Source organism: Silene latifolia, chromosome 10 (assembly GCF_048544455.1).
Source record: "Silene latifolia isolate original U9 population chromosome 10, ASM4854445v1, whole genome shotgun sequence".
Classification (NCBI taxonomy): domain Eukaryota; kingdom Viridiplantae; phylum Streptophyta; class Magnoliopsida; order Caryophyllales; family Caryophyllaceae; genus Silene; species Silene latifolia.
In genome coordinates, this window is record NC_133535.1 from 936,545 (window position 1) to 1,078,516 (window position 141,972).

Genomic DNA, 141,972 nt, shown 5'->3' on the forward strand with positions numbered 1-141,972 from the left:
CTCCATTTCAGTTCGAAAGGTCGTCAGGACCCTATTTCTTTTTCTCCTGTTTTTCAATCACACGTCCGAGATAATTTCAGAATCAACCTGTTCGATTTCAGAATCAACCTGTTCGATTTCACCTCAAATAACGCGCTTTAACACATTTTTCACGATAATCCGAGTTTCGGCGAATGCTGGTTTGTGGCACACCGGCACCCCAAATTTCTTCCGTTGGTGCTCAAACTTTGCGTGGCCGCTTTATCTGACCCGAGGAACTTTCTATGTGATTTCCGGAGAATTTTGTTCCGGGACCCCGGAATCCCGAAAAACCGTGTATTATACACTTCAATTTAACCCGTTCGGAAGGTCGTACCGGACCCTGTTTCTTTTTCTCCTGTTTTTCAATCACGTGTCCGAGCTCATTTCAGAATCAACCTGTTTCGATTTCAAATCAACTGTTCGATTTCACCTCAAATAACGAGCATTAACACATTTTTCACGATAATCCGAGTTTCGGCGAATCTTTGGTTGTGGCACACCGGCACCCCCAAATGTCTTCCGTTGGTGCTCAAACTTTCCGTGGCCGCTTTATCTGACCCGAGGAACTTTCTATGTGATTTCCGGAGATATTTGTTTCGAAATCCCGGAATCCCGAAAAACCGTGTATTATACACTTCAATTTCAGCCGTTCGGAAGGTTGTACCGGACCCTGTTTCTTTTTCTCCCTGTTTTTCAATCACGTGTCCGAGGTCATTTAAGGAATCAACCTGTTCGATTTCAGCCTCAAATAACGAGCTTTAACACATTTTTCACTATAATCCGTGTTTCGGCGAATGCTGGTTTGTGGCACACCGGCACCCCAAAATGTCTTCCGTTGGTGCTCAAACTTTCCGTGGCCGCTTTATCTGACCCGAGGAACTTTCTATGTGATTTCCGAAGAATTTTGTTCCGGGACCCCGAATCCCAAAACCGTGTATTATACACTTGATTTGGCCACTGTTCGGAAGGTCGTGCATCGAGCCTGTTTCTTTTTCTCCCTGTTTTTCAATCACGCGTCCGAGCTCATTTCAGAATCAACCTGTTCGATTTCAGAAATCAACTGTTCGATTTCACCTCAAATAACGCGCTTTAACACATTTTTCACGATAATCCGAGGAGTTTGGCGAATCTTGGTTTGTGGCACACCGGCACCCCCAAATTTCTTCCGTTGGTGCTCAAACTTTGCGTGGCCGCTTTATCTGACCCGAGGAACTTTCTATGTGATTTTCGGAGAATTTTGTTCCGGGACCCCGGAATCCCGAAAAACCGTGTATTATACAGTTCAATTTGAGTCGTTCGGAAGGTCGTACCGGGCCCTGTTTCTTTTTCTCCCTGTTTCTCAATCACGCGTCCGAGCTCATTTCAGAATCAACTGTTCGATTTCAGAATCAACTGTTCGATTTCGAATCAACTGTTTCGATTTCAAATTTCAAATAACGAGCTTTAACACATTTTTCACGATAATACGAGTTTCGCGAATCTTTGGTTTGTGGCACACCGGCACCCCCAAATGTCTTCCGTTGGTGCTCAAACTTTGCGTGGCCGCTTTATCTGACCCGAGGAACTTTCTATGTGATTTCCGGAGAATTTTGTTCCGGGATTCCGGAATCCCGAAAAACCGTGTATTATACACTCCAATTTCAGCCGTTCGGAAGGTCGTACCGGACCCTATTTCTTTTTCTCCCTGTTTTTCAATCACGCGTCCGAGATAATTTCAGGAATCAACCTGTTCGATTTCAGGAATCAACCTGTTCGATTTCAGGAATCAACTTGTTCGATTTCAGCCTCAAATAACGCGCTTTAACCCATTTTTCACGATAATCCGAGTTTCGGCGAATGCTGGTTTGTGGCACACCGGCACCCCCAAATTTCTTCCGTTGGTGCTCAAACTTTGCGTGGCCGCTTTATCTGACCCGAGGAACTTTCTATGTGATTTCCAGAGAATTTTGTTCCGAGACCCCGGAATCCCGAAAAACCGTGTATTATACACTTCAATTTCAGCCGTTCGGAAGGTTGTACCGGACCCTGTTTCTTTTTCTCCCTGTTTTTCAATCACGTGTCCGAGCTCATTTAAGGAATCAACCTGTTCGATTTAAGCCTCAGATAACGAGCTTTAACACATTTTTCACGATAATCCGAGTTTCGGCGAATGCTGGTTTGTGGCACACCGGCACCCCCAAATGTCTTTCGTTGGTGCTGAAACTTTGCGTGGCCGCTTTATCTGACCCGAGGAACTTTCTATGTGATTTCCGGAAAATTTTGTTACGGGACCCCGGAATCCCGAAAAACCGTGTATTATACACTTTAATTTCAGCCGTTCGGAAGGTCGTACCGGACCCTGTTTCTTTTTCTCCCTGTTTTTCAATCACGCGTCCGAGCTCATTTCAGGAATCAACCTGTTCGATTTCAGCCTCAAATAACGAGCTTTAACACATTTTTCACGATAATCCGAGTTTCGGCGAATGCTGGTTTGTGGCACACCGGCACCCCAAATGTCTTCCGTTGGTGCTCAAATTTTCCGTGGCCGCTTTATCTGACCCGAGGAACTTTCTATGCGATTTCCGGAGAATTTTGTTACGGGACCCCGTAATCCCGAAAAACCGTGTATTATAACACTTCAATTTCAGCCGTTCGGAAGGTCGTACCGGACCCTGTTTCTTTTTCTCCCTGTTTTTCAATCACGCGTCCGAGTTCATTTCAGAAATCAACCTGTTCGATTTCAGAAATCAACCTGTTCGATTTCAGCCTCAAATAACGAGCTTTAACACATTTTTCACGATAATCTGAGTTTCGGCGAATGCTGACTTGTGGCACACCGACACCCCCAAATGTCTTCCGTTGGTGCTCAAACTTTGTGTGGCCGCTTTATCTGACCCGAGGAACTTTCTATGTGATTTCCGGAGAATTTTGTTCCGGGGCCCCGGAATCCCGAAAAACCGTGTATTATACACTTCACTTTCAGCCGTTCGGAAGGTCGTACCAAACCCTGTTTCTTTTTTCCTTGTTTTTCAATCACACGTCCGAGCTCATTTCAGGAATCAACCTGTTCGATTTCAGGAATAACTTGTTCGATTTCAGCCTCAAATAACGAGATTTAACACATTTTTCACGATAATCCGAGTTTCGGCGAATGTTGGTTTGTGGCGCACCGGCACCCCTAAATGTCTTCCGTTGGTGCTCAAACTTTGCGTGGCCGCTTTATCTGACCCGAGGAACTTTCTATGTGATTTCTGGAGAATTTTGTTTCGGGACCCCGGAATCACGAAAAACCATGTATTATATACACTTCAATTTCAGCCGTTCGAAAGGTTGTACCGGACCCTGTTTCTTTTTCTCCCTGTTTTTCAATCACGCGTCCGAGCTCATTTAAGGAACCAACCTGTTCGATTTCAGCCTCAAATAACGAGCTTTAACACATTTTTCACGATAATCCGAGTTTCGGCGAATGCTGGTTTGTGGCGCACCGGCACCCCCAAATGTCTTCCGTTGGTGCTCAAACTTCGCGTGGCCGATTTATCTAACCCGAGGAACTTTCTATGTGATTTCCGGATAATTTTGTTCCGTGACCCCGGAATCCCGAAAAACCATATATTATATACACTTCAATTTCAGCCGTTCGGAAGGTTGTACCGGACCCTGTTTCTTTTTCTCCCTGTTTTTCAATCACGCGTCCGAGCTCATTTAAGGAACCAACCTGTTCGATTTCAGCCTTAAATAACGAGCTTTATCACATTTTTCACGATAATCCGAGTTTCGGCGAATGCTGGTTTGTGGCGCACCGGCACCCCCAAATGTCTTCCGTTGGTGCTCAAACTTTGCGTGGCCGATTTATCTAACCCGAGGAACTTTCTATGTGATTTCCGGAGAATTTTGTTCCGTGACCCCGGAATCCCGAAAAACCATATATTATATACACTTCAATTTCAGCCGTTCGGAAGGTTGTACCGGACCCTGTTTCTTTTTCTCCCTATTTTTCAATCACGCGTCCGAGCTCATTTAAGGAATCAACCTGTTCGATTTGAGGAATCAACCTGTTCGATTTCTACCTCAAATAACGAGCTTTAACACATTTTTCACGATAATCCGAGTTTCGGCGAATGCTGGTTTGTGGCACACCGGCACCCCCAAAAGTCTTCCGTTGGTGCTCAAACTTTGCGTGGCCGCTTTCTCTGACCCGAGGAATTTTTTATGTGATTTCCGGAGAATTTTGTTCCGGACCCCTAATCCCAAAAACCGTGTATTATACACTTCAATTTCAATCGTTTGGAAGGTCGTACCGGACCCTGTTTCTTTTTCTCCGAGTTTTTCAATCACGCGTCCGAGCTCATTTCAGGAATCAACCTGTTCGATTTCTGAAATCAACCTTTTCGATTTCAGCCTCAAATAACGAGCTTTAACGCATTTTTCACGATAATCCGAGTTTCGGCGAATGCTGGTTTGTGGCACACCGGCACCCCCAAATGTCTTCCGTTGGTGCTCAAACTTTGCGTGGCCACTTTATCTGACCCGAGGAACTTTCTATGTGATTTCCGGAGAATTTTGTTACGGGACCCCGGAATCCCGGAAAACCGTGTATTATACACTTCAATTTCAACCGTTCGGAAGGTCGTACCGGACCCTGTTTCTTTTTCTCCCTGCTTTTCAATCACGCGTCCGAGCTCATTTCAGGAATTAACCTGTTCGATTTCAGGAATCAACCTGTTCGATGTCAGCCTCAAATAACGAGCTTTAACACATTTTTCACGATAATCCGAGTTTCGGCGAATGCTGGTTTGTGGCACACCGGCACCCCCAAATTTCTTCTGTTGGTGCTCAAACTTTGCGTGGCCGCTTTATCTGATCCGAGAAACTTTCTATGTGATTTCCGGAGAATTTTGTTACGGGACCCCTAATCCAAAACCGTGTATTATAACACTTCAATTTCAGCCGTTCGGAAGGTCGTACCGGACCCTGTATCTTTTTCTCCCTGTTTTTCAATCACGCGTCCGAGCTCATTTCAGGAATGAACCTGTTCAATTTCAGAAATCAACCTGTTCAATTTCAGCCTCAAATAACGAGCTTTAACACATTTTTCACGATAATCCGAGTTTCGGCGAATGCTGGTTTATGATACACTGGCACCCTTAAATGTCTTCCGTTGGTGCTCAAACTTTGCGTGGCCGCTTTATCTAACCCGAGGAACTTTCTATGTGATTTCTGGAGAATTTTGTTCCGTGACCCAGGAATCTCGAAAAACCATGTATTATATACACTTCAATTTGAGCCGTTCGGAAGGTTGTACCGGATCCTGTTTCTTTTTCTCCCTGTTTTTCAATCACGCATCCGAGCTCATTTAAGGAATCAACCTGTTCGATTTCAGGAATCAATCTGTTCGATTTCTACCTCAAATAACGAGCTTTAACACATTTTTCACGATAATCCGAGTTTCGGCGAATGCTGGTTTGTGACACACCGGCACCCTTAAATGTCTTCCGTTGGTGCTCAAACTTTGCGTGGCCGCTTTATCTGACCCGAGGAATTTTTTATGTGATTTACGGAGAATTTTGTTCCGGGACCCCGGAATCCCGAAAAACCGTGTATTATACACTTCAATTTCAGCCGTTTGGAAGGTCGTCGACCACTGTTTTTTTTTCTCCCTGTTTTTCAATCACGCGTCCGAGCTCATTTCAGAATCAACCTGTTCGATTTCAAATCAACTGTTCGATTTCACCTCAAATAACGAGCTTTAACACATTTTTCACGATAATCCGAGTTTTGCGAATCTTTGGTTTGTAGCACACCGGCACCCCCAAATGTCTTCCGTTGGTGCTCAAACTTTGCGTGGCCGCTTTATCTGACCCGAGGAACTTTCTATGTGATTTCCGGAGAATTTTGTTACGGGACCCCGTAATCCCGAAAAACCGTGTATTATAACACTTCAATTTCAGCCGTTCGGAAGGTTGTACCGGACCCTGTTTCTTTTTCTCCCTGTTTTTCAATCACGCGTCCGAGCTAATTTAAGGAATCAACCTGTTCGATTTCAGAAATCAACTTGTTCTATTTCAGCCTCAAATAACGAGCTTTAACACATTTTTTACGATAATCCGAGTTTCGGCGAATGCTGGTTTGTGGCACACCGGCACCCCCAAATGTCTTCCGTTGGTGCTCAAACTTTGTGTGGCCGCTTTATCTGACCCGAGGAACTTTTTATGTGATTTCCGGAGAATTTTGTTCCGGGACCCCGGAATCCCGAAAAACCGTGTATTATACACTTCAATTTTAGCCGTTTGGAAGGTCGTACCGGACCCTGTTTCTTTTTCTCCCTGTTTTTCAATCACACGTCCGAGCTCATTTCAGGAATCAACCTGTTCGATTTCTGAAATCAACCTGTTCGATTTCAGCCTCAAATAACGAGCTTTAACACATTTTTCACGATAATCCGAGTTTCGGCGAATGCTGATTTGTGGCACACCAGCACCCCCAAATGTCTTCCGTTGGTGCTCAAACTTTGCGTGGCCGCTTGATCTGGCCCGAGGAACTTTCTATGTGATTTCTGGAGAATTTTGTTCCGGGACCCCGGAATCCCGAAAAACCGTGTATTATACACTTCAATTTCAGCCGTTCGGAAGGTTGTACCGGACCCTGTTTATTTTTCTCCCTGTTTTTCAATCACGTGTCCGAGGTCATTTAAGGAATCAACCTGTTCGATTTCAGCCTCAAATAACGAGCTTTAACACATTTTTCACTATAATCCGAGTTTCGGCGAATGCTGGTTTGTGGCACACCGGCACCCCAAAATGTCTTCCGTTGGTGCTCAAACTTTGCGTGGCCGATTTTTCTGACCCGAGGAACTTTCTATGTGATTTCCGGAGAATTTTGTTCCGGAACCCCGGAATCCCGAAAAACCGTGTATTATACACTTCAATTTCAGCCGTTCGGAAGGTTGTACCGGACCCTGTTTCTTTTTTTCCTTGTTTTTCTATCACGTGTCCGAGCTCATTTAAGGAATCAACCTGTTCGATTTAAGCCTCAAATAACGAGCTTTAACACATTTTTCACGATAATCCGAGTTTCGGCGAATGCTGGTTTGTGGCATACCGGCACCCCCAAGTTTCTTCCGTTGGTGCTCAAACTTTGCGTGGCCGCTTTATCTGACCCGAGGATTTTTCTATGTGATTTCCGGAGAATTTTGTTCCGGACCCCTAATCCCGAAAACCGTGTATTATACACTTCAATTTCGATCGTTCGGAAGGTCGTAAATGGGGCCCCCGCTTTTTCTCCTGTTTCTCAATCACGCGTCCGAGCTCATTTCAGAATCAACTCTTCGATTTCGGAATCAACCTGTTCGATTTCAGAATCAACTTTGTTCGATTTAAGCCTCAAATAACGAGCTTTAACACATTTTTCACGATAATACGAGTTTCGGCGAATCTTTGGTTTGTACACCGGCACCCCCAAATGTCTTCCGTTGGTGCTCAAACTTTGCGTGGCCGCTTGATCTGCCCGAGGATCTTTCTATGTGATTTCGAGAGAACTTTGTTCCAGGACCCCGGAATCCCGAAAAACCGTGTATTATACACTCCAATTTCAAATTTGTTCGGAAGGTCGTCACTGACCCTATTTCTTTTTCTCCCTGTTTTTCAATCACGCGTCCGAGATAATTTCAGAATCAACCTGTTCGATTTCGTGAATCAACCTGTTCGATTTCAACCTCAAATAACGCGCTTTAACACATTTTTCACGATAATCCGAGTTTTGGCGAATCTTTGGTTTGTGGCACACCGGCACCCCCAAATGTCTTCCGTTGGTGCTCAAACTTTGCGTGGCCGCTTTATCGACCCGAGGAACTTTCTATGTGATTTCCGGAGAATTTTGTTCCGGGACCCCGAATCCCGAAAAACCGTGTATTTATACACTTCAATTTCACCGTTCGGAAGGTTGTACCGGACCACTTTCTTTTTTTCTCCTGTTTTTCAATCACGTGTCCGAGCTCATTTCAGAATCAACTGTTCGATTTCAAATCAACTGTTCGATTTCGACCTCAAATAACGAGCATTAAAACATTTTTCACGATAATCCGAGGAGTTTCGCGAATCTTTGGTTGTGGCACACCGGCACCCCCAAATGTCTTCCGTTGGTGCTCAAACTTTCCGTGGCCGCTTTATCTGACCCGAGGAACTTTCTATGTGATTTCCGGAGATATTTGTTCCAGAACCCCGGAATCCCGAAAAACCGTGTATTATACACTTCAATTTCAGCCGTTCAGAAGGTTGTACCGGACCCTGTTTCTTTTTCTCCCTGTTTTTCAATCACGTGTCCGAGGTCATTTCAGGAATCAACCTGTTCGATTTCACCTCAAATAACGAGCTTTAACACATTTTTCACTATAATCCGTGTTTCGAATCTTTGGTTTGGCACACCGCACCCCAAAATGTCTTCCGTTGGTGCTCAAACTTTCCGTGGCCGTTTTATCTGACCCGAGGAACTTTCTATGTGATTTCCGGAGAATTTTGTTCCGGGACCCCGGAATCCCGAAAAACCGTGTATTATACACTTCAATTTCAGCCGTTCGGAAGGTCGTCACTCGAGCCCCGTTTCTTTTTCTCTTTGTTTTTCAATCACGCGTCCGAGCTCATTTCAGAATCAACCTGTTCGATTTCAGGAATCAACTGTTCGATTTCAGCCTCAAATAACGCGCTTTATCACATTTTTCACGATAATCCGAGTTTCGGCGAATGCTGGTTTGTGGCACACCGGCACCCCCAAATTTCTTCCGTTGGTGCTCAAACTTTGCGTGGCCGCTTTATCTGACCCGAGGAACTTTCTATGTGATTTCCGGAGAATTTTGTTCCGGACTCAAATCCCGAAAACCGTGTATTATACACTTCAATTTCGATCGTTCGGAAGGTCGTCACGGCCCCGTTTCTTTTTCTCCTCCGTTTCTCAATCACGCGTCCGAGCTCATTTCAGAATCAACTGTTCGATTTCAGAATCAACCTGTTCGATTTCGAATCAACCTGTTCGATTTCGACCTCAAATAACGCGCTTTAACACATTTTTCACGATAATCCGAGTTTCGGCGAATGCTGGTTTGTGGCACACCGGCACCCCCAAATTTCTTCCGTTGGTGCTCAAACTTTGCGTGACCGCTTTATCTGACCCGAGGAACTTTCTATGTGATTTCCGGAGAATTTTGTTCCGGAATCCCGAAAAACCGTGTATTATACACTTCAATTTCAGCCGTTCGGAAGGTTGTACCGGACCCTGTTTCTTTTTCTCCCTGTTTCTCAATCACGTGTACGAGCTCATTTAAGGAATCAACCTGTTCGATTTAAGCCTCAAATAACGAGCTTTAACACATTTTTCACGATAATCCGAGTTTCGGCGAATGCTGGTTTGTGGCACACGGCACCCCCAAATGTCTTTCGTTGGTCTTGAAACTTTGCGTGGCCGCTTTATCTGACCCGAGGATTTTTCTATGTGATTTCCGGAGAATTTTGTTCCGGGACCCCGAATCCCAAAACCGTATTATACACTTCAATTTCGATCGTTCGGAAGGTCGAATGCGGCCCTGTTTCTTTTTCTCCTGTTTCTCAATCACGCGTCCGAGCTCATTTCGAATCAACTGTTCGATTTCAGAATCAACCTGTTCGATTTCAGGAATCAACCTGTTCGATTTAAGCCTCAAATAACGAGCTTTAACACATTTTTCACGATAATACGAGTTTCGGCGAATGCTGGTTTGTGGCACACCGGCACCCCCAAATGTCTTCCGTTGGTGCTCAAACTTTGCGTGGCCGCTTGATCTGGCCCGAGGATCTTTCTATGTGATTTCCGAGAGAACTTTGTTCCGGGACCCTAATCCCGAAAAACCGTGTATTATACACTCCAATTTCACTGTTCGGAAGGTCGTGCGGGACCCTATTTATTTTTCTCCTGTTTTTCAATCACGCGTCCGAGATAATTTCAGAATCAACCTGTTCGATTTCAGGAATCAACCTGTTCGATTTCAGCCTCAAATAACGCGCTTTAACACATTTTTCACGATAATCCGAGTTTTGGCGAATGCTGGTTTGTGGCACACCGGCACCCCCAAATTTCTTCCGTTGGTGCTCAAACTTTGCGTGGCCGCTTTATCTGACCCGAGGAACTTTCTATGTGATTTCCGGAGAATTTTGTTCCGGACTCCGGAATCCCGAAAAACCGTGTATTATACACTTCAATTTCAGTCGTTCGGAAGGTCGTACCGGACCACTGTTTCTTTTTCTCCTGTTTTTCAATCACGTGTCCGAGCTCATTTCAGAATCAACCTGTTCGATTTCAAATCAACTGTTCGATTTCACCTCAAATAACGAGCATTAACACATTTTTCACGATAATCCGAGTTTCGGCGAATCTTTGGTTGTGGCACACCGGCACCCCCAAATGTCTTCCGTTGGTGCTCAAACTTTCCGTGGCCGCTTTATCTGACCCGAGGAACTTTCTATGTGATTTCCGGAGATATTTGTTCCGAACCCCGAATCCCGAAAACCGTGTATTATACACTTCAATTTCAAATTGTTCGTAAGGTTGTACCGGACCCTGTTTCTTTTTCTCCCTGTTTTTCAATCACGTGTCCGAGGTCATTTAAGGAATCAACCTGTTCGATTTCAGCCTCAAATAACGAGCTTTAACACATTTTTCACTATAATCCGTGTTTCGGCGAATGCTGGTTTGTGGCACACCGGCACCCCAAAATGTCTTCCGTTGGTGCTCAAACTTTGCGTGGCCGTTTTATCTGACCCGAGGAACTTTCTATGTGATTTCCGGAGAATTTTGTTCCGGGACCCCGGAATCCCGAAAAACCGTGTATTATACACTTCAATTTCAGCCGTTCGGAAGGTCGTATGCGAGCCCCGTTTCTTTTTCTTCCTGTTTTTCAATCACGCGTCCGAGCTCATTTCAGAAATCAACCTGTTCGATTTCAGAATCAACCTGTTCGATTTCAGCCTCAAATAACGCGCTTTATCACATTTTTCACGATAATCCGAGTTTCGCGAATCTTTGGTTTGTGGCACACCGGCACCCCAAATTTCTTCCGTTGGTGCTCAAACTTTGCGTGGCCGCTTTATCTGACCCGAGGAACTTTCTATGTGATTTCCGGAGAATTTTGTTCCGGACTCAATCCCGAAAAACCGTGTATTATACACTTCAATTTCGATCGTTCGGAAGGTCGTACCGGACCCTGTTTCTCTTTCTCCCTGTTTCTCAATCACGCGTCCGAGCTCATTTCAGGAATCAACCTGTTCGATTTCAGGAATCAACCTGTTCGATTTCAGGAATCAACCTGTTCGATTTCAGCCTCAAATAACGCGCTTTAACACATTTTTCACGATAATCCGAGTTTCGGCGAATCTTTGGTTTGGCACACCGGCACCCCCAAATTTCTTCCGTTGGTGCTCAAACTTTGCGTGGCCGCTTTATCGACCCGAGGAACTTTTTATGTGATTTCCGGAGAATTTTGTTCCGGACCCCAGAATCCCGAAAAACCGTGTATTATACACTTCACTTCAATTTCGCCGTTCGGAAGGTTGTACCGGACCACTGTTTCTTTTCTCCTGTTTCTCAATCACGTGTACGAGCTCATTTAAGGAATCAACCTGTTCGATTTAAGCCTCAAATAACGAGCTTTAACACATTTTTCACGATAATCCGAGTTTCGGCGAATGCTGGTTTGTGGCACACCGGCACCCCCAAATGTCTTTCGTTGGTGCTGAAACTTTGCGTGGCCGCTTTATCTGACCCGAGGATTTTTCTATGTGATTTCCGGAGAATTTTGTTCCGGGACCCCGGAATCCCGAAAAACCGTGTATTATACACTTCAATTTCAGTCGTTCGGAAGGTCGTACCGGGCCCTGTTTCTTTTTCTCCCTGTTTCTCAATCACGCGTCCGAGCTCATTTCAGGAATCAACCTGTTCGATTTCAGGAATCAACCTGTTCGATTTCAGGAATCAACCTGTTCGATTTAAGCCTCAAATAACGAGCTTTAACACATTTTTCACGATAATACGAGTTTCGGCGAATGCTGGTTTGTGGCACACCGGCACCCCCAAATGTCTTCCGTTGGTGCTCAAACTTTGCGTGGCCGCTTGATCTGGCCCGAGGATCTTTCTATGTGATTTCCAGAGAACTTTGTTCCGGGACCCCGGAATCCCGAAAAACCGTGTATTATACACTCCAATTTCAGCCGTTCGGAAGGTCGTACCGGACCCTATTTATTTTTCTCCCTGTTTTTCAATCACGCGTCCGAGATAATTTCAGGAATCAACCTGTTCGATTTCAGGAATCAACCTGTTCGATTTCAACCTCAAATAACGCGCTTTAACACATTTTTCACGATAATCCGAGTTTTGGCGAATGCTGGTTTGTGGCACACCGGCACCCCCAAATTTCTTCCGTTGGTGCTCAAACTTTGCGTGGCCGCTTTATCTGACCCGAGGAACTTTCTATGTGATTTCCGGAGAATTTTGTTCCGGGACCCCGGAATCCCGAAAAACCGTGTATTATACACTTCAATTTCAGCCGTTCGGAAGGTTGTACCGGACCCTGTTTCTTTTTCTCCCTGTTTTTCAATCACGTGTCCGAGCTCATTTCAGGAATCAACCTGTTCGATTTCTGAAATCAACCTGTTCGATTTCAGCCTCAAATAACGAGCATTAACACATTTTTCACGATAATCCGAGTTTCGGCGAATGCTGGTTGTGGCACACCGGCACCCCCAAATGTCTTCCGTTGGTGCTCAAACTTTCCGTGGCCGCTTTATCTGACCCGAGGAACTTTCTATGTGATTTCCGGAGATATTTGTTCCAGAACCCCGGAATCCCGAAAAACCGTGTATTATACACTTCAATTTCGCTTCGAAGGTTGTACCGGACCCTGTTTCTTTTTCTCCCTGTTTTTCAATCACGTGTCCGAGGTCATTTAAGGAATCAACCTGTTCGATTTCAGCCTCAAATAACGAGCTTTAACACATTTTTCACTATAATCCGTGTTTCGGCGAATGCTGGTTTGTGGCACACCGGCACCCCAAAATGTCTTCCGTTGGTGCTCAAACTTTCCGTGGCCGTTTTATCTGACCCGAGGAACTTTCTATGTGATTTCCGGAGAATTTTGTTCCGGGACCCCGGAATCCCGAAAAACCGTGTATTATACACATCAATTTCAGCCGTTCGGAAGGTCGTACCGAGCCCTGTTTCTTTTTCTCCCTGTTTTTCAATCACGCGTCCGAGCTCATTTCAGGAATCAACCTGTTCGATTTCAGGAATCAACCTGTTCGATTTCAGCCTCAAATAACGCGCTTTATCACATTTTTCACGATAATCCGAGTTTCGGCGAATGCTGGTTTGTGGCACACCGGCACCCCCAAATTTCTTCCGTTGGTGCTCAAACTTTGCGTGGCCGCTTTATCTGACCCGAGGAACTTTCTATGTGATTTCCGGAGAATTTTGTTCCGGACTCAAATCCAAAAACCGTGTATTATACACTTCAATTTCGATCGTTCGGAAGGTCGTGCACGGCCCCGTTTCTTTTTCTCCTGTTTCTCAATCACGCGTCCGAGCTCATTTCGAGAATCAACTGTTCGATTTCGGAATCAACCTGTTCGATTTCGAATCAACCTTTGTTCGATTTCACCTCAAATAACGCGCTTTAACACATTTTTCACGATAATCCGAGTTTCGGCGAATGCTGGTTTGTGGCACACCGGCACCCCCAAATTTCTTCCGTTGGTGCTCAAACTTTGCGTGACCGCTTTATCTGACCCGAGGAACTTTCTATGTGATTTCCGGAAAATTTTGTTCCGGGACCCCAGAATCCCGAAAAACCGTGTATTATACACTTCAATTTCAGCCGTTCGGAAGGTTGTACCGGACCCTGTTTCTTTTTCTCCCTGTTTCTCAATCACGTGTACGAGCTCATTTAAGGAATCAACCTGTTCGATTTAAGCCTCAAATAACGAGCTTTAACACATTTTTCACGATAATCCGAGTTTCGGCGAATGCTGGTTTGTGGCACACCGGCACCCCCAAATGTCTTTCGTTGGTGCTGAAACTTTGCGTGGCCGCTTTATCTGACCCGAGGATTTTTCTATGTGATTTCCGGAGAATTTTGTTCCGGGACCCCGGAATCCCGAAAAACCGTGTATTATACACTTCAATTTCAGTCGTTCGGAAGGTCGTACCGGGCCCTGTTTCTTTTTCTCCCTGTTTCTCAATCACGCGTCCGAGCTCATTTCAGGAATCAACCTGTTCGATTTCAGGAATCAACCTGTTCGATTTCAGGAATCAACCTGTTCGATTTCAGCCTCTAATAATGAGCTTTAACACATTTTTCACAATAATACGAGTTTCGGCGAATGCTGGTTTGTGGCACACCGGCACCCCCAAATGTCTTCCGTTGGTGCTCAAACTTTGCGTGGCCGCTTGATCTGGCCTGAGAATCTATCTATGTGATTTACGGAGAACTTTGTTCCGGGACCCCGGAATCCCGAAAAACCGTGTATTATACACTCCAATTTCAGCCGTTCGAAAGGTCGTACCGGACCCTATTTCTTTTTCTCCCTGTTTTTCAATCACACGTCCGAGATAATTTCAGGAATCAACCTGTTCGATTTCAGGAATCAACCTGTTCGATTTCAGCCTCAAATAACGCGCTTTAACACATTTTTCACGATAATCCGAGTTTCGGCGAATGCTGGTTTGTGGCACATCGGCACCCCCAAATTTCTTCCGTTGGTGCTCAAACTTTGCGTGGCCGCTTTATCTGACCCGAGGAACTTTCTATGTGATTTCCGAAGAATTTTGTTCCGGGACCCCGGAATCCCGAAAAACCGTGTATTATACACTTCAATTTCAAATGTTCGGAAGGTTGTACCGGACCACTGTTTCTTTTTCTCCTGTTTTTCAATCACGTGTCCGAGCTCATTTCAGAATCAACTGTTCGATTTAAAATCAACTGTTCGATTTCAGCCTCAAATAACGAGCATTAACACATTTTTCACGATAATCCGAGTTTCGGCGAATGCTGGTTGTGGCACACCGGCACCCCCAAATGTCTTCCGTTGGTGCTCAAACTTTCCGTGGCCGCTTTATCTGACCCGAGGAACTTTCTATGTGATTTCCGGAGATATTTGTTTCGGAATCCCGGAATCCCGAAAAACCGTGTATTATACACTTCAATTTCAGCCGTTCGGAAGGTTGTACCGGACCCTGTTTCTTTTTCTCCCTGTTTTTCAATCACGTGTCCGAGGTCATTTAAGGAATCAACCTGTTCGATTTCAGCCTCAAATAACGAGCTTTAACACATTTTTCACTATAATCCGTGTTTCGGCGAATGCTGGTTTGTGGCACACCGGCACCCCAAAATGTCTTCCGTTGGTGCTCAAACTTTCCGTGGCCGCTTTATCTGACCCGAGGAACTTTCTATGTGATTTCCGAAGAATTTTGTTCCGGGACCCCGGAATCCCGAAAAACCGTGTATTATACACTTCAGTTTCAGCCGTTCGGAAGGTCGTACCGAGCCCTGTTTCTTTTTCTCCCTGTTTTTCAATCACGCGTCCGAGCTCATTTCAGGAATCAACCTGTTCGATTTCAGAAATCAACATGTTCGATTTCAGCCTCAAATAACGCGCTTTAACACATTTTTCACGATAATCCGAGTTTTGGCGAATACTGGTTTGTGGGACACTGGCACCCCCAAATGTCTTCCGTTGGTGCTCAAACTTTGCGTGGCCGCTTTATCTGACCCGAGGAACTTTCTATGTGATTTCGGAGAATTTTGTTCCGGGACCCTAATCCCGAAAAACCGTGTATTATACGGTTCAATTTGAGTCGTTCGGAAGGTCGTACGGCCCTGTTTCTTTTTCTCCTGTTTCTCAATCACGCGTCCGAGCTCATTTCAGAATCAACTGTTCGATTTCAGAATCAACCTGTTCGATTTCAGGAATCAACCTGTTCGATTTCACCTCAAATAACGAGCTTTAACACATTTTTCACGATAATACGAGTTTCGGCGAATCTTTGGTTTGTGGCACACCTGCACCCCCAAATGTCTTCCGTTGGTGCTCAAACTTTGCGTGGCCGCTTGATCTGCCCGAGGATCTTTCTATGTGATTTCGGAGAACTTTGTTCCGGGACCCGGAATCCCGAAAAACCGTGTATTATACACTCCAATTTCAAATAGTTCGGAAGGTCGTCACGACCCTATTTCTTTTTCTCCCTGTTTTTCAATCACGCGTCCGAGATAATTTCAGGAATCAACCTGTTCGATTTCAGGAATCAACCTGTTCGATTTCAGGAATCAACCTGTTCGATTTCAGCCTCAAATAACGCGCTTTAACCCATTTTTCACGATAATCCGAGTTTCGGCGAATGCTGGTTTGTGGCACACTGGCACCCCCAAATTTCTTCCGTTGGTGCTCAAACTTTGCGTGGCCGCTTTATCTGACCCGAGGAACTTTCTATGTGATTTCCAGAGAATTTTGTTCCGAGACCCCGTAATCCCGAAAAACCGTGTATTATACACTTCAATTTCAGCCGTTCGGAAGGTTGTACCGGACCCTGTTTCTTTTTCTCCCTGTTTTTCAATCACGTGTCCGAGCTCATTTAAGGAATCAACCTGTTCGATTTAAGCCTCAAATAACGAGCTTTAACACATTTTTCACGATAATCCGAGTTTCGGCGAATGCTGGTTTGTGGCACACCGGCACCCCCACATGTCTTTCGTTGGTGCTGAAACTTTGCGTGGCCGCTTTATCTGACCCGAGGAACTTTCTATGTGATTTCCGGAAAATTTTGTTACGGGACCCCGGAATCCCGAAAAACCGTGTATTATACACTTTAATTTCAGCCGTTCGGAAGGTCGTACCGGACCCTGTTTCTTTTTCTCCCTGTTTTTCAATCACGCGTCCGAGCTCATTTCAGGAATCAACCTGTTCGATTTCAGCCTCAAATAACGAGCTTTAACACATTTTTCACGATAATCCGAGTTTCGGCGAATGCTGGTTTGTGGCACACCGGCACCCCAAATGTCTTCCGTTGGTGCTCAAATTTTCCGTGGCCGCTTTATCTGACCCGAGGAACTTTCTATGCGATTTCCGGAGAATTTTGTTACGGGACCCCGTAATCCCGAAAAACCGTGTATTATAACACTTCAATTTCAGCCGTTCGGAAGGTCGTCTGGACCTGTTTCTTTTTCTCCTGTTTTTCAATCACGCGTCCGAGTTCATTTCGAAATCAACTTTGTTCGATTTCGAAATCAACTTTTTCGATTTCAGCCTCAAATAACGAGCTTTAACACATTTTTCACGATAATCTGAGTTTCGCGAATCTTTGGTTTGTGGCACACCGACACCCCCAAATGTCTTCCGTTGGTGCTCAAACTTTGTGTGGCCGCTTTATCTGACCCGAGGAACTTTTTATGTGATTTCCGGAGAATTTTGTTCCGGGGCCCCGGAATCCCGAAAAACCGTGTATTATACACTTCACTTTCAGCCGTTCGGAAGGTCGTACCAAACCCTGTTTCTTTTTTCCTTGTTTTTCAATCACACGTCCGAGCTCATTTCAGGAATCAACCTGTTCGATTTCAGGAATAACTTGTTCGATTTCAGCCTCAAATAACGAGATTTAACACATTTTTCACGATAATCCGAGTTTCGGCGAATGTTGGTTTGTGGCGCACCGGCACCCCTAAATGTCTTCCGTTGGTGCTCAAACTTTGCGTGGCCGCTTTATCTGACCCGAGAACTTTCTATGTGATTTCTGGAGAATTTTGTTTCGGGACCCCGGAATCACGAAAAACCATGTATTATATACACTTCAATTTCAGCCGTTCAGAAGGTTGTACCGGACCCTGTTTCTTTTTCTCCCTGTTTTTCAATCACGCGTCCGAGCTCATTTAAGGAACCAACCTGTTCGATTTCAGCCTCAAATAACGAGCTTTAACACATTTTTCACGATAATCCGAGTTTCGGCGAATCTTTGGTTTGTGGCGCACCGCACTTTAAATGTCTTCCGTTGGTGCTCAAACTTTGCGTGGCCGATTTATCTAACCCGAGGAACTTTCTATGTGATTTCCGGATAATTTTGTTCCGTGACCCCGGAATCCCGAAAAACCATATATTATATACACTTCAATTTCAGCCGTTCGGAAGGTTGTACCGGACCCTGTTTCTTTTTCTCCCTGTTTTTCAATCACGCGTCCGAGCTCATTTAAGGAACCAACCTGTTCGATTTCAGCCTTAAATAACGAGCTTTATCACATTTTTCACGATAATCCGAGTTTCGGCGAATGCTGGTTTGTGGCGCACCGGCACCCCCAAATGTCTTCCGTTGGTGCTCAAACTTTGCGTGGCCGATTTATCTAACCCGAGGAACTTTCTATGTGATTTCCGGAGAATTTTGTTCCGTGACCCCGGAATCCCGAAAAACCATATATTATATACACTTCAATTTCAAATTCGGAAGGTTGTACCGGACCCTGTTTCTTTTTCTCCCTATTTTTCAATCACGCGTCCGAGCTCATTTAAGGAATCAACCTGTTCGATTTGAGGAATCAACCTGTTCGATTTCTACCTCAAATAACGAGCTTTAACACATTTTTCACGATAATCCGAGTTTCGGCGAATGCTGGTTTGTGGCACACCGGCACCCCCAAAAGTCTTCCGTTGGTGCTCAAACTTTGCGTGGCCGCTTTCTCTGACCCGAGGAATTTTTTATGTGATTTCCGGAGAATTTTGTTCCGGGACCCCGGAATCCCGAAAAACCGTGTATTATACACTTCAATTTCAACCGTTTGGAAGGTCGTACCGGACCCTGTTTCTTTTTCTCCGAGTTTTTCAATCACGCGTCCGAGCTCATTTCAGGAATCAACCTGTTCGATTTCTGAAATCAACCTTTTCGATTTCAGCCTCAAATAACGAGCTTTAACGCATTTTTCACGATAATCCGAGTTTCGGCGAATGCTGGTTTGTGGCACACCGGCACCCCCAAATGTCTTCCGTTGGTGCTCAAACTTTGCGTGGCCACTTTATCTGACCCGAGGAACTTTCTATGTGATTTCCGGAGAATTTTGTTCCGGAATCCCGGAAAACCGTGTATTATACACTTCAATTTCAACCGTTCGGAAGGTCGTACCGGACCTGTTTCTTTTTCTCCCTGTTTTTCAATCACGCGTCCGAGCTCATTTCAGGAATTAACCTGTTCGATTTCAGGAATCAACTTTGTTCGATGTCGGCCTCAAATAACGAGCTTTAACACATTTTTCACGATAATCCGAGTTTCGGCGAATGCTGGTTTGTGGCACACCGGCACCCCCAAATTTCTTCTGTTGGTGCTCAAACTTTGCGTGGCCGCTTTATCTGATCCGAGAAACTTTCTATGTGATTTCCGGAGAATTTTGTTACGGGACCCCGGAATCCCGAAAACCGTGTATTATAACACTTCAATTTCAGCCGTTCGGAAGGTCGTACCGGACCCTGTATCTTTTTCTCCCTGTTTTTCAATCACGCGTCCGAGCTCATTTCAGGAATGAACCTGTTCAATTTCAGAAATCAACCTGTTCAATTTCAGCCTCAAATAACGAGCTTTAACACATTTTTCACGATAATCCGAGTTTAGGCGAATGCTGGTTTATGACACACTGGCACCCTTAAATGTCTTCCGTTGGTGCTCAAACTTTGCGTGGCCGCTTTATCTAACCCGAGAAACTTTCTATGTGATTTCTGGAGAATTTTGTTCCGTGACCCAGGAATCTCGAAAAACCATGTATTATATCACTTCAATTTGAGCCGTTCGGAAGGTTGTACCGGATCCTGTTTCTTTTTCTACCTGTTTTTCAATCACGCATCCGAGCTCATTTAAGGAATCAACCTGTTCGATTTCAGGAATCAATCTGTTCGATTTCTACCTCAAATAACGAGCTTTAACACATTTTTCACGATAATCCGAGTTTCGGCGAATGCTGGTTTGTGACACACCGACACCCTTAAATGTCTTCCGTTGGTGCTCAAACTTTGCGTGGCCGCTTTATCTGACCCGAGGAATTTTTTATGTGATTTACGGAGAATTTTGTTCCGGGACCCCGGAATCCCGAAAAACCGTGTATTATACACTTCAATTTCAGCCGTTTGGAAGGTCGTACCGGACCCTGTTTCTTTTTCTCCCAGTTTTTCAATCACGCGTCCGAGCTCATTTCAGGAATCAACCTGTTCGATTTACAAATCAACTTGTTCGATTTCAGCCTCAAATAACGAGCTTTAACACATTTTTCACGATAATCCGAGTTTCGGCGAATGCTGGTTTGTGGCACACCGGCACCCCCAAATATCTTCCGTTGGTGCTCAAACTTTGCGTGGCCGCTTGATCTGACCCGAGGAACTATCTATGTGATTTCCGGAGAATTTTGTTCCGAGACCACGGAATCCCGAAAAACCGTGTATTATACACTTCAATTTCAGCCGTTTGGAAGGTCGTACCGGACCCTGTTTCTTTTTCTCCCAGTTTTTCAATCACGCGTCCGAGCTAATTTCAGGAATCAACCTGTTCGATTTCAGAATCAACCTGTTCGATTTCAGCCTCAAATAACGCGCTTTAACACATTTTTCACGATAATCCAAGTTTCGGCGAATGCTGGTTTGTGGCACACTGGCACCCCCAAATGTCTTCCGTTGGTGCTCAAACTTTTCGTGGCCGCTTTATCTGACCCGAGGAAATTTCTATGTGATTCCGGAGAATTTTGTTCCGGGACCCCGGGATCCCGAAAAACCGTGTATTATACACTTCAATTTCAGCCGTTCGGAAGGTCGTACCGGACCCTGTTTCTTTTTCTCCCTGTTTTTCAATCACGCGTCCGAGCTCATTTCAGGAATCAACCTGTTCAATTTCAGAAATCAACCAGTTCAATTTCAGCCTCAAATAACGAGCTTTAACACATTTTTCACGATAATCCGAGTTTCGGCGAATGCTGGTTTATGGCACACCGGCACCCCCAAATGTCTTCCGTTGGTGCTCAAACTTTCCGTGGCCGCTTTATCTGACCCGAGGAACTTTCTATGTGATTTCCGGAGAATTTTGTTCCGGGACCCCTAATCCGAAAAACCGTGTATTATACACTTCAATTTCGATCGTTCGGAAGGTCGTAACGGGCCCGTTTATTTTTCTCCTTGTTTTTCAATCACGCGTCCGAGCTCATTTCAGGAATCAACCTGTTCGATTTCGTGAATCAACCTTGTTCGATTTCACCTCAAATAACGAGCTTTAACACATTTTTCACGATAATCCGAGTTTCGAAATCTTTGGTTTGTGGCACACCGGCACCCCCAAATGTCTTCCGTTGGTGCTCAAACATTGCGTGGCCGCTTAATCTGACCCGAGGAACTTTCTATGTGATTTCCGGAGAATTTTGTTCCGGGGCCCCGGAATCCCGAAAAACCGTGTATTATACATTTCAATTTCGGCCGTTCGGAAGGTCGTACCAGACCCTGTTTATTTTTCTCCCTGTTTTTCAATCACGCGTCCGAGCTCATTTCAGGAATTAACCTGTTCGATTTAAGAAATCAACCTGTTCGATTTCAGCCTCAAATAACGAGCTTTAACACATTTTTCACGATAATCCGAGTTTCGGCGAATGCTGGTTTGTGGCACACCGGCACCCCCAAATGTCTTCCGTTGGTGCTCAAACATTGCGTGGCCGCTTTATCTGACCCGAGGAACTTTCTATGTGATTTCCGGAGAATTTTGTTCCGGGACCCCGGAATCCCGAAAAACCGTGTATTATACACTTCAATTTCAGCCGTTCGGAAGGTCGTACTGACCCTATTTATTTTTCTCCCTGTTTTTCAATCACGCGTCCGAGCTCATTTCGGGAATCAACCTGTTCGATTTCAGGAATCAATCTGTTCGATTTCTACCTCAAATAACGAGCTTTAACACATTTTTCACGATAATCCGAGTTTCGGCGAATGCTGGTTTATGACACACTGGCACCCTTAAATGTCTTCCGTTGGTGCTCAAACTTTGCGTGGCCGCTTTATCTGACCCGAGGAATTTTTTATGTGATTTACGGAGAATTTTGTTCCGGGACCCCGGAATCCCGAAAAACCGCGTGTATTATACACTTCAATTTCAAATTTTGGAAGGTCGTCGGACCTGTTTCTTTTTCTCTTTGTTTTTCAATCACGCGTCCGAGCTCATTTCAGAATCAACTGTTCGATTTAAAAATCAACTGTTCGATTTCGACCTCAAATAACGAGCTTTAACACATTTTTCACGATAATCCGAGTTTCGGCGAATGCTGGTTTGTGGCACACCGGCACCCCCAAATATCTTCCGTTGGTGCTCAAACTTTGCGTGGCCGCTTGATCTGACCCGAGGAACTATCTATGTGATTTCCGGAGAATTTTGTTCCGGGACCACGGAATCCCGAAAAACCGTGTATTATACACTTCAATTTCACCGTTTGGAAGGTCGTCACCGACCTGTTTCTTTTTCTCCCGCTTTTTCAATCACGCGTCCGAGCTAATTTCAGGAATCAACCTGTTCGATTTCAGGAATCAACCTGTTCGATTTCAGCCTCAAATAACGCGCTTTAACACATTTTTCACGATAATCCGAGTTTCGGCGAATGCTGGTTTGTGGCACACTGGCACCCCCAAATGTCTTCCGTTGGTGCTCAAACTTTTCGTGGCCGCTTTATCTGACCCGAGGAAATTTCTATGTGATTTCCGGAGAATTTTGTTCCGGGACTCCGGGATCCCGAAAAACCGTGTATTATACACTTCAATTTCAGCCGTTCGGAAGGTCGTACCGGACCCTGTTTCTTTTTCTCCCTGTTTTTCAATCACGCGTCCGAGCTCATTTCAGGAATCAACCTGTTCAATTTCAGAAATCAACCAGTTCAATTTCAGCCTCAAATAACGAGCTTTAACACATTTTTCACGATAATCCGAGTTTCAAATAATCTTTGGTTTATGGCACACCGCACCCCAAATGTCTTCCGTTGGTGCTCAAACTTTCCGTGGCCGCTTTATCTGACCCGAGGAACTTTCTATGTGATTTCCGGAGAATTTTGTTCCGGGACCCCGGAATCCCGAAAAACCGTGTATTATAAACTTCAATTTCAGTCGTTCGGAAGGTCGTAACGGGCCCTGTTTATTTTTCTCCTTGTTTTTCAATCACGCGTCCGAGCTCATTTCAGGAATCAACCTCTTCGATTTCAGGAATCAACCTGTTCGATTTCAGCCTCAAATAACGAGCTTTAACACATTTTTCACGATAATCCGAGTTTCGGCGAATGCTGGTTTGTGGCACACCGGCACCCCCAAATGTCTTCCGTTGGTGCTCAAACATTGCGTGGCCGCTTTATCTGACCCGAGGAACTTTCTATGTGATTTCCGGAGAATTTTGTTCCGGGACCCTGGAATCCCGAAAAACCGTGTATTATACACTTCAATTTCAGCCGTTCGGAAGGTCGTACCAGACCCTGTTTATTTTTCTCCCTGTTTTTCAATCACGCGTCCGAGCTCATTTCAGGAATTAACCTGTTCGATTTAATAAATCAACCTGTTCGATTTCAGCCTCAAATAACGAGCTTTAACACATTTTTCACGATAATCCGAGTTTTAGCGAATCTTTGGTTTGTGCACACCGGCACCCCCAAATGTCTTCCGTTGGTGCTCAAACATTGCGTGGCCGCTTTATCTGACCCGAGGAACTTTCTATGTGATTTCCGGAGAATTTTGTTCCGGGGCCCCGGAATCCCGAAAAACCGTGTATTATACACTTCAATTTCACTGTTCGGAAGGTCGTACTGCACTGTTTATTTTTCTCCCTGTTTTTCAATCACGCGTCCGAGCTCATTTCGGGAATCAACCTGTTCGATTTCAGGAATCAACCTGTTCGATTTCAGCCTCAAATAACGAGGTTTAACACATTTTTCACGATAATCCGAGTTTCGGCGAATGCTGGTTTGTGGCGCACCGGCACCCCCAAATGTCTTCCGTTGGTGCTAAAACTTTGCTTGGCCGCTTTATCTAACCCGAGGAACTTTCTATGTGATTTCCGGAGAACTTTGTTCCGGGACCCCGGAATCCCGAAAAACCGTGTATTATACACTTCAATTTCAGCCGTTCGGAAGGTCGTACCGGACCCTATTTCTTTTTCTCCCCGTTTTTCAATCACGCGTCCGAGTTCATTTCAGGAATCAACCTGTTCGATTTCAGCCTCAAATAACGAGGTTTAACACATTTTTCACGATAATCCGAGTTTCGGCGAATGCTGGTTTGTGGCACACCGGCACCCCCAAATTTCTTCCATTGGTGCTCAAACTTTGCGTGGCAGCTTTATCTGACCCGAGGAACTTTCTATGTGATTTTCGGAGAATTTTGTTCCGTGACCCCGGAATCCCGAAAAACCGTGTATTATACACTTCAATTTCAGCCGTTCGGAAGGTCGTACCGGACCATGTTTCTTTTTCTCCCTGTTTTTCAATCACGCGTCCGAGCTCATTTCAGGAATCAACCTGTTCGATTTTAGAAATCAACCTGATCGATTTAAGCCTCAAATAACGAGCTTTAACACATTTTTCATGATAATCCGAGTTTTGGCGAATGCTGGTTTGTGGCACACCGGCACCCCCAAATGTCTTCCGTTGGTGCTCAAACTTTGCGTTGCCGCTTTATCTGACCCGAGGAACTTTCTATGTGATTTCCGGAGATTTTTGTTCTGGGGCCCCGGAATTCCGAAAAACAGTGTATTATACACTTCAATTTCAAATTGTTCGGAAAGTCGTACTGGACACTGTTTTTTTTCTCCTTTTTTTCAATCACGCATCCGAGCTCATTTCAGGAATCAACTGTTCAATTTCAGAATCAACCTGTTCGATTTCAGCCTCAAATAACGAGCTTTAACACATTTTTCACGATAATCCGAGTTTCGGCGAATGCTGGTTTGTGGCGCACCGGCACCCCCAAATTTCTTCCGTTGGTGCTCAGACTTTGCGTGGCCGCTTTATCAGATCCGATGAACTTTCTTTGTGATTTCTGGAGAGTTTTGTTCCGCGACCCCGGAATCCCGAAAAACCATGTATTATATATATATACACTTCAAATTCAGCCGTTCGGAAGGTTGTACTGGACCCTGTTTCTTTTTCTCCCTGTTTTTCAATCACGCGTCCGAGCTCATTTCAGGAATCAACCTGTTCGATTTTAGAAATCAACCTGTTCGATTTAAGCCTCAAATAACGAGCTTTAACACATTTTTCACGATAATCCGAGTTTTGGCGAATGCTGGTTTGTGGCACACCGGCACCCCCAAATGTCTTCCGTTGGTGCTCAAACTTTGCGTTGCCGCTTTATCTGACCCGAGGAACTTTCTATGTGATTTCCGGAAAATTTTGTTCTCAGGCCCTGAATTCAAAACCGTGTATTATACACTTCAATTTCAGCCGTTCGGAAAGTCGTACCAGACCCTGTTTCTTTTTCTCCCTTTTTTTCAATCACGCATCCGAGCTCATTTCAGGAATCAACCTGTTCAATTTGAGAAATCAACCTGTTCAAGTTCAGCCTCAAATAACGAGCTTTAACACATTTTTCACGATAATCCAAGTTTCGGCGAATGCTGGTTTATGGCACACCGGCACCCCCAAATGTCTTCCGTTGGTGCTCAAACTTTGCGTGGCCGCTTTATCTAACCCGAGGAACTTTCTATGTGATTTCTGGAGAATTTTGTTCCGTGACCCAGGAATCTCGAAAAACCATGTATTATATACACTTCAATTTGAGCCGTTCGGAAGGTTGTACCGGATCCTGTTTCTTTTTCTCCCTGTTTTTCAATCACGCATCCGAGCTCATTTAAGGAATCAACCTGTTCGATTTCAGGAATCAACCTGTTCGATTTCTACCTCAAATAACGAGCTTTAACACATTTTTCACGATAATCCGAGTTTCGGCGAATGCTGGTTTGTGACACACCGGCACCCCCAAATGTCTTCCGTTGGTGCTCAAACTTTGCGTGGCCGCTTTATCTGACCCGAGGAATTTTTTATGTGATTTACGTAGAATTTTGTTCCGGGACCCCGGAATCCCGAAAAACCGTGTATTATACACTTCAATTTCAGCCGTTTGGAAGGTCGTACCGGACCCTGTTTCTTTTTCTCCCAGTTTTTCAATAACGCGTCCGAGCTCATTTCAGAATCAACTGTTTCGATTTCAAATCAACTGTTCGATTTCAACGACCTCAAATAACGAGCTTTAACACATTTTTCACGATAATCCGAGTTTCGGCGAATGCTGGTTTGTGGCACACCGGCACCCCCAAATATCTTCCGTTGGTGCTCAAACTTTGCGTGGCCGCTAGATCTGGCCCGAGGAACTATCTATGTGATTTCTGGAGAATTTTGTTCCGGGACCACGGAATCCTGAAAAACCGTGTACTATACACTTCAATTTCAGCCGTTTGGAAGGTCGTACCGGACCCTGTTTCTTTTTCTCCCAGTTTTTCAATCACGCGTCCGAGCTCATTTCAGGAATCAACCTGTTCGATTTCAGGAATCAACCTGTTCGATTTCACCTCAAATAACGCGCTTTAACACATTTTTCACGATAATCCGAGTTTCGGCGAATGCTGGTTTGTGGCACACTGGCACCCCCAAATGTCTTCCGTTGGTGCTCAAACTTTCCGTCGCCGCTTTATCTGACCCGAGGAACTTTCTATGTGATTTCCGGAGAATTTTGTTCCCGGACCCCGGGATCCCGAAAAACCGTGTATTATACACTTCAATTTCAGCCGTTCGGAAGGTCGTACCGGACCCTGTTTCTTTTTCTCCCTGTTTTTCAATCACGCGTCCGAGCTCATTTCAGGAATCAACCTGTTCAATTTCAGAAATCAACCTGTTCAATTTCAGCCTCAAATAACGAGCTTTAACACATTTTTCACGATAATCCGAGTTTCGGCGAATGCTGGTTTATGGCACACCGGCACCCCCAAATGTCTTCCGTTGTTGCTCAAACTTTCCGTGGCCGCTTTATCTGACCCGAGGAACTTTCTATGTGATTTCCGGAGAATTTTGTTCCGGGACCCCGGAATCCCGAAAAACCGTGTATTATACACTTCAATTTCAGTCGTTCGGAAGGTCGTAACGGGCCCTGTTTATTTTTCTCCTTGTTTTTCAATCACGCGTCTGAGCTCATTTCAGGAATCAACCTGTTCGATTTCAGGAATCAACCTGTTCGATTTCAGGAATCAACCTGTTCGATTTCAGCCTCAAATAACGAGCTTTAACACATTTTTCACGATAATCCGAGTTTCGGCGAATGCTGGTTTGTGGCACACCGGCACCCCTAAATGTCTTCCGTTGGTGCTCAAACATTGCGTGGCCGCTTTATCTGACCCGAGGAACTTTCTATGTGATTTCCGGAGAATTTTGTTCCGGGGCCCCGGAATCCCGAAAAACCGTGTATTATACACTTCAATTTCAGCCGTTCGGAAGGTCGTACCAGACCCTGTTTATTTTTCTCCCTGTTTTTCAATCACGCGTCCGAGCTCATTTCAGAAATTAACTTGTTCGATTTAAGAAATCAACCTGTTCGATTTCAGCCTCAAATAACGAGCTTTAACACATTTTTCACGATAATCCGAGTTTCGGCGAATGCTGGTTTGTGGCACACCGGCACCCCCAAATGTCTTCCGTTGGTGCTCAAACATTGCGTGGCCGCTTTATCTGACCCGAGGAACTTTCTATGTGATTTCCGGAGAATTTTGTTCCGGGGCCCCGGAATCCCGAAAAACCGTGTATTATACACTTCAATTTCAGCCGTTCGGAAGGTCGTACCAGACCCTGTTTATTTTTCTCCCTGTTTTTCAATTACGCGTCCGAGCTCATTTCGGGAATCAACCTATTCGATTTCAGGAATCAACTTGTTCGATTTCAGCCTCAAATAACGAGCTTTAACACATTTTTCACGATAATCCGAGTTTCCGCGAATGCTGGTTTGTGGCGCACCGGCACCCCCAAATGTCTTCCGTTGGTGCTCAAACTTTGCTTGGCCGCTTTATCTAACCCGAGGAACTTTCTATGTGATTTCCGGAGAACTTTGTTCCGGGACCCCGGAATCCCGAAAAACCGTGTATTATACACTTCAATTTCAGCCGTTCGGAAGGTCGTACCGGACCCTATTTCTTTTTCTCCCTGTTTTTCAATCACGCGTCCGAGTTCATTTCAGGAATCAACCTGTTCGATTTCAGCCTCAAATAACGAGGTTTAACACATTTTTCACGATAATCCGAGTTTCGGCGAATGCTGGTTTGTGGCACACCGGCACCCCCAAATTTCTTCCATTGGTGCTCAAACTTTGCGTGGCAGCTTTATCTGACCAGAGGAACTTTCTATGTGATTTCCGGAGAATTTTGTTCCGTGACCCCGGAATCCTGAAAAACCGTGTATTATACACTTCAATTTCACTAGTTCGGAAGGTCGACTGACCTGTTTCTTTTTCTCCCTGTTTTTCAATCACGCGTCCGAGCTCATTTCAGGAATCAACCTGTTCGATTTTAGAAATCAACCTGTTCGATTTAAGCCTCAAATAACGAGCTTTAACACATTGTTCACGATAATCCGAGTTTTGGCGAATGCTGGTTTGTGGCACACCGGCACCCCCAAATGTCTTCCGTTGGTGCTCAAACTTTGCGTTGCCGCTTTATCTGACCCGAGGAACTTTCTATGTGATTTCCGGAGAATTTTGTTCTGGGGCCCCGGAATTCCGAAAAACCGTGTATTATACACTTCAATTTCAGCCGTTCGGAAAGTCGTACCAGACCCTGTTTCTTTTTCTCCCTTTTTTTCAATCACGCATCCGAGCTCATTTCAGGAATCAACCTGTTCGATTTCAGAATCAACCTGTTAAATTTCAGCCTCAAATAACGAGCTTTAACACATTTTTCACGATAATCCGAGTTTCGGCGAATGCTGGTTTGTGGCGCACCGGCACCCCCAAATTTCTTCCGTTGGTGCTCAGACTTTGCGTGGCCGCTTTATCTGACCCGATGAACTTTCTATGTGATTTCTGGAGAATTTTGTTCCGGGACCCCGGAATCCCGAAAAACCATGTATTATATATATATACACTTCAAATTCAGCCGTTCCGAAGGTTGTACTGGACCCTGTTTCTTTTTCTCCCTGTTTTTCAATCACGCGTCCGAGCTCATTTAAGAACTTTCCAATTTATACTTTGTAATAATTGAACTTTCCAATTTAAGAACTTTCCAATTTATATAATAATTGAACTTTCCAATTTATACTTTGTAAAAGAATATGGAAACCAATGAATGCTTACGCGGTTACACGTTGTACCCTTGTGAAACTTTCCAAAATCAAGCTGTAATAAATAAACTACTATAATTAATTACCGCGGCCGCCATAATTACTGCCAAACAAGTGATTAATCAAACCGCCTAAGTTTTACCTATATATAATCTCATACACACACAAATATTTCCCATAAATCTCACAACAAATATAAATTCAGTCCATCAACCACAAATACTTTGGAGAGACGGTTTCTCATCTCATTAAGCTATAGTGAGATCGTAACTTACGAGACGTACCTTAAATTAACCATGTCTAGCAATACCCTAATAATTCCTCATATTCAAATCACTCAAATTGAAAACAATAACCAACAACATCAAATTTATGTAGATCTTAGCTTGAAAGATCTCTTAGCCGTTTGTACAGAAGATAATGATATTGATTTCGTAGATGACGATGATCAACCGATGACGACAACATATCCTACATTATCCTTAAACCTTGATAATAGTAATAATGATTATGAGTTTAAACGAAGAATTTCGAATGCCCTAATCTTGCTTGGCGTACAAGTAATTGACCATTATATCGTAATTGATGATCTTATGGCTTATGTCGATGAACACCGATATTTACTCGGTCGATTCTTGCTACGAGCAATGGTTGATATAGAACGTGTCACATTCCCGGACACAAACGAGTTTCAGACGCTGAATAATTCTCTAGTTTTCGAGGAAATCAATGGCATGACGATGGTTGAGACAGGAGGAGGAGCTTCATGATGCTTGGAAATTACCAAATTGCCCTCATGTTTTTCATTGGTTTGTCAAGTCCACGACATGTCCGGTTTGTCGTTCCATAAGTCTGCCCGTTAATTAGGATTGAGTAGGTCTCATGATAGACTATTTTTACGATTTATTTAATTAGTAATTTATATTTTCAAGGCCGTTAGTTGAAAAACTGTATTTGAAATATATTTTTATGTATTAATGAAGCTATGAATTTTTATTTGAGATTTTTTGAATTAGTTAGGTGCCGAAATCATTATTTTTCATGTTACTCATCGAATTGAGTTACTTAATAGCGGATTGAGTAGGCACTTATCTCCGTTGGCTAATACTCGTGGGTACACACAATATTTTTATTGTGTGTGATTTTTAGCGGTAAGTTCTTATTAGGACTATCTTAAGCTAAGTTTTCTTACAACTCCCTTTTCACTTAAAACATTATTTAATTAACTTAATTGTTAGTAATGTCGTTTTAATTAAAGACGGCCCTAAACAAGAGTGTGATTTTTAGATGGCAATACCATGAATTTGACCATACCCTTAACCAACTCTCTTTTCAAATTCGATCAAGTAATTCTCAAATAATAATCGTCATTCATGCCACCGACTTCAACTCCGACTTATTGCCATAATTTTGTGTGATGCGTGACTTTTAAACAATATTTTAGTTTTAATGAATAATTGTTCATTAAAAATAAAATTAAAAAATTAATACTTATAAATTAAAAAAAAAAATGTAAGGATAGTATAATGAATTGAATGACATGATTATTATTATTGAATCGATTACATTTTATAGTAATCGATTACATTATATAGTAGACCGTCTTAATTAAAAGATAATCCAAGAATGAATATTCCTAAACTATTCTACTAATATTACCATATCCATGATATTCTCCTATATCCCAACCTAATATTTTCCTAATATGATAATATCTTAATATTCTCTAATATTAAACTTTCCTATTTACCTTGTAAGAGAATTTGGAAACGGTGAAACTTTCCAAATTCAAGGTAGTTACCGTCACCGCCATAATCAAACTATCCTAAGTTTTACCTCTATATAAACCTTTAATCTTTTCCACTCTTAACAGTCATCCACTCACAAATATTTCCCAAATCTCACAACAAACACAAAATCAATTAATACTTTGGAGAGACGGTTTCTATATATCTCGTTACGAGACGTACCCTTAATTAACCATGTCTAGCACTATACTAGCACTTCCAATTCAACCACAAAATTCAAATTCATGCACCTTAATAATTCCTAATACTCAAATCATTCCAATTCAAAACAACAACCAAGAACATCAAATTTACGTAGATTTAATCGTGAAAGATCGCATACTCGTTTCTTCAAATGAAAACGATGTTAATTTCATCGATAATGGCGATCAACCTATAACATATCCTACATTACCCTTCAACCTCAATCGTCTTAATGATTTTATTGTGTTTGGACAAAAAATTTCAACTGCCCTAATTTACCTTGGTGTACAAGAAATGTACCATAATAAAATAATTGACGATCTTCTGACCCAAATCAATGAATATCAATCATTACGCGGTCAACGTTGGCTACAAGTGGTGGCTGAACTCGATCGTGCCACCGTGCCTGACACGAACGAGTGGCGAGCTATGATTAATTCTATGGTTTACGAGGAAGACGATAAGGAGTGGTGGAAAGCGGAGGAAGGGTTGGTTAGGGTTGAAGAATGTGAAGGGTTGTTGATGGATGAGAAGAGTGAGTGTGCAATTTGTATGGAGGAATTGTTGCATGGAAATTATGGAGATGAATTTGAAAGATTGCATGAATATAGTGCTATGAAATTACCAAATTGCCCTCATGTTTTTCATTGGAATTGTATTTGTGATTGGTTTATCAATTCTACAACATGTCCTGTTTGTCGTGCCAATTGTCTACCCGTTAATGATTAGGGCTTGAGTAAGTCTTTTAAAAGACGATCTTATGATAACTTTTTTATGTTCGTAGTTGATTAACATAGCTATGTATTCATTTTTAAAGATTATTCAATATTATGTTCACAAGATATTATTTGTTCGAGTTTAGATATGTATATATATTATGTATTATGGAGACGATTTTTCTCTAACTTTTGATACGTGAATATACAAAATACAAGATATATGAAACCAATGGTGTGATCGATCAAAGAGTTACTATGAAACCATTTACAATCAAAATTATTTTATACAGGGGTAAATGTTTAATTGATGTTCGAGGTAAAAGAAATCAATTACGAATTAGAAATCATTATTTTTCAAATGTCGCCAATCAAAATCAAGACTTCATATTCAATTATTCATCTATTCATGTTCGAGTTAGTCTTGTACTCTTGTATAAGGCGATTTTACATTATTGTACTTATAAAACGGACCCATATACAATTCTACTAGTAGGTAAAAATGGTACCGTGAGTCCGTGACTAAGAGATCCATTTTTATGATAAATTTGTGTAAAACCGTCTTAGACAGGTATTTAAATTCTTGTTCAGGCCCTTAATTAACATGTGAAATATTTGTTCTACATTTTTGATTTTTTTTACTAATATGTGAAATTTTTGGCCCGAAATTATAAATGATCCTTGTTTCTCCACTTTAAAGTGGAAACTTTAATCTTCTAAATTTCAATATTTTTCATTAATTTTTGGTTTTCTTTTTAATCTCTACCATCTAATAAGTGTAATAACATTTGATCTCATAAAAAAAATTCCATATACCCAAGTTCATATATTTACCCTAAAAATAGTTTGATACCTTTGTTTAATTTAATCATTTTATTTTGATTTGCCACGTTCTTCCCTAAAGAAGTTTGTTCGTTTTCCCTTCCCTTTTGGAGGGGAAACACATCTAGCTTCTTTGAACTTTAATTTCTTGATTTCTTTGAATTCTGCTAATTAATATTATAATTATTATTATTATTATTATTATTATTATTATTATTATTATTATTATTATTATTATTATTATTATTATTATTATTATTATTATTATTATGTGAATAACAAAGATTGTTGCATAATAATGAGTTGTTTTCCCTGTATAAGCCCTCGAAAGCGTACTGCTTTCGAAAACGACAAGATATATCATCCTTATTCTCCAGCAAATTCTTCTGATTCCTCAGGTATTTAATTTTTTTTTAATTCATAATGATTCACGTTTCCTTTATCGCCCAGCTATTTGGTTTATTTTATCGGTTTTTCTAACATGCATGGGCCTTTAAGGAACGTGATTAAGTATAGCGTTTCATACCAATCGTTGGTTGGCGCAGTGGTAGCATGGGGTGACTTGGTAGGGAGGAGTCATGGATCGATCCCCACAATCTGATTGGGAGGGGTTTAAATACCGTAATCCTTGGACACACCCCGAAATCCGAATTAGTCGGCCCAATGTGGTTCGGATTACCGATGGTTTAGACCAAAAAAAAAGTATAGCGTTTCATTTTATTAATATGTCGATAACTTTTTTTTTTTTTTTATATATTCTTACACAGTTTATCACATTTAAAATCTCTTAATCTTGTAGTAGATCGATTTTGCTTCTAACTAAGATAATTATGTCGTGTATTTTGTCACAGATGGACCGCGAAGGTCAAGTTTCGATTCTTCAGGTAACATTTTAGATAAATTTTTCGAGTACTTAATTATTTGGCTACAAATTGTATCATCACAATTTCCTTTGATAAAATTTAGTTTATTGAAGTAAAATATATGTCGTCGTTATTTCCTAGCGATTTGATTTCTTTCATATTTGCATAGGTTGAAATCATGGGAAATTAGTTCCCGTATAACGTTATCAAACGACACCTAAATGTTAATGCTATCAAAGTTGGCTGGTGTGAGTGGTAAGGGCTCTCATCTCTTAAACAAGTGGTCAGGGGTTCGATTCCTGACTCTTGCGAATGAAAAAAGCCAAACTTGGGAGGGGTCAACCCATTAAATTGCCTTCGATCTCGAAGGAGATTGCCCACCGCTTGTCGGTAGGGGATACTCCCTCAACACCAAAAAAAAAAAAAAAAAAAAAAAAAAAAAAAAAAAACAAACTAAATGTTAATGCTAAAAAAATACAAATACAAGTAATGACGATTGTACGAGTCATTTTTGTGAAATTGATCCATCTCTCCGGATAATTAAATGATAAATTTGTTGGTAAATAGATACGGAGTAAATTTGAATCTATTTTACAATAAACGGTATTAATTAAGTGAGACCAACTAATAAAATTTGCATAGGTTGATTGATTTTACCTCTCAAATGTTGTAAGGGGTTTGCCTTCTAAGTTCTAACCAAGATAGTTTTGTGTATTTCATTGCAGATACAACGACGAAGTCATGTCTTGAGTCCTCAGGTAACGGACTGACGAAAATTACATCGGATTTTACGAGTTAGATGAATAAATATTACCATTAAAAAAAAAAAAAAAAAACAGCTCTATAAATTGCATGCACTTTTTATACTGTGACTTAATTAGTCCTGTCAATTAATATAATTTCTTGACGCAATTTTCATCATGGCTTACCAGAAGTTCCATATATGCGTGTCCGGCTTAGAGGGAAAACCGTGTACATCTTTACCCTTTCACCCCAACATAGGCGCAATTAGGTGTGTAGTCAGTCACCGGGATAATGTTGTTGTTGTTCAAATTTCGTGTATCTGGAACCTTGTGAGCCTGACAGTGAACTGCAAATTATTGCAGAACCTGAGCGTGAATCTATGTATTCAGATAACAAACCAAAGCCTGTCAGTTCTGCTCGCCGCTTTACCTATCATGAACTTGCAGTCGCAACTAAGAACTTCAGGGATTCTCATTTAATCGGAGAAGGTGGTTTTGGCAAGGTTTACAAAGGTCGTCTAGAAGATGGACAGGTTAATATTTCTGCTCGCCGCTTTACCTTGACTTGTCACTTGCTGGCAAGTGTGAGGAGATCTGAATCTGCATTTCCGACTTATGCAGGTAATAGCAGCTAAAAGGCTTAATTTGGAGAGTCTTCAAGGCAATCAAGAATTCATTGTTGAAGTATTGATGTTAAGCTTGCTGCATGATCCGAATCTTGTCACTCTGATCGGATACTGTGCCGAAGGAGATCAAAGAATCTTGGTTTATGAATACATGCCCAAGGGTAGCTTGGCCGATCATCTCTTTGGTAAACCTCCTTGTTTATGTACTATATGCAGTTCGTGATTTTCACGAAAGTTTTGAATAAGACCGTCTTACAGGCTGACTCAAACTGACCGACCTAAATTCACCTGGCACCAGAAACCACTGAGCCCCGGCTAGAAAATAATCCGAATGACCTGCAGGCTGCATGTAACCATTGTCCCTGAAAACTACCTGAATCCGAAAACTAACCTGATAACCGTGCACCTGAAATGACACAAATTTGTACTGACTCAATCCAAATATGGAAAGTGTTGTAACAGAAGCAAGAAAGAACAAATAAAAGAACAATAAAGAGACAAACGCACAGATTTACGTGGTTCACTAACGGTGTGTTAGCTACGTCCACAGGGCAGAAGGGAGAGAGTTTTATTGATATGTGAGGAGTTTTCGATTCTGATTCGACGGTATGATTTGCTAGGTAGAGGCTTAGAGAGTTTATATAATATTCTCTAAGACCTAATACAGAATGACCTAATAAAGGCCCAAGACAGACCTAGCCCAATAACAGATGCGAGACCCCCGCATAGTCATTCGAACGGCGACTAACAGAATCAAGGCACAAACCCAACAGAAAGGTTTCGGCTTTATGGGGTGAATAACCTAACATAAGACAGTAATACCCGAAAGTCCAAAACTTTGTCGATATTTTGCAAGAACATTTGTAACGTTTTCTTCTTGTTGAAAAAGGAAAACATGCCCTGGATTGGACCACAAGGTTAAAGATCGCAGCTGGCGCTGCACGAGGGATGAAGTACCTACATTGTGTAGCGAAGCCAGCTGTAATTTACCGCGATGTGAAATCAGCCAACATATTATTGGATGAGTATTTCAACCCAAAGCTCTCAGATTTCGGGTTGGCAAAGCTCGGTCCACAGGATGACAAAACTCATGTTTCAACAAGGGTGATGGGAACATACGGATACTGTGCACCTGAGTATGCTGCCAGTGGAAAACTAAGTCCTAGATCCGACATCTATAGCTTCGGTGTTGTCTTAATGGAAATACTTACTGGAAGGAAGGCTTTGGACTCTACAAAGAACACTAGTGAGCAGAATCTTGTCTTGTGGGTAAGTTATCATAAGATAGCTCTAATACTGACGGGTTTCAAACACGGGTCATATTCGTCATGATAAGTATAGTGCCTCTTAGGGTCTGTTTGGATTGAGTGATTTGAAGGGAAAAGAAAGGGAGGGAGAGTAGGGGATTTAAAATTTGTTGGTTTGGATAGCAAATGAGGGTGGAGGAAAATGGAGGGGGAGCGATTTGGAGGGATCCAATTTCCCTCCTCCAAGCCTAATCAAAATCTCTCCACAATAGCCAAGATTTGGAGGAAAATTGTCTCCAAACAACCACGCTCCATTTCCTCTCTCCTTCCCTTCTCTCCCTTTCCCTTCCCTCCTTTCCCCTCCCCTCCTTTTCTCTCCACTTTCGCTATCCAAACACGTATGTTTGGATAAGAAAAATGAAGGGAAAGGGAGGGGAGGGGGAAGGAGGGAAGAGAAAGGGAGGGAAGGGAAGGGGAGGAAAAATGGGGTGTGGGTGTTTGGATACAATTTCCCTCCAAATCTCGCCTATTGTGGAGAGATTTTAATTTGCCAAGGAAAATGGATCCCTCCAAATCTTTTCCCCTTCATTTCCCTCCACCCTCATTTGCTATCCAAACAAGGGATTTTAAATCCCCTTCTCTCCCTCCCTTTCTTTTCCCTTCAAATCACTCAATCCAAACACACCTTAGTGAACTACCAAGCTTACTGGCATCTTAACTCCTTTTCTTGTGACATTGCAGTCTAGACGGATCATGAAAGACCGAAGAAGACACAAAGAACTGATAGATCCGAGACTACAAGGTCACGTCCCATCACGTTCATTTCACCGATATCTTACTGTTACTGATATGTGTCTAAGAGAAAGAGCAAACCTGAGGCCTTCAATAGAACAGATTGTGGGAGCGCTCGAATTCTTAGCCTTTGAAGCACAGGCCACAGGCTCAACATCAGCTCCGTCAACTCCAACTGCTTCTACTCCTCCAGCTTCTAGTCCCTTGTTTTCACACCACAATAAATTCTTCTCTCCGAGGAAGAACATTAGGTAAAGCCTCTGCTTCCTGCTTTCCAATGAGATTATTTAGCGGAAAAAAAAGGCGGTAGAAGGAACAAAGGAAGATAATAAAAGGAGAGAACATCAACATTTTTGAGGTATAAGCCTATAAGGTATATATAACCTTGCATGGTAGGATTCAAATGCTGAAGTTTACGAAAGTCGTAAATAAACCTTGAGGTGAACATCTAAGGTATAATTTCTACCTATCATGGAATAAAAACAAGTGTGTTTGACAACACTAATTATTTCAGCATAGCAGAGTGTACATTTTGGAGCTAAAGCTTTTGTTTTTCCGATATCCTCGAATAATAATCTGAATTCCCTGCAGAACATCCTGTACATTTGTAATCAGAATGCTACTCTTATGAATAAATAAGTGTCGAATCACCTATGTTTAATAGGCATGTACTCTTAAGAGCAAATTGTGTAAGAAAAGCTTAACACCACAATGCTTACCTGGATCTGACTTGGGTATCGAAGGGGTCTTTCCTGTACACACCCTCGACTCCTCGAGGCTAGAGTAATTCCCTGTGTGGTACTTGCCCAGCTTCCGTCTAGACCGTCCAAGAGTCTAATCATTATATCATATTTGGATGAACATGATTCTTGTACAGGAAGTTTGGCTTGGAATAAACCAGACATCATACATATGTACTATTGGCGGAACTAAAAACCGTGTTAATAGACAAGAATGGTTGAATACATGCCTGTTTTCCCAACTAAAACCTTAATTTCGACTCTTACTGAAGTGTTCGGTGTTCCTATCCTTGAATCATAGATTACAAACTTACAAGTACAACACATCACAAAAGAAGCACAAATTGTGTTTCCATACATCCATAACACAGCCACGAACAACCAATCTGTGCACTTTTTCAATGTCGAAAAAGCTCCTAAAGTCGTAATTGTGGTGTACTAGTTACTCTGGCGATTTTATGTAAAGATTAGCATAAAATCTCCTAGTCCTGACGGCTACAATCAGACTTAGTACACTCGAAAGGAAAACAACACCTGAAAGAATAGCACAAGTAACAGTATAACATACAGAACCCATACAGGTAAGAGGCGCATCATCTCGAATATCCATCCTTAACATTGTGTCTAATCTTGCATGATTGATGAGACCCACCTGCCTTTGCGCGTAGTAGTCATATAGACTACTAGCAAGACCACTCGAAAGTATGAACGAGCCAAGGGGCATGGCAAGTATGATGAAATTATATAACAGGCCGAAATTTTTCAGGCCGAATAACTCTGATACTGCTGCAGGAGCAATACCCCAATGGGCTCCATACCCGAGTCCATTTAGCAAAGTTAGAACGTAAATTGCAGCCGGCCATTCCATGGCGTAGTAGAGCAGGCCAATAACCATCATGAGTTGAACTATTGCCAAAGCAACTAGCCTCGGATAATCATACTTTCTGAAGGAAGAAAAAATATGTAAGACAGTATATCAGGAGGCAGGACTAGGAAACTATTGTAAATAAATTACGGGGACAGAAAAAGTATTTCGGAATCATACCTAACAATCAGCTCGGAGAAGTAACCCCCACCTACTCGACCAAGAAAATTGGTAACACTGATCATAGCGACGAAAATTCTGGTATCTGATAGCTCAAGAGACTGACATATTTGACCCATATTGTCAATTACAGTTATACCCGAACCAGAACCCAATACTAGTGACACAAACAGTATCCACAGATTCGCCGTTCCAAAGGCTTCCAACACTGTAAACTCTTCCCCTCTTACAGTCACTTCTTCTACAACTGCCTTGTTTTCATGTTCAGAACCGCTACACTGGTTCTCATATGAGACGGTCTCATCATAAGATTCGCCTGTCTTAGGTAAAAGACTCTCTTCAACTGAAACTCGGGATTTTGGATAAAATTCCAAAGTGATGGGAATTATTAACAAGAATACCAACAGGAACATCAAAATTATTGCTGATAAAACGATCAACGGTTGGCTTAAAATGGTAAGATCATCAAGAAGCAGGAAACCCATTAGATAGGCAGCCAAAAGAATGCAAATGCCATACACAAAAGAGAAGCTTAGACCGTCAGAAGATCGTATTTGGTGGGACCCATCAACTGATTTTATGAAGAACATAAGGGAAAGAACTGTTACTGGTGGAGCTAATGCAATCATTAAGATCAGTGAACTTTGATTAGCAAAATTAAACATATGATAAATTTGGGATAGTATAGCACCACTTAACCCAGCAAATCCCTTTAGTATACCAACGACTGGACCGCGATTTTCAGTGAAATTTTGTACACATGGAACCAATGTTGCTGTATTGTAGTATGTCTCACCATTGGTTCCAACAAATATGGCCATGAACATCTGCATCAAATTCGGTCAACACCTTCACATGAGAAATTTCGCATAGATTAACCAGTAAATGATCATAAACCAGATACTTTGTTCATCAAAAGATTAAGGGTGTGTTTGAATTGAGTGATTTGGAGGAAAAAGAAAGGGAGGGAGAGTAGGAGATTTAAAATCCATTGTTTGGATATCAAATAAGGATGGAGGGAAATGGAGGGGGAGAGATTTGGAGGGATCCATTTTCCCTCCTCCAAGACAAATCAAAATCTCTCATGATAAAAAAGATTTGGGAGGAAATTGTATCCAAACACCCACTCCCCATTTGCCCTCCCCTTCCCTTACCTCCCTTTCTCTTCCCTCCTTCCCCCTCCCCTCCCTTTCCCTCCACTTTCGCTATCCAAACACACCCTAAAAACATCAAAAATATTCAACAATATATAAGTCAATGAAGCCAAATTTCCAAAACAAAGTGGCACATTATAGCAAATTAATATACTTTTGTCAAATTAATAGTGCTATATAGCCTATTATCCTATAACACCACCACCATGGTGGGCGAGAATTAACTCAAAGAAAGTTAATGAAAAACTCGAAAAAGATTAAAAAATTTAGCTAAAAACTATTCTCCAGAACGAGCGTCCTCAACTAGCCTCCATCCATCATTGACCACCAAAGTAAAGATTCAATCGCAAAATGATTTGAGCTCAGCTAACATAATAGACAAAATAAAAGAGCACTAAACTAAAACACCATCAACCAAGATGACAAAATCATCTGAAAATGAAAAGTTGACCAATTTTCTCCATAAAACTAGCAAAAAAGGCAATAATTAGAGAACAAAAATGATGAACTTACCACCCAAAAGGGCATAATGGTCAATTCGTTAGTGACAATAACCCAAAGAAGTCCATACCCAACAAAATTTTGGAAAGCACCAATAGCTAAAATCCCCCAAAAAGGCAAGAATTGACATAATTGTCCTGGAATGAAACCAATGCAATCACCCAAGTTTTTTGCAACACCTAAATAAGAAACTTGTTTTTGATTATAACCCATTGTAGATTTAATTACAGGTGATATACTTCCAAATAAATAACCAACTCCTGCACATGACTGGATCCACATTGCTACTACAAATATCATCCATCTGTTGTTAATTAAGCCTCTTAATTTTTGTTGTAATGTAGTACTCATTTTGTAGTATAATTTTGATCAATGTAAATTCCGACTTTGAAAATCGAGAATGGTACTCGTAGAGTCGTAGTGATTGATACGACATACGAGTACTATGTGAGACCGACTCAAATACTTTTATATTTGGATTGTTGAAGCATAGCATTATGAAAAAGGGCGTCTTTATAATGTGCTATTGTATTTTAAATTTTAATTAATGTTGCCGTCCGCATGATATGATAGAAAAAAAAAAAAAACAGACTATACTTTTATACTGTATGAAGTAGCCAGTAGGCAAAGTCAACTGTGTACCAGGCAACAGCCTTGCCTACCATCCTACTTATTAAAGCAACAACCACATAACTTATGTGGCGCCCTGTGGTTAAACAGTTAGTCTTGCTGAAGACGGGTCGGAGCAAGTGACGGATACTGCCACTCACAAAACGGATAGGGAGAACAAGGTGGGGGCACCCCCATGTGCTTCCCTCTCTCCTCTATTTGGGTCATTTGTGAGAGAAAATGGTATCCGTCACTCCAAAATGACGGATACATGCCGTCTTCAATGAGATTTTGTGGTGGTTAAAAGCCAACAAGTCAAAAGCCAACTTTTTCTTTCCTGATTTCACGCCCCACGTTCTTTATGCAGATTAATTTCATAGCAATAGTTGCTTTCTCTCAATTTTTCACTTTCACTGCACAATTAATCAATTCCAAAATACATATGACTTACTCCCTCCTATTCTCTATGTTCTTCCACAATTGTTTTTGGGTAGAATTTAGTGGGAGTATGATATGTGGATGTAAATGAAAGTAAGAGAGAGAATCTGGGGTCATAAGATATTGTAACCACAAAAGATAGACAAATAAGGAAAGGGGAAGATCTTAGTGAATTTGTCGTTTTAGGAAATGTGGAAGATGTTAGAGAATGGGAGGGAGTATATAATAAAATCCGGAAAACAATTTCTACAAATAGGCAGTAATTAATTAAACTAAATAAAATAGCAAAAAAAAAGACACGATTAATAAAATTATAATCACATAATTATTGAAAAACGTAAAAAAATACTATAAAATTTCCTACATAACTGAAATGGTAATGGGGTTCAAACCAAATGTAGAAGCTTAAAAGAACAATCATACTAACATCATTTTAAAAGAACAATCATAGAGTAGAATTGTTTTATAAAATAATTAATGAACATTACTTTAACAAACAAACAAAAAAAATTCAATACAGTTAATCTACTAACTTGAAGCTAAAATCAGACATGAAATTGGTTATTTCAAATTAAAAAATCGACAATTGAAACATTAGTTTATTTATTTTTGAAACTTAATTTTTATTTTTAAAAATAAACTAAAAGTACATGTAGTTAGTAGATCTACATACTTAAGCCAAAACGACCGAAATAAATGATTTTCAAAATCGTAATGTATCAAAACCCACTTTGATAGAGTGAGATAACGGATGTGAACCGGGTGAGGTGGGAGGAAGTGGTTGGAGCCTGGAGGAGTAACGGAGGAGATATATGGCCGACTGAGGGAGATTGGAGGTGAAAGGAGTAAGATTGGAGCATTAGAATTAGAATTTGGATTTGTATGAAAGGAGGTAATCTGGTGGCGGAAGAAATAAATCAAAATCTATATAATTGTTTGATTGGGGTAAATCAGTAATGTAACAAAGTTAATGACAACAAAACATGAGGTTTGCAAATGGGTTGGACTCATTTTGGGCTAGCTCGAATTGACTTTGTAATCTGTATTGAATTTTTAGACTTTGAAAATTTAATATATTCAATCTACAATACACTTTGTAATATCAATTCTAACCCAAATTTTTATCTAAAACGGCTATATTTGTCTTAAGCTTTTAACGGGTCAAGAATTCCACATGAAACAAAAACAAAAAATGCATTAAGATTAGCAAAAAAATTGTCCAATCTATGCAAGGTGTGTATTATTTGACTTATTTTATTACAAGAAAGTAGACCTGTCAAATTCTGACCCGGGCCGTTCTTCTAAGGTCAAGCCCCGAAAATTTCCACTTGATGACCTCTTCGACCGAATCCGAACTGACCCATTATTTTAGGATTGAAACCCAACCCCAATGGGTCGACACGTTGGGTAGAAGGCTAATCAAGAATTTTATTAAAATATTCCTAATATTTATATGTTATATTTGAAACAAAAATAAACAAAATTATTACTTCCTCCATTCTCATATGATGTACCCATTTTAATTAAATGCTCCTCACATATATTCAACAAATGGGTACATCATTATAGAACGGAGGAAGTATTTTAATACTTTTATAACATTTAATAATAAAATAATTAATAAAAAACTTTATTTTTATAATTATGTCAATATAACTAATGCAAACACCGTGAGACGATATCATTGGTTAGAAAAATAACTTACTTATTAGTCATATAGGTTTTAGTGTTTTTCCCCCCAAAAAATAAGCCGTCTTACAGTGCAATACCCTTTTATTCTATAATTTGTGAGTTTATGGCGTTCGTTGAAAGTCACTGCTTAAAGTAATTTTAACCTATTTTATCAATGATTGCATACGGAGTATTATTTTTAACGGGCTATTCTTTTATAAAATTTTGGGTTTGATATAGCAATTTGTCAATTATCTTAGTTGTTTGTTTACATTTTAATATGAATGATTACTGTTCCGGGTGTAATTCCAGAGCAGTTATACGTTACCACCCGTGCTTGTAGAATGACGTCCTTGGTTGAATCCTCCTTGCGGTCTCCTGAAACAATGAGCAAACTGAGGGCTCGGCTTTGGACCGAGCGAACTCACTCCGACGCTCAAGTCAGTAACTTAGAGAGGTAAGTTGTGGTTACTTGGCAAAGTATGTATTGTAGAGAGATAAGGAAGATATTACCAGATGAATAGTGATTCTTAGGTTAAATTGTGGATCCTTTACTCAACGAGAGTAGAGGAGTATTTATAGACTTTCACCTTTTGTCACGTAGTGGCCAAGTGGCCAAGTGGCTAGCAGGTGGAAAGACTGACCTACCCCTCGGCCGAGGGACCCATGGCAGGCCGGCGGGCCCTGTTGACTCACCGCCGAGGGGTCTTGGATATGAGTTCGCGGATGTGTGCCCGGCCGGGCCGGTTGCCGGCCGGACCCATCTGTCAGGTAAACCGAGCCTCGTCGGTTAGGGCCGTCTAAGCCGTTGACTTCTTGTGGATATCTTTGACCTTGCTCAATATCTTGCCGATCGGTCGGGTGCGAAATATGCCCCATCAATTTGCCCCCAGCGTAGTCTATGTCGTGGTATGGGCTCCGATGTATGTTGAGCGTATATTCTGCGCAAGACACTATTTCTGCCCCGGCTTCTTCTACCTCGGCGTGGCTCTGCTTAGGCCGTACCATATCCCCCCTCCACATGGTTGTGTAATGGACATCCGATGTGGAAAAGGCAATGACGCTGGCTGAGACCAGGGTGGAGAGTGCCGGTTGTTTCTGATTGCCCCCTGGCCGGTGCTTTCTGGCTTGGTTGATCATGTGGCCGGCGGAGAACAGATACTTAGGAACTTGTCGAGGGAGATGAATAGGCAGAGGGATTTGAAGGGTCGTGTTGAAGACGCTTGGTCACTGTTGCATTGATTGACGTTCAACTGTTGCAACGATTGACATTCCGTGGCTGCATGCCTGACACGTGTCTGTTTGTTGATTGGCTGACGTTTCATGGGCTGTGCCCTGATTGGTCCTTCTTCATGGGCTTTCCTCTATAAATAGGGTACTTAGTCCCTGAAATTGGGCACCAATTTCATTTTCTCAAAAATTTTCTTCTCTAGACTTTCAAGGGCTTCTCTCTTCTATTTTTCAGTGTCACTACTCCGGCTAGTACTTTTCTTCAAGGTAAACCAACAAATTTTTCTCTTTTTAACTTGTGAGTTTTGCTGTAAACATGTCTTCTGCTGATGCCGGAACTAGTAAACCGACGCCGGGGGGTTCCCCGTCGCGTCCTGATGAGGAGGAGATGCTAGACGCCATCCCGCTAAGGTCTGGGGTCCTAGGTCTCCTTCTCCTGAAGTTGATCCTCATATTTTGGAGGAATGGGAGGATGATGATGATGTTGATGACGACGGAGACGATTTCGGTGATGATTCTGAAAGGGCTCATCCTAATGAGGGGAGGCAGTACGTCATGGATCACGGCGAACCCTGTAAGGTCGGCCCTGACCGTACTTGGACCCATAAGTTCGCCCGTTGTTCCGACGAGACATTTTTCGAGGGCCATTTCTACTTTGGCAGGGGATACAAAATTGTTATCCCTGAGGGGGGTCAGGCCATCTGTTGCCCTCCACCGGGTTGCACCGGCGTATATATCAGGCATCTGGAGTACGGGCTCCGGTTTCCGCTGAATGATTACGTTATGGCCATCATTAGGGCCATGAACGTCGCTGTGGCCCAGCTGCACCCGTTGGCTATCAGGACCATAGTCGGCTTTGTCTGGCTCTGTCTCTTTAAGGGGGAAGTCCCAACGGTTAATTTATTCCGTCGGCTTCACCACCTTCGGCCGTCATTTTCTGGTCGCGTCGGATGGTACAGCGTGCAAATGGAGCCGGGTTACGTCTCCGTTGATAAGCTGTCTTCTTGTAAAGACTGGAAAGATCGGTGGGTGTACATCGAGGTGCCGGATGACTATCCGCTGCCCCGGTCCTTCCAGCACCAAGTTAATTTGCGGTGCGAGACTAAGGCGGAGCATGACAGATGGGTCACCCGGAAAAAGCTTAAGATGGACGCCTTGAAGGTCCCTCTTACGAGGATGAGAAGTCGCGATGAGGCTTTTGAGGCGGACAAGAGTGGGGTGCCGAAAAGATGGATTCCCCCAACGCAGATCATTCTTCAGGATGAGCTGCTCTGCCATGTCGGCCTCATACCGGCCCTAGCACAGGGTGAGTGGGGTCGGTGCGAGGCCCATCACTGCTCTCAATGTTTCTGTCCGTTTTGAATTTTGGTTCATTCCTTGCTTAACTCTTGCCTTGCTTCTTTTGCAGATCATTTTGGCGCGGACCTGTCCGAGGATATTCTTAAGAGGAGGGGCTGCACAAGAACAAGACCGTTGCTAATTTGCATCCTAAGGCTTCAGCCCGTGACCGCAGAATGTCGCCAAATGATCTCATGGATCAGCAGCTGAAAGGCTTGAATGTGGAGGCGGCCCATGCGAGGGTTGCTAGTAACATGCCGCGCCGAACGCGGAAAACGAAGTCTTCGGCGGCGACGGCGTCGACATCCGTTCCACCTTCCATCCCTTCAGTCCAGAAGGAGACGGTGGAGATCGTTGACATTACCGATGGGGGGGGGACTCCGATGCGGAGGGATCTCCCCTTATCCGTAAAAGGAAAGAGCCCACCCCTGCTGCTGATACTTCCTGCCATCGCTGCAAATCGCTAACTGCGGCGAGGAGATGCGTCCTCCGAGCAAGAAGGCCAAGCATGGTACAGATATATCCTGTGGCTCAGGCTTAGCCGGTTAATTAGGCGTTCCTGATGACAGGCTTTCCGATACGTCCATGTATACTGACACGGATGTTTTAATTGACTATTTGTAGATCAACCGTCGGCAGCCGCCGTTCTCACTGTGCGGCAATTGGAGAAGCAGCCAGAGAAGGCGGGTGATAGAAATGTCGCCGTCGATCCCCTACTTCAGAAGGTTTCCCCCACCTAGCTTGTGGCAGAGGGGATGAGAATAGGCAAGAGGCTGGCGAAATGGACTCAGCTAGCCGGCTCCCACATTATGGAGCAAGAGAGGACCATGGCTGAGGCTGCCCCACAGCTCGAGCGGCTAAGGCTGGAACTCGACGCGGCGAACAAGGAGGCTAAGAGGGCCAAGGCTGAGGCTGAAGAGGCAGTCCGTGCTGAGAGAACACTCAGGGAGGACGCTGAAAAGGAAGTCCTTGCTTTGAGAGAGCCAAGGCCGAGGTCGCGGGCCGAAGCCGCTAAGTCGGGGAGATGCGTGACCTCATTCAGAAGCACGCCGACCTTTACCTTACGCAGAGGAACGAATTTAGGGACTTGTTCCAGTGCCAGGGGAAGGTGGTCCGGAACAAGGATGCTATCATCGCCCAAAGGGAGGAGGACATTGAGAGACTCCAAACCGTTCTTCTCCCAAACATGTGCGCCCAATACCGGGACCTGGCCGAAGAAGCTGCCAGGGAAGTGATTGAGGAGCTCTTCCCTCTTGATGGCTCCTTTCCATGGGACAAATTTGACGAGCTGTTTGATGACAAGCTCGAAGCTAAGGAGGAAGCCGCGAAGGAAAAGGCCAAGGAGGAGGTAAGGGTGAAGAAGGAGGAAGAGGCGGCCGCGGAGAAGGCAGCCCTCGCTGAGGAGGCTAGGGCGGCCAAAGAGGAAGCCGAGAGGATGAAGGCAGCTGAGGCCGCTGAGACTGAGGCTGCTGAGAAAGCTGAGACGGCTGAGACAGCTTCTGGGTCGCCCATTAAGGACGATGCTGCTAACGCTGCTGATGGTAAGCAGCAACAGGCATAGGGAGACGGGCGGTCGTCAACAGGCTCACCCGGCGTCTCGGATAGCTTTAGCTGTTCGGGGGCCAACTATTAAGCCTTTCCTCCCTGCCATCTTTTGGCGCTTAAATGATATGTCTGTAACCTTTTGCCTTTCTTTCCCTTGTATTTTGTACAACTTTGGTAGGTTGTGTTTTGGCTTATACTTATGGGGACGGCCGTCGTCTGTATTTTCCTCACTTTGTAACTTGATCATTTTTAATAAGAGTTCGTTTCTTCTGCCTCCGGCTTGGCCGAGGTCTTTACCTCATTTTTCTGAGTTGTCTTCTTGCGCTAATAGTTGAGCATCTCAACTTAACTTAACGTTCCTAAGGCATGTTGATCGCTTTTGCGAGTATCAGCTGTGCTGGTAGTGACCGCCGTGGCGTCTACCTCTTGGGGTGACTGCGACGGCGCCTGCTTCTTGATGATGGCTGCCGTGGCGTCTACCACTTGGAGTGACTGCTGCGGCGTCTACCTCTTGGGGTGACTGCCGTAGCGCCTACTACTTGGGGTGACTGCGACGGCACCTGCTTCTTGATGATGACTGCCGTGGCGTCTACCACTTGGAGTGACTGCTGCGACGTCTACCTCTTGGGGTGACTATCGTAGCGTCTACTACTTGGGGTGACTGCGACGGCGCCTGCTTCCTGATGATGACTGCCGTGGCGTCTACCACTTGAGTGACTGCTGCGACGTCTACCTCTTGGGGTGACCGTCGTAGCGTCTACTACTGGGGTGACTGCGACGGCGCCTGCTTCTTGATGATGACTGCCGTGGCGTCTACCACTTGGAGTGACTGCTGCGACGTCTACCTCTTGGAGTGACTGTCGTAGCGTCTACTACTTGGGGTGACTGCGACGGCGCCTGCTTCTTGATGATGACTGCCGTGGCGTCTACCACTTGGAGTGACTGCTGCGACGTCTACCTCTTGGGGTGACTGTCGTAGCGTCTACTACTTGGGGTGACTACGACGGCGCCTACTTCTTGATGATGACTGCCGTGGCGTCTACCACTTGGAGTGACTGCTGCGACGTCTACCTCTTGGGGTGATTGTCGTAGCGTCTACTACTGGGGTGACTAACGACGCGCCCGATGATGACTGTCGCTCTTGTCGGTGTGACAGTGTGAGCCGGCGTCTGTTTCTGATAGTGACTATGGGGGGAAATGAACACTTTCATGGAAAACTTGGACGATTCTTCATTAGATATAAACATGCGTCGGGGTGCCCACGGCTGTCTTGGGCACCTCCGCCGCTATACAAAGTATTTCCTGAGATAGTGTTCTAATGGCTCATCCAAGGCACACCCTCCATGTCTGTCAGCCGGTATGTACCCAGCCTTATTTCTTCAACCACTTGGTAGGGACCTTCCCAGTTAGCCGTCGGTTGCATCCATGAGGTCGCCCTCCTGTTGTAAGGATGGGCTTTTCCCCTTCTCTGACTTCTTTGCCACTTTGAGGGATTGCATGTTGCATCCTCTGGCAGATATCTGGACGTTGACCACCTCGTCCCTCTCGTCTTTGGAGACGAGCCTATGCGCTTCCCCCCGGTCCGAGACATACATCAATGTCAGGGCCCGGATGGACATTACTGCGTCGGCCTCGCTCAGAGTGACCCGGCCTATGGGAACGTTGTAGGCGGACGAGCCGTCAATGACCACGAACTCGGACAGGACATTCTTGGCCGCATTCCCCTCGCCGAACATTACTGGCAGTCTGATTGACCCCAGGGGTACCAGGCCGGCCCCGGAGAAGCTGTACAGTGGATTGGCGCAGGGGCTCAAGTCTTCGACTTTCAGGCCGAGGCTGAGAAAGCACTCCCTGAACATGATGTTCGTGTAGGCGCCTGTGTCAATCAGGCACCTCTTGACCAGGTGGTTGGATATGTCCAAGTGGACTACAAGTGGGTCGCTGTGAGGGGCGACGACTCCCTCGTAGTCCTTCTTACCAATAGTCATGTCGGGGATGTTGGAAGCGGGGATCGCTGTTTTGGGGACAAAGTTGATGGCCTGATACAGCTCGTTCAGGTGCCGTTTGTGCCCATGAGCGGACCCACCGTTCTCGTTGCCCCCGATGACAACATGGATCACTCCTATCCATTCAAAGACGGATTTCTTATTTGAACCGCCGGCCTCAGTCTTTTGGCCTTTGGCAACATACTTGCCGAGGCTCCCCTTCCGGATCAGTTCTTCAATGGCATTCTTCGGATGCCTGGCGATTGTCGATAAGGTGACCGGTGTGGCCGTGGTACTCACGATCGGCTCGTGTCACCGTCACTCCTCGGCACGGGAGGCCTCTCCCACTTCGACCCTCGCTCTTGCTCGGGCGAAAACCTCGGCGGCGGACACGGCCGGGGGGTGTGATCATTGTACCGCCTCGGCGGTTCGTTCCCGAACTCCACCGGCGTCCGCCGAGTTCTCGTTTCCTGGTGGACTGTCGGGCCGTGACCTATTATCGTCACGGCGTCTTTCATCCGGGTTGTCCTCCCGGCTTTCTCTTTACGAGTGCTCGGCCTCGTTGGGGCCTACCCGTGTTTTGTGGTAGTCCTCCACCTTAATGGCTTGGTCGGCCATTTTCCTGGCGAGTCTAGTCTCTGGCCGCCGCACTTGATGAGCTCATTCTTTAGGTCTCCTCTCGGGAGGCCTTTCATCGCCGCGAAGGTCGCCCCGTTCATTGCTCGGCTCACGAATCTGCCGAACCTTGGCGTCGAACCTCTTCACATAACTTCGGAGAGATTCGCCTCCTTCATGTTCGATAGTCGGGAGGTCCGAGGTCTCCACGGCCCTCCTCTTGTTGCGGAATACTTGGGCTAGGAACGTGTCCTTTAGGTCGGCGTAATAAAGATATCCGACCCGTCGGGTAGCCCCTTGTACCAACTTTGTGCCATCCCACGCAGTGTCGTTGGGAAGATTCGGCACCAAACCTCATCGGGTTGCTCCCATACTGACATGTGAGACTCGTAAGCCTCGACGTGGTCGGTTGGGTCGCCTTCTCCTTTGTATGCTATAGGTGGCAACTTCACTTAGCCGGCACCGGGTATCTAGGACGTGGCGCCGAGGGGCTGTCGACCACGTGTCGAACGACACGCGGCGATCGGCTCCTCACATCCCTAGTCCGGCTCCTCTCCCCGTGGCGGGAAAGGCTTCTTCTCCGACTCTGGTGAGTCGGGCTTCTTCTCCGACTCTGGTGAGTCGGACTTCTTTCACTCCTCTGGGGGGTGCCTCGTCGGCGCTGCGGCGACGCCATCCTCCCGCGAGTGCGGGAAGGACTAAGGTCTACCACTAGCGCTCTGGGCTCCCCCGGCGTCTTGACAGGGCCAGCTTCTTCCAGTGCTCCATTCAAGTCTCTTGGAGTCACATTCTGGGCCCTGGTCTCCTGGACGGGTTCCGCCGCTCTTGTCGGTGTGACAGTGTGAGCCGGCGTACTAGCAATTATGTCCAGGAGTAGCTTCAGCTTTGCTGCATCAACCACATGTCCCATGACGGTGACCTGGTCGGCGGGCAGCGGTATATCTTGTTCCTTTGGCGTCCCGTTCGTCGTATCAGTGATACGGCCGGTGGGGGACTGCCCGATTTCTGAGTTGTGGAATGTGTCGTCTTGGTAGAATTTGTTTTCCACCAACACCTTCTCTGGTTGTTTCGACATCTTCTTAGCTTTTTGGGTGGGTTTTTGTTTTGGTTTTTTTTTTTTGTTTGGGAATGAATGTGACTAGCTTCTAGTATCTTTTCCCACATACGGCGCCAATTGTTCCGGGTGTAATTCCAGAGCAGTTATACGTTACCACCCGTGCTTGTAGAATGACGTCCTTGGTTGAATCCTCCTTGCGGTCTCCTGAAACAATGAGCAAACTGAGGGCTCGGCTTTGGACCGAGCGAACTCACTCCGACGCTCAAGTCAGTAACTTAGAGAGGTAAGTTGTGGTTACTTGGCAAAGTATGTATTGTAGAGAGATAAGGAAGATATTACCAGATGAATAGTGATTCTTAGGTTAAATTGTGGATCCTTTACTCAACGAGAGTAGAGGAGTATTTATAGACTTTCACCTTTTGTCACGTAGTGGCCAAGTGGCCAAGTGGCTAGCAGGTGGAAAGACTGACCTACCCCTCGGCCGAGGGACCCATGGCAGGCCGGCGGGCCCTGTTGACTCACCGCCGAGGGGTCTTGGATATGAGTTCGCGGATGTGTGCCCATTGGCCGGTTGCCCCGGCCGGACCCATCTGTCAGGCCGACAGCCTCGTCGGCTTTGTCTAAGCCGTTGACTTCTTGTGGATATCTTTGACCTTGCTCAATATCTTGATCGATCGTCACGGTCGAAATATGCCCCATCAATTACATTTAAAAAAAAAGGTGAGCATGAATGATTACATTTTAATAAAAAATTGAAATATATAACATTATCTTTTACTTTTCACTTTTCAATTATTACATATTTATATGATAATATCACGGGTTTAATATTTAATAATTCCACTAAATCATTTTAATTGCACACGGGTCACATTTTCATTTTGCTTTATTTCATTGATTAACAATCCGTACTATATGAAAAAAGGATCAAAATTTTCACTTTAAAAGTACACGAGTCGAAATTTCAGTTTGTCTGTGCACAGTTCTACAAACGTGCACAAATTTGACTAAATGAAAAACAGGTTTAATAATTTGCACGGGTTTGGAACTATTTAACCCCGTGCAATTTTAATAACTTTGTTTTACTTCTCATCCTAATAATTTTGGTTCAGATTTCGGATTTGTATGAAGTCACTCGAGTAAAAAGGGAAGCAGAAATAATTCAAATTTAGCTAACAAGTGGACATGTCGTATGACAACAACTACTCATGCAATTGACATAATGCATCATTAACGCTAATTGTAAATTAAATCTACGATGAAATATAAAAACTTAAAAATAACTTTAGAAGTCAGTTAATAATTTAAACCTATTTCAACAAAAGTAGAGATACTTTATTATTTTATGTTAAAATAATGTTTCTAAAGATAATTAACTTTAAACAAAAATAACTAATTAATATAAAAATCATCTTAAATGTTACATAGTAATAATACTTAATTATAACAAAATCTGAAATAGCATACCCGTGCAATTTGCACGGGTTTAAAACTAGTGTTACTTCAATCTTCCTACCAGGTTATTTAGATGTTGGGCCTGTATATTGATATTGTTTTATGGGCCTGTACTTGCCCAGCTTCCGTCTAGACCGTCCAAGAGTCCAATCATTATATCATATTTGGATGAACATGATTCTTGTACAGAAAGTTTGGCTTGAAATAAACCAGACATTATACAAATGTACTATATATTGGCGGAACTAAAAGCCGTGTTAATAGACAAGAATGGTAGAATACATGCCTGTTTTCCCAACTAAAACCTTAATTTCGACTCTTATTGAAGTGTTCCTATCCTTGAATCATAGATTACAAACTTACAAGTACAACACATCACAAAAGAAACACTAAAGTGTGTTTCCATACATCCATAACACAGCCACGAACAACCAATCCGTGCACTTTTTCAATGTCGAAAAAGCTCCTAAAGTCGTAATTGTGGTGTACTGGTTACTTTGGCGATTTTATGTAAAGATTTGCATAAAATCTCCTAGTCCTGATGGCTATAATCAGACTTAGTACACTCGAAAGGAAAACAACTCCGGAAAGAATAGCACAAGTAACAGTATAACATACAGAACCCATACAAGTAAGAGGTGCATCATCTCGAATATCCATCTTGAACATCGCGTCTAAGCTTGCAAGATTGCTGAGACCCATCTGCCTTTGTGCGTAGTAGTCATATAGACTACTAGCAAGACCAGTCGAAAATATGAACGAGCCAAGGGGCATGGCAAGTAAGATGAAATTATATAACGGGCCGAAACTTTTCAGGCCGAATAATTCTGATACCGTTGCCGGAGCAATAGCCCAATGAGCTCCATACCCAAATCCGTTTAGCAAAGTTAGCACATATATTGCGGCAGGCCATTCCATGGCATAGTACAGGAGCCCGATTACCATTGTGAGTTGAACTATTGCCAAAGCAACAGGCCTTGGATACACATACTTTCTGAAGGAAGAAAAAATTGTAAGATAGTATATCACTAATCAGGACTAGACCTTGCAAAACTGACACGACCTGAATGACCCAACTCGACACCCGTGCTGAGAACCTGAAATTGACCCAAAACACACAAATTAACCCGACCAGACTTTTTATTGTTGAAAACTGACTATTATCTCTAAATAACTTGATAATAACCAACCCGAGAATGAACCGAACCCGAATTGACCCGATGCGACCCAATTTGACCTGAATTCTATTAGGCTAGAAAATGACCCAAACCGAACAGACCCAATCCGAACCCGACAGGGACAGAAAAAGTATTTCGTAATCATACCTGACAATCAGCTCGGAGAAGTAGCCCCCACCAACTCGACCAAGAAAATTGGAAACACTGATCATAGCGACGAAAATTCTGGTATCTGATAGCTCAAGAGACTGACATATTTGACCCATATTGTCAATTACAGTTATACCCGAACCAGAACCCAATACTAGTGACACAAACAGTATCCACAGATTCACCGTTCCAAAGGCTTCCAACACTGTAAACTCTTCCCCTCTTACAATCACTTCTTCTACAACTGCCTTGTTTTCATGTTCAGAACCGCTACACTGGTTCTCATATGAGAGGGTCTCATCATAAGATTCGGCTGTCTTAGGTAAAAGACTCTCTTCAACTGAAACTCGGGATTTTGGATAAAATTCCAAAGTGATGGGAATTATTAACAAGAATACCAACAGCAACATCAAAATTATTGCTGATAAAACGATCAACGGTTGGCTCAAAATGGTAAGATCATCAAGAAGCAAGACACCCATTAAATAGGCAGCCAAAAGAATGCAAATGCCATACACAAAAGAGAAGCTTAGACCGTCAGACGATCGTATTTGGTGGGACCCATCTACTGATCTTATGAAGAACATGAGGGAAAGAACTGTTGCAGGTGGAGCTAATGCAATCATTAAGATCAGTGAACTTTGATTAGCAAAATTAAACATACGATAAATTTGGGATAGTATAGCACCACTTAACCCAGCAAATCCCTTTAGTATACCAACGACTGGACCGCGATTTTCAGTGAAATTTTGTACACATGAAACCAATGTTGCTGTATTGTAGTATGTCTCACCATTGGTTCCAACAAATATAGCCATGAACATCTGCATCAAATTCGGACAACACTTTCACTTGAGACGGTTTTACAATAAATTAATTTCACATAGATTAACCAGTAAATGATCATAAACCAGATACTTTTTTCACCAGAAGATTAAAGCTTGTCAACAATATATAAGTCAATGAAGCCAAATTTCCAAAACAAAGTGGCACATTATAGCAAATTAATATACTTTTGTCAAATTAATAGTGCTATATAGCCTATTATCCTATAACACCACCAATGGTGGAGCCATAATTTGAACTCAGCAAAGCGAATGAAAACTCGAAAAAAGATTAAAAAATTTAGCTAAAAACTATTCTCCAGGAACGAGCGTCCCTGCTAGCCCTCCATCATTGACCACCAAAGTAAAGATTCAATCGCAAAATGATTTGAGCTCAGCTAACATAATAGACAAAATAAAAGAGCACTAAACTAAAACACCATCAACCAAGAAGTCAAAATCATCTGAAAATGAAAAGTTGACCAATTGTCTCCATAAAACTAGCAAAAAAGGCAATAATTAGAGAACAAAAATGATGAACTTACCACCCAAAAGGGCATAATGGTCAATTTATTAGTGACAATAACCCAAAGAAGTCCATACCCAACAAAGGTGTGCAAAGCACCAATAGCTAAAATACCCCAAAAAGGCAAGAATTGACATAATTGCCCTGAAATGAAACCAATGCAATCACCCAAGTTTTTAGCAACACCTAAATAAGAAACTTGTTTTTGATTATAACCCATTGTAGATTTAATAACAGGTGATATGCTTCCAAATAAATAACCAACTCCTGCACATGATTGGATCCACATTGCTACTACAAATATCATCCATCTGTTGTTAATTAACCCTCTTAATTTTTGTTGTAATGTAGTACTCATTTTGTAGTATAATTTTGATCAATGTAAATTCCGACTTTGAAAATCGAGAATGGTACTCGTAGTTATTGATACGACATACGAGTAATTGTGTGAGACCGACTCAAATACTTTATATTTGGATTGTTAAGCATAGCATTATGAAAAGGGCGTCTTTATAATGTGCCATTGTATTTTAAATTTTAATGTTGCCGTCCGCATGATAGAAAAAAAAAAGACTATACTTTTATACGAAGTAGCCAGTAGGCAAAGTCAACTGTGTACCAGGCAACAGCCTTGCCTACCATGTTACTTCAATCTTTTTTTTTTTTTTTTTTTTTTTTTTTTTTTTTTTTTAACGAGGGAACCCGCACCGCTTACCTTTGCGCACAAGACTGGTAAACCAGCGGGTGTACGTGATAGCGCAAAACCACGTATACTGGGTAAACTACCCGAGGTGACAGGCTCGAAGTCTATTAGGCGTGGTCTCAAATGCCAGAATCTTCCACGATTTTCGCTTTCTTAGGGGCTTGAACTTGGGTCTACTGGAAATTTCACCCAAGTTTTTTAACCATTAGACTACACCCTTGCGGGCTACTTCAATCTTACTTGAGCATAATTTACCGGGTTATTTAGATGTTGGGCTTGTATATTGATATTGTTTTATGGGCCTGCTTTAAGTTAGTTGACAATGTGATGTTCTAGGTCTAAGGCGCGTTTTTTTTTGGGTATTGCTCTTTCACATACGCCTTTTACTCTTTCACATACGTAGTTTACACTGTTACCCCTCTCATTTCTTTCTTCCTTTACCCATTCAATTTTTTTCTCCCTTTCATAATCCCCTTTTATGGTCCATCTCCATTAACCACCACACACCTCCATTAACCAACACCTCGCCGGAAACCCATTATTCCGGCCGACCCTACGCCTACCGGAGTAATGATTTACGGAAAAAATAATAATAATGATTTACGACGACGAAAAAAAAAAAAAAAAAAAAAAAAAAAAAAAAACGATGAACAGTAACCCTTCCCTGCAACTTCGCCGCCCCCGCAACGCCCCACCCCTGCGACTCCGACCACCGCCCACAACCCACCACTCAATATGCCTTCCGCCATCAACATAATTAAAGAACTTTTAGTGTGATTATAAAACCCTAATTTTAAGACAAAATAATTAATAAACAATAAACAAGTTTTTAATAATAGGTAAACAAATTAGTATTACTTCATTAATTGAAGAATTTGAAGAATTGTAATCCATTGTTTAAGTTTTAGAAGAATTAGGTTTTAATTTTAGGGAAAATGGTACATAAAAAACCTAACTTGTTTAGATTTAGGAAAAGGGTAGAGAATGGAAATTTTATGAAAAAAAGTATGTGAAAGAGTAAAAGGCGTATGTGAAAGAGCAACACCGTTACTGAAACGAGCTGAACTGAATTGAATGGAATTGAGCTGAGCTGAATTGAACTAAATTGAATTTAATTGGAAGGAACGGAATGCAGCTGAAGTAAGGGTTAATTTTGTAACAAGATGAGTTGAGCAAAACTGACTAAAGCTGAACATAGCTGATTAGAATAGAGCTGAACTGAAATAAACTCTAAAGTCTAAACCACTTGTGAAATGAAAAGGGTTAGAGACTTAGAGATTGACAACTTTTGTACATAATTATTGAATTTTAATTCATGTAAGTCGATGTGTACCATGGTAGATGTTTTGATTAGTACCTTCAATTAAGTAACCATATATAATGCCTTGAAGAAAATTTCATAGAATTATAGTTAGTTGATGTGAGTGTTGAGAGCTCGCATCTTAAGTAAGTAGATAGGGGTCAAAAAAAAAAATCCATAATAAAATACGTATCAAACAAGCTATTTTCGTGCCGATGGACTTTAAGTTATAGTGGAATATGGGGTTAGGATTTCCAAGACATCTTATAAAGGACAACATTTTTATGATCAATTTATATCATAGGAAATTGTTTCATGAAGGGAGCCGTTAAGAGAGATATATTTTTTTATTTGGTATTTGTAAAATTTGTCTTACACCAACATTTGAAAGTCTGGACCCTAAACATGACTCGACTCAAAATTAAGTTATTGTGCTTCTAACAAGTAACCATTGAAAACATTGGAATTATTCACTTCTCATGAATAACACTATAATGATTAAGACTTAAGAGAGATGAAAATATGGTCCAATCAATGTTCTTAAGAAATTTTCCGATTGCAGATGTTAAATTAGTCAACTAAGTTGGTAAAGTCATAAAATACGTTACCATGACGTGAGTTTAATACTCGTTAACATCAAGCATGGCCTTGTAACTTTATTTACACCAAAAAAAAAATCCCATAGCAATAATATCAAATATCAAGGCCTACATACTTCTGAAATTTGATCAATATTATCATCTCATACATTTACCTTAGCAATGGCAATTCAAAATCAAGATATTATTTTTTAATATCTTCTAATAATGGTAAACACATACCATTATGTTCATATATATCATTTTAAATATACTACATAAACTAAAAATAACAAAATTTGGAAATTGTTTTTATAGCCTAATTTTCATCATATTTATAGTTTTTAACTACTTATTCTCCAAAAATAAACATCATCCTCAAGATAATGTTATCCTATATTAGAATTCAAAGTTATCCTATGCAAAGTTTCAACAAAAATTTTAACCTCCTAGAAATTATCCATTGGGATAAGATTTCTTAATCTTTGAATGTTGGAAATAATTACCCTACAAGAAATTTTACAAAACATTTTAAAAACTAAAAAATATCATATATTTTTTTTTCATTTTTTCCTAAAAAAACAAATAAATACATAAAAACAAAATAAAATGTATAGAACAAAACTTTCTAAATCTTCAAATTTTATTTTTCCTTGCCCATTAGCAATAGGTGAGATAAAAAAAGGGTCTCCGGAATCACTAATCATGGTAGAAGATGATAATTACATGTTAATTACCCCAAAAGAAGGTAAAGATATAATACATGATTTAGAAGTTCTTATACAATCAATTGGGTTAATTGGTAATTATAGAGTTACTCAAAGGAAAGAATGTCAAAGCTTGGTTAGAAGGGTAAAATTATTATGTCTCATTTTGGAGGAGATTAAGGAGGCAAATCCACCTCTTGTAGGTTCAACTCATGCATCTTTATGTAATTTAAGGAGAGCCCTTTTACCAAGTAAAAAGTTGCTAAGAACTTGTGCTGAGGGTAGCAAGATTTATTTGGTTGGTATTAATTTTCTTCATTTATATAATTTCGATTATTTGATTCGTTATATAACGGTTTTTCTAACGTGAATTTTAGACAGTTACGAATATGTTTCATGAGTTATTTAAGTATAAACTTATTTTAACCATAATTACTGAGAATGTGAATCTTACCATAGTTATCTCACGTTAGAAAAATCGTTATAAATTAACTCATGGTAAATTCTTATGTCAATTGGTCTGATTAGTGTTACTATCAGATGGTTTGACATGAGACTTACGGTGAATTATATGTTAGGTTAATCTAACGCGTGTCTTTTTTTTTTTCTTTTTTTTCCGTAGGCACTTGAATGTGAGGCAATTACGAATACGTTTCATGCAGTAAATGCAAAATTAAGTCAAGCTTTGGATGATATACCCTACGATGATTTGATGATATCGGATGAAGTTAAAGAACAAGTAAAACCTTATTTCTATCAAGCATATGATCATTCTTTTGGTGATTTTTTGTTCTTCTCCCATAGCACCTGCAAATGCATATATGATGGTGTTATCTTATTTTCTTTTTAACTTAAACCTTATTTAATTTAGGCTTATAAACCGAATATTTTGTTTCTCCGGTTCGATTGGCCTATACTCAAATTGGTAGATTTACCTTCAATAACTTGTGATTAATATTATTAATTTTTCATTGGTAAGAAACCCTAAAATTAGTTGATTATTACGAAGTATCTCATAAAACTTTTGATGATATTATTATGCATCCGCAATTTCTCATTTGAGAAGGTTGAATCTGTTGATAATATGTCACCATATATGATACAATGTTTAACATTTTTTGATAAAAAATTCCTATTAATTTATTGTTACAAAATGGCAATTTTAGTTATAATTTTTTACATCCCTATTTACTAAATGAATAGGTGAACTCCAAAATTTTCCCTCCAAAAAGCATCTTTATAAATAAGGAAACTATTGATAATTTAATTTTATTCACTAAATAAAGTAATTAATAATTATAATGTATTTCATTATATAATTTTTTTCATTAAATATTAACTTTTTCATCAAATTTTATAATTTTCACTAAACACTAAACTATAGTATTTTAATTAAAATGTAAATAATAAAAAGCTATAAACTATTAGATCTTTTATTGATGTTATTATTTGAGAATGACTTGACTCATACTATGTATAAACAAAACTATAAATCGTTTTGATTACTTACATGACAAAAACAAATGAGAGAATTAATAAATTGGAATCATTAGCTTTGTGATATAAAAAATAATTTTAAAAAAATACATTTCAGCACGTTACTCAATTCTCTTTGACTAATTTTCAGTTTTAATTTTTTTTTTCTCAAAAAAATATACAATAACGAGAAAATGAACAATTAATTAGATACCACTCTTATTTTGTAGTTCAATTTTACTCAGTTTTCTTGAATAATTTTACAGTTCAATTTTTTTTTCTCATATCAAAATATAATGACATGAAATATGAAAAATTAGTGAGGTATTAATTTAGCATTATTAAGTACTATAAGAGTAAAACTCTATAAATACCGCGTAATCATTGCGCGGGATCTAAACTAGTTTTATTATTAAATGGTTATTTTTTATTATAAATGACAACATTTTTCTCGTTTTAAGTTAAGACAGAGACTAACTGCAGCATGCATTTATTATTCAGATTGAACTCATGGGGGCACAACTAAAAAGAGCCAAGAGAAGAACAGACACACAAGATATGGAACTAGCCATGGATATGATGGTTGTCTTCAACAAAGAAGACGACCGAAACGCCGACATTGCCATGATAGAGAGGCTAGCTAAGAAACTAGAGTTATACACCATTGAGGATTTGAAGGCAGAAACTAATGCTGTGAAGAGATTAGCAAAAGATAAAAGAGTTGAAGAAGATTTGGAAAATATTGTAGATGTTTTAAATAAATTTAAACAACTTGCTGGACTTGAAGAAACTAATGTTCTTGATGATTCTCCTACTTATAAGGCTCCTGAATCTATCAAGTCTCCTAATACAGATATTCCTCAAGAGTTTCTTTGTCCTATTACTTTGGAAATCATGACTGATCCTGTCATTGTTGCCACTGGACAGGTAATACCTACATACATTAGCAGTCTCATTTAAGACGGATATATTTGCTTTATGATTAAAACGGGTCAAATAGCACACTACTCGGAAAGATGGGATGACAAACTTTTGTTAGTCTCTATTCATGCATTCTGCTTTTGTCTCATTTTACCGTAGTTAACATGTTTTAAGTTCAGACATATATAATGGGAAATATAGCAAATCACCCTCATAAGTTTGATATTATGTACAATCAAGCCCCTTAACTTATAAATATAGCAAATCAACCCCATAAGTTTCTCTTAATGTGCAATTAACTACATATCTTATTTTTAAGAATAAAATTTGCTAATTAAATATTTTACTATTATTGTTTAGATTTTAATCCTAAAATTCTTATTTAATAAAAAACATGTTCAAATAATTTTTTTTTTATTTTGGCGAAAAATGTTCCTAATATGAGAATTGTTAATGATGTTACAATGAAAAGTTACATGACTAAATTTTTATTTATAATAAAATTGGTTCGCATTTTTCGTTGAATATGTAAATACTATATTTAATTATTTAAGAAATATATTTATAATAGAAAAAATAGGTTTTAGTTAAAAAAATGGTACACAACTTGATTTGTGCTTAATTGCACATTTTTGGAAAGTTATGGGGCTAATTTGATATAAATGAAACATAAGGAACTAATTTGCATATAGTTCATACGTTATGAGGTTTAATTTGCTACATTCCAATAATATCACGTCTCAACAAAGCTGACATCAAATTCGGTAGAGTTGATCGACTTTAAAATATCAATATAAATCGAGTCAAGGCTAGGAAAAGTGATGATATTTCTTTAATTGTTGTCTTGGAGTAAAGTATTATGAGGTCGTCTTACACTAAACTAACTGTTTTTCGTTTTGACATGTCTTGTTTCAACGAAAAAAAGACGTACGAAAGAGAAAGCATTCAGAAATGGTTGGACTCGAATCGGAGGACATGTCCAAAAACAGGGCAAACATTAGCACATTTATCATTAGCACCAAACTATGCATTAAAAGCCTTAATAATGCAATGGTGTGAAAAGAAGAAGATCAAAGTTTCAATAAAATCGACAAAAGAATTACATGCATCTCAAGAAGCATCATCATGTCCAGTACAAATGGGAAAAGTTTTATCATTGATCGAAGATTTATCGTCTAATAGTATCGAAACCCAAAAAGAAGCCGCTCATAAAATCCGGTTATTATCGAAAGAAAACCCGGAAAATCGGATTTTAATAGCTGAACAAGATGGTATTCCTCCTTTAGTACAACTTCTTAAGTATTCATCAGATCAGAAACTTAAGGAACATGCTGTTACTGCATTGCTAAATTTATCTATTGATGGTACGAATAAGAAGCTAATTACGGATGAGGACGCGATTCCGGGAATTATCGACGCTTTGAGGCATGGAAGCGTCGGGGCCAAGGAAAATGCGGCCGCGACGCTTTTTAGTTTGTCGATGTTGGATGAGAATAAGGTGACAATTGGACTTTCGGACGGGATACCGGCTTTAGTCGATTTATTGGCGAATGGGACGGTTAGAGGGAGGCGTGACGCTGCAACCGCGCTTTTTAATCTAAGTTTGAATTATATGAATAAAGAACGGGCAATCGAAGCGGGGATTGTAAACCCGTTACTTAGTTTGCTTGATGATACCGAGCTGGGAATGATAGACGAGGCGTTGTCTATATTATTGTTACTTGTGTCACATCCGCTAGGACGACAACAAATTGGACAACTTTGTTTTATACAAACGTTGGTGCAAATTATGGGGGACGAGGTCGAATCAACACCGAAAAATAGAGAAGGAGCGGCCGCGATTTTATACGAATTGGCTTTGAATGGTGGATCATCGTTTTTGCTCGCGGCGCTTCAATTTGGGGTATATGAGGCTCTAGTCGATATTACTCAAAGTGGGACTAATAGGGCACAACGAAAAGCTTATTCCATTTTACAACTTATGCGTCAGTATGAACAAATACCTTGACCAAATGCGTCGATAAAATAGTTCTTGGTGTAAATCAAGGTGTCCACTAACTAACGTCGATGACAATGTGTAATTGTATAGTTGAATGGAATAGTTCTTGGAAGCCTGAGCTTCACTTAATGCATGTACAACTATATAAGTAGCTTGTATATATTGTAACTTGTAAGTTGAATGGACCCTTCGGGTTATTGTGTATATTAGATGTACGTATTAGCCGTTGTATATAGTTTTGGAGAGGGTTGATGGTTTGTTTTCCTTGAAACATCACACAACGAAGGAATTTGTATTTGCTTTTTTCTTCACGGTTTAATTTTTGACGAGTGAGCTGGATATAGGCAAGGCTCATGTTGAATTCTTAGCCCATTGACAATCGATTTAGCGTGTCTGGGATGAGTTAACGGGCCGAACCGTCATAATTTTCATAAAATGTCTTATTCGTATCGGCTTGTTTTGCATGCCAGATGGACCGAGCTCAATGAATTCATAAACAACATTACATAACACATGCAAACCACACATATCAAGTCCACAAACCCCAACATTTGTAAAGACTCCTATTTGTTGGCTAATATCATGCCAACAACCCAACCATCAACATGACTCTTAACCGTAACATATGCAAATTCCAACACGATCAACAACCACAACCTTTTTAGATTATATCGTTAAAGTTTAAGAACTAAGTTCTCGATAAAGTTAATTTCCAATTCTAGAGAATCCAAACATGTAAAATGGTGTATTTGTTTGTTAAATCATAAAATCGAAAAGAAAAATCAGTTAAAAAGGAAAATCAATCAAAAATCAACAAAATCAAACAATATTTCTTAACAAATTGGGCTGACATTTAGCTTGTTTTGATTTGAGAGATTAATCTCTTACCATATACATTTGCCATATAGCGGAATACCCAGAAGATATTACACTATGGACTTGTTTGGTTGACATAAGGGAACTAAAGTTTCCAGAAACTTCAAGTTCACATGAATTTACAATTCATGTGAATTCCCAAAAAGTGTTTGGTTTGCATGTGAGAAGTTAATTCAGGTGGGAAGTTCCAATGATCAAGGGGGGCTTGGTGAGTGACTTCACACATAATGGAGGAAGTAGATTCATGTGGGAAGTTCTACTTCCCATGATTTTGGCAACCAAACAATATCATGATTTTACACTTTCTAGGAAGTTTAAAATCCCATAATTTCAATGGGCAACCAAACAAGCCCTATGAGAGTAATGAGACGGTCCATTTTTATAAGAAAAATCATTCATTTATTTTTAATATATAAATGAGCTGTTTCTTTATAAACGGACTATCTCACGATGTGAAATCATCTCACGAAATAATCACTCTATCTAATGAACCAGTAGCACTTTTGAAGTATTTGTGACCATACTATATGATTTTATATTCCGGATATAATGCATGATTATTAAAAATTTGACCGTTACACTCCAAGACCTTTAAAATTCAAACAGCCGCCCATTATCTTTGTACTAGTCAATTTCTGAGGCTAAATTCCTCCATTTTTTCCTCCATTTTCACATCATCAGCAGGTATACACTTCATTATTTTTTTAATTGAATGATAGGAATACATTTACCAATTTTTGTAATGCCCAAGAAAAAACACTAAAAATTGTTTTTTTTTTTTTATCTTTTATTTGTCTAATTTGCAGAATGAAGACTGATCGGAAGCCTCCCCTTGCTAGATCTCCGATGCGGCCTCGCTCTCGCCGCGCTCTTAAACCGTCTAACACAAACACCCCTTTGCGTACTCCAACTGGTAATTTAATTTCACATACCTTAACTGATCCTGATCTTTTTTTTTTTTTTTCTTTTATAACGAGGAAACTCACAGTCGCTACCCATTAGCCAGAATAATCTTTGGTTAACATTTTCATGGAATAAAAATCGTTAACTCTTCTGGGTTATTTTAGGTTTTCATCATTGCTAGACTAGATTATTTGCTAATGATTCATATTTAATTCTATCAATTATCTGATTTTACGGATTAACGGGGCGAAACTACTGAATTTGAATCACATTAATTGATTTGTTTTTTTTTTTTTTTGGTTTTTTTTTTTGGTTTTTTTTTTTTTTTTTTTTTTTGATGTAGTGACTCAAATAAGAATGTTGCATAGCAGTGGCGGATTTAGGGGGGCTAATAGGGGCGCTCGTCCCCGTTGGCCAAAGAAAAATTCGCAAGTTTTGGTTAAAATCTCCGTAATTTTTTTCAAGTTTCCATTATGTCATTCAGTCATTACTTATTCGCCCCGGAGTTTTTTCGCGCCCCTAACTATAAATCCTGACTCCGTGTTGCATAGAACGACTTTATAATAGTTTATGGACATCATTTGTGAATTTAGAGTTTGACGACGGGTAAGGTGGATTCGATTACTGGACCTAATTCCGAAATTTAATAGGTTCCTTAATTTTTTCAATTGAATGCAGCTAGAATGACCAAACCCCAGATGAAATCAACAGATATAATGGCAGAACATCAAGCAATTTCAGTAGAATTAAGTGCTTTGTCAAAAATGGTGCAAGATGAACTTGCTGCAATGAATGCCAAGAACAACTATTCAACTGGTACAACAAAGTTAGGGTCTGGATTCGAGAAGGGTCAATTCTACGACGAGTACATTGCAATGAGGAATGAAAGACTAAGGAAAAAGAAAGCCGGAAATGAGGTGGATGAACCGAAAGCTGCCTACAGTCTTAGGGTTAAGGTTGATGCATCGAATAAGAAGGTATTCAAGAAAAAAGCCGAAAGTATAAGGAAATCTGTTGCTGCTAGTCCTGCTATTTATACTGTGGACCGGAGTCAGCATCCTCGGTATTCATTGAGGAGTACTGCTAAGAAGCCGCCATTGCCTGTGCCTATGAATGTCGAGGAGCAGACGCCTGCAAGGAAGACTGCTGCTGTTTCGAGATCAAGGAGAAAGTGACATACATTAGAGTCGCGTTTTGTTTAATGTCGTCAATGTTGTTGATGATGAGACCGACTCATATAAGCTTTGTTAAAATGTCTTGCATGATTTCTATGGTTTGTCCATCAATTGTGGACTGGAGAGTACACAGTTTCGTTTTAAAAGCTTGAACAATTTACATCATGGTGCTATTGAATAAATCATCAATAGTCAATTCATATAATGGATGGATGTGTGTCTGAAAAAAATCTCTCTTAATCTGATTATATAAGTTCGATTCACTTGACTCGTGATTTTCTTCCATACGAGTTCAGATCAATTTTGATATGATACGAGGTTCAATCAAGTTTTGGAACAATCCAAAAACATCCAATTCACATTTTCAATCGAATATCAACTCAAATATTCCAAAATATATTTCTCAATGTTTAGATTTATTTAGTCAGGTTTGAATTAAGTTCTCTAATATAGTTCTCCGTAGATAAGATGACTCATACAATGACGCATAATGAAAACAGATAATCGAGAGAGATTATAATAGATGCTTTGAAGTTTGAACTAAGAGGCAATCCAGAACGAGCCACTCAACCACCTCACATTCGTACACACTCTTCTATGTTCCCATTTTACATCTTCAATCGAATATCAATTCAAATATATCAACTCTATTTTTCCATGTTCACATTTATCTAGTCATAATTAAATTATGAATGTATCCGCCGTAAAGGAGTACTTACTTAAATTAGGTTCCCTAAAGTCATTGTATTTTATTTTATTTTTAACAACAGAAAATAATCGGATAAATTACACACATGATTTTAACGCAGCATCAATAGCTACATTGTGCGCTTTGCTATTCAAACGACTACTAGACACATGAATACATGATACTCTAAAATTGTACTCCCTCCTATTCGGAATAACTGTCCCATTTGCACAATGGCACGAAAATTAAGAAATGGAGTTAAAATAATGAAAAATATTGTATATGAGTAAGAATATAGGAGTTAAATAATGAAAAGTATTGAATATGATGGTTTATGGGTGGTTGATGTGGTAAATAAAGAAAAGAGTTAAGGGTAGGAAAGTAAAAAAACATGTCCAAATATGGCAAATGGGACAGTTATGTGAATAGACGAAAATAACAAATGAGACCGTTATTCTGAATAGGAGGGAGTAGATAAGATGACTCAGACAATAACCTATAAGGTAAACAAATAATCGAAATAATATAATTAATGTTTGAAGTTTAAACTAACACAAATAGGCCACCCACAAGAAGACACTCAGCCACCAAAACTCACGTTCGCATACACACTTCTTCTCTCTTCCCATTTGCAAAAGAACATGTAAAAAAGAACAGTTCCAAAAATGGAAGAATCAATCAACCACCATAACACATCACTAAACTAATTATTGATTTATTTTTATCTTCCCTTCAATATCTCTAACACCTTATACAGAAGATTTATATTCATCATATAATCATATGGATTGTTTTACCTCTAGATGTTGGATCTTTCTTTTTTACCTTTTTTACTGTCCAATTTTTTCAATTGTTCATTCTCAAACTGATCGTAACTCCTCCATTATTACTCCCATTAACCGCGATCTTTATCATTCAAGGTAATTTTCCATATTTTTTTGGGTTTTCGATGAATTTTTGTGGGTTGAATTTATTTTTTTGTTTTTCTCTTTACTTTTAATTGAATTGTACATTTTATTGCAGTAATTATTTGGGTGAAATTGAGGTTTTAATCTAGTGTGTTTTAATGCAGTGCTGATTTGATGAAGGAGATTGATGCGTTGGTTCATCGTCATCCAAATAAGTTTACTGTAAGTTAATTATGTCGATTTTTTTGCCGAATTCTGTGTTAGATAATGGTTAAGGTTTCATATTAAAGTCTTGTGTGAGACGGTTTTACGAATTACGATATCTTATTGTAAAACATTACCCCAGTGCCTCAATGGCTCCCGTAAAATTACGAGGTAAGGGGGATATTGATAGCCACTTTCACAGTGGTAATATTGTTAAACAAGAGGTGGTGTTACAATGATGTTAGGATAAAAACCGTCTTACACAAGTATTTGTGATTTACGATTCTTAGATGATGGACTTTGTTGCAGATAGATAGATTTGAAGCTGATAATAAAGGGTACCAAGCTAAGGTAGCTGTTGTAACATATTGTAGGGATAGAAATGAAGATTACAAGACCAAATTCCGAATCCTTCTTGTAAGTTTTTGCGACTTTATCGAGTTTTGATGTTAGGTGTGAAGAGCTCTTCTTTTAGGATTGTGTACCATTTTGTGTTATGCTTTCCAAAGTAGTCTAGATTAGAGAATTTGGAAATTGGAAGTAATTTACAATTTTTTGCAACCTCGATCAACTTTTTTGTCGAATGTGTTGTACTCCCTCCGTCCCTGTCATTTGTTGTCTTATTCCATTCGGGTGTGTCTCAATCAATTGCTGTCCTTTCTATTTTAGGATTGCATTTGATGAGCAATTTGATCCTTCACACCCAATTTGGTCCACTTGTCATCTTATAATTGGCCCCCTCCCCTTTCCTTGGTCTTTGTGCCAAAACCAAAGGACAACAATTGACCGGGACAGAGGGAGTAGTTTAGAGTAGAGAATTTGGAAATTGAAAGGTGTGATTTGAAGTATTTTGTAGTAGTGATATTTAATATAGAGATCTTTCTAAATTGGTTATTAGCGTGGTTAGATTTGTCTCAGATTGGTGATTGGTGGTGTCCTTGACAGATGATTCCTTGTCTTCCAGACTTTTGGACAGCATGGAAGGGAGCTCATTACATCTGAGCTTGCCTTGCGAATCCTATCTATTTTGAGTGAGGAAGAGTTTCTTCCCAATATGGACCGAACATCGTTGAATAACACACTCAACCAGCTTTTAATCAAGGTACTTTTCCCCCACCCACAAACACACTGATTTGATGTACACGTAAGGTCTAAGGTGGCAAGGATGATCTTCTGCTCCTATTGCTGGTGAAATACTGAAATGTAATCTCATTCGAAGTCTACGAGAAATGAAGTCAGATCAGCTGTAGTTATTTTTAGTGTTACTGGTTAGATTCATTGTTGTCAACCAAAGTTATGTATGCAAGACCACAACAGTATTACCCCAATGGCTCAAGGACTCAAGCAAATTGGGGGATAAGGGGGTCGGATTTATGCAACCTTTCCCAAGTGGTGTCCGCTGTTTCCTTATAACCCGTAATTGAAATTTGTATCAAGAGATGAATTGTGTGACTACTAATCTACTAGTTCACTGTAGAAAGGAAGAGTGCAGTCGGTCAAGCATGCAAGATCCATGCGACCTTGCATAATTGGTTAATTCATTTTCAGGTTGTACCAATGGAAAACTTGAACGGACGAAAGCTTGTGGAAGCAGGGGATCTTTGTGAAAGAAGAAATGGTCAGTACTTGACATAAGCTACATCGAATGAATATTAGGTTGTTTCTTTTGTTCCTGATGTTGTTTGTATGGCAGGAAGAGGAGTTGATCTCAACCGTAACTGGAGTGTAGACTGGGGGAAAAAGGAGAAGGTTAGTCCGAAATCAAATTCGTAATATTGCTGTGTGCACTCTATTTTTTTCCCCTTCATTTGGGTTTGTTGTAGTTGTAGACTTGTAGGTGACTTGCCTTAATTTTCTATTCTTCAGTTATTATTTGAGATTTTACGTGACTTGTTCTTTTTATGTATTGGTGTTTATAATAGGATTATGACCCTTATGAAGAAAATCCTGGAAATGGCCCTTTCAGTGAACCTGAGACACAAATCATGCGGAAACTGGCCCTGTCATTTGAGCCACATGTTTGGGTTAATGTGCACTCTGGGATGGAGGTAGGACGTTTTCTTGTTTTTATTATTATATATATAGGAATACGTGATTATGCACGTAGTCGCTAGTTCACTGAGAAGTAGTGAAATTTTAATCGGTGAAAGGGTGTGTACAGACTACTGGCCGGCAGTTGTTGCTGAATACAGATGACGTGCCTAAACAAACTGTTCGGATCTAATTGAACAAATTTTGTATTTTGCCTGCAAATAGGAAAACATGCAAACTTCTATTACCAAAAAGTTATGCCTGTTTTTTCTTAAGGATAACAAAATATACACATTATTGAACTGCTATTCAACCATAAATTGGCCTTTTGGCTTAAAACTTAAAAGGTTGTTCTTGTATTAATTGATGCTTAAGTAGATTAGAAGGCTGTTGATTAGCCTATTATGTTTCGAATAATAGAACATAGATTTATGTGGGTTGGCATCAACGATCGAGTCATTAGAGACAATTCTATTTCTCATAGCCCTTACATAACTCTCAAGAAGTTCAGTTATGTTTAGTGTTTGCTATTTCTTTTGCGAGGTGTGTGTGTATAGATTGTTACATCAGTGTTCAGAGGGCAACCCCATGGGACTTTATGTTGATAAATTATTCGTCTTCTTGCGTAGGGAAGAACTATTACTAAAGTACTCCAATGTATTCAGTTAGTCGAGTTAAGTTAGTTTCCTCAGTGATTTGTGAGAATGCAATTGGTTCATTTTCTTGTGTGGGAAGATCATTACTGAAGTACACTTCAATGTTATCACTTTTTAGCATGGTCTAGCAGTTGTTTTCGATATAGTTCTGTTGCTTGTTCATATGAAGATGCTATTACTGTGATGTAAGCTCCCTGCTAAAAATTGCAATCTCTCCCTTATCTTGTTTCAGGCTTTGTTTATGCCATATGACCACAAAAACACGACTCCAGATGGAGCACCTTCACTTAAGATGAGAGCATTGGTCACAGCATTGAATCATAGGCACTTCCGAGATCGTTGCATGATTGGTTCAGGAGGAGGCTCAGTTGGGTTAGTATTGTTTCACCAAAGATAACTGTGGCTTTAAATCTTCACACGTAGAACCTGCAATCAGTATATCAGTTCATGAGATATATTCATACAGTCAAACCTGAAGTTACCTGTCTTATCAAAGTTGATCCTTGTTCTTGTGAGCTCTATTTTGTGTAAGACGGTCTTCACAAATCTCTTCAGGATGTGCCACCAATTTTCCTATTTGTTCAATATATTTTAATGGGAAACAATACAACAACAACAACTACATTACCCCAGTGCCTCAATGGCCCCCGCAAATTGTGGGGTAAGGGGGGTCGGATGTACGCAGCTTTACGCTTGTGTTAACAACACAAAGAGGCTGTTTCCGAATGACCCAAGATGAAAATTGCGTCGAGAACTGCATCGAAGGACCACTACTTCACAAGAGAAAGAAGCGCAACCACTTTAGTGAGCCATTTTGCTTTATTCCATCATAATCTAGAACCAAAGAGTAATGAATCTTTGGCTCCATTGGAAATATGGAAACTTTAATGGGAAACAATATTCATAAAATTTAAACTAAAAGGCATTTGTATGTTCCGGGGCACCTTTCACTAGGGATCTCTCTTTGAGATTATTTGCATAGCTCATAGTGTGCTTTTCTATAGGTATCTTGCCCACGGGACGGCGACTGACTACATTTATGACGTGGCTAAAGTACCGATGGCTTTCACATTCGAGGTCTGTATGATTCTAACATAATTTCTGGACAAAATTGTTCATGTTTAATTATTCTGAAATTTGTGCTTTTACTTACAGATTTACGGAAATGAATCAGCATCATCGAAGGACTGCTTCAGAATGTTTAACCCAACAGATCAACACACTTTTAAGGTACAGTCACTTCAATCGCACTCCCTACGTCCCATTTAAATGTCGCCATTTGATTTCATCGGTCGAACTATGTCTACGTCGACCGTTATACCATATGCTGTTTCACTTTCACAAACCAACTCATACCTTGTTGTTCATCCACAGAGAGTTCTTAATGACTGGTCAGCTGCATTCTTCACAATTTTCAAGTTGGTGCCACGACAGTTGGGAGAAGCGAATTCCGAGAGAGAATCCGCGAAATGGGTTTCCATTGACGACTACTTAGATGGATATCTAATGGGGAGACGCAATCGATATGGGAAGAAGATGGAGGTGTTTGATCTGGGATTACAAGAGATCAGATCGTATTTTCGACTTTTCATGTTGTCTTGTGTTATATTGTTGTTTATGTTCTGTAGTAGAATCTCTAAGAGCAAGCTTCAGAGGCCTTAAGTTCTAGTACCGGTACCGCGATCCCTTGATGCCACTACTTGTAAATTCATGCCTTCTTTTGGGATTGAAGAAGGTGTGGCTAATATATTTCTGATATACCACATTGTTGTCCATTGATACATGTGATTTTTGAGATATAGAAAAGAAATCCTCACTTTTGTAATCCTGTTGTCCCGTTACTTATTGATCCGTCATTGCCTTTTCTACTCCAACCTCATATTCTCTCCGTCTCAATTATTTATTTACTTTTTTTTTTCTTTATGAGATTATTTTACTCAAAGGTGAATATATGAAAGTGTAATTAATTATAGAGGGACTACGTCTATTGAAACCCAACAATGGTTCTTATTCAGATACATAAACCAATTCATCAATCTCCTTTAGACTAAAAGTATTAACATTGTAGTCTCCTCTAGGGTTTTTATGAGGGTGCCAGTCCTAGTCCATCTCTGAGATCTCCTTATTTTCTGAAGGTTTTTCTTGCGATCTGATCGTAAGGAATCAGTCTTTTCTATACATCAATTCATCTAGTCTTATTCACATGGTGCGAGAAGAAGGAGGAGGGAGTAGGCGCGAAGGGAAGGAAGTTATGACGGCGGAGGATTCCTTTGATTGGGAGGCTGGAGAAACGGAGGAGGAGGCGCAAGAAACACAATTGTTGCTAATTGGAAAAATTTGGTCATCGAAGTCTATTAACGCAAAAGCAGCAGTAGACTCTATGCTTAAATTATGGTCATCGAAGGAAGCGATTGTGGGCAAATTACATGATGCGAAGGAAAAAACGTTCACGTTCAAATTTATGAATGAGAAGGACATGACGAAAATTTTAGACGGCCAGCCGTGGCATTTCGACAAGTTCATTTGGTGCTTTAATACCCCTAATGTTGACGGGAAAATGACAGATGTGCCGCTGCACTTGGTGCCGTTATGGGCCAGAGTTTACGATCTCCCTATCCGAGGGCGATCTAACGTGGAGAATGCCAAAAGGTTAGGTGCACAATTGGGGACTTTTATTAGTCTTGACGAGGCGCCGCACCCGGAGATGGAGAGGGCCATACGATTGAGGATTGTACATGACGTCAGGAAACCACTAAAACCTAAGGTAAATATCCGTCTCAACGCGGGTAAAGTAGAAGAATTTATGGTTAAATATGAACGTTTACCCACGTATTGCTATGGATGTGGAATACTCGGACATGGGGAAAAGGATTGTGACGAAGGTCCGTATGAAGAAGGGGAGTTACAGTTCGATGCCTCACTTAGGGCATCACCGTGGAAAGTTTTGAAGACGGTGGTGGAAATGAAGACTGATAAGGCGAAATCTTTAACAGCCGCTTTTGACCTAGAGTTTAAAGAAAGGGAGGCAGAAGCCATTGCCAATATGATTTCGAAATTGAATAGCATCGTCATTAAACCGAAAGCGAGACAGGAAAGTGCTGTGAAGGAGGTTCTAAATAGGTCTGCAGCAAGTGTAGAGGATACTAGGAGTGAGCGTGATAAGGTCGAAGGCTTGGAAAGGGAGGTAAATAGCAATAGAGAAGTTGAGAAGGTAGGACAGGTGCAGGAAATGCTTAGTGACCACACAGGGCAGCAGGTAGAGGTAGGGCTGGATGTTGGAGTGCATTTGTCGGGTGCATGGGAAGGGGGGCAGTATGGAAGTGGAGGGGGACAGGCGGAGGTGCTGGCTATGGCTGGGAATGGGAAGGGAGGACGTACATGGACAAGACTGAAGGGGGAAAGGAAGGAGGGTGAGAAAATATCAACGGAGGGAGGCATAAGTGGTAAACGAAGTAGGGAAGGAATGGTGGGGGAGGAGCAAGTATCTGGCAAAAAAACAAAACTATGCAGGGGTGCTACAATACCTGAGGCGGAGGTTGAGAGGACTCAACCCCGCCAGGCCCAATGAATCTCCTAAGTCTCAACTGCAGAGGGCTGGGCAACCCCGATGCAGTTGGAGGACTCCGTAACTTGTTGCGGAGAGAGGCCCCCGCTCTTGTATTTCTTTGCGAAACTAAGTTGAGCGGTAGTGAGTTACGACGTATGAGAGCTCATTTGAGTGATTATGAGGGGATGGAGGTAGATAGTGTAGGGAGGTCAGGTGGGTTAGCTTTCCTCTGGAGGAAGGGTGTAAATTGCGTGTTTCGGTCAGCTTCAGTCCATCACATGGACTTCGATGTACAGGATGCGGGAGGTACTTGGAGAGTGACGGGATTTTATGGATGGCCAGCGGTGTGTGATCGACATCTATCGTGGGAGCTTTTGAGGGAGCTGGGAGCGGGAAATGACGATAGACCTTGGGTGTGTGTCGGCGACTTTAATGAAGTCCTATTCGCGACTGAAATGAAGGGAGGGCACCGATTACAATGGCAAATGAATAATTTCAGAGAGGCAGTTGACGATTGTGGGCTTAGGGACGTGGATTTTGACGGGTACGAATTTACTTTTGATAATGGACAAGCGGAGGAAGATAATAGGCAATCACGTATAGACCGGGCAATGGGTAATGAGCGATGGTTTGAAATGTTTCCGAGAGCGAAATTAATTCATATGGATAGGGAATGGTCGGACCACGCTCCGATTAAGCTCTTATTGAATGCTAGGGGAGAAGAACAGGGGTCGAATGGTGGGCGAATTTTCAGGTTTGAGCAAATGTGGGTGGGTGAAGACGGGTGTGAGGAAGCAATAAGGAAAGCGTGGGACTTTAATGATGATAATCTGTTCAATACCATTTCGATATGTGCTAAGGAGCTGCAAGAATGGAAGGGAATTAGGATTGGGAAAATCTTGCGAGATATCAAGGCAAAGAGACGGAGGTTAAAGCAGCTTAATGAGGGTGGGAGATCGCAAAGACTGATAAATGAACGGAAAACTCTCGTTAAGGAAGTGGCGAAACTGCTTAAACAGGAGGAAATTTATTGGAAACAGAGGTCGAGAGCACTTTGGCTAAAGGAGGGAGATCGTAATACCAAATTTTTTCATAAGAAAGCGGGGCAAAGGAAAGAGAAGAACCATATTGCGAAACTTGTTGATGATAATGGGCAGGAGCACGTGGGAACGGAGGCCGTAGGGCTGGTGGCTAGACAGTACTTCATGAAGCTGTTCGAATCAGGTAGGCCGCAATTAAATGACTCGATTACGGATGTGGTGGCTGATCGAGTATCCGAGAGCATGAATGAAGGATTAAAAGTCGATTATAGTGAGGAGGAAGTCTTTAATGCGCTCAACCAAATGCATCCTCTTAAGGCCCCCGGACCGGATGGGATGAACGGCCTCTTCTACCAAACCTACTGGCACATTGTCGGTCCTTTAGTTTTGAAAACTACACTGCATATCCTCCGGGGTGGTCAATTTCCACCGGGTCTAAATAACACGCAAATAGTGCTCATACCCAAGAAGAAGGCGCCGGATAAAATTGGTGACTTTCGCCCCATCAGCCTATGTAATGTCGTGTATAAGCTAGTGGCGAAAGTACTAGCGAATAGGCTTAAAGTGTTTTTAGGGGAAATCGTATCTGAGAACCAATCGGCGTTTACTCCGGGTCGCTTGATCACTGATAACATTCTTGTAGCCTTCGAGATTTTCCATCACATGAAGAACACGAGGACGGGAGATGGACATATGGCTCTCAAATTAGATATGGCCAAGGCGTATGATCGGATTGAATGGGATTTCCTGGAACGAGTCCTTCTGCGAATGGGGTTTGATGCCGGATGGATTGCTAATGTCATGAAATGTGTTTCCTCGGTCCTCTTCACCATCCGTGTAAATGGCAAGCTTACAGAGGAATTTAAGCCGAGCAGGGGCCTTCGTCAGGGAGACCCTTTATCCCCATATCTTTTCATATTATGTGCGGAGGTGCTTTCGGGTTCGGTTAGGAAAGCTATGGAAGATGGGGCTATCAGAGGGGTTAGAGTGGCTGCGAGTTCTCCAATGGTTTCACATCTCCTTTTCGCGGACGATTGCATCTTGTTCGCCCGTGCAAAAGAATCAGAGGTTCGGAAAATTAAAGAAATTCTAACCCGTTACGAGGAAGCGTCGGGGCAGCTGGTGAACTACAATAAGACAACAGTCTCATTCAGCCGTGGAACCAGGCCGGAGAGAAGAGCCCAAGTCGTGGATTGGTTGGGTGTGCGAGCTGTTGAAGAGCAGGATAGATACCTCGGGCTGCCGACCATTGTTGGGCATTCGAAGCAGGTTATTGCCCGGGTTATCAGGGACAAACTTAGTAGGAAATTGCAAGGATGGAGAGGTATGCTTCTATCGAAGGCAGGGAGGGAAGTATTGATAAAGGCTGTGGCCCAATCGATTCCCACCTATGCGATGAGTGTCTTCAAGCTACCAAATAATTTTTGCGACGAACTACGGTCCCTGGTTTCTCGTTTCTGGTGGGGTTCGGAGAATGGAAAGAGAAAGATCCCATGGATTTCGTGGCTACATTTGTGCAAACCGAAATGTCAAGGAGGGTTGGGCTTTCGAAATTTCCACGAGTTCAACATGGCTCTCCTAGGGAAACAAGCGTGGCGAATGCTTACGGAGCGCAATTGTCTTATGGTGCGTGTTTTGGGGGGCAAGTACTTTCCCAATCGATCTTTTATGGCCGCTGATCTTGGGTCGAACCCAAGCTATACTTGGAGAGGGATTTTCGAAGCTAGGGAGACGTTAATGGTGGGTTTAAGACGCAGGGTAGGGAATGGACTTAGTACTCGTGTGCGGAACGATCCGTGGATAGCGTGGCTCTTGCTCTCGCAGGGTGATTACAAACAGAGGAGATTATGACCCGAATATGATGGTGGCGGACACCTACTTACGGTGATGGATGCGGGTGGGATACGCATAAGGTACGCTCTATTTTCCTACAAATTGATCAGCAGCGTATCCTCAATATGCGGGTGGGGAGGCAGCACGAGGAAGACATATGGCTTTGGGACTTGGAGAAGAATGGAAATTACACGGTGAAGTCTGCGTATAGGGCGTTGGCTGGGAATTTAGAGACGGGTGAAGAACAGTCGGATAGGGGAAGAGAACGATGGTTGTGGAACAAAATATGGAGGATGAGAGTGCTACCTCGAGTCAAAATATTCTTTTGGCAATTTTGCTGCAATGCAATCGCTACTAAGCGGAATATAGCATCCCGTATAAGGTCTTTTGACACGTCTTGTCCGGTTTGCTTATGTGAGGTGGAGACTTGTCTCCATCTCGCACGGGGTTGTGGGTGGGTGGCTGGGCTGTGGGAAGGATTGGGACTGGAGATACCGTCGATTGCAGGATTTGAGGGGGTGAGGGAGTGGGTGGAAGCTGTGCTTAGGGAGTTAAGTGAGGAGGAGACAGTGAGGTTCGTGATGGGAGTTTGGGCAGTGTGGGAGGTGCGGAATGGTGTGGTGTTTGAGGGGCGGGATGTTCAGTTGAGACGTGTGGTGGCTAGAGTAAACGAGCTGTTGAAGGAGATGGAGGAGGTGGAGGTGACTACTGTTGAACAGAGGACGAGAAGAGAACGGGGGGAGAGTGGAACGAGGCCAGGGGAGGTCCGAGGGTGGAAAAAACCCAGTCACGGATTGGTCAAAATTAACGTCGATGCGGGAGTTAAAGAGGGAGATGGGATGGGTATTGGAGTGGTTTGTAGGGATGAGCATGGGACAGTCCAATGGGGATGGGCAGAGAGACGGAGGGAGGAGTTCACAGCTCGGGTGGCGGAAGCAGAGGCGGTGTTAGTTGGATTGCAGCTTGCCAAGCGGATGAAGGCTCGAGATATTTGCATCGAAGGCGACTGTAAAGAGCTCATTGAGGCACTTCAGCATGGTCATACTGGACGGAGTGATTTCCACGTTGTCATAGAGGAGATTAATTTGTTTTGTCGTAATTTTAACTCCGTTTTTTGGTCTTTTAGTAGTAGAAACTTTAATTTAATTGCTCATGAACTAGCTCATTTTTGTAAGGTTGGTGGTAGTCTGTTTTTCGATAATTCGACCATTCCAAGTCGTATTGTTGATCTTGCAGCTGCCGATTTGAATGGAAGAAAGTAAACCCGTGGGTGGGTTTTTCTCAAAAAAAAAAAAAAAAAAAAGTATTAACATTGTATTATTCCCGCTCAAGTTTCCGCTCATCTTCCCCCCATAGAGAATATTTTCTTCTAGAATATTCCCTTCTAATATATTGTAGTCAAAATATTTTAGTCAACTCATATATGGAATATTTCTACTACAATATTCTACACAATTAATAATAATATTGTCGTCAATCACTATGCCCCATATATGGAATATTTTTTATGGTTATGTTTTATATATAAAAGTACATTTACATTAAATTAAATTCATATTCAATTTATTAAAATAATATTAATACACTAAATCTCTAGAATTAACCTTTATAAAATTACCGTGCTGTAGCACGAGTTGCTATACTAGTTCAAGAGTATACGATTAACTTAGTGCAATTACACTTTATGAAGTCGGTCAAAACGTTAATATAAGTTCACCCAAGTAAACTTAAACTTGATTAGATTCAACATAATGTAACTTCAATCTACTAAACTTAACTTACTTAGATTTAAACTGGTTAACTTAATTTTGTTTATTGTATTTAACAAACTAATTAAATTTCAATTAACTTAAATTAACTTAACTAAATCGAGTTTAACTAAATTAAACTAAATTTATTAGTCTACCTGAACCAAAATAAAGTAAAGTAATTGAAATTAGGTCTAACTAAATCGAATTTAACTAAATTAAACTAAATTTATTAGTCTACCTGAACCAAAATGAAGTAAAGTGAATTGAAATTAGGTCTAAAAAACACATCCTAAATTTCATTCGATTTTTCATGAATCTTATACTCGGTTAGACAAAACTCATTGTATTTTTCATTTAAAACCGTCTCATATAAATTCCCGAACTTTTTAAAAACAACGGAATTAGGGATGACCTAATAACGACCAAGTTGAAGTTGGTAAATAAACCCCTTCATTCTCCAGCAGCAACAATTCTCTAGGGTTTTATCAGTTGCCCGCCAACTCTAAGCCACCATCACTCTCCACCTTTCGTCACTCCATTTTCTCTCTTTCTTCTACATTTCTCCGCCGCCATAGCCGCGGCGTAGCCATGGGAGGTCGAGCTCAAGTCAATAAAGCTCATAAAACTCGCTTCTCTTCCAAATCATCTCGTAATCTTCATAAAACTATCAAAGGTCGCTTTACTTCTCGCTCTCTCTTTTTTAATGTTTGATTTTATGTTATTATTGTTGTTTTTGATTGTTTGCGTTATGTGAATTAACTGGAGAAGCATCAAATTACGGAGAATGTGAGGTATTTGATTGAGTGCGTGATGTGAATTAAGCAGAGAAGTATCTAATTACGAAGAAATAGAGGAAATTGATGATTGTTTGTTTGATATGAATTGATTAGATAAGCATAAAGTTACGAATTACGAAGAATGTGAGGAATTTGATTGTGTGCGTGATGTGAATTACTAGATAAGCATCAAGTTACGAAGGATGAGAGGAATTTGATCGTGTGCGTAATGTGAATTAGTTAGAGAAGCATCGAATTACGTAGAATGTGAGGAATTTGATTGTGTAAGTGTTGTGAATTAATTAGAGAAGTATTTAATCAGGAAGAACTAGAGGAATTTGACTGTTTGTTTGATATGAATTTTTTAGATAAACATCAAGTTAAATTACTAAGAATGAGAGGATTTTGATTGTTTGTGTGATATGTATTGATTCGATAAGCATCAAACTACGAAGAATGTGAGGCATTTGATTGTGTGCGTGATGTGAATTAATTAGAGAAGTATCTAGTTACGAAGAATGAGAGCAATTTGATTTGATTGTTTGTTGATGTGAATTGATTAGATAAGCATAAAATCAAATTACTAAGAATGAGAGGATTTTGATTGTTTGTGTTATTTGAATTGATTAGATAAGCATCAGATTACGAAGAATGAGAGGAATGCTGGTAAGCGTGGTAAAGCTGCTCGTCGTCAGCAGAAAAATATGGTAATTTTTAGTATATGATTGATATTTCAATCAATTTAGTCTTGATTGTGTTGTTTTATTTGATGGATTGTGATTTTAGTGATTAAGTATGTTTTTGTTTTGTTTACTTTGTAGATTCGTGATAAAAAGATTGCTGCGGATGCGAATAAGAAACGAGCTATGAATTCTCCGAATAGTCCGCCACGTATTATTGTGAGTTTGTATCAGTTTCTGTGATTGTTGCAAGAGGAAAATTGTAATTGCTGAAGTGATATAATTTTTGTTAGGTTATCGTTAGCATGTTGTAATTTATTGAATTCAAATTGGTGATGAATAGGTTCTATTTGGATTGTCTGCTTGTGTTGATTTGGATTCAGTCGAAAGAGATTTAGCTGCGCTACTATCGCCTACGAAATGCAGTAATGAAGTGTTCCCTACGGTTGTCTCTTCTGAGTACAGGATACGAGCTACGGTACGACATTTGTTCTTTGTTGCATGATTCTGGATATCTGAAATACTTACTTTCATATTTCTGTTCTCGTTTTTGAGTTGCTAGGTGTATATAGGATTCACTGTCGTATGTTGTTGTGTTGTTCAGCTGATAAGAAGATTTTACTTGTGTTTGTGCTCTTTCAAAGGAAAAAACTGAAGGAGCTTGTTAGATAGTAGTTGCAAAATGCACATCATCTTAAGAAGAGATAGTTATTGACAAACTAGTCCGTTACGTAAAACTTCAGGAACTTAGGGATTAATGGGTTATTATTTCTTTCTTAGTTGCCTATTATTCTCGAATATCGATTGTGGCTTTTGAGTGAGGTGCTTGCTACTGTTATCATGCTTTGAGCATTCTTGGCGCTTATACCTGTAAGGCTACTTATTTAGCTTATTTGTGGACAAATGTCGGATGTTTTAAGGTCTCGCTTGAATTGAGGAATTTGTAGGCGAGGGAAAGGAAGAGGTACAATTTTCGGTGTTTGGTGAGCATATAGTCTTTGAGGGAAATGGAGGGATCCATTTTTCCTCCTTCAATCCAATTGAAAATCCCTTGAAGACAAAAGGTTTGGTGGGAAGATTTATCTACTTTATTCCCCCTCGCCTTTTGTCCTCGAATACTATCCAAACATATTGCAAGTGTTGCTTGGGATTTTTTTTGGAATTATATGACTAGAAGTCCCCCTTCTCGTCCAACAACCGCGTGAACTGGTAATAGCATCTTATATTTTGACCGCTGCCCCATCCTAGAGAGATGGCCATCTTTCTGCATGTCCTATAATGTTTGATAGAGTGTTGCTTGGGTCATAGTGCTTTATCCGACTCTCTTTTTCATAGGATTTTTGTGGTGCTATTCTTTCCTTTGGAAAACTCCCAAGGACCTAATAATAGATTTTATTGATTTAATTCGTTACCAGATTTATTGGTGTTTGACCAGTTGTTTTATATAGTTTCATCTGAGTCTTGTTGTCATGTAGTCAGATGCGGCCTCCAATGATTAAAAAATAAATATCCTCACATGTATAAACAAAGTCTATTGGTGATTGTTGGTTGTAGGTGCTCAAAGCTCCTCACGGTGATCTGTCCTCATGCATGGAGATGGTTAAGGTATTTTTGATTCATCAACTCCATTAGTGATGTTTCCATTCCAAATGCTTTTGAAAATTCATTGTTCTTCGCCTTCAAATATCATAGATAGAAAAAATGGCTTTCTAATGCTTTCCTACTTGTCCAGTAAAGTGGTAAGGGAAAAGGCTCTGTACATCCGACCTCCTTAACCTGCCATATGCCAAAGCCTATAAAGGCACTTGGTTAATGTTGTTTTCTTAACTCGATTAGCTGGAATCTGCACCTTACTAGTTGAAGGTTTTATGTAATCATTCGCTAGAGTTTCTTATGTTTTCTTTATAACGGTGTTATTTCGGATGACCATTTCTGCACAGGTTGCTGATTCTATTGTTTTTGTCGCTTCGGGAAGTTCTCCGTACTTGGAAGGCTCGCCTGACTATATTGATCCATTTGGTGAACAATGCCTTTCTGTATTTAAATCCATAGGCATGCCAAGCATTGCTGTCTTAATTCGTGTAAGCTACTAGTTTTCTTGTTTGTGTTCAGAAAAATTTCGATTCTGTGAAATTCTTAAAATATTTTTTGATCCCTTTCATGTGCTTTCAGGATTTGCCAAGCGACCTAAAACGAAGACATGAAGCTAAGAAATTATGTATTACTAGTGTTTCTTCTGAACTACCTTACGGATGTAAATTTTTCCCAGCAGATACAAAGGATGAGCTCCACAAGGTAACATGTTTGAGCCGTATTTACTATGTATCAATTTTATTGTTGCTTTAACCTTGAGCAGTCGATGTTGGTATTTATTTGTATTCATTGCTATTTATGTACAAGTGAATTGCTGTGACACGTGTTTGTTCTCCTTCATTGTTGATGCAGTTTATGTGTCATTACAAAGAGCAAAGTTTGGTGTCTCCCATTTGGAGAAACCAGAGAGCTTATGTCACCACTCAAAAGGTTTATATCTCCCAAAATTTCCTTTATGAATTATGTTACACATCTAGCATTTGTTAGCATGCTCTTTGTTTGAGCTGTATATCAAGGAAACATGCATGTCTTCAACTAAAAACGCACTATCTAGTATCCATCGTTTTCTTTATAATAGGGGCATATGCATTTCTTAGGCTAAAAACACACTATCTTCAATATATATTTTGAAGTACAAAGAATTTACATTTTGGTGATCAGATGACGTAGAGCAGTGCTAATGTTTCAGTATCAAGTTTGGCATGTTCTTGCATCTATCTAGATTATACCTTCTCCGTCCATTTTGCTTTCTGTAAAATCTTGTCTACGGTTTCCTTTGAAGCAGAAGGTGGTCTGATGAAGGTTGTTTCCTTCTAAATCACTGGTAGGATTATGCATTGCAGATAAGCCATATGTTGTATTCACAGTCCAGACTCCAGATTATCCCCATTCCTTTAATCACCGAGCTTTCTGTTTGAAAGTCGTGAGCATGTAGCTCCTTTCACAGTTGTCTTCATCAGCTATAAAAGTGCTCAAGCTCAACTATATATGTCCACACATTTTTATTGATATCGCAAGCACTGCAGCTTTTGTATACTGATTCAAATTTCTTGTAGGTGGACATGCTTGATCACGACTCTGTTGCTGGGAAATGTACCTTCGTGCTTACAGGCTATGTTCGTGCTCGTAGTATTTCTGTGAATCAATTGGTAATATTTCCTAGTCACCTTCTTGTCTCTCTTTAACTTGATGTTATTCACTATCAGAAACATATTGTGGTAATTAACTAATTATTCATTTTGCTTAACTAGATTCATGTTGCTGGTGCGGGTGATTATCAACTCTGCAAAATTGATATCCTCAAGGATCCGTATCCCCTGAATCCAAGAAAGGGACAGGACGTGATGGATGCTGATGATGAACACAATGTAGAGGTAAGATTACTAAGATTGTCAGTCTGTTGTAAATTATAAGATACCTTTTCTTCTGCTCCAGCTTATTACACTTTAGAGTTTTAACTTATGGGTGTTGATTACTTAAGTATGCTGAAATGGCATCTGCTGCTTTAATGCTAGAAATACAAACATCGTGCAATACTGCAATTGGTTATGTCACTGAGGCTTAATCGTTTTTCCTATTCCTTGTTATCTGTTTGTTTCATTCTAAATGGAAGGTAATACGTGAGGTCGATTCAAACATTGGGGAAGTTTCAGGAAATTTGATTCAGTTTTGTTCGCATAACTGCAATCCTTTTTATCTTCTCCCATTTTTGGTTGATGCTGCATGTAGCTTTAGTAGTAAAATATTAATTATTTTTACTTCTTTGTGCTTTATACGTCTGTTACAGTAGTTTGTGTGATGGGGAAAAAAATTTAGGATGAGCTAGCTGTAGCAGTTATTCTGAATTTTTTTTTTTCTTGGTGCTGTTGAGTTTGATATAGTTGTACTTTTGAAGTTATTGATATGCTTACCATGCATATTTGTGGCTCTTGCTAGGTACAACGATCTTTGATCCCTGACAGTTTGAAGCAAGAGCCTTTACTTACCGAAAATATTCCAGATCCTCTTGCTGGAGAACAGGTATCCCTCAGTAGTTTTGTTTTTGGTACTTGAAAGTTGAAACTCTTTTATTTGATGATATACTCTGTTATCAGCTGTGTTGTGTCTATAACATATCCCACTTCATTGGTGGTTATTTCCATGACAATTGGAAATTGTATACTGAGTTGTGCTTGTAAGAGGTGGTCAAGGTAATTGCCTAATATTAGATATAGAAATCGACTTTCTTTGTCTGTCAAATCTAATCTTACCATTGAAGTTAGTGGCTGTTGTGGCTTTGTAGGAAATGTGTTAGTTGTGGATTTCTGGGAAATGTGTTAGTTGTGGATTTCTTTTATGAGCTAATACTCCTAGAGTGCTTAATCATCTTGTGACATCATCCCAGGGAGTACAGTTTTACTTTTTAGCAAGATTCCTGCCTTAGCTTGTTGACTTCATTCATTAATGTTTTTATATAAGGATACATAAGGAATTCTCGAAAATGACCACCATGAGTGTGTTTTCCGGCTGATTGCGCACCCAGTGGTGATAGCAAGGCAGGTTTGTGGTCGGGATTTGGCGAGTGGGTGGTGGCAACTCTTAGTTGTATGGCGTAGTTGATCACCAGTGTAGGTGGTGATAAAGTGGTGGACCACTGGTGGCTAGATGGGACTGTGAATTTGGTTTTCTTAATCAAACTAAATACTAATAAGGGCTTGCTGTAAATATTGTCCACTTCATTTATTAGTGTATTATGTTGCTTTTTTTAAGAACCGTGTATGAAGCATGTGAGAGGAACAATAAGATGTAGAGGGAGTAGCAGTTTCATTTTTTGGGGTCGTCCAGAATAGACGAGTGCCCTACCCCCTTTTTGCAGAGCCTCTGATGCATTATTGCTGCTGTTTAACCACTAGATCAAATTTTCATGATCATGTTTTTCTTCTCAGACATGGCCGACAGAGGCTGAAATGGCTGATGCAGAGGAGGATCGAAAGCAGAGAAAATCGAAGAAGAAGAAACTTCCACCAGGCACTTCAGAGTATCAGGTTTGTGTCTTTTTGGGTTAGCTTTTGTTTTCTTTCTCCCTCATTGTAGATGTCTGTAACATAAGCAAAGAAGCTGAACTGCTCAAGTTACCTATCTTCTAGGTTTTCTTAAATTTTCTTGGTTCAGTTAATATATGCTATGCACATGACGTTGAAAGTTAGTTTTTTTTGTTGCATAGCAATAGCAAATTAATTGGATTGTCCCTTTTTCAGGCGGCTTGGATCTTGGATGAGAGTGACGAGGATGATTTAGGAAGTGTTGACGAGGAAGATGAGGACATGATGTTGGATGAAGAAGATAATGGTGTTTCCAGCAAATATGACTTCGATGAAGATCAAGCCTCACTTGATTTGGGTGCCTCTGATGAAGAAACAGAGACGGATTCAGTTATGGTGGTAAGTTCAACTGCGAATGATAATCAGCTATTTCTCTTTAATTTATTCTTTTGGGTTAATAGCTTTTAATTCATGTGGCACTCGTTGTAGTTCAAGTTGTAACATTGCAAATGTTATGGAAGCTGGGCCTTTTTTTGTATCCATACGTGGCAGTTCCATATAGTCCAAACAATTTTTTCGGTCAGCTACGACACAGATATAACATATAGAAGCTTTTATCCTTTCGTGGATCTGGGTCCTTTTCCTTTACAAATCATGCACTCCACTCATGACTCATGCATGGAGTATTTTTGAACTTGTCTGTGACTGAGTTCTGAAATTCTCATTATTTTTTTTTTGCAGGATGGAGAGAACTTGACGAGGGAGCAGATAGAGCAGGACATAAAAAGACTGAAAGATGCTCATGCAGAAGATGAGGGTAAATATTCCATGTCCTAATTTGTTTTCCAGTTCACCCCTATATGAGCTTTCATTTATCTACACCGAATAATCGGACATCATAGTGGTAACATTTACTCTTTGGTTAAGAGAAGAATAGGAGATAAAAGGAGGGGAATGGGTTAAACTAGTGCGTTTGGCTAATTCTAGTTATCTGTGTGCTAATATCATCAAATGGGGAATCTGTGCAAAATAGTTTGAATATTATTGTTCTTCATCCTTGAATGGTATAGTAGTTTCTTAACGTAGAAACACTATTGTCTCTACTTTGACCTGAAATCTTGCATATAATATGAATTAATTGATTTTTGCAGATATTGTAGTTCTTAACTACAGAAACACCATTGTGTCCACTTTGACCTGAAATCTTGTACGGAGTATATAATATGAATTAATTGATTTTTGCAGAGCATATGTTTTTTCAGTTGGGAACCTAATACATCTGATATTTTTGGTGTTTGCTGTTTTTTCTTTGTTTTGTTTGCTAATTTACAACTCGTCTTGCAGAGTTTCCTGATGAAGTAGATACTCCTCTAGATGTGCCTGCCAGAAAACGTTTTGCCAAGTACAGAGGCCTCAAATCCTTTAGAACATCTCCGTGGGATCCAAAGGTAATACTTTTTGCTTGATGAGATAGCATCATTCTCGACATTTAGGAGCTTGGCTAACCAGTTATTTCGTGAATGATTAGGAATCTCTACCAGCTGAGTATGCTAGAATATTTGCGTTTGATAACTTTGCAAGAACTCAAAAGCACGTGCATGCTAAAGCTTCGGAACTAGACAAAGATGATAGGGATGACACTGTAACCCCTGGCACATATGCAAGGCTCTATATCAAAGAAGTACCTCTTAGCGTTGCTTCAAAACTGTATACACGTGCGAAGACTATGCCCATCATATCATGCGGTCTATTGCAGCATGAGTCTAAGATGTCCGTCCTTCACTTCAGGTAAAGATGTCTTTTGGCTTTAGCCCTTGTTACCTGCTATGTTATTTTTATTTTTGACTGGATAAATTATAATGATCTATTTTTTTCAGCGTCAAAAAGCACGATAGCTACAGTGAGCCAATAAAAGGGAAAGAGGAAATGATATTCCATGTTGGCTTTCGGCAATTGGTTGTTAGGTAAGCTTCTTACCGTTGATTCGTTGAAGCTCTTCTCTCTGTTGTTCTGTCTTTCAATTTACTGAAGCTATTAACTTGTTATGGGAAGGCCAATATTTTCTACCGACAACACGAATTCGGACAAGCACAAAATGGAGAGATTTCTTCATCCTGGATGCTTCTCCGTCGCTTCTGTATATGCTCCAATTTCATTTAGACCTCTTCCTTTGATTGCCATGAAGAGCAAAGGGGATTCTGATTCACCGGTCGTAGCTGCTGTTGGTTCATTGACTAGTGTTGACCCAGACAGGATAAACTTGAAGAGAATTATATTAACTGGGTATATACAGTCCTCTACTCCTTTTATGATTGCTGCAAAGTTAATATTATATTTTCTTCAAATTTATGGTTTGGTCTTTCAGAAATGTTTATTCTGAGTGTTTGAAAACTACATTCATGCAGTTACCCCCAACGAGTATCAAAAGTTAAAGCTACCGTGCGATATATGTTTCATAATCCTGAAGATGTGAGATGGTTCAAGGTATGGTTTTCTGCTGCCCTAGAAAAAACATGCAAAAGCTTCTTTGGTGAGAGTATTTGTTTTTTTAAACCTGGACTTTTTCCGGGACTCGTATTTGCACGACCTTATTTGAGGTCGTTCTAGTGCATATATATCTTTGCATTGTATCCACCCACCCACCGTATACACAAATCTCAAATGAACTTGGTGGGACCTAAAATTTAGTTAATTTGTTAATCTGAGCTCACTCAAGTGGCTAAATTGTGCAGCCTGTCGAATTGTGGTCAAAATGTGGTCGTCGTGGGCGTATCAAAGAGCCTGTTGGCACACACGGTATGTTTCCTGCATACTCTCTAATCATACAGAGTGTTGGCTTCCTCAATGTTTTGTATCGCTTTTTCTTCTTGAATTGACTCCTTAACAAATTTTCAGGAGTCCTTCAGCTAAATATTGACAATCTTTGTTAACCAACCTCCGATCATTTAGATAAATGTGTGAAAAGTTTGATCGAATTTTGATGTATGTTTATTTGCATAACAGGAGCAATGAAATGTCTCTTAAACGGTGTCCTTCAGCAGCATGATACAGTGTGCATGAGCTTATATAAACGTGCATACCCCAAATGGCCTGAATCCAAGTATCCATTACTTTGATTCTCAAATTGGGAAACTGGATGACATACTTTGCAGATTCTCAATACAGCTCAGTTATAACTGCTATTGCTGTGATCGGGAATGAAGCACTGGTTCCGATATCATTCTTTTCATGCCATTCGTCTTCCATTTAGTTGTCTGATTTGGTTTTAAATTATACAAAGGATGGGATTGCGAGTGTCATACAATTTTGCAACCATTATTTAGGCTTAATGATGTGATAATCAAACTGTCCTGTATTATCTATATAGTCTCTTGTATTCTATGACTTGTATTTTTAATCAGTTTAGTTATTTCCCTTTTTTCAACCAGTGGATACCTTTGGTTTAGATGACAACCCTGAGCCTATTTTATTCCTCTTTCGATCCAATTTTGTTGTCCGCTACTTCCTCTCAAGTTTTTCTCCAAATCAATTGACCTCTTTCTACTTTCAGTAAGACTGACTATAATTAGGTGTGAGTTTCAGGTTTTTATGTGTTTGGGGATAATTACACCAAAAAAATTAGAAAAGTTTGTGTTTGGTCTTGAAATATGGCTGTCCTAAAGATAGACAATAAGTCTTGTTTCAGACGGTTTGAAAAAAGACGGATCAAAAGTCACCATTTTTTTAATAGTGTGTAACCATTTGAAGACAAAATATTATTAACTAAAATTCTTACTTTTTAACTTGGAAATGATGGTAATATTTTATCAGAAAATAGCAATATTTTATCATAAAATGGATACATTTGGTCAGAAAATAATAAGATTTTTCATTAATTTGATAGCAAGTCTCTTTTCCTAAGAAAAAGAGAGAATTCCCAATACCATCTTCTTCTCTATCACTATTTCTTAAATTCAAAAAGTAGGATGATAAAAATAGAATGGAGGGAAAATCTCACCTGCATTCAAGGTAATCGAACATTGATTTCTGTTCCGCGAGAGAGCTAAGCTAGAGCCAAGGTGTATAATACAAACAACTAAAAAAAAAATCCACAAACTTCTCACATCTACTGGTAAATCCTTTCTCAAGATATAGTGTGGACTATGGATTGTGCAACTGTGGATACTCTCATAAGTCGTAATCCTGTGATTTCAGCTCTACGAAACTTACCTATCTTGAAGCATTAGGAAATGAGCAGATGTTTTCATTGATCTTAAATAAGAGCACTAACCTTACATGATTACCTGAATCAATTGAATTAATAAATCACTGGGTAGGTAATGACATTCTGATACAGGCTCATTTTCAGGTTTCGAATCCCAGAATCGATTTCCATGTTTCCAACTAAACTAAATCTAGACTCTAGAGCAAGGGGAAGTCCACTCTTATGACAAGGAAGGTGGTAAATCTGAGATATCGTCTACAGTAGGTGGTGATGAAGGTGGTGGTGGTGGAAGTGGAAACACACCCGGTGGTCTATCCAATGGTTCGATTGACAACAGCTGAGTTGAGTCGCCCACAACATCCGCCCATCCATAGTGAGGTTCAGCCCTTTACAGCAGGAGATGTAAGTAAAACTTAGGTTATAAACAAAAAAAAAACCATAACAAATAACACTAGATAGATATAAGAATATTTCGCTTACTCGTAGTATGTTCCCTCGTCCACCACAATATCCCAATTTTCTCCGGTTGTGCTCTTTCCATACTTGTGTACCTTGCTGAAAAACGTATACAACAGAGAAACCGCCATTCAAATAAGTAATCAGTTAAGAACTAGAATAACTAGATGTACAAGTTAATATTGGCTTTACATTAATATATGCATAAGGCTGTTTTATTCAAGTATTTATCCACGAATTTTTTTTTGTCAGAGAGAAAAAGGGTGATTATAGTACCCCAAAAGTTACAGGACAAGCTATTGGACTAGGTTGCACTAAAAGCCCGCCTAGCAAAAGTAGTGCGAGGTTACTATGATCAACAAAAGATTAACGAGAAGGACTTTGTAAGAACACATACCCATTTCCGAAATGTTCTTCTCCCCATGTTCGAGACCAGCCTGCATATATTAAGGAGAAACATTTCAGTGTACCGGCAAAAATATCTACCAGATTTAACTTCTGTTAGCAAGAAGAATGCAAAGGAAAGACACTTGTTGCAAATCAAGCTTTCCCTCCTATTCTTGGGAATTTGTACCATTTTCCAAATAAGTGAGGGGAATTTTGAAACAAGAGGGAGTAATCATGACATGAATACGACTTAAACCATCGGTAACATATAGAACGCAGGGTATAGTAAATAAATTACTAGTCCAATCAGTTGTAAAGGCCTAAACCAAAACTACACCCTACAAATACCTTTCCCATCGTTACCGTTTTGAGGACACCAAGCTTGCTGTCAATTATTCCCTCCGTCTTATTCATTTGTTTACCTTTTATATTCTTTGTGAGAAGTATTTTAATCAAAGGTAAACAAATAATTGGGACGGAGGGAGTACAATGTAACTAGCAATTGCAATGTGCACTAGGGATTACACACAGCATGGATCATAAAACCTATACGAAAAGGCTAAAGCAGAAAACATAACTTTGAAGATTACACATAGCATGGATCATAAAACCTGAAACTCAAAGGGAGAATAATGTCATACGTTCACCACTGGGAGATACGTGCCAAGTTTCTCCTTGTCGTGCTCCAATGCCAGCAAAAAACTTCTCTTCCCACTTATCTCCCCATTTTGTTCCAAGTTCTGTCTCCGCCCACTTGTCTGTCCTGGAAGCAGGAACAAGGACTTGTTAATGCAATTCATAGCTAATGGTTCACTCAGACAGTCGGACATTGTGACAAAAAAAAACATTTATATGTGAGAAAATTATATAGAAAATGCTAATTGTTGGAATAGCAACTTCAAGGAAGGAAAAACTGAAGTTCAACAACTTTTCTCGCATGTAATATATGGGAATGCGTGCGGTACTGAATGTTGGCCCTGTCGTTCTTTCCAGAAAACGGAATTCCACTTAGGGTGTGTTTGGATTTAGGGTTCTGAAGGGAAAGGGAGGGGAGGGAATTGGAAGGATGAGGAATCCATTGTTTGGTTAGCAAAATGAAGGTAGAGGGATTTGGAGGGGAGGGAAAATGGATCCCTCCATTTCCCTCCTACAACGCAAATTATTTCCTCACCAACATAGGCAAGATTTGGAGGGAAAATCACCTCCTCCATTCTCCCTCCCCTCCCCTTCCCTTCCTTTCCCTTCCCTCCTTCCCTCTCCCCTCCCTTTCCCTCCTTTTTGCTATCCAAACACACCCTTAATGATGGACCACTACAAGGCAAATCATAATCTGTTCACAACATAGGAAAGTTTTAGGGGAAATGGTGGGCTTCATAATATTTTATCCAAACAGTGGTTTATTAATTTCTTCTTGATTAGAAGGAAAAGAAATGAAAAGAAGCACACAATTCTTCAAAAGACAGGCTATACCATTTCAAAACAGATCCTCTTCCGTCATAGTGCTCTCCCCACTTCTCCCACCAAGATTGTTCATTCAGCCGACCATACTTGTGCGCTCCTTTTTCTGTCCAGCCTTTGGCATCATATTTCTCCCACCTACAGAAAAAAACACTCAACTTAACTTACATAACCCTACCTAATCACAATTGGGTACCAGTAAGAGTGTAAGACTTTATTTCTAGTACCATTTTTCATACCACCCAGCATTTTCAGTGCCCGATTTTGCCTGTTTCTGCGCGCTTCTCTCTATCCTTGCAATATTACTGCAAATTAACACGTAATTTTATAATTTCTATTAATCCCGGTCGGTGTACCAAAGCTGATACGGACCACGGTCAAAATTAAGATGTTCCCCTACCTCCATTCATCTTGATGAAGCACTTCTTGCCATGTTTCCCACCATGAATCTCCCTCTGCATTTTTTCCTGATTTTTCCACGCCTATAATATTCATCGAAAACAGGAAATGAGAAAAAACAATCATTTTACATGCTCAAATTAATTTTAAAAAGAAATAAGAAGCACGAATTCCATTGTACAATTTGTGCAATCATGGAGGGTGAAAACCAATAAAATGAGGATCCATAACAAAACTAAACAAGAACTCGTAGTCAAATTGGCAAAATATCAGAACTAAAAACATGCAGAACCTATTTGTCAAGCAAATACAACTAAATAATTCATGTGTGGTTATGCTGCTGCTGTTATGCTGGTAACGCCTAATCGGAAATTCGTTCACAGTGTTTTTTGTACATCCCAGTGGTACCTTGTTAGTTATCAATAAGCATACGCAATCAGGAATGCGCCCATACAGCCAGAAGACAGGAAATATGTTACAAGAACGGGAGCAAAAATCTGCTGTAGTCTCAAGTTTTTCAAAGTCAAGTCTACAATCTCAAACTAAGGTGACTGTTTTTGCTTCGAATGTTTTGCCAACAGAACTGAAGAGTTTAAATGTCTAAACGGCCTTTGCTAATTGAAACAGCCGTTGTTCACATCTGCAAAATATTTATATAGTAGTACGCAGCTAGAAGCCTTGAAATGACAATACTAGTAATACAAGTAGTCCACTTGATTTGGTACACTACAAACTCTATGAACTACATTTTTACAGGATTAGGAATTTTTGACGCATTAGATCGATTAAAAGCCAATCTAAACCTTAAAATCACATCGAATGAGCAAATATTATATAATGTACTGATTTCAATAGGACAAAAAAAAGTTACAAACAGTTTCAGCTGTGTAGAGATATATATAGCTCCTAGTCGGGGACGGTATAACCATAAATAAGTGACAGATGGCTTTGATGACCAAGAGTGTTATCCAACTTTCAAAAAGGATGAAGGGCAGTAAGCATTGACTGGTAAGCTAATAGATATCATTCAAATCAACAGTTATTTTACAACTTCATGCACCTCACTCAATTAGCCCAATTTGACTTGTTTGTCAAGGAGAACTTTGAACAAGGCAAAAATGAATGAGACGCTTCTTAGTAAGAGGATCCTAACAATGCTAAATAATTTTGAACAAGGCAAACTGAATGAGATAGCAGTGGTTTGTACCTAATTCTTTATATCCAGTCCAGTCACTTTTCTCCCACCACTGTCAATGAGATCAACAAATTCATTAAATGCCGTCACTTACAATAATGCCTTCAACAACAACTGCTTTTCATCGGCAGGATAATAAGAAAGGAAGGGGGAGGAGAGGCATAAGGATATCTAGGATGTTGTGCATTTTGCTCCTAGAAACTCAAAGCACAATATAAAAACAATACCATTTCTTTCCATTCTGAGGAACCATCTTCAGTCTGACCACCCATCCTTGTCCATCGACATCTGTAACCATTTTCCCCAAGCTCAACCCCACCTTCACGATACCACGTACTGCCATCTTCATTGATGCCTGCTTCATTCACGTTTTCATTTAACAAATCGATGCCCCAATCTTTCTCGTTTGCAATACCAGTGTCTAAAATGGATAAAAACAACACAAACTCAGAACAGAGACTTACTTTTGCAAGCACACTAGCCAATTCACCAATTATATGCATCCTTCCAAATATCAGCACCAGCTAGTCAGACTACCACATGAATTAAGTATTGAAAAAGAAAATAAAAATATTTTCCAATACCTCTTTTGGGTGGTGTGTCTCGAGACTGCGGACCAGAAGTGCGTGGTGTACACCTGGGTTTAGAGTGAAAACGAGTTCTGCAGTACAGCAAGAGATCATTGTAAGAGCAGCTCTGAGTTTTTTCTTTTCTTGTGACTTGGTTGTAGATTTATAGTTATTAACTAAAAACCATTAATCAAAAAGTCGTCACTGATCCAGGAGAGATGAGGAACAAAAGGCCAAACAATTGGACTAGAGAGTCAAGTCACTTCATAAGTACCATGTGTGTAGTGAATCTAAAATAAAGGGAAATTCTCATTCCCAACATAGTCAAGCATGATTTTATACGACTTATTATCAATAATAAAGGTAGAAAGGGTCATTTTTAGCAAAAACCGACCTTCAGAAAATGTATGAATGTTTTTGTTTCCACTTTGCCATACCAATATACATCAATAGAGCTGAGAGACACTAGGATTGTATAGACATCCGAAACCACTAGACAGCTTGACCACAATGTTCCTCTAAACTAGTACGGTAGTACCATACTCAACGGTGGGTCTGGTCAAGGCCTCAAGGAGGGTGATTTGAAGAGGTCCAAAGAAACGCAAGCCTACTTTTAACTCCTTAAGGGTGTGTTTGGATAGCAAAAGTGGAGGGAAAGGGAAGGGAAGGGGATGGAGGGGAGGGAAAGGGAGAGAAGGGAAGGGGAGGGAGATTGGAGAGGTGGAGTTTTCCCTCCAAATCTTGCCTATGTTGGAGGGGAAACATTTTGGCTTGGAGGAGGGAAATGGAGGGATCCATTATCCCTCCCCTCCAAATCCCTCCACCCCTATTTTGCTATCCAAACAATGGATATTTGCTCCTTCCAAATCCCTCCCCTCTCTTTCCTTCCAAATCCTTTTATCCAAACAAAGCCTAAAAGCAGAGAGACTCTTTCGACTAGACCAATTATAAGTACACAAGTCTAAAGTAGCAAATGAAGTTCACATCATTATGTACTTATTTCATATGCAGCAACAATTGTTTGTTCTAGCATAAGGAGTTCATCTGAGCTACGTTTCACTTCTACGCACCTCATCTCAGGCTCTCAGCTCAACTCTAATATACTTACTAACTGTAACTTCTGACAGTAATATAGATTAGAGCTACATATTAGAGGCCAATCAGTTTACTACAACTTTAATCAGTTAATTTCAACACTATTTCGTTTCAGTTGAATTCAACAATATTTCGTTTCAGTGAAAGTCGCTAAATAGTTGAGTTCAGCTCCATTTTGTAGAGAACATACATTAGAGTGAAAAAATATATTACATCCAAAACAACTTCGATTTAATAACTACTTGGCGACTTTCACCATTTTGCCAATTATAACTCTGAAAGCAATGTCGCTTGACTAAAAGACATTGAGTCATCGATAATGCTAAATGAGACTGATCTTCACTACACTGAATACAAACAAGCTAGAGTAATCTTCCTCGGACTAAATTCAGATAAACTGCAATGATCCTCCTTGAAACCAATTCATAAAAACTCGACCTGATTTTCAATGCTCAAACTTATTTGACACAAAATCTAAGAAAAGAGACGGAAAACTAAAACTATGTACTCCGTATTTAGTTATCTAACACTCCATCTAATTAGTCCTAGCTATAATTTAGCTAAGCATGAATTCTGTCACTGTCAAAAACTCGAACAATCTCGCAGCAAAATCAAAATTCCAGCAAGCAAATTAAAGCAGAAAATGAGCGCTAACAAAGCATGATGTTAGCAGCTCATTCTTAAACTCCACACTAATCTTGAATGTACTAATTACTGCTAATCTACTAAATAAACCTCCATACTACTTCATAATCCTCAACAATTAGGCGAAGATGATATAACAAAATGCGGAAACTACTGTCAATCTACTAAATACAACACGATTCATACAAAACAAACAAGTTGCTAAAACATCGCAAACTTCAAATAACAGCAGGCTAAACGAACAAACACGCATACACAAATACTAAAAAAACGATGACAATAACAGCGAACAGAATACTTACTCCGTTCCATTGAATTGTATACGTTTTTAAAATTTCGCTCACATCTTTAGAAAAATGTTTATAAAACACGATTTATACAAAAAACAGATAATTACTGAATCAAACAAGTTGCTAAAACATCGCAAACTTCAAATAACCGCAAGCTAAACGAATAAACACACATATACATTGCATTACGCAACTATTAATTAAAAAATGATGATAATAACATATAAAAAAATACTAAAAGAAGGAGGAACATAGAGCATACGGAGGAGAAGTGAAAGGCAAAGAAGGCAAAGCTTGACTACGAACTCTACGACTACTCTTCTCCTTCGAATCGAACTTTCGCTGCCATTCTTCGCATTTTTCACCATGTTTTCGCTTCGAAACTGCTGAACAACCGCAAATACGCCGCCGCAAGCTAGTGTTTCCAACGGCGGCGAGTTCAAAGCTCCGGCGATCGTCATTGTGAAGTGTCGGAAGTTTCTGGCTAATTAATGGCGTCGTAAATCCGCAACCGGCGGAATTCGCCGCCATTAACGTTGTAATGTAAGGTATTGTACTCTCTTGTAAGAGATTTACAGCATTGCGTATAAAAGATTTCGCAATGTGATTTGATTGTAAATTGTTAAGAAGAAAACCTAGGGTTTTGTTAATGCGATTATGCAATTGGTGTGAATGTGTGATGAAGTAATTTGGGGAAGTGTTTGAGCAAGTAGAAATTGGTGTGCTTGAAAAGAGAGGGGGAGAAAAGCAAGACAGATATAGAATAATGTGTCTAGAAGAGTGTTTTTAAATAGGAAGTGAGCGTACTAATGGTGGACAAGTTATGCAACAGGCCAATAGTGACTTTCATGTTGTAAAACCGTCTTACACAATTACGAGTAATAGTTAACTATTGAGGGGGAGCGGTTCCTCTGGTCTATTTTATGTCTCATCTCGTGTCTCACTATACTCTGTGACACATCATTAATTTAAGAGAAATTATTATCAATTTTATTATGTGAATGATTATGTGTCGCAAGATAAAAATAATGGGACGGGAGATGGGAGTATGGGAAACAAAATTGGGACAGGTGATCTCAACTCCTATTTAGGTCGGTGAAATTACAATAAAGAAAGGTGAAGGAACGGAAATTAGAGGTTTTGTTGCTAAAATGAATCAAATCTACCTAAATTTTGAATGATTTTAAATACAATGAAATCTCGATTGATTTTATCTATTAAATTGAGAGATGTATGCGTTTAAAATTCGTTGATGGTTCGAAAGGATTAGATGTTAAGGTTTGGACTGAATCGTGCTCCGTATTGTGGTTTACATAATAACCGAATTCTTAACCATTATGGAGTACTTTTATATTGGGCGTGTATGGTGAACAAACGTGAATGTAAATAAAATACAGAGTTTAACTTAACTAGTTTTAATTTTTAAGTGAATGTATTTATGTGAACCCCGAATTTTCTATTATTTTTTAAGGCAGAAAATATATGTTTAAAGCTTGAAATATGTAAAATATGTTAAATAAGATAGAAAAATGGCTAAGAAATAACAACTAAAATATTATTTGATGATCCATTTTAATTTTAAGACGAAAACGAAATTAGGAGAAGAATAGTAGGCGATGCACAAGTGTTGCTAGTTGGTACGCAGAGCAGAGTAAGCAGACAGGAAACTGGGAATCCCGGTGAGTAAATAAAATGGAGTAAAACAAAACACGTGAGCATTCTGAATTCTGGTATGTGGAACCCACTCTTGCTCTTTTTTCTTTCTATTGGATCAAACGTGTCTTTGCCGTATATAGCTACCCACTCTTTGGTCCACAACTGGCTTCCTCTCACGCTTCACTATAGAGGTAACTCTACGCCGTATTGGACACGAGACATTATTTGCATGTAACGGTTATAAGTTTGTGACTTTTTACGGTCCTCTTTTTACGTTGCCCTTCTACTTCCTTTCTCAATTGCTTTTTATGAAATGTCACAAACTTGTAACGAAATAGTACCGTCACAAATAAGGTCAAGAGAACACTTAACTAATTGACTTAGTTCTATGCTCTCCACTTTCAAGTCTTGATTGATCAAAGTTGGCTGGTATGAATGGTAAGGGCTCTCATCTCTTAAACAAGTGGTCAGGGGTTCGATTTCTAACTCCTGCGAGTGAAAAAACCAAACTTGAGAAGGGTCAACCCATTAAATTGTATTCAGTACTCCGAAGGAGATTGCCCCGACTGTCGGTAGGGATACTCCCGGTCAACACCAAAAAAACTCTCAAGTCATAATTGCTCGTTAATAGCCTAACTAGTATAGATTCCGCGCAAATGCGCGGTTTTTTAAATAAGGATAGTAAAGACTTTAACAATTATAGTATTGGGTATTTAGTAGTGTAGATCCCGCACATTTGCGGTATATATAGAGGTTTTGTTTTTAGTTATTATTTAAATATTTTAAATTGATACATTATTAATTTGTCATATTTGTCATATACCTCATCGTATCTCGATATGAGAAAAAAATGAACTATGAACTAATCAAGAGAATTTAGTAAAGTTACAAAATATATTTAATAACTTTTTTTTCTTTAACATAAAACTAATGATTACAAATAATAATTTTTCTCAAATTATGTTAATGAATTTTTTTTTTTTATGAAGTTAATTATATCAGTTTAATATTTTGTTTTATAAAAAATGTGTCAAGTCAATCTCTCATATATAATAATACATAACAAAATTTTTGAAATTTACAATTTATAAAATTATGGTGAATTTATCTTATTTTAATTAAATATTATAATTTAGATTTTAAAGAAAATACTATTATTTGATTAAAATGTTATATTTTGATGAAATGATAATAATTTAAAGAAAGAAGTATCTTTGTTTTCTTATTTAGATTGATACCTTTTGGAGGGAAAACTTTGGATAATTTTATTCTCTTAGTATATAGGAGGAAGGAGGATGGGTGGAGTTGATCCAACTAGATACGTGAAAGATTAACTCGTTATTTTCAGTCCGATCCTTAAATTTGGTTTTGATTTGAAATTTTTTGAGCCTAATAAATGAAAGCTTGAGTTCGGTACGTTCAATAACAACTCTACTTTGACTTAAAACATAATTGTGCTCGATTTGTATTATTTCATTTTATCAATTAGTTTGAACAATAATAATAGGGTTATGCTCATTCATGGACATGATTTACTCAATCATGGACACAATTTACAACTTTACCCCTCCCATTTCTAACATTTAACGGTTTTGTTTTTAATTCAATTTCCTCCCTCAACCTCTCAACCACCATCCAAACACCACCAGGTGCCACCTTCCGCACCACCTCTCTTATACGCACTCTCCTTCCAGATACTTCGACAAAATCGACAGTCCTCCCATACCCTGCTAAAATAAACATCAACAAATAAAACAACCACCACCCCTCCTCCATCCCTGCCACCACCACCATCCGTACGGCCTTACCCCGCCTCTGACGCCGACCACCCCTGCCTCTGACGCCACCTTCCTTGACACCCGACGACCGGCTTGCTCTCACCTCCCTCGACCGACGTGTGATGCCCCTGAACCACATGCCCCCAAACTAATTTTTCAATAAACCCTAATTTATTTCTTTAATCCTAGTTTAATTTTTACCTGCTTAATTGAATAACAAAATTGATGTTTGATGGATGGAGTTTGAATTACTACTTGGTTAATATGAGAATTACAATTTTTAATTGAGAAATTTGGTGAAAATTTGGCTAACTTTGATAGAAAGATGAAGAGAGAGTTATTTTCTTCTGATTTTTTATTAAGGGCAATGAATGGAAAAGTTATGGCAAAATGTCCGTGATTAAGTAAAACATGTCCATGAATGAGCAATGACGTAATAATATAATATAATTTAAATAACTAAAATGATAATTTTAAATAAATATTAAAATTATAGTTAAAATATCAAAAAATGAGGTTCTGCTATTAACTTTGTTGAGCTGGGATCAGTTCTAGATTCGTCTAACTTGATTCGAGCTTAACACAAAATCATTTTAAGCTTGAACAGGATTTTGATCGAAATAATTTCAAAGACGAGCCAATTCATATCATTTTTAACCTCACGTTAAATACTTCAAAATTTTAAATCCGCTACCGAATTAAAGATACTTAACTCATCTTGACGTACGGACTACCAATTATCAACACTCGACAACCACAAGTTTCAACATTCAATTTTGCAAAAAGGCATAGTAAGAAATGACGTGTCAGGTGTTAGTTGTTTAGCTGACATGGAATATGGATAAGGTGGTATTTGAAAAGCATGAGTCTGACGTGTGTGAGTGTACCATGAAGATGCAAACATGGTGTAATAGCATGCCACGTGGCAAAAAACAAAATAAAAGATACAGAATACATGGACAATCTGATGTTGAACTAGGAAACCACAGTATGTAGTTGATTGTGCCTTGTAATAATATTTGGTTGTGGATAAGCCTCTCCTTTTCGCTTATTATTTTGGATATCAATCAACCTCAAATGCTCAAGTGGTGGCACTATGTGCTTAATGAAAACGTTTAGATGATCAGTATGTTTCGCCACAAATTCTCACTTTAGACGGATACTATCTGTCATATATATTCCTTTATACTCCCTCCTATTCACCATTTTCTTCCCTTTTCCTTTTTGTACAAGAAATAAGAAATTGAATTTGGACCACATAAAACACACTACCCCACTTGCTATTGAATTTGGACCATACAAATCAACCCAAAAAAGGAAATAGGGAAGAAAACGTGAATAATCCGTAAAAAGAAATAGGGAAGAAAATGGTGAATAGGAGGGAGTATGAAGTAACAAGAATTATTAAAAATAATTTTGTAGAACAACCAAATCTAGGTCTCTTCTTGAACTTAGCATGAGTATCATGCTCATAACTTTACCAATTAAGTACCAAGTCAATAACACTAGACCTGGCAAAAGCAACCCGACCCGATTGACCCGACCCGAAAAAGCTGACCCGAGACCCGAATTGACCCGAACTACATCACCCGAATGTGACCCGAAAACCCGAATTGACCCGACTCAACCCGAACATGACCCGAGCTTTCTTGATCCGAACTGGCCTGACCCGAAAATGACCCGATCCGAAACCGCCAAACCCGAAAATGACCCGACAAAATATAACTCTAATTGAACCGAAAAGACTTGAAATGGCAATTTCTCTATTATTCATTGACCCGAAAATGACCCGACCCGAAACAACCCGACCCGTTTGACCCGGAACTGACCCGACAACAAACCCGAAACAGACCCGAAACCCGAAATGACCCGTCCCGAGCCGAGTTAACCCGAAATCAATGAGAAACCTGAACTGACCCGACCTGAATTGACCCGGCTTGAACCCGACCCGTTGACCCGTTTTGCCAGGTCTAAATAACACCACTCGAAACTGATAATGCACTACACACATTTTTGTAAGTAGGTCTCCCTTGCGATGGGTCGGATATTGCGACGGGTATTATGTGAGTGGAAATGGGTAGAGGGGACAATGTGGGCGCCCACCCCATGTGCTTTGTCTCTCACCCTTATGGGTTTTTTGTGAGATGATATGGTATCCGTCGCAAGTTTGCGACGGATACCCTCCGTCATAAAGGAGAATTTGTGAAAAAATTAATAGTCGGCAGTTGTTACCCTTTATTATTGGTCGGCAAAATTAAACAATTCTATTGATTACTCCATGAAATACCTACTTATTTGTTTTTATTTGATAGCCGAATGTCAAATTGAGTATCAGGTATTACAAATTCATTATATAAAACCTCAAATTGTTTTTAAAATCGGGCTTTTTAAATCCATTTTACGCTGTATTCCTTTTAATATGAGTGAAAACACAGTAAACATATCAAAATGGGTCCTACAAAATCTTATATATGGAGGAAAATTTAGGCCTCAAAAACAAAATTAGGAATATTATTAGTAATCTCTTGGTAGTGGATTTGCCAGCAAGATTTCCACGTTAGGAGGATGTGAATAAGATGACTAGTTTTTCATATGGCTTAGAGAGTTAGCTACGACATTGTGCGTCGGCTTTGTGCTTTTGCTAAACCTGGAAACAAGCAATTCCCACACTGTCAACGTCCTCTTATAAACGTCAGTACGTCACTATGAAATCTGTGTCAACGAGAACATCTGTATTGGTTTTATTTAAGAAATTTTTCGCAATTTTACAAAATAATCTCTCCATCTCGATTATTTATTTATTTTTAGTTTTTTGGTAGAAAGTTAATTTAGAAAAAGAAGAGAGTACCAATTATTTGATGACAAGTGAATCTAATTGAGTGTGAATGATCAAATTATTCATCAAAAATATTCGCAAATAGAAATGTAAACAATTGACTGACACTCAAAAATAAAAAAGGTAAACAAATTAGTGGGACAGAGGGAGTAATAAGCATGTAACTTTCCATTGGAGTTGGAACCTTTTGATGTAACTTGCAAACATGATAGCTCTATTAAGCTCCATAACTCGTTTAAAAAAAAAAATTATAATCAGAATGAAACAATCTAACTATATAACAGCCCGTAAAATTCACGGTTTTTAAACTAGTTTTTTATTACTCCCTCCTATTTAGCTTATAGCTCTCCTTTTTTTTGCAAAAAAAATAAGAAAATGAATTTGGACCACACAAAACACTGTATCCCACATGAAATTGAATTTGAGACACACAAATGTTTCCAAATAAGGAAAGATAAAACAAAACCCGACGAGCATGAAAAAGAAAAGGGGGAACTACAGGCTGAATATAAGGGAGTATTATCAAAATAAAGACGCGTGCTAATTAACTAATGTGGTACTCCCTTCGTCCTAAATCCTAATCACTCGGATGATTTGGATTTTGGACGAAGGAAGTATTTTATTTGGGCCAAAGCCCAATAGGCCAACCTCGTTAATAAGATCGTTTGATGAAGCCATTTGTGAAGACTAAACGTTAGCAATTCCATATCATACTTATAAATCAAGCCCATGAAAGGATTACTAAACTATTATTGTTCGTGAATTCTCAAAAGTCAAACCTCAAAAGAGTATCAGTAATTCTCATTTCAAAAGGACTATTCCGTCTAAAGGTTTCAAATAGTTTTATATGAACAATTTTATGGTAAAATGTGTCCATCTATTTAACAACAAAATGTTGTAACTATTGTTTGTTATTCATGTAAATTTTTGACAAAAGGTGATCACATTTCACTGTAAATTGGTCACATTTGGTCTGTCTCAGGCCTTCAGACGAAAATGAGCGTATAAAGGGTCACCTTATAAGAGAGTATAGTCTTAAATTGAGATCGTCTATTTCACTTTATATCCAAATCTCGTGTTCCACCATCTTAATCTCGTGAGTCGTGACACATCACATTTCAGATAGTAAAAGTGTATCTATTATAAGGAAAAGGAATGAGAATATGAGATAGAACAAAAAATGGGATTGGGGATTTGCGTTTGTCTGAAATCTGCTTGACATCTTGGGTGCATGAGCCATGAGGTACGTGATTTAGTGCCTACCGTGCTTATGTTTAACACATATTACACTCTGTTTATATATACAGATAGTCTTGCTTATGACTGTTATAAAGTTGCGATCTCTCATGTTCTTTTTCCACTTATATATTATTCCACTTGTTCTCTTTCTTGCTCTTTGTAAAAGGTGGCAAACTTGTGATAGAATAGTGTCGTCACAAATGAGAATTTGTGTTGTTTAGTAAGTGTTTGACACGTATTTCCTTGATTTTGTTGTCAAAAGTAATAGAAACTCTACTATTTGTCACGTATTCACAGATTAGCTTGAAAAATTAGAAAAACAAGAGCTTCTAAACGACTAAACATCTCATGCGAACAACTGGTCAAGTATAACTAGGGACTTAGGGAGGTTATATAAACTACCATGTAAGTATAAATTAAAATAAATACTCTATAAAGCTTTGACTTTGTAGATAATATTTATCTTATGTAGCCAGGTATATCTAATCTAATAAAGCCGGTTACAACTTACAACACCCTCACAATTAATTCATCTAGGCAGGTGTATTCTACAAACTAACAATCTTAGACATTAATTTAAACACAAAATTTCATTATAGACAGGAGATATCTGTTTATACGCGTTAAATATCCACCCACTTTAAGTATAAGATAAACAACAAGTTGCAAGGTGAAACCCAAAAATGTCACCACTTTAAGCATATTTAATCCGTCTTTCACTTTAGACGAATATATCCGTCTATAGTAAGATTAATTGTAATTTATACTTTTTAGGTGGTAGATTATTTGGTCACTTACGGACATATAACGTACATAACAATAACAACGTTATACTCCACATCCCAATTATTTATTTAATTTTGATTAAAAGACCGTCCCTTATACAAAGAATAAAAAAATATTTGTGATTGGACGGAGGGGTTAAGAGCAAGTACAATGGTTTAGCTTAGTGACTTGCTTGCAATTTTAAAATTGCAAGCTAGTGGCTAAACCATTGGAGATAGCCAAGTAGAATTGCTTAGGTTGAACAACTAGCTTCATTAGAGCATCCACAATAGTAAGCTAGTTGGTACTAGCTTACCTTTGCCACATCATTTTTGTGAGCTACAACCATTTCAAGCTACAACTTACTCCCCAACGGTGGAGTCGATTTTCTACTAGCTTTATGTGACCCACCTAACACACTCTCCTATTATTTTATTCAATTTTTAATTTCTAAATATAAAATTAAAACATTATAAATGAGACCACTATTTTCCTATTGGTTATGTTTTTTTGTGGGTCCATTTAAGCAAGTAGCCTCATGGAGCAACTAGCTCAATTTTTTTAAAACAAAACTAATCTATTTGGACTACTCCAATGGTTGAGCTACTACCTTGCAATTTCTTAAAATTGCGCAAGCTAGTAGCTCAACCATTGGAGATGCTCTTAGTAGCTTAAGTGGTCCCACTAAAAAAACAACTAATAAGAAATTAATTGGGTTCAATCAAGCTAGAATAAACAAGGCTAAACCATTGTACAAGTTTGGTAGTTGTAGCTTAACATTTGATGTGGCAAAGGTAAGCTAGTTACAACTAGCTTACCATTGGACTTGCTCTAATAGCTACGAGTAAATAAGGTTCTCTAGTGACTATCTAGTAGTAAATTAAACAAGGTTTACAAGTTACTCTCTTTAGTCATATTTGTTCTTTCCATTTGACTTTTTAGAGTCAAACTTATCAAGCTTTGACATTGAATAAGTAGAAAAATAAAAAAGTATGAAGACATGAAACTTAAATATTTAGATTTGTCATCAAACAATCTTTCACAAAATATATTTTTAACAAAAAAAATATTATAATTCTAAATATATTTTGAAAACTGCAGTTAAAATAGCGTCTTAGAGACCGCGTAAAGTTAATTACAAAGAGCAAATGTGGATGAAGGGAGTAATAATGTATTATAAAGACATTATACATTACACATTACACATTACACAATGCTTTTCTTTGACAATAATAACAGTGTTTAAGAGACATCTCTTTTCAACTTAATTTCAATTTTTATAAATTATAGTTAGTTAAGCTACCATCTAATAATCTCAGTTCAGTTAAGATTACCCTAGTTCAATTTAGGTAGTCCAAAATCACATACACCATATAAAATGACCAATAAGCATCTCTTAGAACGATAATATCTATCCTAAGATGAAAACAGATTAAAGACGTTTCTAATTACATATATATATATATATATATAACAATTGTTTTTGTTAGCCCTTGTTCTTTTTGCCTTAACTTTTACTCATTTCAGTTTAGTTCAACTCTATTCAATTGAATTCAGTTCGTTCAGCTTATCTCTTATTTCAACTTCATTCAATTAAGTTCGGCGGCTCCATTCAGTTAAGTTTAGTTTAGCTCAGCTCTATTTAGATCATGTTTCTTTCCACCTGAAAAAACCGAACTAAATAGAGGTGAACTAAACTACAATTAGCTGAAACTAAGTCCAAATGAACATGATCATAACCCAAATACCCAATCCAGTTCATTGAGCCGGAAAAAACAGAGCTTTCAGTCATGAACATTATTTTTTTTTTACCTCATCTACATTTTCATCCATTTTAAATTTAATAGGAAGGTCACACTTAGCTTTGCTATTTTTTTTTTTTTTTTAAAGTAAATGAGAAGGCACGTGTCCAAGCCATAAATAATTCCACAAAAGTAAACTTTCAACACACTTTTCGTTCTCCCACCATCTCCCAACTCTCGACCCCATTCCTTCACCTTCCCACTATAAAACTCATTCAAAAAGTACGCAAAACAAAAACAAAAACAAAAACAAAAACAAAATCAAATCAATAAACACGATCACTCTATCATGCAAGGAAATCTTCAAAAATCAAACCCGACCCGAATACCAAAACGGGTATCGGATCTTGATTACCGGGTCATCCTCCTCCTCTTCACCTCCATTTCCCTCCTCTTACTCTACTTCTCTTCCTCCGCAACCACCGCAACCGCCTCCGCAGCAGCCGCTGCATTCTCCGCCGTCTTCCGACCTGACTCGCCGCGGTCAACTCGGCGGAGGACCGAGTTAACCGAGTCGAGGATTGCCGTGTGTTTGGTAGGTGGGGCCCGCAGGTTTGAGTTAACTGGACCTTCTATTATTAACAGGATCCTTAATGAGTTTCCTAACTCGGACTTGTTTTTGAATTCGCCACTTGACGCGAATTCGTTTAAGCTCTCGTTGCTTAATTCAGTTGGTCGAGTCGGGTCGGTTCGGGTTTTTAAGCCGGAGGTTATTCCTGAGGTGGAGTCGCAACAGCGGGTTTTAACTGCTGCTAATTCACCTAACGGCATTCAGGTTTGTCTTGTTCTTTTTTATTTGAGATCGTCTTAAGCTTAAAATAATTTGTCTTAATATCGTGTGATTCATTTAATGATAGTTAAAGACGGTCTTAAACAAGACTATGTTTATTTGATTCTAACAAATTATAGAACAAGACGTGTTATTTCTTTGGTTAAACTCACCATGAATAAAGACGTGTTTTTTACACTATAATTATTGTTATTTGATTATTTTTGATACATTTAATTTTTCATACATTGAATCATTTGAATGCAATGTTATAATTGGGATTTATTGTGACATTTTAATACAGAGTATATCATCAAAGATTTTGCCATATAACCATATTGGTGAAATGTATCAGCCCATTATTGAGATAGGTTACTGTTTTTTAGGCATCCTCATTTTGTCTCATCTGCCATACTTGACTCCTTTAAGTTTAGTCAGATATCACCGTCTTAAATAAGAATTTATTAAGTATATCGGCCTACCATTTTTACGTTTGATTACAAAAAGGTCGTTACAAATTTGAAATTGTATAATAATGTGAATCAATGCAACCTCATCGTACAAGTGTTTTGGACTTTTGTTTACTAGTTTTACTTTTATTTGCTAAATAGAAAATTAGTCAAATGTTGCAACGTAATTAGGAAAGAATTGATTATTAGTGAATCGTTGAATTTAGGTGTATACTTTTAAGCTCTTATAAGAAAAGTAAAGTAGCGGATTAGTTCGATTTAGGTAGCGTATCGGTTATAAGTTGGTGTGGGGGGTCATGGAGCAAAAAAATAAATGAAATCGAGTTAAAATCTTTAATCTAAAGGTTGAATATTTATTCACGGAAATGTATATGAACTAACAAGGCCATAACTCATAAGGGTACTACAAATGTACAAGGGTATACCGTATACATTTCGCTTTGAGCAATACAAGGGAATTAAAATGAAAACTGCGTCGATGACTGTTTTTAAAGAAACTGTTTTCAACTTTCAAGCGACCCAAAATAAAAATTGTCGAGGACTGAATTAAAATTTAGGATTAAACAAATGTACATTATCTTATCTACTGTCAATGCCAACATTTTACTAGTGTCAAAATGGTAATCATGATTAGTTCATGAGTCATGACAGATTGACAGCTAATCCCATTGAATTTGGATCTGAATGAGGCCATTAACCTATGAATAATTCTATATTCAAATAACAGAAGCTTCTTGTTTATTATTTTCTATAATTTGTTTCTAGTGGGGTTTTGAATGTCAGTGTTCTACTATAAGAGTTACTCCTTCCGTTCCGGTCATTTATTTATCTTTAATTTGACACAAAAACCGAACAAAGTGGAGAGGACCATTTGAGGAGGTTGTTATTGAGTGACAAGTAGACAATAAGTTATGTGGATGATCAAATTAACTTTTAAAAATGTCCCAAATTCGAAAGGTAAACAAATGATCGAAATGGAGGAATTAATTTTTTTTGTCTTTTTCAAGTGACCCAAAATCGTCATGTTAATATTTCAGTGATTCAGTCTTCCAGGTTGTTTCGTCCTGGAGACTTATCTAAGAAATTATTCAACTTGAATTCAAATTTGGTGTATATAGTTCATTTATCATTTATTTAATAATATTCTATTCACTAAAAGTCAAACTTGTGAAATTTCTTGTAGGGACTATTACAATACTTCAACCTGGTGGAAGGATGTCTTACATTGATTGAAGATTACCAAAAAGAAAAGGGTTTTACATATGATTGGATAGTCCGAACCCGTGTCGATGGCTATTGGTCCGCTCCATTAAGCCCGAGTAGCTTTGTTCCGGGTAAATACGTGGTTCCTCCGGGTTCTACATATGGTGGACTCAACGACCGGCTTGGAGTTGGAGACTATAATACCTCGAAAATCGCGCTAGCCCGACTATCCCTCATTCCGGACCTAGACAAATTGAACTACACGGGCCTAAACTCCGAGACATCTTTTAAAGCCCAACTCACGGCCCATAATATCTCGTACCAAGAGACCCCGCTTCAACCATTTTGTATTGTGTCGGATAGGAGATACGCATTCCCGCCAGTTGGTTATGGTGTTGTTGTCGCGTCTCTATCTAGCAACGGGCCATTAAACGGGGCCAAATGCCGGCCGTGCAAGCCCGTTTGTGTTGGAAATTGCGTGGCGAATGTGATGGACGGGGTGTCAAAGGGGTGGAGTTGGACGCCGTGGCGCAATGGGTCACTTGAGTTGTGTGATGCCAGTGGTGAGTGGGAATTGGGCTGGGAAGATGTTTTTGATGAGGCCGTTGGAGACGGACCGGCCCGATTGAGGAAGAAAGTTGGGTCATTGAGTGTGGAACAATGTGTTAAGGATTTTGAGGTGATGAAGGGAAGAGCAGCTAATTGGGATAGTCCACCTTTGGAAGAGATATGTAAACTTGGGCTTGATCCCAAATAGTTGATTTTTTTTTTGTACATAGAAAAATTAGAAAGAGTATAATACAATTCCGAGAAAATACTCCATATTTAAGTTCCTCCATCTCCGTAAATAAGCATTAGAAATTTGAGCACTAACGATTATTTACAGAAATAGAGAAAGTGAAGAGGAAAAAGGAGATTATTGACTAAAATACGGGATCAGAGCGTAATTTAAAATTGTAGAGATCAATTTAACAAGAGAGAATAGGATGAGAAGATGATCGAGTTTAAGGGGTTTATTCTAGTTGTTAGTTTGTTACTACTACATTTTTTTCACAAATACTATCTTACAACCAGTTGTATATTAGCATTGTACAACCGCCTCAAAGTTGTTGAGTTCTTTACACAAAGTTGTCGAGCTATTTTATAAGTTATTGAGCTAATTTAAAAAGTTATTGAGTTTAATAATTATTCCTCTTAAAGCTCAATAACTTTGTATTGTAACTCGACAATTTTGTTAGTAAAGCTCAACAACTTTATAACAAAACTCGACAACATTGAAAAGGTTGTACATAAACTACATACAACCAGTTGTATAATCTACTAATTGCATTTTTTTTCAGACTCTTTTTTGTTGGAAAAATTTTTATTAGAAATGTTTCTTAGATATTGAATTGTATACTTGTATGATGGTTTTGGTTATTCAAACAAAAAGTGACATTATTTGTAGTTTTTGTTTGTTACAAAGACCAATGTTTTAATGAATTGTAGAATATAGTACGAGTACATTTTTTTCAAATTTGCTCACATAATTCGAAGTATTCACTTTGTCTCAACTCTTGATCATTTATTTACGTTTGATTAGAATGTCTATTACAATAAACTAAAAATTAAATAAATAATTAAAACAGAGAAAGATAATACATTTACCATGGTAAATTACTCCGTAGATGCAAAGGCTAGAAAAAAAAAAAAAACACCGCGTCAGCGCATACAAGCGACAAACATCTCAATACCCAAGTAAGCACGTGCTAACGCGCATGACTTAAGAAATCATGTTTATCATTCGTCTAGTTGTTACAGCACAAATTCTCATTATAGACGGACACTATCCGTCTATACGTATAGACGGATACCATTTCCCCTCACAAAATACCCATTTATCATAAAGTGAGAAGCACATAGGGGTGCCCCACCTTGTCCCCCTACCTATTTTATTAGAGGTCTTTACCCGTCTGTTCGCTCCACCCATCTATACCAAGAGCTATTGTTGTTACAGTGAGTGCTTCAACCATCAATCAACCTTGCCATCTACTCCAATTAATCAAGATTATTACCAAAAAAATGAGTTAATTTTTTTTACTGTATGTAATCATTGTGGACAATTGATTTTTCGATTTTTCGAATAAAATAGGGGTATTAAAGTGTTTGATATAGTCATATTGATTATAAATTTACAAGTAGTCCGTATTATGCTAGGAACTTGCATTACTAAACGAATTTATTATATCGGTTCCCGAACTAATATTCTTAATTAGTAGCTCATATCATTTTCAGGACAATGGCATGTCTCTTAATTATTAAATCGTTGTGCAATAAGAACCTAATAACTTATGCACCTCACCAGTTGTCAAGGCTATCTTATAAATTTATAATCACAATAAATCAAGTAGAGTATAATTGTTGCTTTCTTCTACAGAAAAACCCTATCTTTAATTAGTTTTTTATCTGTTTAACGTATTTGTTGTCGTACTTCCTTGATCTTAATTATGCATAATACATAAACAAATAACGAGATAAAATAAGTATATACCTGGTATAATGTTTGTGTATGACTGTATGCTAGCTATATACTCCTATATTCTATATGTGAATTTGAACATAAAACTATACATTCCGCGCAGGGGTGAACCTAGAAATAAAATTTTGGAGTAGCAAATTTTTCTGATGTTATTTTATACTCATGTTAAGGTGCATATTTAAAAAAATTGGGGTAGCAAAAGTCGATAATCTTAACCATTTTCTAGAGATTTGGGGTAGCGAGTGCTACCCTTTGCTACTATATATGTAGTTTCCCCCTTTATTCCGCGAAGCTGATTATTATACATTTATACCAATTCAGCAATGTGTTCATGCTTCATTTTTTAACGATAGAGCCCACGTTTGAAGGGATATCAACTCACAATAATCCCTTTTAAAAATGGCTTGAAAGCGCAATATGCCAAATATTGAATGCTTTTGACCTTTCAAGGACGTGCATGCATGCAATTTGCTGAAAGGTTAGAAAATCAAAGAAGATCCAAAAAAGAGACAATATATATTCACAAATTCTTATTTGTGACGGAAGGTATCCGTCACAAATAAGAGACGGATACCATATCCCCTCACAAATTACCCATTTGCCTTGAGTGGGGGAAGCACATGGGGGGACCCTCCTTTGTCCCCTCTACCCATTTCCTCTCACAAACTACCCGTCGCAACCCGCGACCCGTCACAAGCAAGACTTACACATATATATTACAGAATGTTGAAATTATTGGCTGTGTTTGATAAGCAGTAGAAGTGTCAAGTGTTAACAGATTTTAGTAGCAGCGGGTACTTGTGACTGCTAGTATGGCATATCGTAATATAGGTTACCCATTAGAATTGGACGACGATGCTAGCTGCTAGCTTGTGACGGCTAATATGGCATGTTTTGATATCGAAATACATATTTACGTAATACATTAGCATTTAGCATATTATAATTATGCTAATATTTGAAAAAAAAATATTATCGTCCATGGTGGTTGAGAAAACAACATTGACAAAACCTTACACAAACCAAAACATTAGTTAAGATAGAGAGTTTTCAGGACTATATCAAGATGAACAATTAGGTAATGTAGGGATTACTCTTAAATGCTACTGATCTTAACAAAACACATGATTGATTAATTATTGAACGGATAAAATGTAGACATCATATGCTTCTTTAAATTTCGGATGTGATGTCTATTAACCATATTTAATGTAGCTAGCTATATCTAAAAATCAATAATTATTTATCCATTTCCGTCACACCATAAGATAATTGCTCAATCCTAATAAAGCGTTAGATGCAATACTACAATGCTCACAATTTAGATGGTCCAGATTGCATTCTTTTATATTGATAAAAATTGTGGTTAGTTCGAGTTACAATGAATATTTAGACCAAAATGCGTTTGAAAAAACGCGTGCTGACTTGTGGCTTAATACACAGCATGACGAGTTACCGTGAGTAACCGCTTCCGATCCACGTTAGGCCCAAGCATTAAAAGGGTCATTATTATACTTAAATAATATTTGAAATAATACTATCTCAGTTTTTTTGGTCTAAACCATCCGGTAATCCAAACCACATTGGGCCGACTAATCCGGATTTCGGGGCGTGTCCAAGGATTACGGTATTTTAACCCCTCCCAATCGCAGTTGTGGGGATCGATCCGCAGACCTCCCTACCAAGCGCAGCCCCATGCTACCACTGCGCCAACTAACGATTGGTAATAATACTATCTCAGTCAAAAGCTTAAGTTAATAATCGATTATCAATTACCCGAAAATCAAATTCAAACCCGAGTCGAGTCGAGTCAAGCCATCTAGATGAATGTATTCATACTATCATTAAATTTGAATCAGGTAGTACTCGTTTTCTCCGTAATTAATATACCAGCTCTTATTATAATCCGGTCCATGGACCACCCACATGCCCACCACAACATGGGTTGTACATGTACTTGTCCTTGTCATCCCCTCTGTCTCCATCCATTCGTGCGCGCCCTACTTATTTAATTCCCGCCTTTATAAACCAAATATTCAACCCAACTACAATCTATATTCCCTTTCCCTCACTTGTAAACTTATGTGACGGAGTATATTTCCGAAATCCGAGTGATGTTATGATCGCCCTTTAAAAACAACACGTACGCGATATCCAACCCATAGTCATAGTCATGGGGAGATACCGGCGTACAGTCTCCTTCCAAAACCCGACCCCAAACCCAAACCCAAACCCAAACCCAAACCCAAACCCAAACCTAAATACATCTAAACATGTCCGATCCGTCTCCCTCCCCTGCGGTGGGACCAATCCTTTAATCCCTCACCTCCACCACCAACTCACTGAGCTCCTCTCCTGGGCTGGAGCATCCGGGTCGGGTTCAACCCGGGTGGTAGACGGGTTGAGCCGGTTGAACTCTGTTTTAACTACCTACGATGACGTCCTCCAACTACCGCAAACACAAGACGACGTCGTAGAATCGGTAGAGAGGCTTCTAGAACACTTTCTCCGGTTCGTCGACGTGTATGAAATATTCCGGTCCACCATGTTGGGCTTTAAACAAGATATTTCATCGGCTCAAGTCGCGGTCCGTAGAATGGACCGGGATAATCTCGGACACTACATCACGGTTCACAAAAAAACCGCTGGTGAAATCAGTAAGCTGATGTCAACCGTCGGATCAATATCAATCGACGGTGGGGATTTACATGACGAGGTTGCTTGCGTCATCAAGTTTGTGACCGAATCCATATTACGCTCAATTGGGCTGGGCCATACACGAAAGCGTAATTGGGTCGGATTTGGGTTCAGAATCAGGAAGGACGAGGACGAGAACGAGAACGAGGAAGAGGAAGAGGTGTTTGTGAAGGTATTAGAGGGAATTGAGAGATTAATGGAGTTGAGTAAAAAAAGAAAAAGGAATAATAATAAGAAGGAAGAAATGAAAAAGGAAGTGATGAAGAAAATGGAAGAAATGGAGAAATGTGTAGGGGAGATTGAGAAAGAAGGTGAGAAAGTGTTTAGGAGTTTTATTATTACTCGTGTTTCACTTCTCAATATTCTTACTCATGCTTAGTTTTCGGGTTCTCGGGTATTGATAACGTCACTCGTAAAATGCTTGTGCATTCTTTTCATTACTTGGAGATTTAAGTTTGTTTTGGCGTAGTTGATTTTTGAGTGGCGTTATCTGTCGTCCCCCGGTGGTTTAATTTTTCTGTTTTTTATTTTTATTTTTCGTGTGTGAAATTATACTGTAAATTCTTTTTTTTACACAAAAATTTACTTGATTCAATTTGGAGAAGAACAGAGCAAAAGGGGAATAAGAATAAGTTATAAAGAGGCGTTTAGTTTCGAGTTCTATTATTAATGTTATTGAATGAGATTTGTAATGTATGATGTGATTTATGAGACGAGTCCGTTATACGACAAACAAACGTAGTCCCTCCTATTCTATATATTCTTCCCTATATCCTAAAACGGATTATTCAGGTTTTCTTCTCCTTTCTTATTTTGGAAACTTTTACTCTTATTTTATTCATTTCTCTCTCCTATCACCAAACCCCACCCAACTCTTTTACTCATATTTTATTACTTTTCTTAATATTTTGGCCCCACCATTTCTTATTTAACTCATAATTATTCATCCCTCTCTCCTACTATCAAACCCCACCCAACTTTTTACTCTTATTTTATTCTTCTCCTTAATTCTCGTGCCCACAAACAAAGGGAAGAATACATAGAATTGGAGGGAGTATTATTTATGGAGAGGCGTGGTGGAGTCGATGAGTATGCTATATGTCAATAACAACTTCATTTTATGTTATTTGCCTTTACTCTATACAAGAATTCATGATTTCTATTGTACAAGAATCACTGTCTCATAAAAGAGTAACTAGTTATGAGATCCGTCTTAGGAACCTCCCTTGGTCCTATCAGACGTATTATATTTAGGAAAATGAGATAAAAAAATCGTCTATGTATAATGCTCCATTGAAAAAAAAGAGCAATAGATCGAGCATTATAATTACAAAACGACTTTTCTTCCCAATAATTACATTCAAATACTTTGTAAAAAGATGGTCATCGCGTAGTTCTAAGTATGTAGACGATTTTGATATAGATCTGTACTTACAGTATAGGCAAGTGTATACAAGGAGAACTAATATACAGGGTGACGATTTTAGGAGACGTATAATTCAGCCTTGCCGTCAATGAAAAGGCTCATAAACTCTTCACCATCAACCGTCTCCTTCTCAATAAGGAGCTCAGCGAGTTTATGAAGGATGTCGATGTGGGTGGTGACGATCTCCTTTGCTCTTTTATATGCTGTCTCTACCAACTCCCTTACTTCCGCATCTACAATATCTGCTGTTGCCATTGAGTAATCTTTCTGACTCGACATCTGCACAACTCGTACATGTCATCACTCATCAACATCAATACAAATTCTAGAACTTGTGCAAATATTGAAGCAGTGGTGAGGGGGGGCTAGCAGGGGAGCCCGCCCCGCTGTCATTTGAAAATTTTGAAATTTTTAGTTAAATTTTTTGATTTTTTTCGATATTGCCTTATAGTATAACCACTTCGCCCCCGCTTAAATTTTTCGCCCCTGCTGGTCTAAAATCCTGGCTCCGCCACTGTATTTGAAGGCAATGAGTTATTTTTCTGCAGTCTGCACTTCTATGCAATTTTGGACGGGACGTTTAAGACTGTAAATCTGATCACTTTACCTAGCCACTGACCAGTGGCGGAGCCAGAATCTTTTACCTGTGGGGTCTATTTTAATGTAATTGTTAATCATTTCTTATTACGAAGGCTTAAAGACATAAAATTTTCAAAACGGACAAATTTTAATGATAAAAAACGTCAATTGTCGAAAAGTTGTGGGGTCTCAAGACCCCACAAACATATATGTGGCTACGCCACTGCCACTGACACAGGTTTCGAGGCATTAGGGTAATGTTACGAATTATTGGAATTCATCAAAATGTGGAAATTCTTCCTTTTTTGGGGTTTCTTGTTAGCTAAAACATAGCCTTAGTCCTTAGATTGTTAAAAGTTTCTGAATTGTGTTACCTGTTGGCCTAAGAACGGATTACCGCCACCACCGCCAATTGCAATTTGGCCGATTTTCTTGCTGAAGCCAAGTCTCTCAACCATCTGCCTAGCCACTCGAGAAACTTGCATGAAGTCATTTGACGCGCCTGTTGTCACATTGTCTTCACCAAATATTACCTCTTCAGCAACCCTAGAAAATGAAGGGTGTTCCGGGTGTAATTCCAGAGCAAGTATCGTTACCACCCGTGGCTTGTAGAATAATGTCTTTGGTTGAACCCTTCTCGCTCCAATCGCCTCTCTCGGCCTTTCCTGCAACAATGAACGAACTGAGGGCTTGGCTTTGTGCCAAGCGTACCCACTCCGACGCCCAAGTCAGTGAACTTTGAGGTATAAGTTGTATCCTAATTGGCTAGGAATGTATTGTAGAGAGATAAGGGAGATATTACCAGATGAATAGTGTATTTTAGGTTAAGTTGTGGGATCCTTTCCTCAATGAAGGTTGAGGAGTATTTATAGGCTTTCACCATTTGTCGCGTAGTGGCCAAGTGGCCAAGTGGCTTATTAGGTGGAAAGACCGTTCTACCCTCGACCGATGGACCTACGGCGGGCGGCGAGAGGGTCTTGGATGTGAGTACGCGGACATGTGTCCTTTGCGAGCCGTATCGGCCGAGACCTTGCTATCGGCCGATGGGCCGCATCGGCTAAGCGATCTAAGCCGTTGACTTCTTTGTGGATATCCTTGACCTTGCTCGGTGTGTTGACTTGGTCGGTGGTGCGAGAATATGCCCCATCAATTTGCCCCCGCGTAGTCTATGCCGTGGTATGGGCTCCGGCGTATCTTGAGCATATATTCTCGCACTAAGTAAATTTCAAAATCTTTCAGATCGGTGTCTCCTTGTGTATCGGCGTGGTTGTTGTTAGGCCGCACCATATACCATATCCCCCCTCCACATGGATGCGTAAAGGGTATCCGATGTGGAAAAAGAACATGACGTTGGCCGAGACCAGGGCTAAGAGTCTTAGGTTGATTTTGATTGCCCCATTTGGTACTCCATGGCTTGGTTGATCGGTAGCGTGGATACTAGATACCTAGGAATTTGTTTGAGGGAGATGAACAGTCGAAGAGATGTGAATAGGCGTGTTGAAGACGTTTGGTCACTGTTGCATTGATTGACATTCAACTGTTGCGACGATTGACATTCCGCGGTTGCATGCTTGACACGTGTGTGTTCGCTGATTGGTTGACGCTTCATGGGCTGTGCCCTGATTGGTCCTTCTCCATGGGCTTTTCCTATAAATAGGGCAGTTATTCCGTGATTTTGGCCTCCATTTCATTTTTCGAAAATTTTTCTCTAAAATCTTCATCTCTCCAAACTTTCAAGGGTTTTCTTCTTCTTAATCTTCGGAGTATTTGATCCGGCGAGTGTTTTTCTTTAAGGTAAACAAGCAAACTCTTTATTTTCCTTGCTAATAATTTATTGTGAACCATGTCTTCTGCGATCTTGGGCCTAGTAAACTGCGTCGGGGGGTCCTAGGTCTCCTTCTCTCGAAGTTGATCCTCAAATTGCGGAGGAACGGAGGATTCTCGACTCTTTTGGTGATCTAGGTGATGATATGGAAAGGTCTCGTCCTAGTGAGGGAGACAAGATGCGTCATGGATCACGGCTATGTCTGTAAGATCCGCCTTGATCGTGCTTGGTCCCGTAAGCTTGCCCGTTGTTCCGGTGGGAAACTTTTCGAGGATCATTTTTTCTTTGGTAGGGGATACGAAATTGTTATCCCTGGGAGGGTCAGTCAGATCTTTGCCCTCCGCCGGCCATATCTTGGCGTGTACTGCGGCATTTGGAGTACGGGCTCCGGTTTCACGAATGGGTACGTTGTGGCCATAATTAGAGCCATGAACGTTCTTTGTTGCCCAACCGCACCCGCCGCCATGAGGACCATAATTGGTTTCGTCTGGCTTTGTCTTTTTAAGGGAGAGGCTCCGACGGTGGATTTATTCCGCCGTCTTCATCATCTCAAACCGTCACTCCCCGGCCGCGTCGGATGGTACAAACGTACAAACCGAAAGAGGGTTACGTCTATGTCGACAAACTCTCTTCTTGCAAGGGCCGGCGGGGGTCGGTGGGTGTATGTTAAAGTGCCGAATGACTATCCGCGCCCCGTTCCTTCCAAAGATCGTTAATTTGCGGTGTGAGACTAGGGCGGAGCATGACGGATGGGTCACTCGGAAGCGTCTTAAAATGGATGCTAGCGGGGTCCTTCGAAGGAGGATGAGAGGCTGGCCATGAGGCTCTTTGAGGTGGACAAGGGTGGGGTGCCGAAAGATGGATTCCCCGACGCGAGATCATTCTTCGGGATGAGCCGCTTTGCTATGTCGGCCTCATACCGGCCCTAGCACGGGGTGAGTGGGGTCGGTGTGAGGCCCACCGCCGCTCTTGATGTTTCTTTATTTTCGAATCTCGATTCATTTCTTCTTCTTGACTCTTGCTTTGTTTCTTTTGTAGACCACTTTGGACCGGACCTATCGAGGATCTTCTTCGGAGAATGGGGTCGCACAAAGATAAAACCGTCGCTAACTTGCATCCCAAGGCTTCACCGATGACCATGCAGTGTCGCCGAATGATCTTATGGAACAATGGCTAAAGGTCTTGAGCGAGGAGGAGGCGCGGCGAGGGTTGTTAGCGGTGTGGTGCGTCGGACGCGAAAACAACGCCTTCGGCGGCGACGGCGTCGACACCGGTTCCACCTCCCATCCCCTCCCCTAAGAAGGTGGAGGTTGTTGAAATTCCCGATGAGGGGGACTCGATGCGGAGGGATCTCCTCTTATCTCAGTAGGAGGAAGAGAACAGCTTTCTACCGCGGCAAGGAAGTGCCTCCTCCGGCCAAGAAGCCCAAACATGGTACCTATCGGCTTGTGGCTGAATTTAGCCGAACCATTAGGTGTTTCGATAAGTCGGTGTTGATACGATGTTTTAATTGAATTCTGCAGATCGGCCGCGATCGGCTATTGCTCACGTTGGGCAGCAGGCGGTGGGGTCCTCTGCGCAGGTTGGTGATCAAGGCACCACCGTCAACCCTTCATCCCAGAAGGCTTCCGTCTCCGAGCTTATAGAGGAGGGCACGAAGCTTATTAGGGAGCCGGCGAGGTGGAACGTGGCTACCGCCGCTCGTCTCGGGGAGCAAGAGAAGGCGTGGCTCGGGTGTTCATGAGCGTAATGCCACTAAGCGGTGGGCTGCAGCGGCGAAGTTGGGTCTCCTTAATGAACAGAGGCTCGGGGTAGAAGGCGAGAAAACGCTCTTGGCCGAGAGAAAACTTAGGGAGGACGCTGAAAAGGAGGTCCTTCTTTGAGAGGGCTAAAGCCGAGATCTGCGGCCGCCGGGCCGCGAATTGCTTTGAGGAAATGTGAGCTCGCTCGGGCGCGCCGACCTCTACCTTAAGCGGAGGAACGAGTCCGGGACTGTTTAAGGCTCGGGCGGAGGTGGTTCGGGGCGAGACGCCGTCATCAAGCGAAGGAGGCGGACATCGAGATGCCGCAAACCGACATGCTTCCCAAATCGTGCGCCAAGTTCCGGATTTGGCCGAAGATGTTGCTAGGGAAGTTATCGGGGAGCTTTTCCCTCTTGATGGTTCCTTCCCGTGGGGCAGGTTCGACGCGTTGCTTGATGACAAGCTCGAGGCTAAAGAGAAAGCCGCGGTGGAGGAGGCCAAGGAGGCGGTGAAGGCAAAGACGGAGAGGAGGCGGCCGAGAAAGCGACTCTTCGAGAGGGCTCGGGTGGCTAAGGAAGAAGCCGAAAGGATGAGGGCAACCGAGGCCGCCGAAGCCGAGGCCGAGGCCGCTAGAATAGTTTCTGGCTTTGGGTTGCCCGCCAAGAAGATGCGGCTTGATGAGAACAAGTTTACAAAGCAGATCTGCTTTACTGTCCGGGGCCGATTACTCGGCCCTTCCTCCCGTTATCTCTTTGTACGTGAACATAATAGTAGTTTTTGTCTTCTTTTTGTACAACCTCGGTAGGTTGTGTTTCGGCTTATCCCTATGGGGACTACCGTCGTCCGTATTCTTTTCACTTGTAATTTGTAACTTATCTTCTAATAATGGTTCGTTTCTTTCGCCTTCGGCTTGGCGAGGTCTTTATCTCATCTTTGTCGAATTGTCTTCCCGTATTCCTAATTGAGCGCCCCTTTTGTTTCCGCCTCGGCTTGGCCGTGGCCGTTTTAGAGTGCGTATCTCAACCGTGTTTCAACGCTTCCAAGACACTTCGTCTGCTTTTTGCGAGTGTAGTGTGCGATGGCCGTTATTCTTGTCATGGTATCCGCCTTACGAGGGTGATTGCGCTCTTGTCGGATTGACAGTGTGGCCGTAACTTTGGTTTCTTGACGAGAGAATGCCGCTCTTGTCGGTATGACGATGTGGCGTGGGCGTTTCTTGACAGAGAATGCCGCTCTTGTCGGTATGACGATGTGGCGGCGTCTATTTCTTGATAGCGTGTTACGTGGCGTCTACCACTTGGAGTGGCTGCGACGGCATCAAACCTCTTGGGGTGACTGCCGTGGCGTCTACTACTTGGGGTGACTGCGACGGCGCTAGGCTCTTGATGGAGGCTAGCTCTTGTCGGTATGACGGTGTGATCCGCGTCTATTTCTTGATAGCGTGTTACGTGGCGTCTACCACTTGGAGTGTCTGCGACGGCATCAAACCTCTTGGGGTGACTGCCGTGGCGTCTACTACTTGGGGTGGCTGCGACGGCGCTAGGCTCTTGATGGGGCTAGCTCTTGTCGGTATGACGGTGTGGCGGCGTCTATTTCTCGATAGCGTGTTACGTGGCGTCTACCACTTGGGTGAGCTGCGACGGCATCAAACCTCTAGGGGTGACTGCCGTGGCGTCTACTACTTGGGGTGACTGCGACGGCGCTAGGCTCTTGATGGAGACTGTCGCTCTTGTCGGTATGACGGTGTGGCGGCGTCTATTTCTCGATAGCGTGTTACGTGGCGTCTACCACTTGGAGTGACTGCGACGGCATCAAACCTCGGGGGGTGACTGCTAGTGGCGTCTACTACTGGGGTGACTGCGACGGCGCTAGGCTCTTGATGGAGCTAGCTCTCTTGTCGGTATGACGGTGTGGCGCGTCTCTATTTCTCGATAGCGTGTTACGTGGCGTCTACCACTTGGAGTGAGCTGCGACGGCATCAAACCTACAGGGGTGATGCTAGTGGCGTCTACTACTTGGGGTGATCTAACGACGGCGCTAGGCTCTTGATGGAGACTAGCTCTTGTCGGTATGACGGTGTGAGCGGCGTCTATTTCTCGATAAATAATCGATGGGAAGAACTTTGCTTTGATGGAAGGCGTGGATGGTTTTTCACTAGGTAAAAACATGCGTTGGGGTGTCCACAGCTATCTTGGACACCTCCGTAGCTACATAAAATTTTACAAGACTACCAATGCCCTAACGGCCCATCACGGTACATCCCCCAAATCGCCCACTAGTCGTATCCATGAGGTCGCCCCCCTGCTGTAAAGACGGGCTTTTTCCTTTTTCGGACTTCTTCGCCTCTTTGAGGGATTGTGGTTGCAACCTCGGGCGAGCTATCCGGACGTTGACCACCTCGTCCTTCTCGTCTTTGGAGACGAGCTTATGCGCTTCCCCCGGTCCGAGACATACATCGTTGTTAGGGCCCTGATAGACATCATCGTCGGCCTCGCTCGGGGTGACTCGGCCTATGAGAACGTTGTAGGCGGACGAGCCGTCGATGACGACGAACTCAGCTAGGATGTTTTTAGCCGCGTTCTTCTCGCCGAACGTCACCGGAGTTTAATTGATCCCGGCGGCACCCAGTGCCTACCCCGCAGAAGTCAGTATAGGGGGTTGGTGCAGGGGCTTAAGTCCTTGATCCTCAGGCCGAGGCCGAGAAAGCACTCTCTAAACATGATGTTCGTATATGCACCTGTGTCAATCAGGCACCTCTTGACCAGGTGGTTGGATATGTCCAAATTGACTACAAGCGGGTCGCTGTGAGGGGCGATGACCCCTTCGTAGTCCTTTCTTCCGATGGTTATATCGGGGATGCTTGCAGAGGGGATCCTTGAGTTGGGCACAAAGTTGATGGCCTGATATAGCTCGTTTAGGTGTCGCTTGTGCCCATGAGCGGACCCTCCGTTTTCGTTGCCCCCGATGACAACATGAATCACGCCTATCCGCTCGAAGACGGACTTCCTATCTGAATCGCTGGCGTCATTCTTTTAGCCTTTTGCAACGTACTTGCCGAGGCTTCCCTTTCGGATCGCTCTCCTCATGGCATTCTTCGGATGGCGGCGCGTTGGTTAAATGGCGGTGTGGCCGTGGTACTCACGATATTGGCTCGTGTCACCGTCGCTTTTTGGCTTGGGAGGTCTTTCCCACTTCGCCCTCGTTTTGCTCGGGCGAAGACTTCGGCGGCCGATACGACGAGAGGGGTTTTTTCACTATACCGCCTGCGGTGGTACGTTCTGAATTCCACCGGCGCTGCCGAGTCTTGCTTCCGGTCGGATCGTCCGACCGTGATCTGTTATTCTCACGGCGTCTCTTGTCGGACCGCGAGCCTAAGTTGTCGCGGCGTCCTTCGTCCCGATCACCCCGCTGTGACTCTTCTTTCCGATTGCTCGGCTTCGCGGGGATCTTCCCGTGTCTTGTGGTAGTCTTCCACCTTGATGGCTTGGTCGGCCAACTTTTCGCGCGGCGTCCGGGCCTAGGCCTCCGCTCTTGATGAGCTCGTTTTTAAGGCCCCCTTGGGAGGCCCTTCATCAATGCGAAGGCCGCCAGCTCGGGATTAATTTCTCGAATCTGCTGGACCTTTCCATCGAACCTCTTCACGTAGCTCCGGAGAGACTCGCCCCCTCTTGTCGATGGTCGGGAGGTCGGATGTCTCTACGGCCCTTCTCCTATCAGAGTCTTGGGCTAGGAAAGCGCCCTTCAGGTCGGCGTAGTAGTACACCGAGCCATCGGGAAGCCCTTTATACCGGCTCCGAGCCATCCCATGCAAAGTTGTTGGGAAAACTCGGCACCGGACCTCATCGGGCTGCTCCCATACCGACATGTAAGACTCGAAGGCCTCGGCGTGGTCGATCGGATCACCATCCCCCTTGTATGACGGGGGTGGCGGCTTGAGCTTATTTGCACCGGGACTTCTAGGACGTGGCGTTAAGGGGGGCGCGACCACGTGCCGAACGACACGCGGCGATCGGCTCCTTGCGTCCCTAACCTGGCTCCTCCCCGTAGCGGGAGGGCTCCTTCTTCGACTCGGACTTCTTCTCCAACTCTGCCGAGTCGGACTCCTCTGGCTCCTTCGGGGTGAGCCTCGTTCGTGCGGCGGGGACGCTGTCCTCCCACGAGTGCGGGAAGGGCTTAGGTCTACCGCGCCCACTTTGGGCTCCCCCGGCGACTTGGCTGGGTCAGCTTCTCCTAGTGCTCCGTTCAAGTTTCTCGGAGTCACGTTTTGGGCCCCGGTCTCCCGGACGCTTTCCGCCGCTCTTGTCGGCGTGACGGTGTGAGCGGCGTATTACTAATTAGGTCTAGGAGCATTTTCGGCTTGCTACGTCAACCACATGTCCCGTGATGGTGACCTGTTGGGTCGGCGGCGTGTCGGGTATTGATGGCATCCGAACTCCGGTTGGATTACTCCACCGGTGGAGGGCCGTATGACTCGAAATTGTTGAAAGTATCATCTTGGTAAAATGCAGTTTCGTCGGTTACGACTGCATCTTGTTGTTTAGACATTTTCTTAGCTTTTTGGGTGGGTTTTTGTTGGGTTTTTTTTTTTTTTTTTTTTTTTTTTTGGGAATGAATGTGACTAGCTTCTAGTGTCTTTCCCCACGACGGCGCCAATTGTTCCGGTGTAATTCCGCAGCAAGTATCGTTACCACCCGTGGCTTGTAGAATAATGTCTTTGGTTGAACCCTTCTCGCTCCAATCGCCTCTCTCGGCCTTTCCTGCAACAATGAACGAACTGAGGGCTTGGCTTTGTGCCAAGCGTACCCACTCCGACGCCCAAGTCAGTGAACTTTGAGGTATAAGTTGTATCCTAATTGGCTAGGAATGTATTGTAGAGAGATAAGGGAGATATTACCAGATGAATAGTGTATTTTAGGTTAAGTTGTGGGATCCTTTCCTCAATGAAGGTTGAGGAGTATTTATAGGCTTTCACCATTTGTCGCGTAGTGGCCAAGTGGCCAAGTGGCTTATTAGGTGGAAAGACCGTTCTACCCTCGACCGATGGACCTACGGCAGGCCGGCAGAGGGTCTTGGATGTGAGTACGCGGACATGTGTCCCGGCTGGCGAGCTGTCTGGCCGAGACCTTGGCTATCAGGCCGATGGGCCGCATCGGCTAGGCAGTCTAAGCCGTTGACTTGCTGTGGATATCCTTGACCTTGCTCGGTGTGTTGACTTGGTCAGCGGTGCAGAATATGCCCCATCAAAGGGGAAAGCTTATATTTATAAATCGGCACTAACCGACTATAAGAACGAATGGATATGCTACATTAGTACATTACATACCTGCCACCAAGAGCAACAGCCATCTGATTTTCGAGGTAGCTTCTGCTATAAAGCCCTGATTCCAGTCGTTCTTCGCTAGGGGCAAAGAATGTGAGACCGCCAGCTTGACCACGAGGAATAATTGATATTTTGGCAACTGGATCATATTCCGGCATAAGAGCACCCACCAAAGCATGGCCAGCCTCTACAAGATCGAAAATATTACATCAGCCAGACGACGGAACCCAAGGAATAGCAAGTTAACAACAGAAGGGCACAACTAAAGCCGGACTGGTTTAGATGTGAGCGTTTCTTAAGTTAACTTTTAACCGAAAATGACAGTAAAACTCCTAAAAGAACATCTCACATTGATACTGTGAAACACATTTAACTCATAACTCTACCCATAAACCAATTAACCGACTAATAAAATGAATAATAACCTCGTTTGTTAGAAAATACGAGTCATGAGAGTCTCATCATGAAATCGACTCATACGATAATTTTTGAATGTAAAAATAGTGTATACCATGATAAGCTACTAATCTTTTCTTCTCTTCTGAGACAACGGCGTTTTTCTTCTCAGGCCCTGCAATTATTCTCTCCAGAGCATCAGATATCTCGTCTTTGCTAATTTCCTTCAACTCTCTCCTGGCCGCAAGAATGGCTGCTTCATTCATCAAATTCTGAAGATCAGCACCAGTAAAACCAGGTGTTCTCCTAGCAATCTTTTCGAAATCCACGTCCTTTGCTAGAGCTTTGCCTCGAGAGTGGACCTACATCGTACCTATGTCATAAGAACAACGAATGCAATGCAGAAAATAAACGTTAAAGCTAGACAGTCAGTCTTATGTGGAATTACCTGAAGGATCTTAACTCTGCCAGCAACATCCGGGCGATCAACAGTCACCTGACGATCAAACCTTCCCGGTCTCAATAAAGCCGAATCAAGAACATCCGGTCTATTAGTAGCAGCCAACACTATAACTCCTGAATTTCCGGAAAACCCATCCATCTCAGTCAACAACTGGTTAATAGTCTGTTCCCTTTCATCATTTCCGCCACCAAGTCCTGCACCTCTCTGTCGTCCCACAGCATCGATCTCATCAATAAACACGATACACGGTGCCTTACTCTTTGCCTTCTCGAACAAATCCCTCACTCTACTAGCTCCAACCCCAACAAACAGCTCTACGAACTCAGACGCTGCACACGAGAAGAATGGGACTCCTGCCTCTCCCGCCACTGCTCTCGCCAGCAATGTCTTTCCTGTACCTGGGGGCCCCACTAATAAACACCCTTTTGGGATTTTGGCACCCAGTGCAGTGTACTTGTCCGGGTTTTTCAGGAAATCAACTACTTCCTGTAACTCTAACTTTGCCTGGTAGTGAATTCAGAACATGTACAAACTAGTAAATACTATGATGCTCGGACTCGGATACGAGGATCCGACACGGACACGGATCCGAGGGTCCGATCCTTGAAATCTCAAAAACAAGGACTCGGATACGAGGATCCTAATTTGAATTTGGACCCGGCTAATGTTTTATTTTTTTGAAAATAAATTGATTATTAGTTAAAAAAGTCAAAGAAAAGAAAGGAAAAGTAGTTTTTTCATGTTTAACATGAATGAAGACTTTATTACAACATTAAATTCATGTCAAGATCACTCTTGATATAGGGCTGCTGTACAAAACAGATGTTAAAAACAAAACACTCTCACACCGATTCTCATAGAAGGATCCGTCAAGGATCCATGTCCGGATCCGTGTCCGGATCCTGTCCACCGGATCCTCAGGGTCAGGTGAAGAGTCCGAGCATCACAGAGTAAATACATGACTATTTAATTACTAAATTAAAATTAACCTCTGATACATCAAAGAAGATTGATGTTAACTTCACAAAAGTTAACCAAGCGCATTGTTAAAAGTTCCAGGCACTTAAATTTCACCCTTTCATTAGTTCGTCCATTCTTTTGGACTGAAATTCGCTAAACTAAACTGAACTGAAATTTGCTAGACGCAACTTAACTGAAAAACTAAACTTAACTGAAATTTACTAAACACAACGGAACTAAAACACTTAACTGAACTGAAATTTGCTAGATGCAACTTAACTTAGAAACCAAACTGAACTGAAATTTACTAAACGCAACTGAACTAAAAAACCGAACTGAACCTGAAATTTGCTAAACCCAACTGAACTTAAAAACCGAACTGAACTGAACCTGAAATTTGCTAGATGCAACTGAACTGAAAAATAAAACTGAACTGAAATTTGCTAAAACGCAGAACTAACAAACCGAACTGAACTGAATTTTGCTAAATGCATCATCAAACTGAACAGAAATTTGCAAAACGCTGAACTAAATAAAAAACAAATTGAACTGGAATTGGCTAACGCAACTGAACTAAGAAACCGAACTGAACTGAAAGTTTCTAAATCTATCTGAACTAATAAACTGAACTAAATTACCTGGTCAGCACCAGCAACATCAGCAAAAGTGACACCAGTCTCAGGCACCTCCTGAAACTTAGACTTAGACCTACCAAAATCCATCGGACCACCTAACCCACCCGGCCCACCAGGCCCACCTTGACCCCTCCTAAACAACAAAAAAAGCCCAGCAAAAGCCAAAGCAGGAAACAACAAATTCCCAATAAACCCAAAAAGTCCATTTCCTCCGTCTCCCTCGGATACGGATATATCCACCCGATTCATCGCCAATATATCAATAAGATCCGGATCATTAGGGAGAACTACCGTTGCACGACGTCCGTCAACCGCGGTTAATTGTAACATTGAACCGTCTTTGGTAAATTTCACCCTTTCAATTTTACCCTTTTTAACCGCGTTGAGAAACTCGCTGTAACGCCATTGGGATGAGTCAGGAAGGTCAGAATTGGAATTTCCGGGTTTCGGTGCGGTTAGTATTTGGGTTTGGGAGATTGGTGTTGTGGGATTTGTGGGTTGGGATTGTTGTATTGGTGGCGGTTCTATAGGGGTATAATTGTCAATTGCTAAAACGGGGTTAGCGAGTGTTGAAGAGAGGATTAAGGTGGAAATTAAGGTGGGTTTAGGAGTGATTAAGTGGAGGTTTTCTTTAGCGGTTTTTCTAACATGTGCCCTGAGGGTCAGGACACGTGTTAGAAAAACTGTTTGTTTAATTGGAAGTTTTGGGGTTGGTTGTGAGGTGAGTAGTGGGTTTGTTGTGGTTGAGGAAGCCATTATTGAAGAATTTTTATGTGTTTAAATTGGATTTAAAAGTGTGAGAGTTTTGTGAATTTTGAAAGTTAGTTAATTTTGGTGGGAAAAATGGTAGTGATGAAGGATTGGAGGGAAACTAGTGGGAATGTTTTATGCACATTTTGGGTTAATGATTCAGATTATGCCTTTATTTTTTCTAGAGAAATTTGGGAGAGTGTAGAAGATGGAATTGGATTGACGAAAGCCAGTGATGGGTGTTGCTTGGATTTGCCTTACGTGTGCCTCCAATTATCCACTCGTTTTCTCCATTTGTCGGATTCTTGTTTGAAACAATATATCCGTTTTAAACAAAAAACGGATTAAGTAGATATAATAGAAAAATCAAAATGAACAAAATGATTGTCTAATCTATTCAACTGGAGTGTTATTTAATCCATTTTAATTTATACTCCTTAAAATCATTTGTTTATCTTTACTTTGGCACAAAAACCAAGCTAAGGAAATAGAGTAAGAGATTACCAATTATTTGATGACAATAGTAGACCAAATTGAGTGTGAAAGATCAAATATTTCATAAAAAAATAACAAAAGAAAAAGATAAACAATTGACTGAGACACCTAAAATGGAAATACTAAACAAATGACCGAGACAGGAAGTAACGAAGTACTCCATAGAAGACAAATATGATTGTCTTAAGAAAGACCAACTATTTGTCTTTAATTACTAACAAAGATTTTGTTAATATGATTGTCTTAAGAGAGACCAACTATTTTTCTTTAATTACTAACAATATTTCGTTAATAATCAACTAGGACCAATCTCTTATATTAGAGGTGATCAAATGCAAAAATTTTATAATCATCGATATAAAGTAGAGTTGATCAAATGATCCAAGCTGAGTGACCTAACCAACCTAGCCTACATTTTTGCAGAGCTTAGCTGGGCCATTTATTTAGGCCTAAAATAGGGGCATGAGCTGCCCAAAAAGGCCCAATTTAATTTCAGGCCGGGTTTGGGCCAAGCTTTGGGCCCAAATTTTGGTCAGCCCAAAGTTATTAAAGAGCACAATTTTTAAGATTATATATATATATAAAATAGTACTTAAACAATATGCGGTTATTTAACTCACCCGACAAGTAGTAAATCTTGGGGCACAAAAAGCCCATTTCAGCCCGAAAGCATAATTTTACCCATTTGGCTTGGGTTTGGGCTAACAAAATAGGCCCAATAATTTGGCCTGGCCCATCCTAGCTCTAAAAACAGGCTGTTTTTTTTGTCTTAAATCAGCCCAAGCCCACATTGACCAGATCTATGCATGATCTCCTCTAGTATAAAGCACGTACTCTCTTCTATTCATTTTAACTTCCTCCCTTTCATTTTTCATCTATTTATATAATTCTCCCCCCTTTCTTATTTAGTAAAGTTTTATACTTATTTTAATCACCTTACCCCACAATAATGCACCCCATAATACTCATACTTTATCTTATTTTAACCACATTACCCCACAACAATACTTATTTTAATCATCTTACCCACAATAATACCTTCCCTCTCTCCAATTACCTTACACCACCACAATACTTTATAATAAAATAATCCTCCCCTTAATTTGCGTGCCCTTTTGAAAGGGGAGAGTTAAAATGAATAGGAGGGAGTATATTGGTAATATAGATCTTGGATAAATCTAAGCAATTTTAAATTCATAAAGAAGCTAAGCAATGATTTTAGCAATATATTGTACATTTGTACGTTTATGTATCCTCCATTTAACTTGATCGTGCATCTACAAATAGCATTTTATCTAATGAAGTACATTGTACATAATTGTGGATCAAAATCATGCACACGTGAATTGAAAATTAATTAAGACATATAATAAGAGGTACGGAAGTTTCGTACAGACAAATTCACAAGCTGTTCCCAACCTAGCTTCGTACATTTTCCGTACATTATCGTTTGTTGAAACTTCATCATCATCTTCTTTAATCATTTTACTATTTTGCACCGCTTAATTATTCATATATATACCTCTATATATTTCACTCTAGCTAGCAACTAAGGCCACATTGTTTCATTCATAAATATTATACATAAATCACAACAATTTTACAAGAAAACTTTACAATAAAATGTCTTTACTTTGTTTTAATTTCAGTGATCTTAAAGACCTTCACAAATGCGCAAATAATTTGCTGCATTCTCCTCAATTCAAACAAACCCTTATTAATCAGCATGATGATAACCTTGTATCGTTGATCCAAGAGGTCTCAGAAACGTCATTAAAGATGTTGGATTTGTTTAGCGCGACAAGAGATGTGTTCCATTTGGTTAAAGAGTACTTCCAAGAACTTCAACAATTATTTCGGAAATCAAAAATTGAAGGGTCGAGTTTTCAGGCTCATATTCCTGATCATTGTTTAAGTCAGAAGCGACTAAAAAAGGAGGTTGTTAAATCCCTAAAGGTTATTAAAGGGATGAAGAGTACATGTTTTACGTCCGATCTTTCATTTATCGACCACAGTTTAATAGTTGTTGTGCATGTTATAAGAGAGGTTAGAAGTGCTACCATATCAATTTTAGAGTCCTTATTATCTCTTATAACATTGCCAACTACTATAACTATTGTTCAAAACCCGAAACCATTCGCATTAAGATTAATGCGAATGACTTGTCAAAGAATTTTGCTAGAGCGATGCGATTCAATTGAAATTTGCATGGCAAATAAGAAGTTGAAGGAGATTGTTGGTGTTGTCAAACGACTTGAAGTTGAATTAGAGAGCATTATTAGGCGTTTAATGCAAACTAGAGTCTTACTTCTTAACATATTGACTAATTAAGTACTTTTTTTTGTCTCGATTATTTGTTTATTTTTGATTAATTTATGCTCATATAAAAATTAAAACATAAACAAATGACTGAACGAATCGAGTAATTAATTATTGTAATGCAAGTATTGATTGCATGGCTTATTAGTAAACCATCTTTTTAATTGGCAAGCCTTGCATTCAATGCCCATGATACCAGAAAAGTCTTTTTATACATGGTACCCCTCATTTTTTTCCCATCTCGCGTGGTAGTGTGTGTGGTGATAGTGGTGGTGGTGGTTGTAGAGGGGATGATTGAGATTAGGCTTGAAAATGTAAAGCAAGAAGATAAAGATGAGGGATTAGAAGATGTGTTATGGATAAAAGCAAGAGGTAAAGTGTTTAGAAGATGTAATCTAACGGCGTTATGACAGAGAGTCTGCTAAGGGTATTCTGGGAAAAAAAAAGGTAAACACAGAAGTACCATATGTAGAAACTTAAAATGAGGGGTACCATGTGTAATCTACTAAAATTCGAGCGTATCATGTAAAATTTCCGTTTATAAAATGCTTTCGAAAATATACATGAGGGGTGGGCCAAATCAATGCCTCCCATTAAATTTTTATTGCAGTCCAATTAGTCTAATACAGCCAATAGTATACGGCCCAGGTATAGAATTTGACGGGGTTGGGGGTTCCAGATATTTGAAATTTGGGCCTTGAGTATACACGGTATGAGTTTGAATGTTGGAGCATTTAAGCTATGTTCTTTTAGGTTGAAAAGAGCCGGATTAAATTGAATTATATGAGATTGAATTGTTTGAGGATGATATGAGTTAATGGAACTAAGTTCAACTGAATGAAGCTGAAATAAGAATTAATTTGTGAAAATTTGTGTTGAACTGAACTGAGCAAAACTAAACTGAATTGACTAAACTAAATAGAGCTAAACTGAACTGAACTGAACTTAAAAACAGCTAGAAATAGCAAGGTCTTAATTTTGCTCGGGCTAGTCTCAAAATTCTTAAACCGATTCTAGAAACAATATATCTTCCAAAATGTGTCAACTATGTCGAAAACTCATATTAAAGTATAAAGAATAAGTATATAAAATATGGATATTTTATGCATTTAGCACCTAATCTTTTTTTTTTGACAACAATAAATTGGGATTAAGAAAAAGAACGTCAGTTACAGGACGAACCCCAGCGCACCGGAATCCTTGAGACTACTAGGAAGCCGACTAACCAAACTAAAGGTACATGAAAATAAAGCAGAAATAGTGAGACGACATTTCTTGTAGGGAGGATGATAAAGTTCTTCGAAATGGAATAAGTCTACCACCTTTCTTTTAGCCCGCTTAGCCACTACAGTTTTCTTCTTGGCGTACCTGCAAAGAAGATACGAAAAATCGACAAAAATGAAAGATCTTTTCTTCAAATAAACACTAGCTTGGGTCACACGATTTCGGCGGTGGGAATAATCCACCTTACGCCGACAACTCTTCTACTTGCTTTCCTTAACCACAATAAACTCGAATTGAACCGCAGATACCCTGCTAACCTGAGCGGAGTCTGATGATATCCGCTTCTTTTTATCAATTTGGAAAACAACTTCTTTCTGAATAACCGTAGTATTTTCGAGAATAGATGTTGAATGCCGAACTTGCTCCTTAGGTAAAGGAGAAGAAGGGGGGGGGGGGGGGGGGGGCATCTGCTGCCCTTGAAATATTCATGGGGAATTTTCGTCTGGATAGAATTTTCATGGTTGAGGGGTCGAATTCTCATGAAAGACAGTGAACCTACGTGGTAAAAGGAGAGGATTATAGCACAATCTTATTCAATTTGATTTCAAAAATCATAAAGAACACTCAAATGGAGTAAAAAAAGTTTTTAGTATATTTATATAAGTATAGTATACGAGTCATGCTGAAATGCTAAATTATCAAACTTCACAATTCTCGAAAAATTATTAAGTTTTTTTATGCTCGAAATTCAAATATTTACATTTTAAATTACAATGAACTGTTTTGTAGTCTAAGTCCGTACCGGATTCGATAATTTTTTATTATTAAGACTTTATCCTAAATCTTGAATCAAAAATAGTAACCTATCTATTGTCCTATTATTTGATTAATTTGAGAAACAGGGTGGAAAGCAACCGAAAGTGAGCAAAGAGGATGAGAGCCAGAGAGGATGGCTCGGATTAAATGTTTAAGGAAAGCAATGTTTTTGTTTGCTAATTATGTGGCTAAAGATAAGACCACAACTTTATATAAGTTACATAAGCCGACCATATATATCAAACCAGATTAACAATTAACATAATCAATCGTACGTGTGTCACCAATATTCAACACTCAGAAAATGACCTGATTAATTAACAATATAATTTGATCTTTGTGATAGACATTACGATCGTAGGATAAACTAACAAAGCTAAACACATCAACATCCATGACCATGTGAGTTTAAATGAGTTACGAGAAAAAGATGACCTGAATAATTCAATTTAATGAGTGTTGTCTTTGAATAATTACATCATGTAATAGTAAGCCAACTTGATCACAAGTTTATATGGTATATCGTAAGAAAAACACATTCATTATATTCCAGTTAATAGTTTACATTTACTTTAATTTATTCTTGAAGATATTTATCTAGTATCCTCCTTAATTGTGTTTTTGGCGGATTACATACAATACAAGATTACATTAAACAAAGCATTAACGTACCTACTCTATTTGTACAAAACTTCTGAATTTGTGTACTAACGTCGGCCAAGTCGGTGTCACACTGCAGTGCGAGAGTCGTACCTGCTTAATTTAATTCAAAATAATTAAGTTAATTAAAAATATGAGGTGTCTAACTTCTCTAAATCATAACCATTAAAATGAATATTGTCATCTTAAGTAAGATCAGTGGTTATGTTAAGCATAAAAAGTAGATCTCTTGAGAGACGGTCTCTTTATTGAGAAACCACTTACAAATTGATGGAAAAATCGTACAAAAAACAACAAAATAAGTATGAATACTATAAAATAAGATACTAATAACAATGGTTACAAAATATGATAAAATAGGTACGAAAATTATGAAAACATGTACCAATGAATGGATATTTTGAACTACAATCAATAATAAAAGAGGTACGAAAAGTACATAAATGGGTACGACAAAAGTGATTTCTCACTAACTTATTGAGAGACCGAAGATGTCTTAGTCTACTGGTTAAGACGGAGGTGTTATGGACAATAGGTCCCAGGTTCGAATCCCCCCTCCCCTATATTGTAATGCGACTTAAGTGCGCGCTTCGATTGACAAAAAAAAAAACTAACTTATTGAGAGACCATCTCTCCAAAATTTTAGTGAAGCAGAAATAGGATTATACATCAAGTTGTATATGAGCATAGTACAACTAAGGTAAAACAAATTGAGCTTATGTGTATTTTTTCTAAGTTTATTCAAAGTTATATTTTTATTGTGTAAATGGATGAAATCAAATACTATCTAATAAAGCTCGTATTCTTTAAAATATAACTCAGATTCTACACCACAATTGATACAACTGGTGGTATAATCCATGAATTGTGCTATAAACCTAAAGATCATCCCCAAGCAAGGTCAATTGTTTGGTTATGGTTAATAACTTAATTAAGTTAATTAATTGGTGACCAAATGTGTTACTTTGTGACCAAATACAATAAAAGGTCAATTTGTGACCATACTATAACAAAATTGACCACCTTTGTTACCTCATATGTGTCCAAATTCTATTGGTGAAACAGTTAAAAAATAATAAAATTCATATAAAAAGAGAATGTGGAAAATGATTGAGAATGTTGTAAAGTGGAAAATGATTGGTTGATGATCTAGGTCGTGACCATCTGCCTGGGAAGATAAAAATAGGTCAAGATAAATAAAGTGGGATTAAGAGTAAAATCGGCCCGCGACCTAATTAGCGCGACCACTGCTTGAGGATGGTGTAAGGCATGTTAATCTCACATAATTTTTTTTATGCAAGGTATAATTCTGAATTTACCTATGGCCTTACAAAAAACATTCTCTAATTTACGTTATTACTTTTTTTTTCCAAATAACATCGAAAAAAAAATTTGTTATCACAAATCTAGTGATCTAATGGTTATTTAATAACACTCCTTCTCTCAAAAAAACAAAAAAAATAACACTCCTCAGATTTTCTTCAATAATTTATATTTTCTTTTTCTTTTGATCTCTTAATAATATAAAGAAACGTAAACTATTAATTGGTACTGATCGACTATTTTGTACTCCTATATCACTTGTGAGTATTTTTTTAGAGTAAATTATTAATTACTTTCTTTTAAGTTACACTTTTCTAAACTTACTCTCTTAAATGTTTGTTTTTTAAAATTACTCCCTTAAATTGACCCCATGCCAAAAGTTGCTACCAAACTAGTTCTTAGGTGAAAATAAATACTCCCTCCAATTCTGCCTATAGTTCCCTCTTTCCTTTTTGATGATAATCACGTTTTGTTCCCTCTTTCCTTATTTGGTAATCTTTGTGTGGTCCAAATTCATTTTCATGTGGGGTAGGGTGTTTTGTGTGGTCCATATTCATTTTCTTATTTTTGTGCCAAAAAGAAAGGGGAACTGTAGGCAGAATTGGAGGGAGTAAGTAAATGGGCGAAATTGCCTTCGAAAAAATTAATCTCTTCATCTCTTCTTCCTCATCTCCTAGATCCACCCTTCTGCCACCGGCCACCGCACAACCTCCACCACCGCACCACCATCACCCTCAACGTCAACGACCTCCCTCTCACTACTTGATGTACGATAATGCCCCACCGCACGCGCCACCATTCTCATCTAAATTTGCCGACAACAAGCAACACCTCGCTCTCGTCCCCACCTAACACACCGACAAATTCAAAAAGCTAAAATCTCCGGCGACGTGTTGTCGACAAAATTAGAGCCCGAAATTGGTTTCGTCGACATTTCTCGTGGTTGAGTCGCCGACGACGTCGCTCACCGGAGGTGATCGTTATCGGCAAAAACACAAATGGGGCGAGAAAGGAGAGATAAAGGCGAATGGCGGGGTTCTTACGAGGAAGGAGAATAGCGGGTGGTGGGTGTTGGAGAGGAAGGACTAAGGAAGGGGTGGCGACTGGTGGGGTAGTTGGGGAGATAAAGAAGGAAGATGTGTGACTTTAACATAAGGTGAAGAAATCTCAGGGGTATTTTTGTCATGAATTTAGAGAAAACGAAGAGAAAATTCAAAAAGAGACGGAAATACTCACCAGAGTTAAAAAATGGCAACTTTTAGCCTAAAGTTAATTTAATGGAGTAATTTAAAAAACAATTAGTCTTGCTGAAGACGGGTCGGAGTAAGTGACGGGTAATGCCACTCACAAAACGGATAAGGGGGACAAGGTGGGGGCACCCCCCATGTGCATCCCTCTCTCCTCTATTTGGGTCATTTGTGAGAGAAAAATGGTATCCGTCACTCCAAAAGTGACGGATACGTGCCGTCACAAATGAGATTTTGTGTTTAAAAAAACAAACTATAGAAGAATAAGTTTTAAGAAGTCCAAGAGGGAGTACTATTAAGTGTGGGCTATTCTCTTATCGGCAAAAACAAACTTAAGGGTACACCGTAGAATATCTCTAAAATTAAAATGCAAATATAATTATCTATTAAGTGTGGGCTATTCTATTATTGGGTCATATGCTATAGGACCGTTTTATAGGAGGGTGGGTCATTTTTCTATGCAAAAGATATTATGATGGGACGTACCAAGTAGCTTGGTTCATGAATCAAGGATGGATTGGCCCAAAAATTAAGAGGAATGGTACACTGGTAACTGTAACTGTTCGCAAATTTCAAAGGGCCGACACGTGAAGCATCATCATGCATGCTGGCCCCATTCCACCGACGTTCCACTTTTATACGGATACTATTTCCATCACGCCTACACTTGGCTATTGCTCATTGGCTATAGTGAATCTATGTGAATCTTGGAAAACATTCTTGATCGTTCCAAAAACTAAAATGAAAATATCAAAATAAATACACAAATTCTCATTTGTGACGGCGATATGTGACGGATACCGTTTTCTCTCACAAAATGCCCATTGAGAGGTGAGTGAGAAGACACGTAAAGTCTTGCCTTTGTCCCTCTCCTTTTGTGAGAGGTCGCGAAGCTCATGACGACGGATTAAATCGTCATGTCAAAAAAGACTAATCAAATAAATATCACAAATTCTCGTTGGTGATGGGTTCTTTTCGTCACAATTTGTGACGAAAAGAAGATGTGAATATTATTTGATAAGCAAAATTTTATGAGTGATTACATTTTATCATAAAGTGCTTATTTGAAATTGTCATAATTTGTGTCAACTGAATAAACATCTTAACGGTTTTCTCAATTTCAAAACACAAAAATTTGGGTAAAGCAACTTTATACTTTGGTCGTATAACGGAATTGCTTAGTAAGATTGTCTTTGAATTTGTGTTATAATATAGTGTAAAACCGTTTTAAATAAGACTAACTCATTTAAAAAACTAACGCAATAATATGTGAGATGTCGACTAGCTCAATTGGTAAACTAAATGAGAGGTAATAATTTGATTACTTATGATGTGATAATCCCGTTGGCAAATTTGTGGCTCCTTTTACGCCTATAAAATAAAATAAATAAACAACTCAACAATCTCACTTAATTTTTAAATTTTGCTTTTAACACTTGAAGCATAAAAAATACGGCATAAAAATAAATGTTTAAAAAATACAGAAACTTAAAAACAAATATGCACCTATCAGAAGAAAATTACCTTTTACACAAACGAAAGATGGATATAAATGAGATGATCAATCAGTCGTATGACAATTTATTAATGAATTGATCATTTCTTTCAAAAAAAAAAATTGCATTAAACAATCAAATTTTACATAAATTCTTGTATAAAACGACATTAATAAGAAAAAAAGAGTAGATAAATAATCGAGATTACAAAAACCCAATATTTAAATATAAAATAAAGTGTAACTAACGTTAAGGAATGGGATATGTCTCTAAATTGATTAACTTCGTGTCCTAAACGCGTTACAATCGCCTTATAAAAGGCGTTACATCCTCGACACTAAAAAGCCATCAATCACTCCCTCTATTAAAGCAAAGCAATACAAAGCAGTAAAGAATCACTTGATTCCCAAACAAATTAAAGTCCTCTTTATTATCTCCTATATATATATAATCCGTTACATCATTTCTTTCTTATATTACATATAATTTGAGTTAATATAATCTTAATCTTAATCCAAATAATATATCATGGCGGAGAATATTAATGAGCAAGTACCCGCATCAGGAGTCGAGACTACTGATCGCGGGTTGTTTGATTTCATGAAGAAGGATAAGAAGGAGGAAGAGAAGTCGACGTTGGAAACTGAATTTGATCATAAGGTTCAAGTTTCCGAAACCGGGTATAAGAAAGAAGATGAAGAGAAGAAACATGGTGGTTTGATTGAGAAACTTCACCGTTCTGATAGCTCTAGCTCCAGCTCTGTAAGTCTTTTCTTTTTTCTTTACACGAGTAAGTCTTTTGTAAAACGGTTTCACAATAAAATGTCGTAAAACCGTTTTACATGAGAATTTTTAGATAGGTTGTCTAAGTCTTTTGTAAAACGGTTTTACAATAACACTTGTACAAAACCGTTTTACACGAGAATTTGCGTATAAATTAAAGATTTAGTTCTCTTATTATAATTTTAGCATCACAAATTCTCATTATAGACAGAAGATATCCGTCTATAGATATAGGCGAGCCTAATATCTACCCACTTTAAAGCATAAGACAAATAATAAGTTGCATGGTGGGGCCAAAAAATGTTATCATTTAAGCATATTTGATCCGTCTTTCACTTTAGACAATATATCCGTTTATATTGAGACTTAATTGTTTTAGGATTTGTTTTATTTATGTATTACCCTGTTTTTTAGGCCTAGTGATTTGTTATTTTTCATTTCAAAATTATATATCCGTCTGTATTGAGACTAATTGTTTTAGGAATTGTTTCATTTATATACGTCTATATTGAGACTAATCGTGATTTGGTAATTTCAAAATTATATCGTCTTTGTATATTTGTGTAAGACCGTATTAATTTAACATAATAAAATTACGTAACTAAGAAGCTGAAGTGACCTGTTTATTGTTTGACGATCATTTTGACCTCTTAACTTATTTAAGACCGTCTTAACTTGGTTTACGATTCTAATTTTTATGTTATTTGATTCAATTGTCGAATATAGTCTGAAGACGAAGCAGATGACGAAGAGAAGAAGAGGAAGAAAAGGGAGAAGAAAGAAAAGAAAGGATTGAAAGAAAAACTGAAGGAAAAACTGCCAGGACACAAAAATGAAGAAGACACAAACGTCCCGATCGAGAAATACGAGGAGAAGCCACATCCTCATGTACATGAGGTGACATACTCTGAGCCATCTCACCCTGAAGAAGATCAAGACAAGAAGGGTTTCCTAGATAAAATCAAGGATAAGTTGCCTGGTCAAAAGAAGGTTGATGAACACCACGAGACGGTGGTTACCCCGGTTGTGGCGGAACCGTGTGTCGAGGGTGAAAAGGATAAGAAGGGGTTCTTGGATAAGATTAAGGAGAAGATCCCTGGGTTTAGTTCTAAAACAGGGGAGGAAAAGAAGGAGCATGCTGATGAGAAATGAAATAATTAAAGCTTGTTTGGTTTTGTTGGACTTTTTGTTGTTGGATTTTATTTGAGTGTCGTATGGTTTTATTATTTTGTTTATGAAATTATGTTGTGTATGTAAGTACTGTATGTGTGCTTATGTATGTATGTGTTTGTTTTGTGTAATTTGTTGTTTAAGAAATTTGAAATTAAAAATGGGATATTTTGTTATGATAATAGTATTCCACTTGCCCCTAGTGTACTGGTTTACTGAAACTTACTCTAAATATGACCTGACATGGGAGTTGGATAACGTGGCGGCCCAACGCCACTTCGAGCCCAAATATCACGGCCCAACTAGCTCGTGTCCTAGCTTGGCACGACCCGGTTTTCATAAGGGGCGGGGCCAATGCCCTCGTTCCTTGGCCCGACTTGTGTCCAACACTAAAAAAAATAAAATAAAGCAGACCCGACCTAGCTCCTCCTACTCTGCCACTCGCAAGGTCGTGCTCGATTGCTCGGGCTACCGATTCCGAAGTCCAGCCCGACTCGGCTCAACACCAAAGAAGAGTAGTGTCGTGCTCGCCCCCTACCCCTTAGCCTAACTTGTCCACTGACCACTGCCCCCCGCCCGATGGCCATCTCTAATTGTTGAGTTGGCAATTTGGCTCTTACCCTTGTGAATATTTCTTTTTTGTGTTGATCAGGAGTATCCTTTACCGATAGCTGGGGCAATTTCATTCGAGGTACTGAAGATAATTTAATTGGTTGACCTCCAATTCATGGATTATACAACCAGTTGTATATGTTGTACGGTGTAGAATCTGAGTTTTGTAATAAAGTATCCGAGCTTTATGTTAAATAATATGAGCTTTATTAGAAAGTATTGAACTCATCCATTTACACATTAAAGAAATGAACTTTGAATTAGTTCAGAAAAAATACATATAAGCTCGGATTCTTAGGTTTTACAATACTTATACAATTAGATGTATAATCCTATTTGTGGTTGACCTCTCCCAAGTTTCCTCTTCCTTATCAATGTTAACACGTTTAATTGAAAATTCATAAAATTAGATTGGTGAAAAGGAATCCAACTTAACTAAACTAGACCAAACCCCAAGCAAAACAAAAATCAACAATACTGACAACACCAATTCAACTCTTTTATAGAACCGTCCTATATTATAGGACTGGTCCAATAAAAGAATAGCCCAAACTTAATATTTAATTTTGTTTACATTTTTATTTTATTTTGATAATCTGACATCTTAAGATGAATACAAACATGTTAAAATGTGTAAGTTATCAAATTATAATGATATGTTATTAAAATAAATAAAAAATTGTACAACCATATTAACTATTTTAATTGAATTTTGATTTATTGGGCTGATTTTATTGATAAATTGGTGTTATAGAACAATTTATGTTTAAACAAAAACCTTTGCAATTACGATTTTGAGTACTTGTATCACTATCACATATTGTTAGGTAAGACATTTTTTACATAAGACTAACCCAATAATAATAGGCCCAACAAAATTAAGAAATATGTACAATAATGTTTTATTTTAATAAATTGATATTTTAAATTGTTGAGTTGAATATTTTAAAATGTTACTGCAATATTTATTATAACACAAAAACTTCGGAGAGACGGTCTTTTAATAGTGTTATTGAGAGACCTTTCACATGATGAGGTGAGGGACCCACTTAATTTATTTTTTCTCTATTATGTCTCCCACCAAATTATCCAAATTATGGTTGTTAATGAGACGAGACACCTCGCGAGCAAGGCTCGGTCAAAGCTCGGTTCATGTGGGCTCGACTCGAGAGCTTAACGAGTCAAGCCGAGCAAACGTTGGCTCAGCTCGAAAAGCTCGTGAGCGGCTCGAACTTGTGTACTTTGATGAGATATTAGCCATATTTTATAAAACTATTTTGTTATGATTATATATTTATATCACACATGTCAATAATGTCTTATTGATTTTTCAATATTTATATATAAACCTTTCGAGCCTTGTTATTGAACATATTAAGAGAGAAAAATGACAATTCGACAATTATATACAGGCTCGAGTTGATCTCGAGTTGGCTGTATATACAGGCTCGAGTTGATCTCGAGTTTGGCTCGAGCTCGCATTAAAGCTCGCAAGCTTGATAACGAGCACAATTTTTTTAAGCTCGGATAAGCTCTATATCGGCTCGAACTCGAGTTCTACTTTAAGAGCACAAGTCGAGCAAGGCCAAGCTAGGGCTCGACTCAGCTGAAAAATAACCGGATTTAAAGTGATCCGACCCAACTCCCAAGGGCCTAGAGTTCCAAAATAAAAGCATAACTTGGGCCAAGCTCGTCACGGCGGACAGTGTATTTCCCGACTCCAATAACCGATAGACTCTCACATTTGACGAGCAACTGTGGCGCAAAGGAAATGGCGACAGACACTCATTCACAGGTATTCTCTTTTAGTTCTCGCTATCTTTGATTTGTGTAGTGTTCCCAACTATCTACTTCCCCGTTCCAATCATTTATTTATTTTTGATTAAACACGTCATTGAGACAAAATGAGTACTTTATAATTAGGGCTGGTTTATTAGCTTTGTGAATTTATTTTCAATTTTCGAGCTTAAGATTCTACATAAAAACTTCGAAGAGACGGTCTCTCAATAGCGTTATTGAGAGACCTCTCACATGATGGGGTGAGGGACCCACTAAATTTCTTTTTTCCCTATTATGTCTCCCACTAAATTAGTGGGAGACGGTCTCTCATGAGACCTACTGAAGATTCTAATAGGTAAGCAAATAAATAGATCTGCAAAATTATGTGAGATTATTTTCCCTAATTTAATTTTAATCACTAGTGGTTTATAGTCCGTTCTCTAA

The 141,972-nt window shown here is 40.1% G+C and overlaps 11 protein-coding genes across 14 annotated transcripts; 7 read left to right on the plus strand and 4 right to left on the minus strand.

Moving 5' to 3' along the window:
* Nucleotides 1-33,127: 33,127 nt before the first annotated feature.
* On the plus strand, nucleotides 33,128-37,835 carry LOC141604614 (putative serine/threonine-protein kinase PBL21). 2 transcript variants are annotated; one of them, XM_074423043.1, is made up of 8 exons: nucleotides 33,264-33,277; nucleotides 33,731-33,763; nucleotides 34,468-34,500; nucleotides 34,675-34,754; nucleotides 34,849-35,018; nucleotides 35,107-35,296; nucleotides 36,001-36,380; nucleotides 37,100-37,835. In XM_074423043.1, the coding sequence occupies exons 5-8, from the start codon at nucleotides 34,866-34,868 to the stop codon at nucleotides 37,403-37,405; spliced, it is 1,029 nt and encodes a 342-aa protein (XP_074279144.1). In that variant the 5' UTR covers nucleotides 33,264-33,277; nucleotides 33,731-33,763; nucleotides 34,468-34,500; nucleotides 34,675-34,754; nucleotides 34,849-34,865; the 3' UTR covers nucleotides 37,406-37,835. The 2 variants fall into 2 exon arrangements, with proteins under 2 accessions (XP_074279143.1, XP_074279144.1); XM_074423042.1 differs by lacking the exon at nucleotides 34,675-34,754 and having other exon boundaries at nucleotides 33,128-33,277.
* On the minus strand, nucleotides 34,438-41,144 carry LOC141604613 (protein NUCLEAR FUSION DEFECTIVE 4-like). 2 transcript variants are annotated; one of them, XM_074423041.1, is made up of 6 exons: nucleotides 40,603-41,144; nucleotides 38,936-39,762; nucleotides 37,870-38,834; nucleotides 37,680-37,747; nucleotides 37,232-37,417; nucleotides 34,438-35,517 (listed from the first exon to the last, which is right to left on the minus strand). In XM_074423041.1, exons 1-3 carry the CDS (start codon nucleotides 40,939-40,941, stop codon nucleotides 38,333-38,335), a joined length of 1,668 nt encoding a protein of 555 aa, XP_074279142.1. In that variant the 5' UTR covers nucleotides 40,942-41,144; the 3' UTR covers nucleotides 34,438-35,517; nucleotides 37,232-37,417; nucleotides 37,680-37,747; nucleotides 37,870-38,332. The 2 variants fall into 2 exon arrangements, with proteins under 2 accessions (XP_074279142.1, XP_074279141.1); XM_074423040.1 differs by lacking the exon at nucleotides 37,680-37,747.
* An 11,631-nt stretch (nucleotides 41,145-52,775) lies between these two features.
* Nucleotides 52,776-55,780, minus strand: LOC141604615 (protein NUCLEAR FUSION DEFECTIVE 4-like). The gene is made up of 3 exons (XM_074423044.1): nucleotides 55,231-55,780; nucleotides 53,859-54,685; nucleotides 52,776-53,527 (listed from the first exon to the last, which is right to left on the minus strand). Exons 1-3 carry the CDS (start codon nucleotides 55,567-55,569, stop codon nucleotides 53,026-53,028), a joined length of 1,668 nt encoding a protein of 555 aa, XP_074279145.1. The 5' UTR covers nucleotides 55,570-55,780; the 3' UTR covers nucleotides 52,776-53,025.
* A 2,457-nt stretch (nucleotides 55,781-58,237) lies between these two features.
* On the plus strand, nucleotides 58,238-63,030 carry LOC141607007 (U-box domain-containing protein 15). The gene is made up of 4 exons (XM_074426384.1): nucleotides 58,238-58,797; nucleotides 59,122-59,238; nucleotides 60,477-60,902; nucleotides 61,822-63,030. Exons 1-4 carry the CDS (start codon nucleotides 58,402-58,404, stop codon nucleotides 62,902-62,904), a joined length of 2,022 nt encoding a protein of 673 aa, XP_074282485.1. The 5' UTR covers nucleotides 58,238-58,401; the 3' UTR covers nucleotides 62,905-63,030.
* Nucleotides 63,031-64,326: 1,296 nt separating this feature from the next.
* Nucleotides 64,327-66,112, plus strand: LOC141604616 (uncharacterized). The gene is made up of 3 exons (XM_074423045.1): nucleotides 64,327-64,455; nucleotides 64,578-64,684; nucleotides 65,353-66,112. Exons 2-3 carry the CDS (start codon nucleotides 64,579-64,581, stop codon nucleotides 65,847-65,849), a joined length of 603 nt encoding a protein of 200 aa, XP_074279146.1. The 5' UTR covers nucleotides 64,327-64,455; nucleotide 64,578; the 3' UTR covers nucleotides 65,850-66,112.
* Nucleotides 66,113-67,118: 1,006 nt separating this feature from the next.
* LOC141604617 (uncharacterized) lies at nucleotides 67,119-72,210 on the plus strand. Its single transcript, XM_074423046.1, has 11 exons — nucleotides 67,119-67,457; nucleotides 67,610-67,667; nucleotides 67,959-68,066; nucleotides 68,614-68,751; nucleotides 69,198-69,267; nucleotides 69,343-69,398; nucleotides 69,572-69,697; nucleotides 70,569-70,708; nucleotides 71,341-71,413; nucleotides 71,492-71,566; nucleotides 71,711-72,210. Exons 1-11 carry the CDS (start codon nucleotides 67,321-67,323, stop codon nucleotides 71,996-71,998), a joined length of 1,269 nt encoding a protein of 422 aa, XP_074279147.1. The 5' UTR covers nucleotides 67,119-67,320; the 3' UTR covers nucleotides 71,999-72,210.
* A 6,684-nt stretch (nucleotides 72,211-78,894) lies between these two features.
* Nucleotides 78,895-88,504, plus strand: LOC141604620 (uncharacterized). The gene is made up of 21 exons (XM_074423047.1): nucleotides 78,895-79,180; nucleotides 79,914-79,990; nucleotides 80,105-80,182; nucleotides 80,307-80,441; nucleotides 81,518-81,568; nucleotides 81,904-82,044; nucleotides 82,136-82,258; nucleotides 82,409-82,486; nucleotides 83,113-83,205; nucleotides 83,308-83,430; nucleotides 83,993-84,076; nucleotides 84,982-85,080; nucleotides 85,294-85,476; nucleotides 85,819-85,894; nucleotides 86,422-86,525; nucleotides 86,606-86,865; nucleotides 86,955-87,041; nucleotides 87,130-87,360; nucleotides 87,483-87,561; nucleotides 87,810-87,873; nucleotides 88,081-88,504. Exons 1-21 carry the CDS (start codon nucleotides 79,096-79,098, stop codon nucleotides 88,191-88,193), a joined length of 2,364 nt encoding a protein of 787 aa, XP_074279148.1. The 5' UTR covers nucleotides 78,895-79,095; the 3' UTR covers nucleotides 88,194-88,504.
* An 806-nt stretch (nucleotides 88,505-89,310) lies between these two features.
* On the minus strand, nucleotides 89,311-96,404 carry LOC141604621 (protein EARLY STARVATION 1, chloroplastic). The gene is made up of 11 exons (XM_074423048.1): nucleotides 96,038-96,404; nucleotides 93,761-93,837; nucleotides 93,404-93,597; nucleotides 93,189-93,228; nucleotides 91,983-92,064; nucleotides 91,810-91,887; nucleotides 91,595-91,720; nucleotides 90,766-90,887; nucleotides 90,135-90,174; nucleotides 89,762-89,836; nucleotides 89,311-89,667 (listed from the first exon to the last, which is right to left on the minus strand). The coding sequence occupies exons 1-11, from the start codon at nucleotides 96,304-96,306 to the stop codon at nucleotides 89,502-89,504; spliced, it is 1,269 nt and encodes a 422-aa protein (XP_074279149.1). The 5' UTR covers nucleotides 96,307-96,404; the 3' UTR covers nucleotides 89,311-89,501.
* Nucleotides 96,405-105,994: 9,590 nt separating this feature from the next.
* Nucleotides 105,995-109,125, plus strand: LOC141607008 (uncharacterized). Its single transcript, XM_074426385.1, has 2 exons — nucleotides 105,995-106,626; nucleotides 108,274-109,125. The coding sequence occupies exons 1-2, from the start codon at nucleotides 106,141-106,143 to the stop codon at nucleotides 109,048-109,050; spliced, it is 1,263 nt and encodes a 420-aa protein (XP_074282486.1). The 5' UTR covers nucleotides 105,995-106,140; the 3' UTR covers nucleotides 109,051-109,125.
* A 5,649-nt stretch (nucleotides 109,126-114,774) lies between these two features.
* LOC141604622 (ATP-dependent zinc metalloprotease FTSH, chloroplastic) lies at nucleotides 114,775-127,887 on the minus strand. Of its 2 annotated transcripts, XM_074423049.1 has the most exons (6): nucleotides 126,858-127,887; nucleotides 125,245-125,763; nucleotides 124,912-125,158; nucleotides 124,404-124,587; nucleotides 115,888-116,059; nucleotides 114,775-115,213 (listed from the first exon to the last, which is right to left on the minus strand). In XM_074423049.1, exons 1-6 carry the CDS (start codon nucleotides 127,608-127,610, stop codon nucleotides 114,992-114,994), a joined length of 2,097 nt encoding a protein of 698 aa, XP_074279150.1. In that variant the 5' UTR covers nucleotides 127,611-127,887; the 3' UTR covers nucleotides 114,775-114,991. The 2 variants fall into 2 exon arrangements, with proteins under 2 accessions (XP_074279150.1, XP_074279152.1); XM_074423051.1 differs by lacking the exon at nucleotides 115,888-116,059 and having other exon boundaries at nucleotides 126,858-127,787.
* Nucleotides 127,888-137,477: 9,590 nt separating this feature from the next.
* Nucleotides 137,478-139,313, plus strand: LOC141604623 (dehydrin ERD14-like). Its single transcript, XM_074423052.1, has 2 exons — nucleotides 137,478-137,946; nucleotides 138,694-139,313. Exons 1-2 carry the CDS (start codon nucleotides 137,713-137,715, stop codon nucleotides 139,117-139,119), a joined length of 660 nt encoding a protein of 219 aa, XP_074279153.1. The 5' UTR covers nucleotides 137,478-137,712; the 3' UTR covers nucleotides 139,120-139,313.
* The last annotated feature ends 2,659 nt before the right edge of the window (nucleotides 139,314-141,972 follow it).

Bases quoted from the DNA above. Each gene is read 5' to 3' on its own strand.
- LOC141604614 (XM_074423042.1), top strand. From the start codon at position 33,178: ATGAGTTGTTTTCCCTGTATAAGCCCTCGAAAGCGTACTGCTTTCGAA. The intron at 34,501-34,848 runs GTAACGGACTGA...AAATTATTGCAG, and splicing joins GTCATGTCTTGAGTCCTCAG to AACCTGAGCGTGAATCTATG. The intron at 35,019-35,106 runs GTTAATATTTCT...CGACTTATGCAG, and splicing joins GTCGTCTAGAAGATGGACAG to GTAATAGCAGCTAAAAGGCT.
- LOC141604613 (XM_074423040.1), bottom strand. From the start codon at position 40,941: ATGAGTACTACATTACAACAAAAATTAAGAGGCTTAATTAACAACAGA. The intron at 39,763-40,602 runs GTAAGTTCATCA...AATTTGATGCAG, and splicing joins CCATTATGCCCTTTTGGGTG to ATGTTCATGGCCATATTTGT. The intron at 38,835-38,935 runs GTATGATTCCGA...TTCTTCCTTCAG, and splicing joins TTCTCCGAGCTGATTGTTAG to AAAGTATGATTATCCGAGGC.
- LOC141604615 (XM_074423044.1), bottom strand. From the start codon at position 55,569: ATGAGTACTACATTACAACAAAAATTAAGAGGGTTAATTAACAACAGA. The intron at 54,686-55,230 runs GTAAGTTCATCA...AATTTGATGCAG, and splicing joins CCATTATGCCCTTTTGGGTG to ATGTTCATGGCTATATTTGT. The intron at 53,528-53,858 runs GTATGATTACGA...TTCTTCCTTCAG, and splicing joins TTCTCCGAGCTGATTGTCAG to AAAGTATGTGTATCCAAGGC.
- LOC141607007 (XM_074426384.1), top strand. From the start codon at position 58,402: ATGTATAGAACAAAACTTTCTAAATCTTCAAATTTTATTTTTCCTTGC. The intron at 59,239-60,476 runs GTAAAACCTTAT...TTTATTATTCAG, and splicing joins CGGATGAAGTTAAAGAACAA to ATTGAACTCATGGGGGCACA. The intron at 60,903-61,821 runs GTAATACCTACA...AACGAAAAAAAG, and splicing joins TCATTGTTGCCACTGGACAG to ACGTACGAAAGAGAAAGCAT.
- LOC141604616 (XM_074423045.1), top strand. From the start codon at position 64,579: ATGAAGACTGATCGGAAGCCTCCCCTTGCTAGATCTCCGATGCGGCCT. The intron at 64,685-65,352 runs GTAATTTAATTT...AATTGAATGCAG, and splicing joins CCCTTTGCGTACTCCAACTG to CTAGAATGACCAAACCCCAG.
- LOC141604617 (XM_074423046.1), top strand. From the start codon at position 67,321: ATGGATTGTTTTACCTCTAGATGTTGGATCTTTCTTTTTTACCTTTTT. The intron at 68,067-68,613 runs GTAAGTTTTTGC...CTTGTCTTCCAG, and splicing joins CCAAATTCCGAATCCTTCTT to ACTTTTGGACAGCATGGAAG. The intron at 69,698-70,568 runs GTAGGACGTTTT...ATCTTGTTTCAG, and splicing joins ATGTGCACTCTGGGATGGAG to GCTTTGTTTATGCCATATGA.
- LOC141604620 (XM_074423047.1), top strand. From the start codon at position 79,096: ATGGGAGGTCGAGCTCAAGTCAATAAAGCTCATAAAACTCGCTTCTCT. The intron at 83,206-83,307 runs GTAATATTTCCT...TTGCTTAACTAG, and splicing joins GTATTTCTGTGAATCAATTG to ATTCATGTTGCTGGTGCGGG. The intron at 86,866-86,954 runs GTAAAGATGTCT...TATTTTTTTCAG, and splicing joins ATGTCCGTCCTTCACTTCAG to CGTCAAAAAGCACGATAGCT.
- LOC141604621 (XM_074423048.1), bottom strand. From the start codon at position 96,306: ATGGCGGCGAATTCCGCCGGTTGCGGATTTACGACGCCATTAATTAGC. The intron at 90,888-91,594 runs GTATAGCCTGTC...TCCTGCTTCCAG, and splicing joins AGAGGATCTGTTTTGAAATG to GACAGACAAGTGGGCGGAGA. The intron at 89,668-89,761 runs GTAAGCGAAATA...CCTGCTGTAAAG, and splicing joins GACGAGGGAACATACTACGA to GGCTGAACCTCACTATGGAT.
- LOC141607008 (XM_074426385.1), top strand. From the start codon at position 106,141: ATGCAAGGAAATCTTCAAAAATCAAACCCGACCCGAATACCAAAACGG. The intron at 106,627-108,273 runs GTTTGTCTTGTT...AATTTCTTGTAG, and splicing joins ATTCACCTAACGGCATTCAG to GGACTATTACAATACTTCAA.
- LOC141604622 (XM_074423049.1), bottom strand. From the start codon at position 127,610: ATGGCTTCCTCAACCACAACAAACCCACTACTCACCTCACAACCAACC. The intron at 125,764-126,857 runs GTAATTTAGTTC...ATTCACTACCAG, and splicing joins ATGTTGCTGGTGCTGACCAG to GCAAAGTTAGAGTTACAGGA. The intron at 115,214-115,887 runs GTAACACAATTC...CGAGTTGTGCAG, and splicing joins ATCCGTTCTTAGGCCAACAG to ATGTCGAGTCAGAAAGATTA.
- LOC141604623 (XM_074423052.1), top strand. From the start codon at position 137,713: ATGGCGGAGAATATTAATGAGCAAGTACCCGCATCAGGAGTCGAGACT. The intron at 137,947-138,693 runs GTAAGTCTTTTC...TGTCGAATATAG, and splicing joins ATAGCTCTAGCTCCAGCTCT to TCTGAAGACGAAGCAGATGA.